Source organism: Lissotriton helveticus, chromosome 2_1 (genome assembly GCF_964261635.1).
Source record: "Lissotriton helveticus chromosome 2_1, aLisHel1.1, whole genome shotgun sequence".
NCBI lineage: Eukaryota > Metazoa > Chordata > Amphibia > Caudata > Salamandridae > Lissotriton > Lissotriton helveticus.
In genome coordinates, this window is record NC_136059.1 from 1844278691 (window position 1) to 1844422869 (window position 144179).

Here is a 144179-nt window from a genome sequence, read left to right on the forward strand (position 1 = left end):
GACTCAGTGATGAGTTTCATAGAACAGTATTCTACGTGTGCTGTTCCAAACGCAAAGGAGAAAAAAAGCCTAAGAGAAAAAGTTCTACGTTTCCAAAGCCATCGATGTGGAAAGTACTGTCGTCGTAAATTCCGGAACAAAGACAAGTTCTACACCAAATGTCGTTTCGGCTTTCCACGATCGGTGATTTCTAAAGGAAGAGTGAACAGTTTGATGTCTTCGCTGCGACATAATGTGATGAAGAAATCACCTAAAAACACATACAATTTGAAGAGGAACGAAGAGTCTAAGTACATCAACGACTACAACCCGGTGATTTTGTCCATGTGGAATGCTAACATGGATATACAGTTTGTGGCTGATAACTGTATGGCTGTGGCTAGGTATGTGACATCTTACATCACCAAAAAAGAGAAGACAGAATTGAAGGATATGTGGGAGGACATTTCCCATGAAAAGAGCCTCAGCAAGAAGTTGTACAGTTTCAGTCTGAAGATGTTGTCGCATCGAGAAATCGGAGCTTACGAATGTTCTGACCGGTTGTCTTCAGCAAGTCTCTATGCCAAGTCCAGGAGTATCGTTTGGGCGAGTGTTGGTCTTGCTGCAACGCGTAATCGAGTTCTGAAACCTGTGCGGGAAATTGAGTATTTGGCGGAAAAGGAGCCAAACAGTACCGACATTTTGAAGAGCAACATGTTGGATACATATTATCCAAATCGAAGCAGTCACCTCGAGAATGTTTGTCTGTATGAGGTTCTGCAAAATTACATATTCAAGAGGAACATCAAAGAAGATACTGAGAAAGGAGTGTATGCTGTAATAGGAAGTGAGGGATGTCTGGTCAAGCAAAGAAAATGCCACTTGATAAACCATCGAAAATTGAGTGGCGAATCTCCTGAAAAAAAGGAGTTTTTCTATTTAGCACTTTTGCAACTTTTTAAGCCTTGGCGTGCAGAAGAGGAACTGCTTGGAGATTTCCTCTGTTACGAAGACTCTTTCAATGCTGCCAAGGAGACCATAGAATGTCCTGCTTTTCTCAAATATGTAGAAATGTTGAATGTGGAAATTGAGCAGGAAGCAACGATTGCAGCCGAGATTGCCAGAGACAGTTCTCAGGACAGTCAGAGTTCTGCTTCATTGAGTCAGGATCCACTAGGAGGACCTCTTATCGAAAATGAAGCTGCCACTGCTATGAATGAAGTGGAAAGAGCCATGGCACATGCTCAGGAGGATGCGGTTAACTTAGAAGAGTTGGAAAGACAACTCAACGTTGAGCAGAGGAAAATATATGACGAACTTACCATGCAAATTGATCATGGATTAAGTCATGATAAGAAAGAGTGCTCATGTACGTCGTTGAAGCCTGTCCGACTGTACGTGAGTGGAGAAGCGGGAACTGGAAAAAGTTTCCTTATTAAAGCAATTTCATGTTATTTGCAGGAAAGGACAGAGTCATCGCTGTCTTGTGTTGTCACCGCTCCAACTGGACTGGCAGCACATAACATTAAAGGGATTACTTTACATCGTTTACTGATGCTGCCAGTGGAGCATGACAACAAATTAGAATATCACAAGCTATCTGGAGATGCTTGTTTTGAAGTTTCAAGAGTCTTGAGGAAAATGAAACTTCTTATCATTGACGAAGTAAGCATGGTTTCCAATGTTATGCTTGCCTTTGTGCATTTGAGAATGCAAGAAGTTCTCAAAACAGAGTATGATGTGTTATTTGGTGGCAAACACATCATTGTTTTTGGAGATCTTCTGCAGCTGACACCAGTGAAAGGGCAACCTGTGTTCAAAATGCTCACGCATGAAGATACCAGGAAGTGCTTAGGGAGTATTGGCAACGTCAATATATGGTTAAACTTCAATTATGCTGAACTGCGTGAAAATATGCGTCAGGCAAAGGATGAAGTTTACAAGACTATTCTACAAGATGTTAGAATTGGAAAAGTGACCGAGCATGGGAAAGAAGCTTTACATGCACGATTACTGACAAATTTATATCCAGACGAAGATGTTGTGCCTGAGAATATTTTTCAGAAAGTTACTGAGAAAAAATCTGGAATATGTTTGATGCCAACTCTTGCAGAATGTGCCAAATTCAACAACAAAATGTTGCATTTAGAAAAGCAAGAGATTGTGAAATTGGAAGCTATTGACAGAGTAGAGCATATGGGATCAACAATTATTTTGTCTGAGAATCTGAAAACAAAATTGGATTCATTAGAGAAGAGTATATCTAAAACTGCGGGTTTTGAAAAGACTCTGAATGTGTGCTTGAACTGCCGTATAATTTTAAGAAGGAATTTACATGTTGAAAGAGGTCTGGTAAATGGATCAATGGGTAATGTTGTTGATTTTGTGAAATACAGAAATAGAGATGGAATTGAATTTTTAAAAATTAAATTTGATGGCATTGAGGAAGTACAGCTAATTGCTCGTTGTTCTGCTAGATTTTTGCTTGTAAAAGACTTATATGTTCGTCGTAAGCAGTTTCCTGTTTGCTTGGCATATGCGGTGACAATCCATAAATCGCAAGGTTTAAGTGTAGACTGTGCATTGGTGAATATTGGCAGTTCTGTGTTCAAGGAGGGTATGGCATATGTGGCATTGTCACGAGTTAGGACTTTATCGGGATTGTACTTGATTGAGTGTGATGTCACAAACATTTGTGCGGATCTAGATTGTGTTAAGGAATACAATAGGTTGAGAAGAGAGTATGCGCCACATTTGCCTCAGTATCCTTTGTTTGAGAAACGTGTGGTAGGCCGGAAACGAAGAAATGTGACCAATACTGGGGAGGTTGTAGCAAAAAGACGAAAAGTTGATGAACCTGAAATTATAAGCAGAAACAAAAAGGATTCTGTTGAAGATGTTGTTGGTTTTCAATTTGAAAACAGTTCTGGTGTCAACTGCTATGCTAATGTAGTGGTTAATGTTGTCTTTTCTCTAGAAACTTTAAAAGAACAGATTGTGGTCAATTCGGATCAAAGATTTTGCAGTTTGTTAAATTCTGTGTTAGAGAAATGTAGCACTGATAGAACAAACATAGAAAGTGTGTCTGAAATTCGAAATCTGTTAGACAGATGTTCAGGCCAAACACAATTCTCTCAAAATAGTCAGCAAGATTGTCAGGAGTTTTTAATGTATATGCTTGATGTATTGCATGATGAAGGTGTAGATGTAGATCACCTGTTTGGGCTTTCTTATCAATGGCAGCATGACTGCGAGAACTGTAGGGTATCAGCTACTACTAGTGTAGACTCAGAAAGATTTATATATTTAACTTTGCCAGACAGTAAATCAGTCTCTTTTAATAAGCTAGTAAAAGCAGCTGATCACAACATGGAGTGTAGCCAATGTAAATCTGAAATGATGTCCACTTTATTTATACGAACATATGGCCAGTATGTCATTTTAATGTTCCAACGATGTAGGCCTGATGGAACAAAATTGACAACTTTAATTAAAAATTTTGTGGCTTCACAGTTGTCAATATCAGGAAGGACTTTTGTAACTGTAGCAATTATATATCATGATGGTCCTTCAATAACATCAGGACATTATACAGCTTATTTAAAGTGTAGAAATGGCTGGTCATTCTGCAATGATTCTGTTTTAATTTTCAAAAAAAAATTGTCATATGACCTTAAAAACTGTTACCTGGTGTTTTTAAAACCAAAATTTTAGGGAAAGAATCTCGGGATGTGCTCTGAGGAATTTCAAGAAGTTCTTATGGCTCCTACACTATTTGGCCTTGAGGATAAGTGTAGTACAGAGACATAACTTCTAACCATAAGACTGGACGTCATGGAAAAATAACTGCACTTTGAATGAGTTCAGAAAAACTATTTCTTTTTATAAGCTAATTGAAGCAGCGAATCAAAACATGGAGTAGAGGGAATGTAAGTCTGCAATGCTGTCTACTGTTTTACATTGCTTTGTGATTAAAAGTGATGTAGAGAATTAAATAATTGTACTAGTCATAAAGGTAGTGTAAGTCTGCTTCATAGTAAGCAGTATCAGTGTGATAGGAAATGTAGAACATGATTGAGCAAGAAGGGGAAGATATTACTAGTCCAGGATTGTGTAAATGATCTTCAACATTTTAATTCTGAAAGTTGCGGAAATGCGAAAAGACGGGATTGGCTTACAAGAAATCCAAGAGTTATACATGGCTCTGACACGATTTGGCCTTGTGGAATCGTGTGGTAGAGAGCGAGAAGTCATTTATTGTATGTAACATGTTTTTGAAAACGATGGAAGTTTTCTTTCAGAAAGTGGCGGGTTGAAAGTAATAACAGCACAACAGAGTGTAAGCTGTTCATAGGACATCCTTGGCCGTCATGGAAAGTAAGTTAACTTTAAGGAGTTCTGAATTCTGATTTGTAATGTATGGGTTTTTTAAACACAATCATTTTGATTGTGTTTTTTTTTCCCCGCTGTTATATGATGAATACCTTCAAGTCACTGTTTTAGTGAAATTTGATACATTCTGAGAACAGCAAAAATAAACCATTTAACATGTATAATTAATTCTGTTCTGTTTGCATTTATGATGTACATGTAGAACTGTGTAGGAGGCATGGAGAAGGTGAGGCTTCTGTCAGTGTCAAAGTTGTTGCATACAGTGCTCATATTCTACGTAGTCTTTTATATTTCATTACTTTCACTGTTTCTGACAGATCTAAAAAAAATTTTTTTAAAAGAACAGTAAGTATAAGGGAAGGAAACAGACAGTTATGTTAAAAGAAACACAGCTATAGGGAATAAACTAGGGATACTGTTACCCGCAATCCTCTGCTGATGATGTCACTGAGCATGTCATGAATGATGTAATATGTGACATCATCAGCAGTGGATTACGGGTAATAGTATCTCTAGTTTACTCCCCTATAGCTGTCTTTCTTTTAACATAACTGTCTGTTTCCTTCCCTTATACTTACTGTTCTTTTTTATAAAAAAATTTTTTTGGTTCGCTTCCGGTTCGCGTACCGGGGAGCGAACTGGGAAGCGAACTAAGAGAAATAGAGGTTGGCACAGTTGCAAATATTGTACCAATTTTTTTATAACGGGGAGGTAGTTCTGAAAAGAACTTTTTTTTAAATTGTTTTTGTTGTTTTATATTTTTTTTATTATTTTTCTGAACATTTTTTTTACTTTTTTTGAATTTTTCTGAACAGTTTTATATTTTTTTTGTTCTTTTTCGGAGGGGGCAACGAAAACGATTCATTGTAAAGGGCTCAACAGGAGGAAGAAAACAAAAAAAAGAATTTATTGTTTGGGGAGTTTCGGACAAACATGAGCATGATTGTTAATAGCTCTGTTGATCAGAGTGATGCTACTTTCTGCGTAGCAAATGATTCCACTGCAATGTACGCAGACTTGTTTTACTTCACGAAATCTCGTTTGTATATTTGGCACCATCTCCCTGCCCTCTGGTCCCGTTACTTCCGGTACAACAGATCTTCTGGCCATAATAGGGAGATTATCTAGGTCGTCCTGTTCCTCTTCTTCCTCTTCTTGCTGAATTATAACTTTAGCAGGTGGTCCACTCTTCCTTGGATGTGGTGGAGGTGGTGGGGAAGCACCAGCTGAAGCTAGTAAAGAAGCCATTGCTCACTGGTAACAAAGGGTCTTTCTCTCACAATGATGAAAGTCAGAGTGAGGAAAGAAGGAGGGATTTTCACCATTTGGGAAAAAAAATAGTTCTCAACCAATGAAAAGTGTTCATTTTAGATCATATGACCTAGTCTTACATCATTAGGAAACCGAAAGTGAAATGAACCAATGAAAAGTGTTATTACCAAGTCACATGACCTGCTGTGTTTACGTTACGCGCTTTGCAGGGCCTCCCGGTTTGCTTCCAGAAACCTGTGCTTTGCGACTCGGTAAGCGTACGAGTTCGCTAACGTAGCACGTCATATGACGTATCACGCGACAACGCGAAACGTCATGCGGACGGGAGGCGTCACGATGTTGTTTTCTAACGCGGCAGTTGCGGTAAAGAAACGTTTACCGGCTCGCGGTCTATTTCGCGGCATCAAGGTCAGCTAACGGGAAGCTTCCCGATTCGCGAAGCGGGAACGAAGAAAAAAAAATATTTAAAAAAAAAAATTATTCATAAACATATAAAATATATTTTTGGATTTAAAGAAGAATACATTTTACAGCTACAGATATTAGCTGTTAAAAAACCAATGAAATTCACAGAAAAAACCATAGGTTATAGACCATATATAGTTAGGAATTAGCATTTACAAAACCTTGAAAATTCACTGAAAAAACCATAGGTTATAGACCATATATAGTTAGGAATTAGCATTTAAAAAACCTTATTTTACTCACACAAAACCATTGAAATTCCATATATAGTTAGTTGCACTAACTATATATCGCGCACCCGTAATCCACTGCTGATGATGTCACATATTACATCATTCATGACATGGTCAGTGACATCACTGATGACATCACTGATGACATCTCAAATGACATCACTGATGATATCTCATTTGACATCAATGGTCACATCAATGATGATATCATTAATGTGACAATACAATGCATCTCCTCACACTTTAATATAACCTCTGTTACACCCAGTGTTAAATACAGAGTATAATTTTTGAAACCATTGACACACCAATACTAGTTACTACATACCCACTCACTGATTCCTACGTCTACACACACATTCACTCATTCACCCATACAATCATTCATACATACAATCACTCATCTTTACAACACTATCATATGCACTCATACACCTATACAGACACTCACACTCTGCCACTCATCCATGGAGTTACTCACACACCTAGTCAGTCCTGTAAAGAATCAATCACAGTTCCATTTTCTAATCTACACAGTTAAACATAGAGTACCTTACATTTTAAAACATATACTAACACATACTTACTCTCTTATAGAATCACTGATACAAGTACACATTGATCTGCACAGAGTCACACACCTCCCAGCCAGTCATACACACACTCAGTCTCCCATACAAATACTTGTGCAACCAATCAATAACCCATATAGCTACTTATATAGCTACTGATCAACACATGCAGCAGCTTGCACAACAACAGACATGCTGATGCACACTTTCAGACAGTTTAGTCACTAACCCGTGCATTTAGTAAGACGCATTTAATCACTCACTCATACAGTCAATCACGCACCTACTAAAACCTTCATTGAGACACTTATACATCCACTCATTCTTCAATATGTAAAACATATTTAAACTTTACAGAAACACATAATCACTGGATGTTGTCATCAGTGATGTCATTTGAGATGTCATCAGTGATGTCATCAGTGATGTCATCAGTGATGTCACTGACCATGTCATGAATGATGTAATATGTGACATCATCAGCAGTGGATTACGGGTGCGCGATATATAGTTAGTGCAACTAACTATATATGGAATTTCAATGGTTTTGTGTGAGTAAAATAAGGTTTTTTAAATGCTAATTCCTAACTATATATGGTCTATAACCTATGGTTTTTTCAGTGAATTTTCAAGGTTTTGTAAATGCTAATTCCTAACTATATATGGTCTATAACCTATGGTTTTTTCTGTGAATATATATATATATTCACTGAAAAAACCATAGGTTAGAGACCATATATAGTTAGGAATTAGCATTTACAAAACCTTGAAAATTCACTGAAAAAACCATAGGTTATAGACCATATATAGTTAGGGATTAGCATTTAAAAAACCTTATTTTACTCACACAAAACCATTGAAATTCCATATATAGTTAGTTGCACTAACTATATATCGCGCACCCGCAATCCACTGCTGATGATGTCACATATTACATCATTCATGACATGGTCAGTGACATCACTGATGACATCACTGATGACATCTCAAATGACATCACTGATGACATCATCCAGTGACTGTGTGTTTCTGTAAAGTTTAAATATGTTTTACATATTGAAGAATGAGTAGATGTAGAAGTGTCTGGATGAAGGATTTAGTAGGTGCGTGACTGACTGTATGAGTGAGTGATTAAATGTGTCTCACTGAGTGCATGGGTTAGTGACTAAACTGTCTTAATTTGTGCATCATTATGTCTGTTGTTCTGTAAACTGCTGCATGTGTTGATCAGTAGCTATATGAGTAACTATATGGGTTATTGATTGATTGCTCAAGTATTTGTATGGGAGACTGAGTGTGTGTGTGGCTGGCTGGGAGGTGTGTGACTCTGTGCAGATCAATGTGTACTTGTATCAATGATTGTATAAGAGAGTAAGTATGTGTTAGTATATGTTTCAAAATGTAAGGTGCTCTATGTTTAACTGTATAGATTAGAAAATGGAAGTGTGATTGATTCTTTACAGGACTGACTAGGTGTGTGAGTAACTCCATGGATGAGTGACAGAGTGTGAGAGTCTGTATAGGTGTATGAGTGCATATGATAGTGTTGTAAAGATGAGTGATTGTATGTATGAATGATTGTATGGGTAAATGAGTGAATGTGTGTGTAAACATAGGAATCACTGAGTGCGTATGTAGTAACTAGTATTGGTGTGTCAATGGTTTCAAAAATTATACTCTGTATTTAACACTGGGTGTAACAGAGGTTATATTAAAGTGTGAGGAGATGCATTGTATTGTCACATGAATGATATCATCAGTGATGTGGTCATTGATGTCAAATGAGATGTCATCAGTGATGTCATTTGAGATGTCATCAGTGATGTCATTTGAGATGTTATCAGTGATGTCATTTGAGATGTCATCAGTGATGTCATCAGTGATGTCATTTGAGATGTCATCAGTGATGTCATCAGTGATGTCACTGACCATGTCATGAATGATGTAATATGTGACATCATCAGCAGTGGATTGCGGGTGCGCGATATATAGTTAGTGCAACTAACTATATATGGAATTTCAATGGTTTTGTGTGAGTAAAATAAGGTTTTTTAAATGCTAATCCCTAACTATATATGGTCTATAACCTATGGTTTTTTCAGTGAATTTTCAAGGTTTTGTAAATGCTAATTCCTAACTATATATGGTCTCTAACCTATGGTTTTTTCAGTGAATTTCAATGGTTTTTTAATAGCAAATATCATAAGCTGTCGAATGTCAAGTACGTGGTAAGTAAAAACATTTTCGTGTTTATGCACACTGATCTGCTTTGAATGCTGCCTCCCCCTCCCCCTCATTTCTATTAGGAGTACTCTCTCTTTGCAGATAGTGAAGGGTAGTTAACGCAGGCCTTTGCCCCCGTTGTAATCCGTCGTGCCTGCTTCTCTCTCCATTTGATTGATTGTTATCCAAGCATTTACTGTTTTAGAATTGTTTCTCTTTGGTTCATTCTCTATTTACAAACAAGCACAGAGTCGCAATACTCTGTTTAGTCTTTGCAGATAGTGAAAAATCGTGTTAAAAAACAAAAGGAATTGAGCAAAATCAGTAGGCCACTAATGGGATCTCTTTTTGACCTCGCTAAAATAGAAACATTAGGAACAACCCCTCATGAGAAATACGAAACTAGTGAGATGAACTGAGCTCCACACCATGATGGCTGCAAGACAGCTCGGCTCCGCCACCCACCCCGCCCAAAATAACGATAAACTCTATGCAAATATTACAAATATATACAACACACCAGCAAAGTAACAGGGTAAAACATTTTATTAAATAACTATTTACATAACTATTTTATACTTTTTGTTGCCCGATCCGGCTAGCTCAATCGATCGAGCATGAAACTCATGCACTCTGATAATTCAAAGTTTTGAGGAGTGCTTGTAACACTGTCTGAAGCCTATTTGCACTTGCTACAGCTTCACTATTCTCAATGTAAGTGGGGGCTGTTTGAGGACGTGACTGCATTTGAAAACAATGTGATGCGGTGCCACCCTGAACCGCTTGACGGAGGCCCCCGAGGGACGGTGTCATGGCGCGGACTCGGAGGGGGCGCTTGGCTCCGGCCCCCTCCGCAAGTCGTGTTGCCCTGGTGTGGCCTGAGATCGCCCCCGACATAGGTGGCCGGCTCCCGGGGTCAAGCGGAACTTTTTGCCTTTTGGTGACTCTTCCATTCTTGACCTTGTCCCACAATCCGTTTCACCTAAAGACACGCTGTAGTGGGGCGCCCCTTTACCGTTTCAGTTGCCATTCCGCCCGCTTTTGCTACACTGTGCCTCTTCCGCTATTCAGCTGTTTACCGCCTGCTCTTTTGACTACAGCGTCTCGCTCACCATGTAATTGAGTTGTTCCCGCTCTTGCGGTGCAGCGATAGGCGGCTGCCACAGGACTCTCAAAATGGCGGCCGGCTCTTCAGATTTGGGCGTGGTCCACTAAAATGGGCCTGCAACACCTTGGAACTCGGACGCTTGTCTGCTAGAGCTTGGGCTCCATTCTCGAAAGCGTCCCCTCAGCCTTGAAGATTCTACAAACGTCTTGGGGGCCCCCGACTCCCGCAGGCTTCTGGTGGGGAGCGGCTAGCATGATTGCTCGTGGAATGGCCACGACGGAGCTACGAAATGGTGGTGCTCTCATGCTAACGCCAGCTTCAGTCTGAAACATCTAGAAACACTGTAGACTACCAATTCAATCAGTTCCGGTAGCGCCCCAACGTGACCCGGTAGAGAAGAACTTGCCCTCCCCTCTTTGACTGATGGTTCTTGTTGCCCGTTCCTTCTGTTGTCATTTAACAGAACTAATTAGCCTGCTGAAAGGGGTTGTGTTCCGACCGCTGGTTGGTGGAGACATTTTGACTATATTCTGGACCTGCGTTGTCGCGTAATGCGTCATATGACGCGCCGCGTTAGCGCATCCGGAAGTGCTCCGGTGCGCGAAGCGCAGCTTCCCGGAAGCGATCTGGGGCGCGGCGCGCAGCGCGTAACGTAAGCATAACAGGTCATGTGACTTGTTAATAAAACTTTTCATTGGTTCATTTTACTTTTCTTATTCTAATGAGGAAAGGCTTGGTCATATGACCTAAAAATTACGCTTTTTATTACTTTCGAACATTATTTTTTCTTAAACATATGTTATAATGTTCCAGGCTAATGTACTTTCCCGGAAAATTTACAACTGTCCTGCAAGTAAAATATATTCCTTTTTCGAGAAAAAGGGCGTTTCTTCGTCCCATGACGGAGCCGTTGAGCAAAAGAGGCTCGGCCTGCTGTCTTAGTCGCCGATACGCCTGAATATCAGATTCTTATCGATCACTTTATGTTGCAGAAGTAGAAACACAACAGCCCTTGACCATTTATCTTTACTGCATTCCTGCGTATTATACCTTTTACCCTTCATGTAATTGGACTGCTTTATTTCACTTGCCTTTTACTGATTCTAAAACAGTGACTATTATTAAAAACTTTACCAATGTAAATACTACTACCATGTTTTCTTTTAAAAACCTTTATTGTGAAAATGTCAGTATACAAATACGGGCCTATAACCACGTGGGCCGGCCACGGAGCAAACTGTAATCATATATGATGAGTAGACATTTACACTGTAGAGGAACATAACGGGCGGGCCATTAGGTTGCAAGAACTAAGGTGTCTAACAGTTGCGGAATCGGGGGACGTACATTTTATAATTAAAATACGACAGAGCCAGTTACAATAAAATTATCTAGATATACATTTGCGGGCAAGTACCATGGGTGACGTTAATTCGAACTTTCAATAGTACAGTAATCAATAACACATCAGAACTTAATATCAATAGGGATGTCGAAATATTCAATCAATTCTCGTCCCCGCCCGCCATGTGCTTCAAAACTGCATACGTATCTCGTGATTTCAAGGTTCAGCAACCAGTACACAACAAGGAGTTACGAGTCCCATTTATTCCGGCGCCATTTTGGGCGAGGACGGGCAGGTCCAGGATATAGTCAAAATGTCTCTACCAACCATCGACTATGATGATGTTCATATGCTGTATTTATTAGAGTAACACTCATCTGTCCACATGAAATTAATTTGCCACAATCTAAACATGTCATTTTAATCTTTCCAAAGTTCTTCTAAATATTTGGGACCGTTTCCCTTGCCTCTGATGCTGTCAGTGCCACTTCTTTGGTGAATGTACTGGCAGGTCGGGGTTCTCCTCCAAATCTCTCTTTTGTGCAGCACTATAATTAATCGGTGCCACCTCTCCATATGACGATGCATGGTATAGTTACCATAACTATATTTTTTTTCGGTTCCTCTGGAGAGTACATCGTGGCAGATGAGGCAGGTAACGTACCGGGCATTTACCTTTTTTGCATGTAGAGGAAAGGAAAAAAAATTCAAGCGTCTGAGTTCTAAGGTGTCCCAGGGCCATTTTAGTGGACCAGGCCCAAATCCAAAGAACAGGCCGCCATTTTGAGAGTCCTGTTGCAGCCGCCTGTCGCTGTAGCATCAAGAGCGGCCGAAACTCAGCTGCATGGCAACTGAAACAATAAAGGGGCGCCCCACTACAGCAGACGAGCCTCCACCTGGGAAGGCCCATTCACGCCGCCTCCCCCCCCCCCCTTCGGGCACCCCACGCCGTTATTCGGAGCAGGATTGTAGGATGGCCACACCAGTGCGGCAACTTGCTAGACACCACCTCGGTGCCAACGGAATCTCAGCGCCTTGTGGTGTCTTCTATTCAGAAAATATTGTTGTGCTGCCTTCGGCCTATTCGCCGCAAGTGCGCACGCAACTCAGCTGCATAGCGAGTGAAACACCAAGGGGCGCCCCACTGCAGCCGAGGAACCTTCATCTTGGGGGCGACGCACAGCATCACATTGCTTTCCAATGCAGTCAGATCCTCAAACAACCCCCACTGACTGACGCGAACTCACAGGCCAACGGAGCGCCCCACGCTGACTTTCGGCGCAGCATTGTAGGATGGCCACACCAGTGCGGCAACATGCTAGACACCACCTCGTTGCCATCCGGATCTTGGCACTTTGCGCTGCCTTTGGCCCTATTCGCACATCGGTCCGCTACTGACGCCATCTCACAGGCCAACGGGGCGCCCCACGCCGACTTTCAGCATTGTAGGATGGCCACACCAGTGCGGCAACTTGCTAGACACCACCTCGGTGCCATCCGGATCTTGGCGCGTTGTGCTGCCTTCGGCCTATTCGCACATCGGTCCGCTACTGACGCCATCTCACAGGCCAACGGGGCGCCCCACGCCGACTTTCAGCATTGTAGGATGGCCACACCAGTGCGGCAACTTGCTAGACACCACCTCGGTGCCATCCGGATCTTGGCGCGTTGTGCTGCCTTCGGCCTATTCGCACATCGGTCCGCTACTGACGCAAACTCACAGGCCAACGGGGCGCCCCACGCCGACTTTCAGCATTGTAGGATGGCCACACCAGTGCGGCAACTTGCTAGACACCACCTCGTTGCCATCCGGATCTTGGCGCGTTGTGCTTCCTTCGGCCTATTCGCACATCGGTCCGCTACTGACGCCATCTCACAGGCCAACGAGGCGCCCCACGCCGACTTTCAGCATTGTAGGATGGCCACACCAGTGCGGCAACTTGCTAGACACCACCTCGGTGCCATCCGGATCTTGGCGCGTTGTGCTGCCTTCGGCCTATTCGCACATAGGTCCGCTACTGACGCGCACTCACAGGCCAACGGGGCGCCCCACGCCGACTTTCAGCATTGTAGGTTGGCCACACCAGTGCGGCAACTTGCTAGACACCACCTCGGTGCCATCCGGATCTTGGCGCGTTGTGCTGCCTTCGGCCTATTCGCACATCGGTCCGCTACTGACGCCCCCTCACGTGCCAACGGATTTTCTACGCTTTTTATACCCTATGCCGCATAACAGGTCATGTGACTTGTTTATAAAACTTTTCATTGGTTCATTTTACTTTTGGTTTCCTAATGATGGAAGGCTTGATCATATTACCTAAAAATAACACTTTTCATTGGATGAAAACTTTTTTTTTTTCCCAAACGATGAAAGCCCCACCTTGTTTCTGGATGTTTCAGACTGAAGCTGGCGTCAGCATGAGAGCACCACCATCTCGTGGCTCCGTCGTGGTCATTCCGCGAGCAATCATGGCAGCCGCTCCCCACCGGAAGCCTGCAGGAGTCGGGGGCCCCCAAGACTTTTGTAGAATCCTCAAGGCTGAGGGGACGCTTTCGAGAATGGGGTCCAAGACCTAGCAGACAAGCGTCCGATTTCCAAGGTGTCCCAGGGCCATTTCAGTGGACCAGGCCCAAAAAGGAAAGAGCCTGCCGCCATTTTGAGAGTCCTGTGGCAGCCGCCTATCACTGCACCGCAAGAGTGGGCGCAACTCAGCTGAATGGCGGATTTTGACACAGTGTACCAAAAGCGGGCGGAATGGCAACTGAAACGGTAAAGGGGCAGACGAGCCTCCACCTGGGGAGGCCCGTTCACGCCGCCTCACCCCCCCCCCCCCCGGGGCGCCCCACGCCGTTATTCGGAGCAGCATTGTGGGATACCAAAACCAGTGCGGCAACTTACTTGACATCACCTGGGTGCCATCCACATCTCAGCGCGTTCTGCTGCCTTGGGACTATTCGCACAACAGACCGCTACTGACGAGCCACCCCCCGGGACGCCCCACGCCGTTATTCGGAGCAGCATTGTAGGATACCCAAAACCAGTGCGGCACCCAGGCAACATCACCTGGGTGCCGTCCAGAACTCAGGACGTTGTGCTGCCTTGGGACTATTCGCACAACCGACCGCTACTGACCATTGTTCCTTCTTTTTTCCTAAAAATGTTTAAATGTTTTTACTGTTTTTGTTGCGTTGTTTATATTTATAAGTTATTAAAGTTTTATAATCCTACTACTTTGTTGGAGTGCTATATATTTTTAATGTGACACATAATTGTAAAAACTTTGATGTACAAAGAGGCATCCCTGGAATCTTCCGCTTCAGGCTCGGTCCCCTCCCCAATCACAATACAGGATGGTTTTCAGATAGTAGGAACGCGTGTGGTGTGACGGATCTCATCGGGTGGGTGCCTTGATCTACTGTAACTCCTTTGAAGAGGGGTGATTCTTTACAGCTGGGGCCATAAAGTACATCTGCAGGGCTACCTGATAGCCTGGGACCGGCCTGGACAATCGGACACAGAGGAAGAGGAGTGTCAGAGGGTGCGGTAGTGAATAGGGCGAAAGGGAGGTGTCGGGCGGGCACAGAGTGTGATTCTCAGGGAAGAGCAGCGCAGATGGGGGGAGGTTTATTGCCCATGCATAAGACAGAGAGCGGGGGTGACCAGTGCCTGGGGGAGATGCTTGCGAGGGTGGGGAGCCATGCTAAGGATCGACAGCGTGCAGAGAGTGGGTCTGGTCAAGGCATCTAAAATGGCTGCCGTGCACGACAAAAGTGTGGCATTTGAAAAAAGGCAAGATGGCGCAGACAATGTTTTTCAACACTTCCTGATTTCCTTCGAATCGAACGTTAACAGACGTTATCTCTCCCACACTACCGGTCCCCCTGGGCTTAAACGCCAAGATGGTAGGGACTGCATCCCGTGGAGATAGGCCGAGACGTCACTCAGCAGAAAAAAAAGTTTAAAAAAGTCTATAAACATACAATAAGTTAAAAGTCAATCATTCTTGTTTCCTTGTAGTACGCTCCCCGGTCCGCTTCCCGTTACGCTAACCGGGCGCACCCCACCAAAAAAAACAATATATATATTATTTTTTTTGCCCCGCGGAGCCCTTTTAAAGCCTCCACATCAAACCTATGGGGTCAGGGAGGATCTACTATGCCCCCTTATGGTCATTTGCCCCTTCGCTTTGGCCTCCTCTTGTCTCTCGATCCTACCGAGAGACAAGATGGCGGCCGCTCCGTACTGTTTGGAATGTTTACAGACACCGGAGAGCCAATCAGCTTCGCTTCGCAAAGCTCCGTAACGCGAAAAGTACGCGAAACGGAGCGCTACCCGGGACGCTGTCACAGATATATATCTTTTTTTGAACGTTAATTTCTCAAAATCCACTGCAGCACATATATTAAGACCCAGCAAAGGCACATCGGGCTACCGGTCCCTACAATTTTGCCAAGTTTCATGCAAATCCATTCACCCGTTCGATTATTTTTTTATTTTTTATTTTTTGCCCCGCGGGGCCCTTTTAAAACCTCCATATCAAACCTAGGGGGTCAGGGAGGATCTACTATGCCCCCTTATGGTCATTTGCCCCTTCGCTTTGGCCTCCTCTTGTCTCTCGATCCTACCGAGAGACAAGATGGCGGCCGCTACGGACTGTTTGGAATGTTTACAGACACCGGAGAACCAATCAGCTTCGCTTCGCAAAGCTCCGTAACGCGAAAAGTACGCGAAGCGGAGCGCTGCCCGGAGCGCTGTCACAGATATATATCTTTTTTTGAACGTTAATTTCTCAAAATCCACTGGAGCACATATATTGAGACCTAGCAAAGGCACATCGGGCTACCAGTCCCTACAATTTTGCCAAGTTTCGTGCAAATCCATTCAGCCGTTCGAGCTAAAAGTGAGTCCAACCGCCCTATGGAAATTAACATGGGAAAAACGCGTTTTGGGACCCCCCTTTTTTCTCGGCCCCCCCTTGACGAACCCCCCCCAAATTTTCAGGGGCTGCTCAGATACAAAATGTTCCATTTTCCTGAAAATTACAGCCAATTCCGTCCACAAACGCCAAAGTTTTTAGACATAGAATTTTCAAAAATCCCATAGAGAAAAAATCCTAACTATATATACCTACTGGCGACCGCCAGTAGGTAATATATATATGTATGTATATATATATATATATATCTATATATATATATATAAACGTTTCATAGTGAGTCTTGTTGTGCATGGAAAGTTTTAGGGTGATCTGTCAAGTGGGGGCTGAGAAAAAGTGGAGTTAAAAAATATAATTTCCCATGTTAATTCTCATTAGAGCTTAGAACACAACCACAGCCCGAACCTCAGGATGGAATTACACCAAATTTGGCAAAAAGGTAGATTTTGGTTTGCAAATTACACTTTCATTCATTCTGTGTAATCTATTCAGTAGCTGCTGAGACATTTAAGGGAAAGCAAATTAGGATATCTGGGCAGAGTCTAAGCACAGATCTCATGGTGAGATCTGCTTGGCAGCCAACACTTCAACCAGAAAAAGTTGGCAAACATCTTGGGACTTGTCTTCAACCACGTCCTACCACTAAATTATTTTTTAAAGAAAAGGAGGCAGGGTAGGAATACCCTGTTCCCCTAAGTGAGGTGGTGGGGTGCCCCGTGACCCATACAGGGCCAAAAATTAAGTTTTAAAAGTCAATATACCAGGAAAATGCAGGATCCCATGTTTCTTTTACATTTAGCCTCTGGGTGGCGAGGTGCTGGGGGCATTATTTTTAAAAAGGAGGGGTGTGCACTGGCCCCCTCCCAAGGCTCTATGAGCCACGGGACCATCACTTTCCGGGGCTTTATTGATCAAAAAGGAGGGTGCACTTCCCTGGGGCTAAATAAAGATTAATGGTTGGGCGTGCGGACCCCCTGAGATCCAAGGACCACCTCCTCTTCAGGGCTAAATAATGGATCCACGGGCTCCCAGGAACCACCACCTCACTGGGGCCAAATATTTTGTTTAAAATAGGAGAGGGTCAACACAGCCCATCTTCCGGGCCATATACGGTCCCGGGGACCACCACTGGGCTGACCCGTGCAGATCAAAGGAGGGGGGCCATACCTCCTGGAGTCAATAAGGGGCCTGGGGAATTTCAAGTGAGAGCAAACATGAACTTCACTCTCACCAAGCGAGATCTATGAACCAGCTCCCTCTGGTTGAGAGCAGAGTTTTCATCTGTTTCCTTGCCCCCTGTCAAGCAGGCAGGGAAACCAATGAAAGGATTGTTCTGACAGACAGGAAGCTGCATGTTTAGCAGATCCCTCTGTGTGAGAGCAATGTTGGCTCTCCAGGAGGTAGGGTGTTGGCTGGGACAGCAGGGGCTTTGAGACTCCCCCCATGTCCCAGGGAAAAGATGATAAAGAGGCAAAATACAGGAGAGAAACAAGCAGAAAAAGGCAAAAAAAGTCAGAAAGAGGCAGAATAAAGGTACGCAATGAGCAGTAAGAGGCAAAATAAAGATGAGAAGAGAGCAGAAAGATGCAGAGAAAAGGTCAACAATAAGCAGAAAGAGGCAAAATAAAGGTTTGAAACGAGCATAAAGAGGCAAAATAAAGGAGAGAAAGGAGCAGAAAGATGCAGAATAAAGGTCAGAAACAAGCAGAAAGAAGCAAAATAAAGGTGAGAAACCAACAGAAAGAGGCAGAATAAAGATCAACAATGAGCAGAAAGAGGCAAAATAAGGTAAAACAACGAGCAGAAAGAACCAAAATAAAGGTGTGAAACGAGCATAAAGACACAGAATAAAGGTGAGAAACAAGCAGATAGACACAAATTAATATCAGATATGATCAGAAAGAGGTCAAATAAAGGTTAGCAACAAGCAGAAAGAGTCAAAATAGAGGTGTGAAATGAGCAAAAAGAAGCAGAATAGAGGTTAGAAATTAACAGAAAGAGGCAAAATAAAGGTGAGGAATGAGCAGAAAGAGGTTAAATAAAGGTGAGGAATGAGCAGAAAGAGGCAAAACAGTGGTCAAAAACTTGCAGAAAGAGGCAGAATAGACGTCAGAAACAAACAACAAGAGTTAGAATAAAGGTCAGAATTGAGCAGAGGAGGCAAAATAGAGGTCAGAAACGAGCAGTAATAGGTAAAATAAAGGAAAGAAATTAGGAGACAGTGGCAAAATAAAGGTCAGAAACTAGTAGAAAGAGGCAAGATAAATATCAACAATGAGCAGAAAGAGGCAAAAGAACGGTCAGAAGCAAGCAGAAACATGCGGAAAACTAGGGGTGGCTGGTAAACTCCACTCTGTCGGCCGAGATTTGCCACTCCACGCTCCGCTAAGGGAGCGGAGTTCTGCAAAAACTCTGCCAGCCACATGCAGAGCGGAGATTACAGGTGCGCTCACCCCTAGACATCATTCCCTATCATGTAGTGCATCAGGAGGCAAGTTTGAAGAGTGGTTGAGAAAGGGGGTGGGACTCCAACAAGGCCTCAGTAAACCCACTGTGGGGGACCTACTTGCGGCAACTATAGGGGTTCTTGGCCTCCAATGACTCATCAGCCAAGGGTACTTCATCAACTAACCAGTAGTGTGCCAGGAGGCCCCTATTCGGAGTGGTTGAGAAAGGGGCCAGGCCTTTGACGAGGTCTCAGCAATCACACTGTGTGGGACTAACTGGTAGCAACAATGGGTGTTCTTTGCCCTTAAAAACTCTCAGCAGCCAGGGAGGACCATCCCCCAACCTGTAGTACTCCGGGAGGCGCATTTGCAGAGTGGTTGAGAAAGGGGGCAGGTCCTCTGATGAGGTCTCAGCAATCCCGCTCTGGGGAACTTACTTATGACAACAACAGGGTTCTTCACTACCCACAACCCTCAGCAGCCAAAAGGGAATTCATACCCCAACCAGTAGTGCACCAGGAGGCATGCTTGCAGAGTGATTGAGAAAGGTAGCGGGCCACTGATGAGGTCTCAGCAATCTTGCTAGGAGGGACTTACTTGTGGTAACAATGGGGGTTCTTGGCCCCCAACTACCCTCAGCAGCAAAGGGAACTTCATTAGGGGTGACGAGAAATACTCTGCCCACTCATAGAGGTCCATGGAATTTGGTGGAGGTTTTTGATAACTCTGCACAGAATTCTGTGAACTAAAACTCTGTCACCTCTGCCCATGCCTACAGAAAATAGGCAGAACCCACTCAAGCAGTCATGCACCCACTCACAGAACAACATAGACTCTCTCACAGCCACTCACAGGCCCATTCACTCATGCACCCACTCAGACACTCCTATCCCTAATTATAGCCTCACTCATACTCACTCACACCCTCTTATAAACCTACTCAGACACTCATAAACCCACTGAAACACTCATGCACACACTCTCACATTCAGTGTCAAAGGTTAGTTAAAGTTAGGAAATAAATTAATAAAACTGGCAAATTCACTTTAAAAAAGAACAAAGGATACAGGGACGTTATAGTTAGGAAATAGATTTTTTAAAAACATAGAATTTTACTGAAAAAATTAAGGTTGCAGGGACGTTATAGTTAGGAGGAAGATTGTTTTTTAAAACCATAGAAATTCACTAAAAAAACAAAGTTACAGGGACCTTATAGCTAGGGTCATACAAAAACAGTGAAATTCAGCAGATATAGGTACTTGAGCTAACTATAACTGATGCCCCCACAATGCACTGCTTATGACCTCACATATTGCATCACTCATGACATGGTCAGTAATATCACTTATGACATCACTGGTGACATCTCAAATGACATCACTGATGGTATCATCTACAGAACCACTCACACCCAATGTAACTTCTCAGATGCCCACTTATGCACCCACACAACCCATACAAGTACTTACACAACCACTATCTTATTGATATAGCCACTCACACAGCAACTCACTCATAGAACCTGATCATACAATGAGTCACTCACCCATACAGCTACTCACACAGCCACACACCTACCCATAAAGCTACTGTCATACTCAATTATTCACCTATATAGCTACTCATACAGCCACTCACTCAACCATACAGCCTCTCAACAGAGCCCTTCACTTACCCATACAACCACTTATACACCGAAACAACCATTCTCATTCTCATTCACACATCCATACAACTCACACAGCAACCCACTCACCCATACAGCCAATCCCACAGACAATTGCTCTTACATACAGCCACACACACACCAATTCAATTAACCAAAGACTCACTCAAACAGCTACTCACTCACCCATGTAGCCACTAACACACCCAGTCACTCACTCATACTGTCATTCAGATACCTATTCACTCACTCACCCATACAGCCACTCCACAGCCACTTACTCACCCACATAGATACTCAGCCACCCAACTTATGCTCCCATACAGTCACTCACACACCTGTACAGTCACACAGATACCCACTCACACACAGATAAGATAAACACAGTGAGATGGTGACTCACTTAAACTATGTTAAAAAAGGAATAACCCATTAGTAGTATATAAAGTATACTAATTTAACCCTTTGTGGTACCTTAGCATATACGTTTAATACACAAAAACATTTAGAAAACACACACAATTACTGGATGATGTCATCAGTGATGTAATTTGAGATGCAAAAAACAAGAGTGGAGTAGCACAGTTACTTTATGTAAATACAATCTGATAAAGAACTGTTCTCTTATGAAGCATAAAGCACATTTGAGAAAGAACTCAAGCAGATACTTCTTGAACAGAAAAAGCCAACGCAGCTATTTTTTTCTTATGGTGTCTGTATCCTCTTTCTTTTCTTTATTCATAAATCTTCATTACGATGCACATGTACAAGTTACTTCTTCAGGGTTGATAAAAAATATACACATAAAACATGACTTTAGTAAAAAGACTACAGATAATGTATCGATAATTCATAAGATACAGCTAATCGTTACATTAAAAATCTGAGACAAAAAGTATGGTACACAATTTATATTTAGAGCATAATTACCTCGTAAGCATGGCAAAATCAGATGTAACATCTAAGTAGTTCATCCAATAAAGTCACAAACATAATTACTCAGATTTTTCATAGATAGTGCCCCATATTTCTTTGTATGGTATTGCTCCCTACATACAAAACATCTTCTCTACACGCAACATTAGTTGAGTAAAAAGTACTATGGTAAGTACATTTTATTGCCTATGCTTGTAAGACCTTGCATCCTAACTTGAAGAAAGTTTTTATGCCATAAATTCACGCCATAGTTGCAAAAAAGAGATCTGCTGTCTCTAATGTCTTGAAAAAATGTAACCACAATGTTGCAATGTTGTCTCTAATTTAATAAAAACTAGTAATAACAAATAAGTAAAAGCTCCAGAAGTATTTTCATTAAGATAAATTATAATTAAGTACCATGTATTGCTGCCTGCCATACGAGCACCCCACTCAAATAACCTTCTTGGTGTATAAAAACGGAGAACTCACAAAAATGTTACTGTTGGTTATTCCAATTCTTTGAAAAGAAAGACATCAATCCCTCAAATCTATGTGATGAATGGCGAAAAGACCATCATAAAAAAATAAAAAAATACATTTTGTCTTGGTATTACCAAAGTAATCTTTGGGTATGAAGAAACAATGTGTTATTCGACCACTAAAAGGCTCCTACTGTGGTAAATAAATAATTAATTACCGGTTCTATTTTTGACTGGATACAATATAAACAGATAGCTCAATAAATAAGAGTCAAGATACGAGGTAGCTGGAGTATACAGGCTTTAATTAAGCATAAAAGGACAGGAACAGGACAGCCTGTACGGGAATACATCCTATTCCCGTACAGGCTGTCCTGTTCCTGTCCTTTTATGCTTAATTAAAGCCTGTATACTCCAGCTACCTCGTAGCTGCCGGGGCAGGATCTGGGAATGGCTAGCAAACTTTAATAACAGTGCACAATATTTATAGTTAAACAAAATACATTGTATTCAATACAGTAGGCGTAGCAGTAGGCGGAGTTTGTAGCAGTCGCGAAAGATAAGGCATAAAGTGGGTGTAACAAGAGGTGTGTACAGGGCGTATACATAGACATGTGATGCAAACGTAAAAGAATATGTCATAAACGGGGCGGAAACATGGAGGGGGCTACCTGAGCAGCTGGGACCTCCAACCTAGTGATGCGCGCAAACTGGCAATGACGTGTTACTAGGGAGAACTGGGGGGCTCTGACTTCTGTGCTAGAAGAGGAGACGAAAGTCTGGAGTGTCAGAGCGACATGTACCTAAAGCCTATCTAGTATCTCGTGTTTAGAGAACATGTTGATAGAATCCAAGAGTTATCAGGGCAAAGGCTAACAGACACTAAGACTGGTGCATGCATAATTCTACATGTAGTGTGTGTGCGAGGAATATTCTATGAATATTAATACAGTATTTCTCTTACATGGAGACATAAAGGCTAGACCATGACGGAAACTATTGATGCGATTCAGTAGCTTAGGAATGCAGAGAAGGAGGGCTGGACTGATAACTAGAATCATAACATACTCTTGGCAGACTCGGAGGCAGAGCCAGGCCGAGCCGGGCACTGCGTAGCATGAAAGTAAGCTAAGGGTCAGGGATACAGGTGGGGGCTGTATCACTCCTCGGAGAGGGTTCAGGAAACAGGAGCTGAATCTGAGTCCGGGCCCTTTTGAGGCCTAGAAACGGGGACAATTCAATGAATTAACGTGCACACTGAAAAACGTGGCAACGTAGCTTTACATAGGCCTGATATTCGTTGTATTCACGATAACTGGAAACTGACATACTAGAGATGGACACAACTGTAATTGCATCTTTAATCGATCAGAGGGGAATACATGCATATCGATCATGCACATATAACATTACATGGGGAACACGTAGGCACATATAACATGGCAAAATTTACTTTTCCACATTCCCTCCTTGTGCCCTACGTTTCCATCAGGAAACATCAATATTCATGATACCATCTATCACTTCATATAGCATCATTTGCTCGTCTCGAATTGTCTTGGGACGGGATTTAGGACTAGGAATACAAGAGGTAGCGCACATGCCGCAAATCGCAGGGCCACATTGTATACAGAGGCAGCAACTGAAAATGATCATTACTGCAATACCTAGGAATGACAATACTTTCCATCCCCAGGCAGATATGATACTCCAGAGCCAACCGGACCATGTCCAGGTGCCTGGATTCTGGTGTAACTGATGGGCAATTTTATGAAGTCTGGTTATAGCTGAATAAACAGACGGCGCGTTATTAGGAATGAAAATGCAACAACTAGATCCGATGACTCTACATGCTCCTCCTCTATCGGCCAGTATGACGTCAAGAACGAGACGATTTTGGAGCACGACAAATCTCATAGCAGATTGCTCTTCGGTTAAGTTACCTAGAGCAGAAGTAGTCTCATTCACTACTGCTTCGAGGGTTCTGGTTAACCTACGTATTAACTTACTATTCTGGACAGGTCCTATAAAGAAGAAAAAACCTTTATTGAAGTCTTGATACTGTTCTAGAGTAGTTTCAGTTTGATCGACAATTGGGGACTCGATCTCCCTTTTATGTCTGACGTGTACTAGATGCGTGTTTCTATGATAATCAGATGGGGCTAGAAAAACTGGTGGCAGTAGGAAGGCAATGTAACATGTTCCATCCCAATCGAGGGGCAGACGAACATATGCGGTCTGACCACAAACAAAATAAGAATGACGTGAGGCTTTGAAAATAGATTTCCCACTGTCACTATACTCGACAGTAGTAGTACAATCACTATGTCCTACATGTGCAGAACCATTCTTTCTGACACATAATTCGCCTTTGACTGGTAGTACTGAAATAGCAGGCAAGTCTGGAGTAGTATCAGACTGAACATTCAGGACCATAAAATCGAAGAATAATTACCTAAATTATAAACTTCATTTTCTAGATCTAACCCTGTTCTATGGGAGAGACCTTGCTTGTCTGGAAAACATGTTCTATTCAGAAGGGTCATATCATTTGAAGATGACGTTAACGTGGACCATGCTCCACACGAACCATTATGTGAAAATGGATAAGGAAAGAGTGGCAGAACTCCCTTCGGTGTCTGGAAAGGGGGGAGTCGACCACACACCCAACAATTAGTAGCATTGCTGGTCTGGTGTGAATAGTGTAACATTCGGATGAATGTATTATTTCTCATAGCAAGACGATAGGATAACTCGTGAGGAGGCAGATCACTAAATGTGTGCTCTACTGTGGCATTAGAAAACTTATTTACATGAGAAATTGGAAAACATAAATGCAATGCATAACTTGTGCAGGTAACCATCAAACTTAAGAATAATAGAAAACTTAGAAAAACGATACATCTAATAGAGTTTTGACTAACTCTCTCACTATGGGGGTCTATCTCATACATGTCAGATACCTGTCTAACCGTTTCACCCGAGAGGGACTTAGACAATTAAACTGGCTGACTTATTTTACTAGACCGGAGTTTTAACTTATACTCCTGCTGCGGAGTTTTCTCTAACAGAGGAACTTTCAGTTCGGGATTGAGATTAATGTCTGGTTTAGAGTCTGGTTTCAGGCAGTCTTTAAAAATGGAACAGTCTTTGGATTTGTCATTAAAAGTCTTTTTCCGGACTCCATGAAATTTCTTGATATGCGACAGATGGACCCAACCCTTGCGGCCTTCCAACTTCACGGCCGTGCGGGTGGTCAGAAGGACTAGTCTCGGCTCCTTCCAGCGAGGCTCCAGCGGACTTGAACGATCAAAATTCCGGACCAACACGAGGTCGCCTGGAATGACCTCATGTGGTTTCACTTCAGTATTGTCTGGAAATGCGGCGGCAACCTGTGAACGACAAGAGTGTAGGGCAGACATCAAGGAAGCTAGGTAATCTGTCAACATATTACTGGAAACATCTGTAATACTGCGGGGTCTAGGTGTACCCCACATATTTGGGGGGCGGCCGAATACGACCTCATAAGGGGACAGACCTGATCTGGAATGTGCGACCATGCGCATGAAGAATAAAGCAACTGGCAGGGCAACTAGCCAGTCTACACCTTTCTCTTTACATGTCTTAGCAATACGGATTTTCAGGGTTTGATTATGTCTCTCTACGAGACCGGCTGCTTCAGGATGGCGCACACAATGGAACTTCCACTGGTACCCTAACAAAAGGGAAACATGCTTCATTAACTCAGATGAGAATGACTGGCCGTTATCAGAATACACGACCCTAGGGAGTCCATAACGGGGGAAGAATTCACGAACCAGCTGCTTAGCAGTGGTCGCGGCTGTGTAATCTGGAACTGGATATGCTTCTGTCCACCTGGACAAAGCGCATACAACTACAAGAACATACTTGAAACCTCGACATCGCTCCATCTGAATATAATCCATCTGGAGGACTTCAAAAGGGTGGTCAGGGGGCTGGAATCCACCTTGTTCCACCGGGACACTTTTACCTGGATTGAACTGGCAACATATCATACAAGTACGGACTTTCTGCTTGGCTGCAGCTCGTAAGTGCTTGTTGAACCAAAGGTTCTGTATACTGTCTAACATAGCTTTTTCTCCTAGATGTGCTGGACTATGTGCGGTATTAATAATGACTTGAACCATAGAGTCGGGGAGAAACCATGTGGCTTTTCCCTTCGTCACCCATCCCTGATCTGTCTGGACCCCTCCTTGTTCGGACCATTTCTTGATTTCTTCAGGAGTAGCATGTAACTGTATGTCTATGACATCTTGTGTAGGGTCCTTAACTGTCATACAAGTAGTCTGTTCTGGAGTGGATGTCTGTGTCTTGTTAACTGGAATGTCTGGTGTCTGAGCTGTAAGATTGGCTGTTCGATCTGCTAGATCATTACCTTGGGAAATGATGTCAGTAACTTTCGTATGTGCCTTGCACTTCATAATAGCGATAGATGTCGGTAAATGTATTGCATCTAACAGAGCTTGAATGAGGAGACCATGCTGAATCTTGGTTCCATGAGAAGTCATGAAACCTCTTTCCTGCCAGAGCACTGCGAAGTCGTGTACATCTCCGAATGCGTAACGTGAATCTGTATATATGTTTACTTTCAGGTTCTTGGCACGTATGCAGGCTTGGGTCAGAGCAACTAGCTCTGCTGCTTGAGCAGACAGGGTGTCAATACGGTGTGTTTCTATAACTTCAGTGTCAGTAGTCACTGCATACGCGGCTACTAGTTCTCCTGTACTAGTTCTCATACATGAACCATCCACATAAAGTGTCAGGTCGGGATTAGGTAATGGAATGTCTGTCAGGTCTTGTCTTGGCTTAGTCATAGTGTTAACTACTTCCACGCAGTCATGTGTGGCAGGATTTGAAGTAACTGACGGTAACAGAGTAGCAGGATTTAGAACGTTGCAGCGTCTGATTTCTATGTGTGGCTGGAACAGTGTCAGTTCATAACCTGTTAAACGTGCAATTGTCAAGTGCTGAGTCTGTGTTCGGTTTAAAAGAACTTCCACGGAATGTGGAACTTGTACTCTCAGGGAGTGTCCTAATACTATGGAATCACTTTGTCTGATTGCTAGAGCTGTGGCTGCAACTGACTTGAGGCACGCAGGCAGAGCCTGGGCTACTGGATCTAGTGTGCTCGAAAAATAAGCACAGGGCTTGTACTGTCCTGCTTGATCTTGTGTGAGAACAGATAATGCAGTACCATTACGTTCTGTGACAAAAAGTGTAAAAGGCTTACTGTAGTTCGGTGTAGCTAGAACAGGTGCTTGGCATAAGGCTTTCTTTAATTCATTAAAACTAAGTGTATGTTCAGATGTCCAAGGGAGGACAGTCGATACGGCTGCCTCCTGTGTCGTTAACTGTATCAGTGGCTTGGCTAGAAATGCATACTGAGGAATCCATTGTCTGCAGTAAGAAGTGAGGCCGATAAAAGCACGTACCTCCTTTTGTGTCTTGGGCTGTGGAAGACTCGCTATTAACTGGATACGGTCTGGTGTCAACTGCCTACCCCACTTGGCCAGTAAGTGGCCTAAGTAGATCACTTGCTGGACACAGAACTGGAGCTTCAAAGGGGACACCTTGTGCCCCATCTCGGCTAGGAAATACAGAACTGTAAGTGACGCTCGCTCGCAGTCACGTTCAGAACGGGCTGTGATCAGTAGATCATCGACATACTGGAGCAGGGCAGTGTCAGCTGGCATGTGAATATTGTCTAGTTGTCTTTTAAGTGCTTGACTGTAAATACTAGGACTTTCTGTGAAACCTTGAGGAGCTCGTGTGAATTTATAGCTCCTTCCATTTAAACAAAAACCGAAAAGGTACTGGCTGTCTGGATGAATGGGAACACTGAAGAATGCATTCTTGAGGTCTATTACAGTAAAAAATTTAGCTTCGGGATCAATAGCTGTCAATAAGGATGAAATATCTGGGACTACTGGATACTGGGGTATGATACATTTATTAAGTTCTCGAAGGTCAATCACTAATCGATATACTGGAGGTGCATTTGGATCAGTACGTTTCATGACTGGAATGATAGGAGAATTACATACATTGGAGTCAGTTTCTACAACCACTCCTTGAGCAATAAGCTCGTCAATAATTTTGGATAAGGCTGTTACAGCCTCAGGTGGCAATCTGTACTGTCTGATTCTTGGCAAGACTATACCTTGCTTGAGAGTCACACGATGGGGTGGACCTTGCGCCCATAGATGCTGTGGAACATTCAGTAATCTTGGATCAAAATCACGTAATACATAGTGACCTTTAAAGTCTCTCAAAAACAATCGGACTCCTTCTGGAGAACAGCAAATTACTGCACCTAATTCTTTCAATGTTTTAATGCCTAACAAATTTTCTGGACATGATTTCGTAAGTAATAAATCAGTAGTTCGGGACAATGGACCAACTTCTAGAGTAACTGGTTGTGATATCTCGTTTACAATAGGCTTTCCTGAAAATCCAAGGGAAACATTTCTAGAGCCTGAGAGCGGAGCCCCTGGAACCTCGTCATGACTGATAGTAGTCCTACTTGCCCCTGTATCAATCAAAAACTTTCTGTCTTTCCCTAATACTTGACTGTGTACATAGGGACCCTCTTGATCTACAGGTATCTCGATGAGAGGCAAGCCTACCTCCCTCTCTAGGCTGTTTCATGAATACTGTTGATACTCTGGATACTCTGACTGAGCATACTGGTACATCTGCTGTGTAACATGCTGTGTTGCAGCGATAGGCTGCGGTGCTGGAGCTGTCTGTTGTGCATTCTGTGGTGACTGAGAAGTCTGCGAAACTTGTTCTTGTCTAGGCGGACGTGGCCTTTCTTTAGTCTTACCAGTGGCTATGTTGTGTTTCAGAACTGCACACTCGTTTATAAAATGACCTGGCTGTTTACAATAATTGCATGTCCCTTTAACGGGAGCTGCAGGATGACTGGCTTGATTCGGACCCCTCTTCTGACTGTCTTGTGGAACAGATTGTGCAACTAATACTTTCATTTTCGTATCTTTCATACGTCTCTTTTCGTGTTCTTGCTCTTCCCTGATTCTATTCTGGTGATACTGGAGCATCTGAAGCATTTGTGACGGGGTACTAGCTTGCCAGGTACTTTCGACTTTCAAAACTCGATTTTTAACTTGTGGACTTGAATTCTCGACTAGTTTAGTAACAAAAAGATGAGGGTATGACTCGCTACCTGTCTTCAGACCACTGTTAATTATAAAACATTTTTCAAATCTAGAATAGAAATCACTAGTATCCTCATCCTGTTTCTGTTTGCATGCTGAGATTGCATCCCAATCTTCCTTTTTCGTGGCTAATAATCTTGGCAAAACCTGAATCAATAACTCTGGCAATTCTTTACATTTGTCCCCAAGACCGGTACCGGGTACTCGTATTTTATCTTCAGCTTCTAGAGCTGTCCAATCTATCTTTTTCTCTCCCACCTCCCATTCTTTTTCCTTGAGTTTTTCATATACCCCTGCGGGCAACAGGACCTTTAACATTTTAATGATATCTGGATACGTGTATTCTCCCATACGGAGCATGTCTTTTAATTCTCGATGGAACCCTGCTGGATCTTTGTCGTGACAGGGAATTAATTTCTTCATCTCTAAGAGTTCCATCTTTGTGATAGGGGTGTAAACGAATACTCGTTGCATTTCACCACCCGGTGTCCTAACTGGGTGTACTTCTCGTAACGGATTCTGTCTATCCATGTAGAATGGTTTACTTTCTGGAGGTGAGACATGAACAAAATGCGGATTCAGAAACGTTCTATATTTATGGCGCTGTTCTAGAATGACGCTAATTAAATCGGTACCTAAACCTTTCCATTTATACTGGAGTAACTCGTTCAGAACATCATGTAACGGACCTGGATCAGAATGCTGACCCTCATACAGTGTGAAGAGGTGCTGGATCATATACATACCCACCAGTCGCTGCTCGGCTGGGGGCAGTTTCAGGAACATTTGTGCCACTATTTCGTCTGGAAAAGTGGTAGAATCAGTAGTCCATCGGACTGCTGATCGGGCTAGTTCTTGTTCATGCATGGTACTAAGTTCACTATAACCGATTCGTGATTTCAGAATGTGATCGGTAGCTTGAAATACTTGTTCCAGAGAACCTTGTTCTGGTGCTGGAAGATGAAAGACTTTCTTGTGTTCTAGGCGTGAATGTCGGTCTGGAAGTCTAGATCTACCTACATACGCTATTCTGGCGGTATTCTCGTCTTCTACTTCTTCAGTATCAGTGTTGTCTTCTTTCTCGCTTACTTGTGCTGCTTTACGATTGTCGTGTAACCTTATTATTTCCTTACGAATTTTCTTGTACATACTCTCTATACTACTGAGTGTCTTGTGTCTACCCTCGGCTATATTATCACTCCACCTTGTCAGAACTTTCATTTCGGTCGGATCTTTAGTCGGACAATCTTGTTCCCTTATTAAACAATTGATTACAAATTTTAATAGCATGAGCTGGGTCTCAGCTTTCCTTAGAGACATGATTTCGCCAATACTTTCTGAATCGTCTCCTGTACGGATGAAACGATATATTCTGTCTAGATCTTCTTTCATATTCGGTAGGGTGTCCAAATACTCGGTCACCCGTCTTACGCGCAATGAATATATAACCATATTATCATCGCCTGGGACTGGATCATAACGGCATTCGGTAAGAGCTCGTCTGATATCTGCAACGGACTGATATTTGGGCGTACGCTGTAACGCACGTTCATGTAACTCTACTAACGTTACACGTTTGTGTGGCGGCGGGGTACCAGGAGGACCTCCTCCCGTGGCCCCTAAACTGGAATTGTCGACTGATACTCTTCGTGCTGGCAGAGTGACCGATGTAGCGGGCACTTGTATTATGGGCTGGACCGGGGGTACCGTAACAGGTGCTGTAACAGGTGCCCCGGTGGCTGGAGGAACAGGAATTACATTATTTACAGGAGCTGGGGGAGCAGGATTTGCATATTCTGGAACTGTGTCGTCCAAATAGGACGAGAGAAAAATATCAGCTGCGGTCGGTTTGTGACGTAGCTTAATCGGAACTAATGGCGGCGGAAAATTACATGGTGCTTCCGGGGTTGCTTTCGGCAAGCCCTCAGCAAGAAGAGGATACATACCCTTAATGAGGGCATTTCTCTGTCTGTCTGACTGTTCGGCTTTAACTCGTTCACCTACTTCGATTAATTCCCTTTCTTGGGCTCTTTCTGAGGATTCTCTACTTAATTCTGTCTTTCTGATTTCTTTCTCTGTTCTTTTGTGAGATTCTTTGCGCCATAACTCGATGGCATCTTTCTGGGACTGTCTGGATTTCTTTTTCCATAATGCTTCTTCTACTCGCATGATGCACTCGGCATCCCACGTACCTGATACAGGCCATCTATATTTCTCTTCTAGATCTTTAGTATACTCGACCCATAAATCTAGATATAATATGGCACTTATGCCATGTTTATGATACATAAAATGACCTGGACTGTCCCAAGGCGGGACAGGAACTGCTTCCTCGAGCAGACCTTTTCTAGTTTTTAACTGACGTAACTTAGAGAACAGAGGCATGACTAGACTGGAGTCTAGAAACAATACAATACACAATAAACACAATAATAACTTTAAGAAAACAAATCACTCATACCACGACATTGAAAACACATGAAATAACATTTAAAAATAACGGTTCGGACAGAATACTACCTGAAATACTGAGAACAGAACACATGGATTTCTCGAGAACAGAACTGACTAGAATTACTAGATGCACTGCTGAAACAGTACGAAACTTACCGGTCCCATAAAGAGACACGTCAGGACCCGCATCCACCTAGGTGGACACTTCGTGTTGGATCTGTGTACCCAAACCCACGGACCAGAGACAAATTAATTGACCCTGTCTAGATACTACCCCAGCAACGGTACTCACCAGGCAGCAAGAACGGAAGGCCTCGGACTGGACTGGACTGCTACGACGACGGATGGACGAACTTCGGACTTCAGTTACAGGTGGGCCTCCGGATACCTCGGACCTTGGACTCTCGGCTTGGGCTCTGGTCGGGACTCGCCGCGTTCCTCCACCGCCTCGTCTGGATGCTGGACCGCAACCTCCGTCTCCTCCGTGGGCCTGAGGGATACTTGAAGCAGAAATATCTGCACGTGCACGGTATGGTTCCGTCACGGCTGCAGAGGATCAGGGGGCCTGCGTGGCTTCTCCGGCGCGTGGGGAAAGGGCAAGTACCTATTCGGGCGCCATTATGTGGTAAATAAATAATTAATTACCGGTTCTATTTTTGACTGGATACAATATAAACAGATAGCTCAATAAATAAGAGTCAAGATACGAGGTAGCTGGAGTATACAGGCTTTAATTAAGCATAAAAGGACAGGAACAGGACAGCCTGTACGGGAATAGGATGGCAGGGCCCGGCAGCTGCCGGGGCAGGATCTGGGAATGGCTAGCAAACTTTAATAACAGTGCACAATATTTATAGTTAAACAAAATACATTGTATTCAATACAGTAGGCGTAGCAGTAGGCGGAGTTTGTAGCAGTCGCGAAAGATAAGGCATAAAGTGGGTGTAACAAGAGGTGTGTACAGGGCGTATACATAGACATGTGATGCAAACGTAACAGAATATGTCATAAACGGGGCGGAAACATGGAGGGGGCAACCTGAGCAGCTGGGACCTCCAACCTAGTGATGCGCGCAAACTGGCAATGACGTGTTACTAGGGAGAACTGGGGGGCTCTGACTTCTGTGCTAGAAGAGGAGACGAAAGTCTGGAGTGTCAGAGCGACATGTACCTAAAGCCTATCTAGTATCTCGTGTTTAGAGAACATGTTGATAGAATCCAAGAGTTATCAGGGCAAAGGCTAACAGACACTAAGACTGGTGCATGCATAATTCTACATGTAGTGTGTGTGCGAGGAATATTCTATGAATATTAATACAGTATTTCTCTTACATGGAGACATAAAGGCTAGACCATGACGGAAACTATTGATGCGATTCAGTAGCTTAGGAATGCAGAGAAGGAGGGCTGGACTGATAACTAGAATCATAACATACTCTTGGCAGACTCGGAGGCAGAGCCAGGCCGAGCCGGGCACTGCGTAGCATGAAAGTAAGCTAAGGGTCAGGGATACAGGTGGGGGCTGTATCACTCCTCGGAGAGGGTTCAGGAAACAGGAGCTGAATCTGAGTCCGGGCCCTTTTGAGGCCTAGAAACGGGGACAATTCAATGAATTAACGTGCACACTGAAAAACGTGGCAACGTAGCTTTACATAGGCCTGATATTCGTTGTATTCACGATAACTGGAAACTGACATACTAGAGATGGACACAACTGTAATTGCGTCTTTAATCGATCAGAGGGGAATACATGCATATCGATCATGCACATATAACATAACATGGGGAACACGTAGGCACATATAACATGGCAAAATTTACTTTTCCACACTACCCATAATTATTTAGCTCATACTGGAAGCTGCATCCAAAGAAAGTGTATACTCCATAATACTTCAATCGTGACAACTTTAAAGTTCAACAGAACCTAAGCACTTATTTGTGTCAATAGGTCAAACCAACCATCCCTTCCAATCAGGAGCTGAAGAATTGTATGTACATTCTGTATATACCCAGTGCCTCCTCACTAATCAGTGTGTCATTTGATATACCTACAATAGGTATGGATAAGGGGGTGCGTGGTATTTTCAGGCCTTTTATTTTTGTAAACCCGTAGCAGGTAGTCTGTTAGACTGTTCTGTTCAGGAATATTATCTGTAACGGTATGAGGCACACTCTAAATAAAGCCCCTGTTCCCTGAATCTGCCAATATTTCGTTCCTCATCTGGACTTTGTGTCTATTGTGTCCCTCCAATAGTTGAAACCTTGCATAGACTGTAGGGGGATAAAAGTTACCTAATATATGAGCTTGGTATTTGTCAGCATAATTTTCTTCGGAGTTGCATTTGTCTGTATTAACTTATAGTAGAATGATATTTGAAGGAAGTAACCCAATTAGGGTCACCTGGGTCATTCGCGACCACCTCTCAGCCTTTCATACCAAATGAAGAGTCAGTCAGACAGTAGAGAATGCAAACCAATAATAGTTTATTCAAAGTACACTCAGAGCGGAGCCCTGTCTGCCCAGTCGCTTGGAGTGCTTCAGAGGGACTGGCAACAGCAAGCATAGCAATAAATTATGTACATTTCTAAACCAATATTAGCACGCCCACCATGGAGTTTTCCAGAGAGATGCAGATGGACAATAAATTACAAAGGAGTAAGTATCGATTCTGGGGATGGGCACACACTATCTACCAATCATGGTCATTCTGCCCGTGCCCGCCACTATACAAGTGGGAGAAGGCATCTATCTAAAGGGATAGGTTTGCACTAATAAAAACAGTACATTCATTAGTGAAGCAAAACTCAGCTTTGAAGAAACATAACTCAGGGAAGGCTGTTTCTCGGAATAGACAAAAGATTGGTTTAGATCATGATACAAAATGGTGCCTGTACACAAAATGGCGCTGCAATGCTAACTATGCGAAAGCATGATTTATTGAACCCTGAAAAGTATGCGCATTTCTGTGCGAAGGTGGCAGAAATACTTTTTGATGGTGTTGGACAATGTTCCCATTGATGGTAAGTGTTTACAGTGCATGGAACAATAGCTCTGTGCAAAAAAGTGATGACCATAGTGCTGGTAACAATATATACTGTCGCAGTCAGGTGTATCTTCTTCATACAATTTCCTGTAAGATAATGCAGCAGGTTGTACAAAATCTGAGAGCATATTATTTACAGTCTCAATGTCCCAATCATCAGCGAGTGTACTTGGGGTAATGGAATCATTCATTGAAATTTTAAACACATGTGGAATTTTCAAATGTTCTGTAGGACCTAATACATCATATGAAACTCTATCCCAACCTATACCATCTGGTATTGGAACTGCTGAAATGTTCACTAGGGACAAGTCTCTTTGTTCAGGGTTTGATGACAAATGAGGTTTCAAGACCAAGTTCACAGGTTGTACTGCAGAGCATTGTGGGAGGTAATGTCTATTCAGTAATAGGAAAACGACAGTTACTATGCCAATTCAAATTAACAGAAACAGGATTCCTATTGCGGGCCAAAGGTGTAGCCAAGGGGACACCAAGTAAGTCTTTTTCGGTCAGTGATATAATTGCCAAACTTGTTCTTTTTTAGAGATGTATAGCATTTGCTCAGGTTCACTTGGATCTGAAGAAAAATCATCGAAGTTGATGAAGTAGCCAGACGCAGTTCGATCTATCTTTGGGAGCTCAGCAGTGTTTATAGAACTGGATGGTGCTTCTTGTGAAGGCATGTTGATATATAGTTCATTATTGGTCCAAATTGCAATTTGAGTTTCATTTTCATTTTCATTTGATGTTGTTCTATTTCAACAGGTGTAATACGTACTCCATTATTGGCTACTCCACCATCTTGTGCAGAGGAGTTTTGGAACGGTATTAGTCTTTCCATCTGAACTTCCTGTATAGTAGCGAGAGGAGATCAGCGGCTACCCAGGACTCCACGCATCCTGCTGTTGAGAATCAGCCACATAGTGTGGTTTGATCGGATCAATGAGACAATTTTTTTTTTACTTTTTGCCGGCAGGAGGCGGAAGAAGTACAGTTCTTGTTCCTTGAACTGCCAGGAAAGGTGCAGGTGTTCTGTAGGATGGCCCAAACTCCTTCTTGTCCACAATCTTTTCTCTGACTAGGTCCCCAACCTTGTGACCAAGACAGGTCTTGCTGGAGCTGGTTTCACTTCCCCAGTGACGGTGCGTTTGACTTGGATGTTGTTTTGTAATGCCCAGAATTCATTAAGTTCCTGTAAAACAGCACAACAATCATTCAATTCAAATTGTTTTACATACGCTACTGTGCTGGCACAATCGAGTTCAAGTACCCACATTCTTTCCCAAACAAGATCTTATCGGCAGTATGTTCTCCCAAGGAATTTCTTGGCGTATTATTCAGTGCCCTCTGGACCCCTCATAGGTGATTGACCCAAGTACCATCTGTACCTAATACCCTTGCTGTTAAGGATTGCTTTAGGGCCCGGTTTCTCCTCTCTACCACTGAAGTTCCCTCGGGATGCTAGGGGAGGAGTACTGGAAGACCACATCCATACTTTCCATGGCATCCTTGTAAGCCGGAGAGCTAAATGCAGGGCAACATCGGAATGTAATGCACAGATTGCGTATGTCCCGATAAAGACTTGCAAATCCTTTATAACAGTTTGAGTGTCAGCCGAGCACTGAGGCCAAACCCATAGAAATCTAGAGCTTGAACCCACTTCCACCAAGATGTACTTAAGCCCCGTCTGAATTTAAGGGGCCACAGTGATCCAAATAGACACATGCAAGAGGTCTTTCTGAAATGGGTAAGGGGGTTTATGGTGGCCATTCTACGGTGGAACATTTCCACTGCTGGCACATGTCTCACCGTAAGACATAAGCCATTGTTTGTTTCTACAAACTTGGCCACCAGAATCGCCGCTTCAGTAATGAAACTGTAGCAGTGACTCCTGCATGTGCAGACTCCATACCGTCTTGTGCAGCTAGTATCAACCCTAATCTGCAATCCATGTTTGTTATTACTCTATCCCCCACTCCTGGAATTTGAGCATACAGTGTGCTTTTTGCATCTAATTTATAGGAATATTTGAGTGGACAGCCCTTCAGAATGGCAGAGCCGTTCTTTTAGGCGTTGACAGCTATCAGTATATCTCTATCTATCCTCGCCCTAGAACTAGTGATTGCACTAACGGAAGCAGTTCGCACTGTCGCCTAGGCGGCTTCATCAGCCAGTGAATTCCCTTTAATGTGTATGTCAACACATTGATGACTCCATCTGTGCATAACTTGAGCCTGTGGCAGGCATGCTTTCATCTTTGCCACTTGTTCCCATAACAATTTATATTTATTTGTGCAACCCTTGGTATCTCTAAACCCATTCTGGCCCCCAGTAATGAAGATATTCATTGTAAGACTGCACACTATTAAACAAATCGCACACTGTCAGTGTGGGGAATTCCTGATCCGTATACTGTACTGCCAGTATCAGGGCTTTTAGCTCTGCCAATTGTGATGTACTATCTCCTAGAAAATAATAATCCACATTTGTAAAGCGCACAATCACCCGTTAGGGTCTCTAGACGCTGGGGGCCGTCGGGAAGATTAAGCAAGCTATTGCCCAGAGTCACATGGTGCTGGACTAATCTGCCGCCGGTGCCAGGGATCGAACCGTGATCCCCAGCTTCCGGAGTCAGTCGCCCTGGCCGCGGCGCCACACCTCTTCCATTATGCATAGTCATATTTCTGGGATGGAACTTACCGTCATGCATATGTCACTTCACTATCACACATGCTGTATTGCTGTTTACTTCCTATGGCAGGCTAAGCGGATCTATCAGTGTAAATGATGTAATCATATTTTTCTAGAGGCAAGATTTCATTCCGGAGAGGGTATTCTTGTTCGCACTGCAGGAATTCCTTTGTTTTTAATGCAGAATCATATCTGTGATCTACATCTGTTGCAGTGAGAGAATTAGACCATTGTATTCATTTAGTGCTTTGCATTTGGAATACTTTCTTTGGTGACAGTTTCTAAAGTTAGGTATGCTAATATTCTTTCTCTCACTACAGCAGTCTGTACTGCAGTCAATATTTTTCTTTAGCTGCAAATTGCATTTGTGTATAAATGGGATTTGTATGCAATTGGAACTGTCTCACCTTCATTGGAAGTGAGGTAAGTATATCCTGATAATCCCAGGACGACCGGGATCACCAAGTTAGTAGGATTTACACATGTGTGCAAATGTTTAGATGTTATCATGTCAGCTTGAACTGCACAGAAAGTATATGTGTGTTGCTGTGTCCACTAATGTGGTGTGAAATCAGGTCTGATTAAGTTGTAGAACGTTTTTACTCTTTCTGCATAATGTAGAATGTATGTTCTACCAAAATTTAGAAATCCTAAAATGGATTGCAAACTTTTGAGAGTCTTCGGACGTTGGAGCAGCGCTCACTTTTCTAAAAGGTTGGCTGCCAGGCTCTTGCCTTTACTTGATAGCTCATATCCCAAAAATAGGACATTGAGATGGGCAATTTTAGATTTCTTAAAATTTAATTTGTAGCCCAAATTGGGGAATTCCACAATTATGTTGTTCACCCTGCTCAAGTGTTCAAGTAACTCATCATCCATCAGATAGATGTCATCTACATAAGACACTGCCTCCTCATTGCATGATTGTAATATTTCTGACACTCTTGCCGAGAATAGCCCAGGGCTGTTCCCATACCCTTGGGGCAAACAACAGAAATTTTGATGAGTGCCGAGAGCAGAAACCTATATTTTAGGTGAAGAATCCATTCTAGATATCTAATGTTGTTTTGTATTTCTTCTTCACATGTTATTCATTAATGTGGCACTATATGCATTTTGAACTGCAAATGTGTCTGTGCATGTGTTTAAATGACGGTAATCTAAAACTAGACAATATGTATTGTCAGGTTTCATTACTGGAAACAGAGGATTATTCATTGGGGATGTGCAAGTCTCAATTACACCTTGGTATTCAAGTTGGTGGAAGATTTCTTTGACCTGTCTTTTTACATCATTTTTAATAGGATACTTTCTCTGTAGATTTGGAGTAGATTTCAATCAGATTTCCCTGTGAGTATACTCCACGTCCCACCCTACATTGTTGTGGTATAATGCCGGAGCTAGCGTTACCGCCCACTCCTGCGCTTATGAATGTTTTAAAGATTCTGGAACGAGGTTGGAGAAAGCAGGCAAAATTATGCTTTTCCCTTTTGGACAATCCATCACACATTCAGGCAGCCAATCTTTTTCTGCTTGCAGTATGTCATATCAAAGTGTAAAATGTTCTCAAAAGAGACCCTTGATTTTTCTTGAGATGTCCCTCTCTATTTGGAGTGTGAGTTAATATAATCTATGCGGGACACTCACTCTGGTATCAGGTGTTTCCACCGTGAAGTGTTCATTCAATACTGCTGTCACCTTCAGGTTCTGGCAAGCTATTGTTACTTCTGTCGCACTGTCTAGCATCATCAAAGCCCATTCTCTGTTCAGAAGCTGAGTCCTCAGTAACCTGGACAAGTCTAATTTTCGAGCCAGCTACTTTCTTCTTTTTGAATTGAGATTTTGCTTTAGTGCGATGTGTTTCCCTTTATGTAGATGGTCGATCTTCTTGCTTTTGTTCTGATTACCCGTCCTTCTCCGAGCTTTTTGATGAACCCTGAAAGGAACGTGTATCAGTGTCCTGATACCTGTCAGGTTTCCTAATGTTTTCACGATTCCTAAGCATATACCTGTTTTCAGAGGACTCCATTTAGGGAGACACACCCCTTGATTGTGAATTCTTTTCTGAATTATTATTTTTAGAATTTTTGTTTTCCCATTTCTTTTTAGAAGGAGGCGGTGCTTGCTTTGAGTTGTCTTTGTCGGGACTACCCGCTATTTGTTGTTTTCCGGATTTGGTTCTCAAATTATCTCTACCTAATACAGCATAGGTTTCTTCGATAATTTTGGGTAATTGTAGCTCCCTATTGATAGGAGCTGTTTCCATTAGGCGGCTGTGTTTCGCCACCGCTGTTGCTTCCCATTTATGTCACTCAGAATTATTGCAGAGATTTGAGCAAAATTACCCATCAGTTTAATTCCCAAATCCAGGGCAGGTCTTGTCCCGTACTCGTTCTGTATGTGTTTCAATACATCTGGAACGACTGCTAAGGAAGGGGAACAGTGTACTCTGACGTAAAAGGCAGCAAAGATTGTTCCCCAAGTGGTACACCATCCCCATTGGCAAGCAAATGGTTAGTATTCTATGTTTTTCCTGTGGACCCCTATGGGGAAATAATGCTTCCAGCTGTGTGATTTTTTGTGCAATCCAGAACAGAATTTTCTCTCATGTGGAAGGAATTGTCCCTATTACTGATTTCAGTGTCTGTGGGTTAATTGTAGGTGTGATATGATGTGGAACTGCTGGAGCATTTCACGCAGGTTGGACTGTGAATGTTCACATGACTAGCTGGACGATGTGTCTATACAGCCTGACTATGTCTTTGTATATTGCACAGACTTTATTCACTGGTAGTCACTGGTAGTATACCTATCTCAGGATGTGGAGTGATTGTCGCTAACACTGGCCAGGTCGCTCCTTCTATGCTGAGCGGACCGAGTCTCACAACTATTGTTGTGTGTGGGAGGACATCTGTAAACGAGTTTCTGTGCTGCTGGTATATTAACAGGACTTCAATGTCTTCATATGGAATGCATTAATCTGGTGTTTCAACTACAATGTATGTGTGGAACAAATTAGTCACTGGGTCTGCAGGTGGGAAGTGAACCCAAGAATAGAATACCTCTGATCTGAACACCTTATGTGCCTCAATCACAAAGGTAACTGTAGTGAAGATGAAACGTGAGTCTTGTTCCAGATGTATTTATTTAGATTAAGTAATACACTCGTAATGCCGTCAGCTTGTCAACCTGGACGCCGGCTCGCTCTGTCAACATTCCAGAGCGAGCTCCTGGCAGTCCAGGGGAATATACCAACTTGCGATAAGAAGGAGGGGGGAGGGAAATAGAGAGAACAGGGAGTAGATAAGGGTTAACAGTGGTTACAACACATCATCCTCCTTAAGGGAACTAACAGTGAGGAACAGGGGAACTAAGGATGGGTACTCCTGTGCTCCTATGACTTAATGTGTGTGTCTATCTCATTATGTACTGTTTGTGCCACTGAGGAGAGGTCCTCCACCTGTCACTCCTTCTGTCTAGCCTGATGTTTTCCCTGATTTCTTTACCTCCTGCTCTTCTCATTTCTGTCCTTGGTTCTCCCACCTCCGCTGGAACCACTCGATCATGACTCCATAGTCTACCATCATCCACAACCACAGAGTTTCTGTTTCGCTGCTGGATGGTCTTGGGGGCATAAAACTTGCTGCCACCACTCCACAGTCTCTCTGGTTTCTTTACATAAACACCTTGTCCTTCCTGAACTTCTCTCTCCTTCACTCCCCACTTCTTATCATACCACTCCTTGTATTTCTGCTGACTGTCTTCAATTCTCCTCTTGATCTCCTTGTGATCGGTCTCCTTAGTTTGTTTTCTCCCCATCCAACTGGGTGTGAGTTTTGTGCCAGCTTTTCTTCCCCTCAGCAACTCAAAGGGTGTGCATCCAGTAGTGGATTTCGGCGTGGTGTGATATGCCCACAACATGTCCCTTATAGCTTCCTCAATGTTCTCCCCCACTTGGTTGGCCAATTGTATGCACTCCTTCAACATACGGTTCACTCTTTCCACCTTTCCGTTTGCTTTGGGGCAATACAGCGGCGTGCGAACATGGGTCACCGAACAGTCTTTGAGGAAACCCTTCATCTCTTCTGAGGTTAGCTGTACACCATTGTCTGTCACCAATGTTGAGGGTATGCCTTCTTGGGTGAACACCTCTTTCAAGAAATCAACTATGGCTTTGGTGCTCACATTGTGAACTGTCTTGCAGGTTATCCAGCTTGAGAAGTAGTCTACTAGGACCAATAAGTACTTGTCCTGGGGACCTTTGCCATGGATTGGACCCGCTATGTCGAAGCCTAACTTGCTCCACGGCACCTCCGGAACTTCAACTGGTGACAACGGTGCTCTCCTCGTGATCTTGGATTTGTCACTCAGGGCGCATGCGTAGCAGTCACGCACCTTGTCCTCCATTTCTCTGTCCATGGTAGGAAACCAGTAGTCCGCACGAAGTCTGGCTTTGCACAAACTTCTGCCTAGATGTCCCTCGTGAGCCAACTCCACTACTTTACTTCTTAATGCTTCTGGTGGGACCACTTTCCCTGATTTCAGTATTAGGTCCCCTTCCACCGAAAGATCCTCCCTCACGTTCCAATATGGCTGGATCTCTGTCTCCATGTCTTTGCATTTCTTGGGCCATCCAGATAGTATATAACTCTTAACCTTTTTCATAACATCATCCTGTTCCATCTGGGTTTCCCATGACGCCTTTTCCACTGCCGCTAAACGCACTTCCAGGATTGAGTCGCTCTTCATTTCCTCCACCTCTTCTCCGTCTGCAGGTGCTCTTGATAGGAAGTCAGCAACTCTATTTTGTTGCCCAGGTATATAGGATACTCTGAAGTTGTAAGCTTGTAGACCCACTGCCCATTTAGCTATCCTAGGCGTCATGCTTTCCATGTCCTTCTTGGTGAACAGTGAGACCAGGGGCTTATGGTCGGTCTGTACTTCAAAAGAAATACCCCAAATGAAAAACTTGTAGTGACAGATGGCCCAATAGACAGCTAGAGCCTCCTTCTCTATGGTGGAGTAATTCTTCTCAGATGCTGTGAGAGTTCTTGAAGCGAAGGCTATCACGTTTGTCTGGTTGCCTTCTCTCTGTGCCAGTGTTGCCCCTATGCCTCTGTTGCTGGCATCCGTAGAGATGATGGTTGCACCATTGGGATCAAACTTCCCTACATACGGGGCTTCAATGATAGCCTTCTTTATGCATTTCATCGACGCATCCTGTTCTTTTCCCCATTCAAAAACACTGTCCTTCTTTATCAAGTCTCTTAATGGTTGCGACACCATTGCAAAATTCCTAATGAATTTGGCCATGTATTCCGCAAGACCTAGGAAAGACAGGATGTCCTCTTTACTCTTGGGAATGGGAGCATCCTCCACTGCTTTCACTAAATCATGTTTGGGTTTGATGCCATCTTCAGACAGGGTATGTCCCAGGTAATCCACCGAACTAACTCCTAGTTTGCATTTTGAAGGCTTCGTGGTGAAGCCCACTTCTTTCAACTTTCCCAACACTCTTCTAGCCATTTCATTGTGTTCTTCTTCTCCACTTCCAAAAATCAGGATGTCATCTTGGAAACAGATAGTGTTCCTACAGTCTTTTAACACATGTTGCATGACTCTTTGAAAGGCAGCAGCCGCCGATGCCAATCCAAATAGCATTCTCTGGAACTTAAAATTTCCAAATGGGGTGGTGAACGCTGTCAGTATTTGGGAATCCGGGTGAAGTTTGATTTGGTAATAGGCAGAGGATAGGTCCAGCACGCTAAAATACTTGGCACCCCTGATCGTGCTTAGCATTTCCCCTATCCTAGGAAGAGGGAACCTGTCCACAAGGATATTCGCGTTAAGGTCCCTCAGGTCCACACAAAGTCTTATACTGTTCCCTTTATCTTTGGCCATGATGACAATCGGGGCCAACCAGGCTGAACTCTCAATTTCTGTGATGACTCCCTCCTTGACTAGCCTCTGAAGTTCCTGCTGGAGGGGCTCTCTCATGCGTAAAGGTATAGACCTGGTCTTGTGCACCACCGGCACCGCCCCTTCCTTCAGCACAATCTTGTGCATGTAGTTCTTAAATACCCCCAATCCATCACTGAACACTTCCTTGAACTCATGGGTGAGATTCTCTGATATGCCTTCCTGGTCAATTAACAACACCTGCTCTTTGTTGTTTGGATCAAGTATGATTCCTAACTGCTTCTGATGTTTCCAGCTTAATAGGGTTGAGCCTCTCGTGGATACATACACCTTCCCTACAGTGTGTCTATCCTTAAATGAGATTCTCATGGTCACCATTCCTTCAAGGGATATCTTCCCTTTGTTGTAACCCTTGGGACTAATGTCTGGTGGTGACAATTTCACAGGATGGTTGGCAAACTTATCTTCAAACACTTTCTTATCTACTAAAGTATAAGGGGAACACGAATCAGCATACATACTAAACATCACTCCGTCAAGTAAAACATCACATTTAGGGTAAACCTCATCACTGTTGTCCTCCTCATCCCCCACTTGAAAAATGTATGATTTTTCCCTTTCCTCTTCCTGGGATGACTCCTCAATGACATGCACAGCCCTGCCAGTGGCTTTACATACTTTGGAATAATGCCCCCACCTGTTGCATTTCCTGCACTGTACATTCCTTGCAGGACACTTCCAGTTTTTTGCCAAATGATTTGGACTACCACATTTGTAACACACTGTGGAACTGGGCTTGCTGCGATTAATCTCTTTACTCTTGTCCCCTACTTTACAAACTGTTTCACTCTCAGAACTAACTTTGCTTTCAGATCTCTCTCTGTTTATGCCCTCAGTGGCTTTCATTTCCTTCATGCATCGTGCTGTGTGCTCTAAACCCTTAGCTATATTTATTGCCTCCTCAAGATTGGGGTTCTTAGTCAGTAACTCCTCTTGTATCTTGGTTTCATTGGTGCACCTCACCAACTGGTCTCTTATTAAAGAGTCCGTGAGTTGACCAAACTCACATGTGGCAGATAAGCCTCTCAACACAGCTATATAATTGCTCACTTTCTCCTCCCTCTTCTGTACTCTTTTAAAGAACTTGTGTCTTTCCATCACCACATTTATTTTCTCCTTAAATTTCCTAGTTACTGCATGTCTACAGTTCTTTGTGATGTTGAGAGCATTAGCTAAACCTTCAGTCAATACACAGAGTATATCTGCTCAGCTGAGGCAGATTCCACTTCCCACTTCTGACTTCTCCGAAAGGTGTGAGTCAGGCTTTCTGAGAAAGCACGCCTGAACTATTCAGATTTTTACTATTAATATAAGAACCAAACCAATGTTGGCAGCTCCATGTCATTTGGTTCTTAGGAGACCCCAGTACCTGCACGTTTGGGATGACCTAAACTGAGGGCTTGGTATCCTAACTGCTTCCGGACATGCCCACAGGATATGTCCCCTGTTAGACCAGCTAGCTCTACAGTGCCACTACCACCCCCCCCGTATTCTAGAGTGGTGTAGATAGTTTCTGGCAACCAATGAACATGATAATCCTGATTTCTCAGGGATCGTGGAAAACAGTACAATACTTTTCACTCAGACACTCTTTCTTGCTTTTTCTCAGAAAATACACAGGATGGTGATTATGACATTTCAATAAGAATTTATTGGTCCAGTGACAGTCTTGTGTAAAACATATGTGCTGCGACAATCAGTAGACAGAAGCATACGAAGGAGATTGCAAGTACCGATATAGTAACTAGTAGATACATTTCTACCATTATGCTAATAAGATGAACATAAGCAGTTCAGATAAAAACTCTAGCACTTGCAAATTCCTAAAGTGCACACCCTAAGTAACTTACCTAAATATACCTTGCCTCGGTCTGTATGGGGAGCATGTATATGCGTATATGTGCATGTAGTTGTAGCTAAAATACCCCTAGAGATGAACCAGCCCCTTCACCTGATGGTTTAGAACTAAGGACCCCGTCTTTGCCATGAGGATTACAACACGCAAGGGATCTCAGACCTCTGGTTGTCAAAGATTTCGCTTGGAATGAATTCTCCACTAATTTGTGGGGGGAGTGAGGGTCTTTTATATTTAAATGGTCACTTCAGTTTTTTTTTCTAGAATCAATATGTGTTCAAAACAATCATGGATGTTTTGAAAACAATCATAAATATTTTGAAAACAATCATCAATGCTTTTCTAAACAAGTGTGGTCATACACAGCTGGCTGTTGACCTAGGATGAAAAAAGTGGTGACCCATATACACAATAATTATGCCATGCCGGAGGACATGTTCATGTACGTCAGGTACAGGGATTATGATAGAGTACAGAGAGCCTGGTGTCGAAGAGACAGGAGTAAGCTACTAGGTAAAAGATCACCTGTTTACAATCGTTATTGTCGTGTGGATGGGACAATGTATGTAAAATGGGGTATACATGACAGGACCATCCTAAAGCACAAGACACCATGGGGCCGGAAGTAGGTGACCTGATTTTACCGATTCTAAAATACCGTATTTTACCGAATCTGTACTTTAGAATCGGTAAATGGTATGTAGATAAAAAATCGGTACAAAATACCGATTCGGTAAAATTCGGTATCGGACAATCGGAAAATACCGAATCGGTATTTACCGATTCTGTATTTACCGAATCGGTATTCCCCATGCATTCCTATGGGCCTTTTGGCACATAGGAATGCATGGGGAATACCGAATCGGTAAATACCGATTCGGTAAATACCGAATCGGAAAGCAAACAAAACTGAAACTTAAATAGGCAGCCAATCAGGTGCTACCACCCTCCCCCTCCCTCCCAGGAAGTGGCTACACAGGCAGCTGCAACTAATTAGAAGCTTCTGGAAAGGCAGTTGGAGCTGAGCTGAGTCACTGAGCAGCAGAAAGGGTTTGGTGCACTTTTAAAAGTGTAAAATGGCAAGCAGCAAGGAAAAAGAGCAGCCTGAGAGGAGGAGGAAACTCAAATTCAGCAGCATGGAGTTGCAGGTCCTTGTTGAGGAGGTGGTGAAGGTGCACCACAAACTTTTAGGCAGTCCCTCACTGTTGCAGAATCTGCCAAAAGAAAAATCTGGCTGGACATTTTGGACAAAGTAAATGCCGTTGGGGTGACCACCAGAGACACAGAGGACCTGAAAAAACGATGTTATGACCTCAGGAGCCAAACCAAAAAGAAATTGGCTGAACATCACAAGCAGGCATCAAAAACAGGCGGAGGAAAGAGCCCAGCACCCCCCCTTACTGACCTGGAGGAGATGGTGGCCTCAACCATTGAACCAGACAGCGTCTGCGGACTGGGAGAAGTAGACAACTCAGCCAGAGCTGCTAGCAAAAAAGGCAAGACAAATGCACAGCATTCCCCCCCATACCATCATCCTTACCTGTACCCTTTGTGGGCTAGTGAACCCCAGTCCAGTAATGCTAGCACTATACAGGGCCAATGCATGATGTGATATGTAGTCAGGAGATGTAATAACATGTCATACAGCACAACAACCAACTAGTGAAGGAAATGACTGCATAGAGAATATAGCCAATGTGATACATATTTAATTGTAGTGACTGTGAGACAGTACGCTCATATGTCCACAGGTGAAACGTCTTGCAGGCGTTCGCAGGAGACTGAAGGCACACCACCTGAGAGGGAGGAGAGTCAGGAAGCAGGTCCAACTACCCACACCGTACCACAGGACACTGGTGCATCAAGTAGCCATCCTCCCACAAGACTCAGAAATGCCTCAAGATTTCCTGGCATCCCCTGGCAGATCTCAATCCCCTCTGCTGCTGTTATCCCCAGAAATGCCAGCATCACAGCATGATCCTGCACTTGCATCACAATCCAGCAGGAGGCATGTTGTGGCCCCACTCCTAGAAATGGAGTCAGCAGCAGCTGACATTGAGGGGGACGAAACACACAACTTGCCTGCAGATGTCAGCCCTGGTACAACGCACACCAGTGCAGGGGTGGCCCATAGTGGTGCAAGAAACCGCAGAGTCCAAGAGAGGCCAGCAGATGCACCAGTTGAGGGTCCAAGTGTGTTCCGTGGTCTGGAGGGGAGCATGGTGAGAATACAGAGGATGCAGGGAAGAGCCATCCAGTCATGCCAACGACAAATGAGGTCCCTGAACAGCAACATAGGAGAAATAGGAAAGGGCATCAGTGAGCTGGTACAAGTCAACAAAGAGATGGCAGCAGGGATGCGCGGAATCAGCCACTCGGTGCAGCTGCTATGCACCAAACTAGACACTCATTTCGAGGCAAGGCGCAAGGAAAGGCAGCGTGCTCATGGCCAAAGTAAAGCCATCAACTGTCTTGCCACTGCCACATCCCTGTTATGCAGGAGAAGCAGTAACTTGCAGGAGGCTATGACCCAAAACACCCATGAGGTCACTAGGGGCATGGTCAGAATGACCAGTGCTCTTGAGGCGCTGTTAAATGCCCAAACTGCACATACAGCTGCTCTGGATGTGCCTGTAAGTGAGGAGAGCACTAGCAGGAGCAGCATAGGAAGCACCCTTGTCCCTGAAACAAGAAGGATCAGGCGCCACGCTGAGGCCACAGGCCAGCAAGACAGTGAGCAGGGTGAGCAACCTACAGGTGTTACAGGGAAGCGAGGAAGGAAAGGACTTTTACAGTTCATAGTGAGGTGAACCAGGACTGACATCATTGCAGTTAAATACTTTTTGTTGCACAGTAGTGCTTTAATAACCTACCTCATTACCAAATTAAACTACATTTGGTGCATACTCCACCTGTCTGTGTCTCTTTACTTACTTAAAAGTAGTTGCGTGTGATCTCATCCCGTCTGTGTCTTCCATCAGTTGGTGTTGCAACTCCAGATGCGTGTGGTTCAGGCACTGCTTCCTCATCATCATGGTCCTCATAATCTGAGATATCCACTGCTGTGCCCTTCTTGAACGCAAGGTTGTGCAGCATTGCACAGGCTGCAATCATCTTGCAGCAGGTGATTGGTGTGTACTGGCGGGCACCTCCACTCTTATGGAGGCAGCGAAACCTGCTCTTCCACATGCCAAATGTATGCTCCACAATGTTTCCGGTTGTTTTGTGTGCCCTGTTGTATCTCCTCTGACTTGGTGTTGTAGGGTTGAGGTAGGGAGTGAGGATGAAGGACCGGAGGGCATATGCACTATCCCCTAATAGCAAGAGAAAAAACATTACTCACATGCACACACACACATCCACCTGTAATACGTATCAAGGGAGTTTCACACAGTGTGTTACCTAGCAAGTATCCTTCGCCAAATTCCCCCGCTGTCAGGCGTGCGTAGATCCCACTGTTTGGGAAGGTGTAGGAGTCGTGGGTACTCCCGGGAAATTTGGCTACTAGGTCAGTGATCATGTACTTGGAATCACAGATCACCTGTACATTTATGGTGTGGGTGGACTTCCAGTTCTGATAAATGTACGCTGTGGTAGCAGGTGTGCATATGGGTATGTGGGTACCATCAATACAGCCAATTATGTTTGGGAAATGCACCATCTGATAAAAGTCTGTCTTTGTCCTTAGCAGTTCTGCATGCGTTGCAGGGAAGCTGATGTAGAAATGCATTCTCTGCAACATGGCATCAAGGAATTTTGTAAAGAAACGTGACAGACAGCTCTGGGACATCCCACCTACCGCAGCAACCACACTCTGGTAACTCCCAGATGCAAGCAGGTGTAGGCTGCACAGCACCTGCACATGGGGTGGGATGGCGTGTGCCCTTGTGGTTGGATGTTCCAATAGTGGGTGAAAGGTCCCTGATTAGGTCCAGGATAGTCTGGGGAGCCAGCCTGTACCTTTGTAGGAATAGAGTGATCCTCTGCCTGTACACCTGCTCCTCCCTCCTCCAGACCCTCTCTCCTTCTGCCTGTAGCCGTAGCTGCCTCGCAATGACATAGAATGCCACCATTCTGGTGAAAATGTTGCATTTAGGGGCCTTTTATATACCCTGCACCTGTTTACCACCTGATTTGAATCCATGGTAAATACAGACTCTTAAATACCGAATTTCATGCAAATTCGGTATTTAAGAGGTTTCCTACATCTCAAATACTAATTTTTACCATTTCTTATTTTCCAATTCGGTAAATTTACCAATTCGGTAATGTTTCCGAATCGGTAAATTTACCGAATCGGTATATTTTCTGATTCTGTAAATTTACCGATTCGGAAACTTTACCTATTCAGTATATTTTCCGATTCGGCATTTTTTCCGATTCGGTAAGGTTTCCGATTCGGTAACTTTACTGATTCGGTAAATTTACAGATTCGGATATTTTTGGGTCCCCTACATCCCAAATGCCCAATACCGGTTGGTAATGGCCGAAAATCGGTAAATTCGGCCGTTACCGACCGGTATTGGCCTACCTACATCTGGCCCCATATTTTCCCAAATTGTTTATGGGCACCTACCCTTTCAGCAAAAAGCTCTTCATAATGTTTCACCCACTTCATCTTCACCCGCCATTGATCAAAAGTAGGTAAATTAGAAGATCTCCACTTCTGCCATATTAAAGATTTGGCTACCAACGTAGCAATAAAAAGACAGTATTGGTGCCGTACTGTAGATTGGGGTACATACCAAATATTTTATTTTTATCATGATTTATACCACTAAATCTTCACCAATTAACCCTTTCATTGTCCGACCTACTGTGAATGGCGTAGACTGGTTAGACACTGAATTTCACCTAAAATACTATTGTTGAAATTTAAAAAAAATACCCAGGGCCTCATTTATGAGGCTGTGCGTCACTTTTACGCCGCCGGTGCGTCACTTTTTGTGACGCACCAGCAGCGTAAGAAATGTGCCTTGTTGCACCATCTTTACAAAGTGACGCATCTAGGTAGATGCGCCACTTTGTAAACCCCTGCGCTACATTATACCCACGCCAGGTATAATGTATGCAGGGGGGCATTCTGACGCAAGACAGGGTCATAGAAGTGAAGCAGTGAAATCTATAAGATTTCACTGCGCCACTTCTAGGACACGAATGTGTCAATTTCTTACGCCTGCCTCATAGCAGGCGTAAGACTGATGCAGGCCCTTTCACATGGGGCTTGCCCCATGTTAAAGGACACATTGCTGGAGGTGCGTCACTTTTGTGACACACTCCAGCAATGCATCACTTTTGCGCCATACAGATACGTCAGAAATACTGCCGTATCTGTAACTCCTTGCGCCTTGATGCATCATCCTGTAAATATGATGCATCATTGGTCTCGCAAGGAGGGGGCAGTGAAAAGTGACGCATCACTGTTTTCACGCAGCGATGCGTCACTTTTCATAAATGAGGCCCCTAGATCCAAGTGACTAATGAAATGCCTTTATGAAAGCCTGTTCAAAATTTCTTTCGGTACTATGAGCTTTTGTCTATAATTGCATGCATCTAATTCATTACGATGCTCATATAATGTAATATTGTTTCACATCACAAATGTGTGGATTAACTGAAACTATGTAGCGCATTCTAATTTATTCTAAAAAAGGTGCACCAAAACATGTCTAGCCTCGGGCACAAACAAACTTTGAGATGTCTCTGGGTAGAGTCCTGCATGAAAGGGAAACAATACTTATGATCAATAATTAATGCATCCACGCATTTGCAGCAATTCAAACTTCTACTTCAAAGAAACTAAACACTTCTCTATGAGGAACAGTTCTGTATGGCAATAATAATTAAAACAAAATTGTGCCAGAATGGATCATCAGTTCTTTATTACAAAAATCTCAGCAACATCTTATTTTGGTTGAGTAACTGGTCTTTAAATACACTCACTTGTCGAAATTTTGTTTCTAACTCAGCAAAGTAAAAATAATGGTTATGACAAAAACGGATTTTATCTTAACGTTCCCTTTCACATGTCAGTAGATCTGTCCGTCTTGAATCAATGTTGTTTCCACCTCCTGTGGGCATGCTTTACCACTGAATGCAGAACTGGTTTGGACTGGGTTCCGAGACCCTTACTTCAAAGACATCAAAGACATTTTGGGGTATAAGTACATGCCCTAAATCCCCAGTAAAGTGGACTACTTCATAAATCAAGAGGACCCTTTGCCAAGGAGAAGAGCTGGGGGGACTGAAGGCCAAGCGCTGCCCCTTTGCTGTGTGCTGTCTGGGGTTGTCCTGCAGTAGCTGATTCTGCCAAGGAAAGGAAAGGGACTTTGCTGTGTGCTGTGTCCACCCCCTTGCTTGAGAAGAGTCTCCAAGGGCCTGTGTGTGCCAGCCTCCTATTGTTGGAAGACTCAGGGACATCAAAGTCTTCCTTCTGATGTTTCCACTTTAATTGGAAATTCCTGGTGCTTCACGTGTGGAAAGGTCCCTCGTGCTTCTTTTACTTTTACAGAGCTTTGTGTGCTGTGCTCTGCTAGTGCTTTGTGTGCTTTGTTTCTGCACAAGCAATGTGGGTTCTGCCCCACCTCTTTTTGTTTAGTATTGAAAGTACAAGTGGCACGTACATGCCCTCACTCCAGCATGTGGTGAGCGCTGTATGGTTCACTCCTCTTTTTGTCTTCGTATGTCCTCGCATGGTGAGTGCTTTGGATACCTCTTGAGTGCGCCCTACTCAGCATGGATTAGCCCCGTGTTGCAGGGTCAATGCCAAGGAGATGTGGTCCTGTGGAAGCCCCACCCCTCCCCTGGAGCAGGAGGGCTCTGATCCAGAAATTACTGCTGCTGTCCTGGCAGAGACAGCACCTGTTCTGTTTTGCAGGCCATCCCGAGGCCCCAACGTTCGAGGAAGCTGCAGAAAGGAACGAGTGCCTTGCTGGTGGGCAGGGCTCAGTGATTGGAGCTGTGCGACCTGTCCCCCGTCTACCTCAGCTAAGGCCATAAGGCTGATTTCAGGGGCTTTGTTTGAAATGCAGACTTTGCTCCGTGCTCCACCCGAACCCTCCGGAGACCAGAAGAGGTCTCCTATGCAGGGACTGCTTGTCCCTTTCCTGTGTGGGGCGATCGTGTTGCTACGGGAGCCGCGCGGAGCCTGATCACGGCCCCAGCACGTTACCCCCGCAACCACAGAGAGAAAGCCGCGGTCGATGCGTTCCCGCCCAGAAGGACGCCATGGAGAGCCGTGAAGTAGCGGAGACGCGCTATAGTGGGAGGAATAGTCCCACTTCTCCTCACCATGCTGGCAGGTACTGTCCTTCTGCCTCCTGTTCTTCTCTGGTAACTTCTCTGGTCAAAGTCCCTCACATATCACCAACACCATTTGGCCCACATTGCTTGCTCACAACGGAGGGCCCTGCCAGTAATAATCACAGTGTGGAGTGCTTTCTGTTTATTATGGCATTATTACCCTAACTGTGAAATCAGGTTAAATGCCCAGTTGGCAAGGTGAATATGGCCAAACGAATGCAGCATACTTTATGTGTTTGAGGGTATTATGCATTTTGGGGACCACTGCCTCGTGACACAAGTGAGTTGGGTGAGCGTAGCCTGAGGTGTTTTGACCGGCTTCCAAATGATTATGACCTCATGTGTATCTTCGTGACCAGCGGTGCAAGGCTGTATGTGGTCTACAATCTATTTTGTGTGAGGTTATGACCGGCACCTAGCAGCGCAGTGATTCATCCTATGTGTGTCACAGGTCCTGAATGACAACTGCTTAGTGGCACACTGATTTATGTTATGCCTATGGTCTTGTAGAAGGTGGGCAGGAGGAATGTGTGACGTGCTCACTAATAAGGACTGTTACATGCCGTTCTGTTGGTATTGATGCAGTCCTAATGGGTTGATTGCTTCATGTGCGCCCAACTATAAGTGGATACTAAGTGGATACTTTAGTATACTGCTGATGAGGGATTATGCCTAATGTGTGCAGTCTGCCAGTGTAATGTACAGCAATAAGGTTTATGCCTAAGAGGGGCATGATGTGTTTGGGAGCAACGCATTGCCGACGATGATGTTTGCCTAATGTGTTTATGCAGAACGAACAATTGCAAGTAAGTACTGGTTGCTTTGCTAACTGTGCATTCTAATGGTTATGACAGTGGCCCGATTGGCCCTGCATTGTATATAACCCCCTGTAAAGTCATACCTAGTGCCAAGTGTCACAGTGTATATATGTGATTGCATTCTAATGTGTTTCATGAGTATTACAAGGGCTATGTTTTATATAACCTTGAAAGGATTTTCCTTTGTGGTGTGCCTAGTGTGTCGCTGCTGTGTGTGTGTTGCACAAATGCTTTACACATTGCCTCTGGGATAAGCCTGACTGCTCGTGCTGAGCTACCAAGGGGGTGAGCAGGGCTTATCTTCGGTATGTAACTCCCTTGTCCTGACTAGAGTGGAGGTTTCTGCCTGGCTTAGGCGCTTGCCCTAGCCAACCAGAAATCCCATCTCTAACAGTTGGTAAGTGTCTATGCATAGCTAGGGCTACCAGTTGATACCCTACAACAGCTGGGATGCCCATTCCTAGATCTGCCAAAAGCCACAACTATTTTGAAGGGGGATTTCAACATAACACTACATCCACATATAGATTGGTCCCACACATCACAGACACACAGCTCGATGCCAGGGACACTATAGAGCTTTGTACAAGCTTTGTGGTAGAGTGACATCTAGAGAAACCTGCATGAGTCCCGAAGGGGGTATTCATATGGTTCGGGAGCCCACAAAACCTTCACCAGAATAGATTACCCTTTTACACCACAGATTCCCTGATGCCGAATACAGAGGGAGTGGTATCTTAGGCGACTCTTCCTTAAGCATTTCTTTAGCTACAAACCGAAAATAGGGTGAATGTAAAATGGAGAATGGCAGCATGGCGACTTACAGATTGAGCCATGGTGGAATGCCTCAAGATGGCCACAGAACATTATTTTAAAGAGAAAACTCTCACAGACATGGATGCTGTGGTACTATAGGAAGCTATAGGGCCACATTAAGGGGAGTGAATATATCAGAAGAAACAGGGGAAAAAAGACAAAGAGTCCAGAGATGCCTTGTGCTGGAAAAAGTGTCAGCCAACCTTAGCCCGACAACTCTCAAATGATATGTGGAACTGCGACCTCCTTAAAATAGAAGAATATTGCATGGTGGCCACAGATGAAGGTAGTCGGCAAACCTGGTCAAACAAAAGCAACTATTTGAAGCAGGAGACAAGGCTGGGAATCTCCTGGCATGGCTACATACTAAAGAAGTGGGAAGGAGTCACATTCAAGGTTTGATGGCACCAAATAGCTCCAGAGTAATGAATAGTGAAAAGATATCCACTGCCCTGGCCGACCATATTCAGGGTTTCTATGCTACACATCTGACATCCGCCAGGCAAGTCCTACAGGCCTTTGCAAGGGATTGCCTAGGCAGATGATTAGACAGTGACCAGACCCAGAAGTTGGAGGAGGACGTGACAAAGTAGGAAACAACCCTAGGCTTTACACAGATTCACTCAGGGAAAACTGTAGGTCCAGATGAATTGCTGGTAGAATTTTTTTCAAACAAATGGCAGGCAGGGTAGGAGCCCCACTGCACAAGATGTATTTGGAGGACTACGAAGGGGAACTTCCAAGGGACTTACACAGTGTAATTCTTTTTTTTATCCCAAAGGGTAAACCCCAAAGACAGATGGGACTCATACAGCCCAATTACATTTCAAATTTAGATACCAAAATACTGGGCAAAGCATTAGCAAACAGACTTTGTGGTGTGATCCCGGATCTAGTCCATCCCGACCAGAACAGATTCATACCACAACGATCAACCAAGCTAAATCACCAGCGTCTCTATAACAATGTAACAGTGGCAGAGGGGGTCAAGAGGACACTGGCAGTGGTGTCTCTGGATAAACATAAGGCATTTGACTTCTTAGACTGGCCTTTCATGTTTTCTATTATGGGGAAAATGAGTATTGGTCTCACATTCAGAAGTGGTTCAGGATTCTTTATACAAATCCCAGCACTAGAATTAAAGTAAATTGTATCATTTCCAGAGAATTTCCTACCTGCAGGGCTACAAGGCAAGGTTTTCTCTTGTCACCGATGCTATTCGCCTTAACAATAGAGGCCCTGCCTGAATTGATTTGGATAGACCGGCAAGTGTGGGGCTGGTGGTGGGAAGACTCCTGGGAGGAAAGGCTATCATTATATGCTGATGACATACTGTTATATTTAGTGGAACTAAATATCTCCCAGGCATGACTCAATGAGATTTGTACAATATATTGCTAATACTCCTGCCTTGGCATAACCTGGGAAAAATCACTGATCTTCCCAATGGGCACTTGGAAACCGAAGAAGACCCTATCTTTACTAATTAGGATGGAAACACAACATTTAAAATATCTGGGATTTTAGATCTCCAGAGATGACCACACACGTTACAATGATAAACTGGCCCCATTACTGGTTTGTGAGCCTAAGGACATACAACGTTGGGGCACCCTACTGCCGTCCAATATGGGGAGGGCAGTGATACATAAAATATTGCAGTGCCTCGCTTTACTTATATACTGCTGAACAGCCAATATGCCTTCCCTGATCTCTTCAAAAAGAGAGTAATGAATGGGCATATGCCCCTGTGAATGACCCAGCCTATAGGATGGACCGGGAAAAACTAGAAAATTGGGAATACTAGCATAGTTTGTAAAGAGAGAGATTAGCAAACGGTGCCCCACTGGTGTCCGTAATGGTTGTAAGCACCTGGAAAAAGCTGTGAACACACAATTTGTCTGGGACAAAAGATTGACACTAAAAACTCCTCTCTGGGTGAGTACAAAACATAACCCAGTGACGGAATTAACATGCTTTGTGCAAAGCGATGACATCAGACTATCAACATTAAAGGATATCAGGGATGCAAAAGGCATGGAATCATTCATGCACCTCTAGATAGAATAAAACAAGGCTATGATGCAAGGGTTTAACTATATACAAATGTGTCACAGACTTCAGGCAACGATCCCTATTGGGGAGGGAACCATGGACGATTCCCCCACTGTGAAGGAGACTGTTAGATGGACACATGACTATAAAAGCTATCTTTCTCACAAACACCACACTAATGAGGAACATGCAGGGTGACCTGGCAAAATTGAGGGCCCCATGGTAGAGAGATAGGGAACTAGAGGATGAGGACTGGACAGAGGCACTACAATTCCCTAGTTTGATTTCATTAGATTTTATTGTGACATTTATATAGCGCTCGAATGCCCAAGGGCGGCTAGGCGCTGCAACGGCGGAGTCTGACAGAATTATGAAGGAGGAGGTAATAACTAGTTTGAAAATAGCCGCGTTTTCAGTGAATTTCTAAAAGAGAGTAGTGTTGGGCAATTTTTTATGACCAAAGGAAGCATGTTCCACAGTTTTACAGTGTTCAGGAGAAAGCTGCTTCCTACCCAGCAAACTTTCTTAAATTTCGGTGTCCGGAGGAGTTTGCTCTGAGCTGAGCATAGCATTCTACATGGATGATAACATGAAAAGCGCTGTTTCAGGAACGCAGGTACTGTTCCATGCATAGCTTTGTATGCTAGACATAGGGATTTAAATTCTGTCCTCTTTTTTACTGGGAGCCAGTGGAGTCTTTTTAAGCCCTGGGAGACGGACTGGAACTTGAGAATGTTCAGCAAAATCCTGGCGGCAGCGTTTTGCACCCACTGAAGTTTAAGCTTGTTCTGTTTCTGAATGCCCAAATAAAGGGCATGTCCATAGTCCAGTCTGGTCATTGCTAAACTTGTCACCAGTGTTTTTACTGCATCTGGGGGGATAAAGGCTCTCACCTTCCAGATTGACTTCAGTGTTAGATAAACCTGAGAGGCGACCCTGTTGATCTGGTGTCGGAAAGTAAGTATGTCATCAAAGATGATGCCCAGATTCTTAACCGTGTGCACTGGGGTTGGAAGAGTTCCCATATCCAGAGGCCACCAGTTCTGTGACCAAAAGGAGGTGTCGTATCCCAACAGAAGAACCTCTTTTTTGCTTCCATTTAGCTTTAGGCAGTTTGCACCCATCCATTGGTCTACGTGGGACATACATTGATTAAAACGAGCAGCTGTTTCCTCCTGATTACTTGAGGTGGACACCACAATCTGGGTGTCGTCCGCGTGAGAAACCAATGAAAAGCAAAACTGCCTGATGATGTCAGCTAAAGGGGTCACATATAGATTGAACAAGGTAGGACTCAGTGAGGAGCCCTGCGGCACCCCACATGGAAGTGTGAACTGTTCTGAACAGGAATCACCAATCTGAACATATTGCAGTCTATTGTTTAAATAGGATTTGATCAGATTCAGAGGAGAGTTCTTAACTCCCACCTTTTGGAACCTTCTGATAAGAATGTCATGGTTTGCGGTGTCAAAAGCTGATGTTAGAGCCAATAGGATCAGGGTTGCCCTTGCACCCATGTGCAGAGTGGAATGTAGCTCCTCTGCTGCCATAACCAGGGCGGTCTCCGTACTGTGCCCTTGTCGGAAACCATATTGTGAGGAATCCAGCAGTTCTTCCAAGGACACAAAGGCGGTGAGTTGGGAGTTCAGAATTTTCTCCAGGACCTTAGCCGGAAAAGGAATCCTCACGATAGGTCTACAGGTGTTGTGGTCACTTGGATCCAAATTGGGTTTTTTTTTAGTAAAGGAAGGATTGAGACCTTTTTCCACACATCTGGGAAAATGCCAGAACTGATATTTTTTTTGAAAAGTAAACTGAGTTGCTCACTAATACTATCAGATGCCAATTTAAATATTTTGGGGGGCATGAATCTGATGGTGCTCCAGATTTTATTGATCTAATAAGTTGTGGCGATAAAGGCGAGCTTCCCTCTAACCTAATTAAAACCCCTACACAGAATATACTGCCCCAGACTACGTGAGAAGAGGAAAAGATGACAGGTTTCTGCAACAGTGTGGCCAGAAGGGTGCTTTCAGCCCTCAGTGATCATCTGGGCTGACTTGGAGTCAGAGATGAGTCTGATTTTTGTGTTCCAGGAGCAGGCAAACAGGAGGCCAATGACTTGGCCCTTGAAATGTACTTCCAGTCTCTCTGTGCTAGTCTTTGAATCTTTTTCTAGGAATTAAGAGTCTTATTCTTTCTTCCAGCTGAGCCTCTTCTTCAGGTGTAATATTGTAAGGTGCAGCAATATTACGAAGGGGTGATGATGAGGTGTAATGTTTTTCCTGTGCAATAGCTTGTGAAAGCAAAACCTTTCTTACCTTCTCCTGTCTAGTTTCTCACCCATGGCCACCTCCAAATATATTACCCCTTTGCTATTCTTTAAAAAGTCCCATAATACCTAAATTCAAGATGGGTGAATCTTTCATCCCTCTGGAGAAGCTCCAGGCAGGCACTCAGCCATGCTCTGATTTAGATAAGATTCCCTTCCCTCACTGATGATCAGAACTAGTTCTCTCCCCTACTGGGGTTGGAGCTAGCAATGTCATGCTGAATATTTCTGACCTCCAATATTGTCTACATACAACAGTAGAAATGTCACTACAGAAATTCAAATCGACATTCTATCTAAATACATGATATTGTGGGCTAGTCAATAATAAATATTAATAATAACCTTGAATTTGTAAGGCGCACAGCTACCTCTGAAGTGGTTTCCTGGTGCTTGGGGTCCTTGGGAAGATTAAGCGACCTATTGCCCAGAGTCACATGGTGCTGGGCTGACCTGCCGCCAGAAATCGAACCGTGAACCCTGTGGTCCTGAGTCAGGCACTCTGGACGCTGCGCCACTCCTCTTCCACTGCAGTCATGCAAGTAGATCCTAATCAACCACATCTAATATACTAGTATCAATGTTTACTTTCCCATTGCTTCTTATAGTTTTTACAATCAATCACCCGTGAGTCTCAGATCAAATATCCTTCTGTTTTTATTCATGAACATCTTTTTTTGACTCAAATTGCTTTCTTATTGTTGTTTCAGTTTTGTTGCATGTGTAACAGATACATTTTTATAAAGCAGCCGTAATACCTGGGCCAATAATCCAAATGGGGGCCAGGTACTCATCACAGACACAAATTTAACTATTTGGAGTCAGATTATTTGAGTTTAATGCAAGTCAAGTCAATTCCCACAGCAGGAGTGTGGCCACTCCAATTGTTATAATAATCTGCAGGATGAAATACTGCAACTGGCAAAAAAGTCAGCAGATTTCGAATACTTGTTTGTCTATGCGACCATGAAGTACACAAAACCTCTTGTGTAAAGCTGTTGCTGCAGCTACTATTTACTAACTCGTTTGGCAAATACTATAAACTAATGAGGCATTTTCCTATCCTGTACCATAAACACATAGTAAAATTCTACAATTGTAAGACATGCATGTCACAATGGTATTTCATATGCTAAACAATATGACAAGTGTTAAATAGACAAACAGTTGTTGTAATCCTCATTTTTAAATTAATATTATTTTTAACTTTTGTTGAAAAGCAACACGAGCTGTTTGTGCCAGTCTTGTTTGCACAAATGGTTCATAGTTGTTTTTTCCTTTCCCTCATGTGGGAGATATAGAGGTAAACAGTGTCCTTTATTTAGTGTTGACCCTCTATATAAGCACCTGTGCAGGCACTGCCGGAGACATCTGGCTGAGTCACAAGGCCCCACAAGCGATATCTCTCTCAGTGGCCAATTTACCAAGGCGTTTCTGAAGACGTAAAATAGTACTACAGGAGTACTACTTTACATAGTCAAAAATGCCAGATGAATTTCCCCGCAGCTTGGAATATAGATGAGTATAAAATGTTATTCATGTGTGCCAAAATAATCAGTATTTAAAATAAAAGCACACACAATGAAACATTAGTTTGGGATTAGTTTTAAAGATTATGTGGTCAATTCTGAAAGGTATTTGTGAGAATGTGACATTGTCCTGCAGGGAAACTAGTTCAGACTAGGGGCTGGAATAAAATAGACATTACCCACTTGCCAGGTATTTTAAAGTTCCCTTTCCTTTCCTCACTCCTCCCCCACAGACCATCTTGTCTCTGATGGTCAACAACAAGTGCTCCTGTGTAGTGCAATTGGTCACAGCACGCCCCTTTCCGCAGCGGAACGGAAAGGACCCTATGATGAAGCATGCCACCAATGGGTAACCCTGGTGAATGAGGGTTTCACAGAAAACTTTATGTTTTCTCCAGAGCATGTACTAAACTTTAGGCTGGATGCCTTTTTTCTGTGTTATGAACCATTTTTGGTGGGGGGACCCAGTTCTTATCCTCTAACTCCATCTGCATTTTTGTTTTCATGATTCGGCAGCACACAGCTGTGGGAGGAATAACAACAAAATATACACCCCACAGACAAAGCAACACCTAGACACACCACAACATACTTTTCCTACCTATCTTTTTTATCAAACTAATATGTGCGAAACAACCAGCCTTTATAACACTAGGAATGGCGGAAATCACAGGTTTCACTTTCTCTGATGTGGAAGTGGGCAGAATTTTAGCGACCATATCACCTTTTGAAGGAGCACAGGCCCCTGCAACAGGTACTGACTGTACAAACTGGAAGTTACCCGAACTGAAACGAACCCATATAAAAACAATGCTACACAGCCTGATGATGATAGAATATCTCAGGGTAAACTCAGCCCCACGTTGACTTATAGTCTGCAATAAACCTTTTATCCTTCAAAACCACAAGACCTTCAAAAATGACTGGTCCTTAATCTCGTGGCACTGCACTAGGGACTGGTTGGTATTAATGATATACACAGCGGCACGACTGTCATAGGAATTAAAAACAGAAATTCCACAATTGAAGTCTGTCTGAAAGCATACCAATCTGCAGCGAGCCTTGAGAAAAGACTAGGCGAGTTAAATCAAACAATTCATGATTTCAAAGCAACACTCAAATTAAACAAATTTGTGAACTTCAAGAAGGATTCAAGCAATATCTATCATGAACGAGTATACCCGTACATCAGGGATGACTATGTGATGTCAGGCAAAAACCCCGGGTATAACACAGACACTGATGGTTCAGATACTGGATCTAAAAGCTCTGACTCAAGTCCAGGGACACATGATTGCAGTAGGGCAAAAGGAATTTTAAGAAGAACCGAGGACAGGACTTCGTACAGGGTTGGAGACAACACAATGGCCCACCTACATACCCCGTGCCTTAATACTATGGTCCACCTCCTCTGTATGTACATCAGCAACCATTCGAGTTTTGGGGTCCCCCCTAGGCCAATATCACAACTAAACATAGAACCAACAAAGACCTTTTTTAGGACGAGGCCAAGGATGCCCACGAGGATTAATGAAGAAAGGTGCACAGATCTATTGGACACAGTCAGCGGAACAAGTGAGAATGACCACACACAGCATGAGTACAGAGGAGTTAAACCAGGCTGCAACGCGAAACTGCCCATTCTAGTTGTGAACCTTATGGAAAGGGATCTAACAAACATCCAATTGGCAGTACTAGGAAAAGGACTGTTTTTTTCCCTACAGCTGGCCTAGATAAATTCTGACTTTGCAGTGAAGTCAATGTATCCATCAGGAAAATCAAACTTAAGGCATTTTTTAGCATAAGGGTGGTGACACAGAACTTCTAGTGAAATCATCCTTCACCCCGCCCTCCAACTCTATTTCAGTTAAGATTCTAGCCTTTGAGAAGGCAGTTTTGAAAGACATCGAGGATATTGACCCTAGAACCATTCAGGTTTTTCATAACACCACGAGAGAAGAGGAGAATGCTATACAGGATTTGTCCAGAGACAACAGCATAGAGATCAAGCCGGCAGACAAAGGGGGTGCTACAGTCATACAAACAACAGAAGCATACAAGAGAGAATGCCTGAGACTACTTGGGGACAGGAGAAATTAAACACCCCTTACCGTTGAGCCAACAGAATTCCTGTGACTCCCTATTTTTACACTGTCCCAAAGATCCATATAACACTGGGAAATCCCACAGGATGCCCTATTGTGTCAGGGATCGGCTCTATTTCGGTACCACTATCAAAATTTGCAGACGTGTTCCTCAGACCCGTTGTGCGGATGACCGGGGTGTATTTGAAAGACTCTAAGGCAGTGCTGAACCTACTTAAGGATCTACAGTGCGACCCTGACATATACTTTTTGATGGGTCTGGACGTCAAGAGTTTTTATACCAGTCTTCCGCATACAGAAACCCTCAATATAATAGAGGAAATACTCTTTGAAGAGCATTGGACCTACCAAACACCAAGGAACTTGGTAATGGAGTGTTATAAGTGGGCATCCATTCAGAACTTTTTTCAATTCAAGGACACTGTATACCTTCAACAACACTGGACCATTATGGGCAGCACTTTTGCCCCCAGTATAGCTGGCCTTTATGTGCCCCACCTGGAAACACACAATATACTTGGAGCACCCAACCCCTTTTGGAATCCTTATTAAGTTATGGAAGAGATATATTGGTCTATATAGGTTTTGGTGGTTTGGGAGGGTAATGAATATATGGCTACAGACTTCCTGTTCTGGCACAACACACAGTATGAGTTCCTGAAATTCACCAGCACCTTGAGTAAGAAAGAACTGGTTTTCTTGGATCTCAACATCATTGTGGATCAGCAAGAGGCTTGAATACCACCACGCATGAGAAACCCATGGCGAAGAACTGCCTCCTACTCTACGATAGATTTCGCCCCCACCACCTTAAGGAGAACCTGCCATTTGGACAGTTCTTAAGGCTCAGAAGGAACTGCTCTGAACTAAGAGACTACAAAGCCAAGCAAACCATTTGGCTAACAAGCTAATAGCAAGGAAGTATCCAAGGAAAATGCTGTCCCAAGCAAAGAAGAGGGCACAGAATAATAACAAGGAATCTATCCTGGAGCCACCCTTTTTGAAAGAAAAGAAAGACAGACCCAACTGCATAACAACCTACAACATAGAAGCTAATGCAGTATCCAAAATCATCTACAAGCATTTGCACATTCTAAACACTGGCTCCCTGTCAATACCACGCCCAATGTTCTCTCACAGGAAAGGCAAAAGCTAGTATACACACGTCCTCACAAGAATCTAAACACAAGGTTGACCACACAAGGTACTCTGGCACCGGTCATGGGTCACTATCCCTGTGGCAACCCAGTGTCTGCCATTTGACAAAACCAACCAAGACACTGACATTTAGCAAAAGAATGTTCTGGCAGCTGAGAAAATTTACAAATTGCAACACTGAAAGAACAGTGTACATGATTACATGTTCCTGTGGTCTCAATTATATTGGGATGACAACAAGAAAGATAAAAACCATGACTTGCGAGCATAGCAGCAATCTACGCTGTGAACGTGCTGTTACAAAAATGAAAGTACACTATTCTGAAAAAAGTACACAGTCCAGGTTTTAAAATGGGTCATTCTGGAATCCATGGAGCGTCAGGATGCAGTTGAGACCAAATTGTTTGAGAAAGAGCGACGGTGGGTGTTTAAACTCAAAACACATATTGAACGTTTAAACAATAGTATCCCATGGGGCAATTTTGTACGATGACCCACAGGTCACCCCTATCCCAAATGACTCATCAGTTCAACCTGGAGACATGAACAGGTTCTCCTTAGCAACCCTTTTAAGGCATATAAACAGGGGTTGTATTTGTATATATATATATATATATATATATTTTTTTTTCCTCTTTTTTACAGAGTAGTGGATCTCATAGAAACACCACACATATTACTAATTACTCTGATAAGGAATAGTTGAATATGGCATTTGGCAAGTCTATACCTACAGTAGTTACAAAGGTGCCTAAGTAAGGGTTTTGGACCTATATGAAAGAATATTGAGAAATATCGGGGTGCCCCATATTGCTATCAACAGGTACACAAATAAGGAATATCAGACAGATATTCCTTCTCTATAAACCCCCATAATGGTGCAAATCAAAAAAAAAACATGCTGATCTGGATATCAAGACATGATCAAAGATGTGCCCTGAGGTGTCACTTTAGGAACAGCAAAACATCCTCTATAAACTTCCCATAATGGTGTAAAAAGGACCATGGATATCAACACATGGTCAAAGTAGTGCCCTGTGATGGTGTCACTTTAGGAACAGCAAAAAGTGTTCCTTCTCTATAAACCCCCCATAAATGGTGTAAATAGGACCAATAGAAGGGTATGCATATCACAACACGGCCGATACCTCATTTTTTTTTATTTTTCCGCAATTCTCATTATTATGGACTTTTAAATAGTCATACCCTGTTTTGAAAACATAGACTATGCCCTCAAATAATGCTGTCAGGACATTTTGTCAAGTACTCTTATGGAAACTGAACGGCTCCATTTCGTGACCACCCTGTATTTCTGCAATATAGTCTTTTCTCAGCGAGGAGGCAACGTGCGCACTTCCTCACTCTCATTTAATCTGCAGGAGCCTCGGATCTGGCAAGATGTGGTTCCCAAGTGGCTCCCAAGTAGGTGTGAAAAGTAAAGTGAAGTCTTGACGAGGTAAGAGCCCACTGGCGGCCCATTTAACTAGCAACCATTAAAGAAGGGTGTTTGAAGTACCCCACGCTTCGGTACAGTATTAACCCTGTACTCATCTTTATCCAACACTTTGCTACACTGTAGATTAATCTGAGCATTCTTTCTTCAACAGTGTGTGACTACAGACTCCAGTTTCCGCAGGATGAACCATGAAGCAATGGCTCAAAATGATACATGTACGTGGTGTGTGTTTGTGTCTGTCTGTGTATACAAGTGTTAGGAATATTATGTGTGTAACAAAACTTAAATAAATGTTTTTATCACTCACTTTTCTCGTTTGGGAGCTTACTAGATGTGCAACTGATAGCCACTAGTTTGTAAATAACTAAGTCACAATAAGTTATGGTTTCACCCTGAAGGTGCACACGGAATGCACAGGGTGGAAAAGACGAAATTTTAATTCTCTTTTTCCCCTTTGTATTTTACCGAAACGCTAAAGTACAACCAAAAAACAGGTGGTATTACCTATGTTGCACCTGCCTAATGAGAATTAAACTTTGAATGTTGCAGTTAGTATACAACAGCAGGAGTGGAACCGAGCATTACACAACCAAATACGCTAGGTCCTGGAGAATAGCCGAGAGGGGTAGGCTAGAAACATGTCGACCATTAGGAGATAGAAACATTATTTCCCTATATCCTAATATTTTCCCTTTTTTTTTAACCATACCGACTAGGGGTCAGAATAAAATTGTCATTACCTACTAGGCAGGTATTTTTAAAGTTCCCTTTCCTTTCACCACTCCTTTCTCACAGGATATATAGTTTCCTATAGTCAACAACAAGTGTTCCCGCATAGTTCGTTTGGTTGCAGCACAACCTGTTCCGCAGCCGAACGGGAAGGACCCTTTGATGAAGCATACCACCAGGGGGTAACCCTTTGTCAGGATTTCACAGAAAACTTTGTTTTCTCCAGAACACAAACTAAACTTTCACAATAAATTAGGTTGGGTGAGTGCCTTTTCTCTGTGTAATGAACCATTTTTGGAGGGCGGCTCAAGTTCTTATCCTCTAACTCCCTCTGTATTTTTGTTTTCACTAGTTCACCTATTCATAAATACCGTTCTGATTTAGCCCCTATTTTTTTCTCACCAAATTTCCAAGATGTAATATGGAATGTGAGGCCATATTATGGATAGGTGTTCTGATAACGAGCAGCCGTGTGGGCCTTTATTTGCGACAATTAGGCCCAGATTCTCTTTGCTGTCAGGCAATGCAACACAGTACCCGAAGAGGCTGTGCTGCATTGTCTGTCAGCGAGAGAGCAGCAGAGTGTTATATTCACAGATGTAGGGCACTCTCCTCCCTTCTCCCTAGCAGCAGTGCTGAATTCAGCTGCCGTGCACCAGGCATACAACTTAGCGACATAGTGCTACGGTGTGTGCTTGAGTCTACCATAGGTTTTCTACTGGAAGGGTAACTTTCCAGTGCAAAATACCGTGCGTAGGCATGCTTCAAAGCTTTTCCTACTTTGTATGTGTGCTGCACTGTGCACACTGCAAAGACAGAAAAGCAAGGAGAAATGGCAAAATGTCTCCTTTTAACGCCTGTTTTTTTGCGGCGTTCATTTTTGGTGCTAAAACCTGTCTGCTAATGTTAGTAGATAGGGTTTATTGTCAAAAAGCATTAGTGGTTGCATGGGAACGCCCTTGTACCACTCATGTACCCCCCATGATGCAAAGTAATACAAAGCAGTATTTTGCGCTGCTTTGTATTTGTGTTTGACGTCGCAGCGTCTTCTTGCCCCGGGGATCCAAACCATTAATCAACTGGTGGAGAAGGACACGGTGGGCTCTGTTGCTTCTCCCGGCCCTGGGGGCGTGTGCTCTCTCCTGTGTCTGTTGCAACCCTGCCTAGACCCTGAGGGGCCCGCGATGTACGGAGAAGCTTCCTGAGTAGCTAAGCTGCCCACACTGAAGGTGTGACGCTCTGCCTTTGCGGCCCTGGTGAGTCTGCTGAGGCTGCTTGCTGCCCCTACCTACCGCCCGCACCCTTCTGCTACTCTCTGCTGGATTCCCCATGCGAGGCTGCTCGCACTAGGCCGCTTCCGGCCTGCATGCTCCACTGCTATTCCTGCCTGACATCTGCCAACTGGGGAGGCTGCCTGGAGCATCCCAACTAACCTTCTGCCCGTCTCCCATGGTGCAACACGCTGATCAAGTATATTACTTAGTGTGGACCCTTACAGCTGCTGCCTGTGGCCACTGCTGGTTTCCTGCGGGTCAATGGAGGCATTATTCATACACAACATCACATGCTACCTGGCTAACGCCCATCTTACTAGAAAGTTCCCCGCCTGCCAGCCGCTCCACTAATACCATTGAGTGCCCCCTCTCCACCATTCTGCCCAACCGTGCCTGTCTGAAGATAAGAGTAAGGAGTGGGACGGCCTGACTCCCCCAAAACTCGAAGGCTGCGGACCCGCTCGATCTCCACGTGACTGGGCCATTGAGTGACGTTCGGGCTGGGGTGGGGACATGACGCAAGTCAACCAACACCCCTCTTTCTTGAAAAATTCACGACTCTAACCTGATCAGACGCCTCTTGCCCCTTTGTGGAGCTAACACCTCGCTATGGGCCACACTGATGCTAAACACCTCAAGCTGAACTTTGAAGCCCGGAAGACTACGCGGTCTCAGACAGAAATGGAGGCTGAACAATCCGCTGCCTCTGAGCAACCCACATCCACAGACGATCTGAAGGCCCTCCTTCTTGCCATTCAATCTAGCCTAACCTCCATAGAAACAAAAATGGACACTACGAACGTGCGTACTGACCACCTTTCGCACAAAAGTGACCAACCTGAAGATAGGCTTAAGGAAACTGAACAACGTATTTCTGCCTTAGATGATGCCTCCGCCACCACCATCACTAAAACGCTGGACATGGAGAAAGCTTTGAAGCTCATAGCCGCAACAAATTAGAACTTAGAATCGCGCTCCAGGCGCAACAAGTTGCGAATCTTAGGTGTACCGGAAACCACCACGGGCAGAATGGAGGATTATGTCGAACGTATGATTGTGGTCAACTTTGGCAGGAAAGCGTTCTTCCCGGTGTTCATCGTAGAGAGGGCGCACCACTCGTTGGCCCCCCGCCCAGTACCTGGAGCCCCTCCACGTCCTAATATTGCGTGGATTCTCAACTATCGTGACCGCGACGCTGCCCTCCTCCTCACCAGAGAACACAAGAAGGTACTCTCTGATGGCACAGAAGTTTCAATATACCCAGACTTCACAATGGCTGTGCAGGAAGGGCACAGCAAATTCTTCCCTATGAAGAAAAATCTTCAGCAAATGAACATCGATTATGCCATGCTCTTCTCAAGATCACTCATCTGGGAAAACAGCATTTCTTCACGAATCCTCAACAAGTCTATGACTTCCTGAAAACTCTACCAAAGATGGCAGCAGGCAGTTCATCCCCCTCGAGACGCTCCCTAGAAGAAGGCAATACGTCCAACATAGAGTGACAACTGTACCCTAACCCCTGACATTTCTATTCGTCTTCACAAGACACACTTCCAGACAGCGAGCTTTTCCCCTGTTCTCCTTCATACTAACTTATGGCCCGCACACCCCATGTTAAACTGAGACACATTATCTGCTGCTGGCGGCCCCATCCACAATGGACTGGAGATGAGCACCATCTATACCACCCGAGCAGCCTTTTCAATGCAAGGGGTTAATGGCTGCCCTTTTTCTGCTACCCACTCAGTTGAACCCTACACAGACTTCTTTTGAAATGGTTAATATGTTGATCCCACTATCCCCTGTTGGGAATGTGGTGCATGGGGACTTCGGGTTGAAGGGCATATCAAGGCGGGTTTGGGCTGCTGCTGTGGGAGAGGGAGGACACTGGGAATGTTTTACACCACTTTTTATCGCGCTAATCTGCACATGTATGCCTTTGCTGAATATTCTGAATACACAAGTAGCATTCTCCACAATTATCACTCAACACAACTGCTATGGAGTCCCGACCTAGACCCCCCAAATATAATATACTGACATGGAATGTGTGCGGTCTGGGAGAACCCCGCAAAAGTCAAAATATTCTGTCCTATCTGGACCGCCACAACATACACTGCGCTATGCTCCAGGAAACGCATTTTACCTCCACCATGCCCACCACATTTGCATCCCGATGGGCAGTCTGCAGATGCTTCTCCTCTTACTACTCATATGGCCGTGGTATGTTTATTCTAGTGAAAAGTACGCTCCCTACACCCCCATTGGATCCTATGGAGGCCCACAAGGACGGTACAGTATTCTGTGGGGGCGACTTTCCTCCCAATCTATAACCCTTGTCTCTTGCTATGGGCCTAACACTGATGACCCAGACTTCTTCCGGATCCTCTGGGGCAAACTACTCAACATTGAATCCATGCACCTAATATGGGGGGGAGATTTTAATGTCACCTTAAATCCAAGAATGGACAGATCACATCCACAGCCTCATCATTACTCTAAAGCACACTACACCCTCAACAGCAGCTCGGGAGGGCTCCTGCTTCTCCACCGCCCACTCCTCCTGGTCGCGCATAGATGGATGGCTGGATGTCACACTCATCTCACCTCTCGTGCAGATACTCCGATCACTCACCTGTCCTCCTCACCCTCGTGCTGCCTCATGAAGACTCACCTCACATCTCCTGGCGCCTCGCCCCGCAGAAGATGCTAGATACAGTTTTTAAAGAGGAACTAGAGCAAGAAATATCAGCTTTTTTCCCTCGAAATGAAAACTCAGTCCTACACTGTACCACAGTATGGGAGGCCTTTAAGGTCACTATACGCGGGGTTTGCATTGCCAAAACTGGGGGTGTCTTGAAGGACATTCGTGCCATACTTCGAAAATTACAACTTGAGCTTAAGCAAACAGAACTGCTCATAAAAACTACTCCCACACTTGAGCTGAAGATACACTTGCGTGACCTACATACGAAATAACAAGAGACGGCCGAACAGGAGTGTACATTTAGGGGAAAATACCACCAAGCGCGCCGCTATGGTGAGGGAGAGAGGCCGGGCAAAGCGTTAGCCTCCGTGACTCGACCCCCTAGCTCTTTCAACACCGTTTTAGAAATTGAGGAAAACACTTAGAAACACCCCAGATATAGTGAATGTCTTCAAACAATTCTATAAAAACCTGTACAACACACAGAATGCAGCCTGTAGATTTTACCCCTTTCTTCGAGGATACTGCCATTGCCTGGCTAGGTGACGGACAGAGAGAATTCCTTCTTGTGCACCATGAAGATGAGGAGATTATATCCGCTATAATGCAACTACAATTTGGCAAGGCCCCGGGGCCTGATGGCCTCCTGGACGAATTTTACAAACATTCCATCACCTACTCATCCCTGTGCTGCGTCATGTCTTTCAAGAAGCCCGTGAATCATGTATCCTGCCCCAAACAATGCGTGAAGCACTTATTATCTCCCTACCAAAACCGGGCAAACCAACTACGCAGTATGACTCGTACAGGCCCATATCCCTTATCAATGTTGACGCCAATATCCTAGCCAAGCTGATTCTGAATCCCATCAGTCCCCTTATGCCCGATTGGTCCTCCGCGACCAAGCAGGCTTTGTGCTGAGCAGAGGGGCTTCTCACAACCTGCGTACCCTATTTGCAATCCTCCATGATATCGACCCTGAAATGAACGCTGCTGCCATCTTCCTCGACACCACCAAGGCGTTCTATGCCCTGGAATGGGGCTATCTTGCCTTTGTCCTACACCATATGGGATTCCCTCCCCCTTTCTTGGCCTGGATACATTTATTGTACACTGGCCTGTAACCACGGTGATGGTCAATGGTGCACAATCCTCTCCCTTCACAATAGCCAGAGGCACTCGACAGGGGTGCCCCCTCTCACTCCTCCTATTTGCCCTGGCTGTTGAACATCAAGCCGCTACGGCCTGACAACACTTTCGAGATCATGCCCTCATCTACCCAGAAAGACAAATACTAATCTCCTTACATGCGGACGATCTCACCCTTTATTTACGGAACCCGGGCAAAAGTCTTAACCCAATCCTCAAATTACTTATTCTATTTGGTTGTCTCTCTGGTGTCAACATCAATTGGGGAAAGTCTCAGATATATCCCCTCATCGACGCCACCCCGTGATTTGCGCCTGACTATCCCCTTATGTGATGCGACAAAACACTTACCTACCTTGGTATAGTCATCTCTCGCAATCGTAAGTAGCTGATGAGGGCTAACTATGGTCTCGCACTGGACCTAATAACTGAGAAAAGTACCAGATTGTTCACATTGCCCCTCTCCCTTGATGAAAGAGCGGCCCTTTTAAAAATGGTGGTCCTTCACAAGCTGCTCTACCTTTTCACTAATATCCCTTATGCCCCCAGCTGACACTTTTTCTTTGCTGCTAAAACTCAGCTCATATGCCTCCCCTGGGGGGGAAATAAGTCAGGCTGTGATGGGACACTCTCATGTGACCCTTTGACTCTGGCGGATTTGAAATACTGGATCTGGAGTTATATTTCATATGTGCTCAAGCTCATTTTGCCTCATATTGGATATACCTCCCCGTACATGCCTGATCTTGCGATAGAGGATGGATACATGACCCCGACTCCGTGTACTGCCTACTTGAGTACCCCTTCAGTCCCGTGGCGCTTCGCCTCCACCACTGTACAATGCACTACCAGCGCCTGGCACAAAGTACCTAAACTGCTATGATGCGCCCTGCTATGCTCCCCTCTCCTTTCTATTCTTAGAAGACATGATCTCCCAGTTACACAAGAAGGAGGCTGTCGCCGGCTCTTTCGTAAATTGTTCGTCCAGACCTGGGGACACCTCTACATTGGAGGCAAATTCTGCACCAGCGAAGAGTTATTTGGCTCCATAACTCCTACCCCATTAGAGCAGTTTTACTTTGTTAGACTGCGTCAGGATGTGAGGCCCTCACTCCCTGCTTTCCACAGGAGCCCCTCATCATGTCCCCCCTACACACCCTCCTGCAGCAAACTGCTCTCATACATGTTGTATCTTTACTATATCGCACAGTACAGAGGGACAGGACATATGACCCCCCCGCCCTTTGCCGAGGGTAGATGGGAGGAAAAACTGTGTTTCCCTATCACTGTCGTCCAGTGGTCCTTCTGCAGCAGACATATTGTTTTTGGTGGTAGGGAGTCTAAACAGATTGATTCACATACCCTTGTTGAAAACTCACTATTTGTATGCCATCATACCCAGACGATATGGCATCTCGCCATCTGTGACTTCGAATATAGTGATTTGCTGTATGTGAAGAGCAAGACCCAGTAAGATAAACAACAGCTAATTTTGGGTGGGTTAAAAATAATTTAAACAGCAGAAGAGATCAATGCTTAATTTGACAAAAAAAAATGCCATGGCTCTCGTCAGGAGACCACTGCAGCTTGCACCACACATTGCCCCTCCATACTGCCAATGACAGAATCAGCACAAGTACTAACCATCACACTCTTTCAAGTGTGACTGTTCTGGCTATTTCAGGCCCGCAAAGCTAAAAGAATGGGTTGTGCAGCATTTAAAAGTAGTTTTTTAAAGTTTTTTGAATTTATAATTAACTTTTGTTGTGGTAGTGTCTAAATTTGCCAGACAGCGCCACCTGTGGTAGAATGTCAAGCTCCAGTGTTGACAATTAAGTGCCTGTGCGGAGCACCGAAAACCACCAGCACAAATTAAGCACTGGAAGAGATGCTACCAAAGCAGATAGGCCGCACGTGAGAGGATAAGACACTCAATAGGTTACCTAACTATGGCGAGATTCTTAATTACTAGGCAGACCCCCACTTTAGAACTGTTTTTAATAGTTAATGTAAATCAACCGTGTTTGCTACAGGTATATTCTTTGTTTTGAAGACATCACAGCAGGTTTTGTTATTTCTTCATTGTTGTTTTCTTGGGTTTTTTTTTATTCATCGTTTGCAAATTCCTGTTTTCAGTATCTCACAACATGGATCATCAGGATGCTTTATGAGTTGCACTAAAATGTTCATGGTCTTCGTGTGTCTACAACTCTTTCAGCCATCTGCTGTTTTATATTCCCTGATTTAAATTCTACTTGTTCTTTAAACTACAGCTATCAGGAAAATGTTAAGTATATGCTTTATGGCTGCGTTCAGGAAACTATTAAAAAAGTAAGGTCAAGAGGTGCCATTTTATGATACTATGGGGACATATTGAAAAAAATTAAGTAGTTAGCAAGCTGAAACATGAAGTAATAAATGATGAAAATAATGGGGACAAATGAAACATGCTATCCTGGTTTAATTTTCCTGTCTTTAATGTGTTATGCTTAAAAAGTAATGCATCACGTTTTACGAAACATTATTAACTCACTGCAATATTTCAAATGCTTTAATCTGCAAGTTGTGAATGCCAAAAAATGTAATGAATATATAATACCCTGTGCAGTTATATGATTTTAGAATAATTAGAAATTCATCATTTTATAAGACACATTTGTTCACTGATGCTGTATCTAGTAAGTGACTTAAAAAGACTGAGGGATGACCGGTAAAATTGTTAATTAAAGTGCCCAGTGCTATCGATTTTTGCTTGCAAACTCCATCAGTTATGGCCGTACAGATTTTTTTCCATTTAGGGACCCATGTTACTAACTACTTAAATGAGTACCAGTGGCAGCCTGTAATTCAAACAGGAGAGATGCAGGCAGGCCACAAATGCACACAGACACAATCACACATCTACATGCACACTCACTCACACTCTCATGCTTTCACAGGCATTCACAAGTGCACACCCACCCATTTACAGTACCCTCTCACAAAAACACATACATTCATATATACACACATATATGTATGCACCAAATATAAAAACCACAACACTTACCTTCTGTAATATCTTGGAGAGAAGACTCGGTGGTTCCAGAAGGGCTGGGACTTCAGTCAGTAAGACTTCTGACCCCACCCCTTTCTGTGAAGGAGTGTCAGTGATAGACATTCAGTCCCGGACACTTCAGGGCTTAAAGCCGAAGAGCCCAGGTCAGAGGCTATCAGTAACACTCCCCCTCGTCACAAGGGGGAGGCCGTTGGAGCAGGTTGGCGCACTGAAGAGGCTATGTTCACAGGGTGTGTTAGGAAATAGTTGTGTGGCTTGCACCAGTCTACATTTGCCCACCACTGGAAACCAAACACACCTTTGTAGTGCTTGACTATCTTAGGACACTATTGCAGAGCAGTCCAAGTCCCGCTCACGGGAGGTGGTGTGAGCTAGTTATCACCATTCACCAATACCCAGTAATTTCACTCAATAAATGATTTTCCAGTCTGTGCTTTTTCTTTTGAAAAAGGAAAAGTACATTTATCACAAACACCCTACTCAATACTATGCAGAAATGTAGAAATCTAAACACACTAAGGGAAATACTTCTTGTTGACATTGCATAAACATTTTTACTCCCCCCTATGGAGGGGATAGTACCATAACTCACATGTCTAAACATTTTCTTGTCCCTAAATGCAAAAGGGTGAACATAATTTGGAGTAAGAGCACTTTATACTGTCACCAAAGCGAGTGGCTGTCCACTTCATTATTTCAACAAGCATTTTACCATTGGAATAAATGCATTACCGACATATAACCATGACTGAGGACGCTTAATACTGGCAGTAAAGCATGCAAACGTGGAAAATGAGTGGATGCCTGTCTCATTATTGAAATAAACTATTAACAAGAGTAAGGATCTGATTATGTTTGATGGTCCATAGGACCACCATGCTTGCTGGGGCAGTACGGTGTTAGTTCGGACTATGGGGTCGGACTGCCATAGAACTGCTCAGCTGCCAAGGATTAGCGTTCCCTGCTGGAGGCGTGGCAGTGTGAAGCGGCAATATGCTTGGTGGTACCGCAGCATTTTATGAGCTTCCTCATTGCCTACTGTCTCATGGTGGTGAACCCGCCATGAAACTGCGGGCGGTGAGGAAAGCTAGGCCTCACTACACGTGGCATAAGCAGGGGGGATTACAGTTTTGTGTGCCCCATCCCTGTCTGTATGCACCCCCAGTTCCAGCATAGCATGGACTTTACAATCCATGCCATGCTGGAATGCACTGTTGCTAACCCACGGCGCTGCCTTACTAAAGCTCTCCTATGAGCCTTTGGAAGGCAGTGCCGTGGGCCAGCTGCTGCAGGACTGCCCACCTGGATCACAACTTGTAATCCAGTGGGCGATCGGCAGTGGAGAGTGGGGCGGTGGTGTACTGCCCCTCTCTCGCATCGCCAAAGTCGTAATCAGCCCCTTTGATGTCTAAACATGACTGGGAGTGCGGTGTGCTCATTATAACTGTAAACATGAATAACACAATCAATCTCATTTAAAATTACTATGCTGTGCAATTATAATCATTCACCTAAAAGGTGCTTGCAGCATACTCTTTGAAAAACATCCAACATACAATACTGCATTTTTAACACAGTCCCTAAAGGACATCATTGGTATAAATACACATAGGGCAGTTACCATTTTTCACTCCGAGAGGGTGCTTGGCAATATGAACACTCATAGTGCATCATGTCCAGCCACAAGGTCTGCAGCCATAAACCTAAAGCATATCACTCACCACTTTAAAACTAAAGTTCCAGTATGGAAAGCACTTGAAACCCCATCAAAACCCTTTGAGGTGTTATCATTATCAGCAGCTCAGGGAGCCCACCCTTGGTTGCTGTCACAGGCTTCCTGCACACCGAACACACTTGTGTACTTCTACAGGAGCCGGTACTTCATTCTGGTCTGCCTGCAGCTGTGACTGTGCAGCTGTCTTGCTGGTCATGCGGGGGGAGTTTGGCAGCACTCCCATCTCTTGGCTCTAGGCAACGTGGCCCAGGGATGGGGTCCTGGGTCCCCTTTCACTTCCACGAGGGAGTGCAACAGTGCTCCCTGATTCTTAACTCTTCTCACGGCCCAGGGATGTAGTCCTGATCTCCCTATACTTCTCCACAGGGGAGCATGGCAGTGGTCCCCCTTCTAGGATGTCTTCTGGGGCCCAGGGATGTGGTCCTGGGCCCCTACTGCTTATCACGAAAGAACTTGATTGTGCCCTCTCAACGCCGTCATTTTTCTGGGACCCACGGATGGGGTCCGGGGCTCCCTCTCTTGTCAGGGAAAGTGTGGCGGTGCTTCCCCTTTGTTCTCTTGTTTCTGAGGAGCAGCCCCAGGCCCCTGGCCCACCTAAGGGGCCATCCTGGCCCCAGCAATGAAGCCTTGCATGCTTCATCACTGCACCAGTGGTCAAAGATCATCAAACTTTGAATGGGGATATTTTGGGCCTCGTTGGAATGATTTTGATGATATTTTGCTCCTCTTGCTAGTGGTGGCTAGCTCTTTTTTTAGGCCTCCTGGCTTCAAAGGGTGACAAACGTTGCAGGGATCTTGTTTCACTGGCTCCCTGAGCCAGCCGTTCACTTTGCTGTTCCTCTTGACTTCTCTTCTTCATGGCACAGATGCCCAATCTTTCCCCCAACTGGTCCTCAATGGTTGTTAGGGGATCAGTGTCGCTTGTCATTGGGGAGTGCTCCCCTGGTCAATGAGAAGGAGAGTACTTAGTTCAGGAGACAGTCAGGGGGTTCCTCCATCCAACTGTCCATCAGCATCCAGTCTCAGTGCTCCTCAGAAAAATCACATTTAAGAGAAAGCTCTCCCCTTGTGCAAGACCTTTTAAGGGGGTTGAGGTGGCAGCATAGATGCACCTCTGGCCTGTCTTGAGGTGCCACATCACCTCTTCACCCCTGTTTTAACCCTCCTGCACATCCTCCTGGGACACTTCAAGATGGGTTCACCAAGGAGTCACTTGCCACATGTGCTCTTGGGGTCTCAGCATCACCCCTCGCTGACACCACTGCCAGGGCCTTCCCCCTGCAAATCTTCAAAGGTGTCCCCTCTCTGGTTTGGCTCCAGAAGTCTGGACTCCCTCCTTTCATGACTTACCTGGGGCACATCCTCTGTCAGGCACAGGATGACAGCTGGCTGATTGATGCAGAGCAGTTCACTCAATCCTTTCCACCTATGGAGCTGACTTAAGCACTGTTCATTGTTTCCCTTGATGGGTTAGGTCTTTGCTCTTGCAGTTGGAGAGAAAAGTAATTTACCCAGCCCAGCAGAGTCACAAAAGGCCTGGGCTCTGACCTGGAGCGGAGTCAGAGAAATTTGGCATTCCTGAATGACCGATAAGCTGTACCAGTATGCTTTAGGACTTCACAGAATGTTTTATTTTCACACAGATCAAAGTGTACATTTGTGCGTCCCTGAAGTCTGTGGATCCCAGAGAACTGGAGCTGTGCCCTATAGCAGCTTTTCCCATAGGAGTATAATGGAGTGTATGAATGAATTTTATTTTTATTGCGCTGTTACTTAAAACCATTTGCAATATGACTTACATACAATTAGGAAAAGAAAATTAGAATCACAATTGTTTAAAAACATACGTACAAAATGAGTTTACGAGCATCATTATCAAAACCGAATAAAAAGATATGTTATATACATTAATAAAACGGCGAAAGATTGCCAGTTCAACCTTATTGCAAATTTGATACAGGTACTATGGCTGGTATTTAAAACGGCATCATCATGAACTGATTACTGGAGACTGATTGTTTAACAAAACCAGATTGCCTTTTGTATTGCCTGGCCCCTTCTTTTCCATAAGCCTAAGGCACAGCTTGGCCATGTATATCCCAAATCTGGCCAAGTCTGAGAGTAGGGTGCAGGAAAAGAGAACCAAGGCTGCTTTTTTCACTGTCCGGACCCCGTTACACAGCCATATTTGTTTTAAAAGGTTGTAGCATACCGGGACAACAACAAATCACGTGTAGCAGAGATTCAGATTTAAAGTTACAGATTCTACATCTGATTTTGTGTTCAAGGGACTTCCACCTTAGGTTTAATTCTTTAACTGGGAGGGGCACTAATCTGGCCCATACAATGTTTTTTTGTTCTTTCCTTCCCATTGCTTGGCTAAGATAGGGCTGGATTTTATATCCTGCATATGATGTTATCAGCCATGGTGGACCTCTTCCTGTTACATAGTCTGCTAGGTCATTTTTATGTGACAGTTGGTAGCATTGTTTATTAATTGAGTTTTTAATGGCTAGATAGTTTATCGGTCTTTGGTCCTAGTTTTCAATTGCTAACCCATCTTTTCCACTGCTTTATCCATATAAATTGCCACCGGTTAATTGACCATCCCAGTAGATCGGTTTCAGCATGCTCTACAGTGCTAGAGGGTTTTCCCGCTGTGTGCTGAATGCTCATAAATCCCACTTTACATGACAAAGCCAGCTCGTCATGAGCGCAGAGCAGGTAACGTCAATGACGAGCTGGCTTTGTCATTAGCGTGGAAGGGGTTAAGCTTCCGGCTGGGGCTGTAAGTACTTGATAGCAGTATTTCTCATGCATTCCCAAACATTCTTTATTTTGTTGCTTCAGTCCAAATTCCAAACAAATTAGGCTGTTGCAAGTGTATTTAGGCAATTTGAAAATGCGTTTATAGGCCTGGCATTGTGCTTTGTCTAACATTGATTCTATTTTACCCAGGAATGCCTGCTGTGCGTACCCTGCAGTTGCCCTGATTTTGGATTGTATTACTCTTCTGATTGGAGCTGTTGTTGGACTTTACATTAGCTCATGTAGTCAAGACAGTAAGCACACTGACTTTCCCATCCTGTCTACCCCCCATTATAAGACCAGGTCACAACCCCACTTCTGCATAGTCCATTCTGCACAGGCTACCTGTGTGCAGTTTTTGGACTGCACACCACAGGTGTCCCCACATACAGCCCTCACATGTGTGCACATGCATGTGCACACTGGTCCACATTTCACCAGCTCAGTGCCCTTTACCCTGTCAGTGTTGTAGCAGCCTTATCTTAAAATGCAGACGCTGGTGGTAAACATGTGCAGTCCATTTTACCATGTGTTTTCTTCCGATGAGTCCCAGGTTATGTGGCTCTCCCACTGCAAAAGGTAAAAAAAAGCAGGTGATCAAAAAATGCAGGCGGATTAGGTGGTCCTTCTCACAGGCTATGACATCTTCAGCCCGGCAAAGTTCGGTTCAGGCAGCCAGACACCTGTGTATTTAGCGGCGCATGTGCAGCTCCTGGTTGCCTGACCTGTACATAAAGAGTGTCCCTCAGGCTGACCTTTGCTCAGCCTAACTGACACTCTTTATGTCCGTGAAAAGGTGTGGGGATGTGGCCCATACAACCTTACGGACAGTCAACTGCTGATAGAGAACATATGTTAATTTCCTAAAGTATCAAGTATGCACTGAGTTAATACCAAAACATGCCATTGCCATTTACTGAAATTAATCAGTTCCACTTCCATTTAAAACTTTCTGGTATGGGAGATAATTGGATTATTTTTCACTTTACCATCTAAGGTATGTTTATAAACTGAATACATTTGTAATATAATAATTTGAATTGCCTGCTTTTTCACAGTAGCAATTTCGTTTTTGGAACAGAGGCTAATAGTGAGCAGGAGAATAGAAAATAGATGATTGTAAGACAAGTGGAAGTAGAGGAAACCATTTCACTTACACCTGTAGCTAAAACAGAGTTAACATAATATCAAAACGCAAATGATATTGAAAGCAGATACTATAAACAGTCACACCCTAACCAAAAATAGAATATGTACTGGGGACACCTAGACACCAGAGGTCAAATTCAAGGAGAGGACCCCGGTGTGCATAATATCAGTGGAGAGAATCCAGTGTTTTACCACCTGATGTATGTCTCTATGGTAAATGAAGAGTAACAAAGTTGCCAAATTGTTCTGCACCAGCTTTGTATGTGTTATTGTAAGATGTCCTACTTTGACCAAGGGCAATTACTATTGGTTGAAAACCTGGACCTAAAACTGGAGATAACAAAAATTCTTATTGTGACTCCTCCAAGCTTCTAGTAATGTAAAGGGCATGCATTGCAATTATGCCTCTTTAAACTGTACCTCTATTCTGCATTATGTTCAGAGAAAGGAACCAACATGCAAATTCTCAGGAGACGTATGCAATACCAGTACCAGGGGCCGTATCACATAAAGTGACCACAAGAAGTGGTAAGGTGTAACACAGTTTCTGCTACAGTTTTGAACTGACTGATGTTTAAAGTAGCTGAAGACCTGGAGCTGTGTATTGTGCAACCTCAGACATTGGTAAATAGTTACTTGTCACAGGACCTTTCAATGGATGTGCTGCCTTTGGCCGGAAATTGAGCAGCATTTGTTGACATATCTAACAACAGAATATAAAACAAGCACTGGCATTTCCTGGTTGTCTGCCAATAAGTGCCACTTAGGTTCACCATATATGTACTCTGTCACTTAACCTTGCACACATGCATCCATTCATCTAACGACTGACTCATTGTTACATTCATCCATTTACCTATGTCTGCAGTCCTTTATCTTTTCATCCACTCACTGACTGGCTTATTCATTCAAACTCAAGAAGCACATGCAGAATAAATTCAAAGAATTAAAGTGGAAAAAAAGGAAAATGTGGCACATAAACACGGTGGGCATATGCTTCCAAATAAGAACAGGTAAAAAATGAAACACAGCATTAAGCGGCCACCTTGGAATGGTATTTTGTATGCTGATTCTTTTCTGTACCAATCCATGAGGGCCGACGTGTTGCTTTTAAATATAACAGGCATCTTGGAATGGTAAAACAATGATACACTATAGCAAAAGTCTTCCTGAAGGTTTAGAAGCAGTGACCATGAAGAGTGCAATGTACTGTAAATAAAATGAACAGTTCAGCAGTAAACGAGCAACCTAGTAGCATAGTCTAGAGGAATGGGGGGGGAGGGGTTAATAATTAGAAAACGTAAAAAGAGAATAAACATAAAAGGGGGGCCTCTAAAGGAGATAATGGTATACTAAAGTGACTGGCACTTAAGCCCTGGCATTGAAGCTCACTGAAGCATACTCAATTTCAGGCAGATGTAAACATGTGATCAGGCACAATGCAGTTACTCATAACAGCTGAAGTGGTCTGACCCATTACCCCATGGTATAAGTTGTCATGGGTGGAAACAGAATATGAATGACACTCAAACAAAACATTAGTTGAAGAGGGCTATTCCTAAATCCCCCTAGGTATGTATAAGTATGCATGTATTTTTAGGATTCTTTTGGTTAGATGAGCCAGTAGACAGCTAAAACTAGTATACGTTAAACCACGTACCTCTCAATGCTATTCATAATATTAAAACATACACAACATTATGGATGGGCGGGTGCCGCTCGAGGCTGCAGTGCCAAGGATTGTGAGCCCTTAACTGGAGGAGGGCTGCGGAGGGGTTTCTAAAGGGCAGAGACTCATCGACAGCGGACCAGCGGACCAGCGGGACTGCGAGTCCCAGGTTTACAAGCGGCTGCCTGAGACGCCGCACCTGGAGACTCTTCCCGGCTGGCCACGCCCCCTTGCCCTGGGCGGCCAAAACCGCGACTCGCGCCCCCGCTCCGCGGGAGCCGCTCGAGGCTGCAGTGCCAAGGATTGTGAGCCCTTAACTGGAGGAAGGCTGCGGAGGGGTTTCTAAAGGGCAGAGACTCATCGACAGCGGACCAGCGGACCAGCGGGACTGCGAGTCCCAGGTTTACAAGAGGCTGCCTGAGACGCCGCACCTGGAGACTCTTCCCGGCTGGCCACGCCCACTTACCCTGAGCATCTATATCATTACGCCCACAGACGCGCATCGCCGGACGCGCATGGGCGGGCGCCGGGCTAAGCCCGGGCAAAGGGCGGGCCGTTTTAGGCCGTTAGAGGCCGGACCGGGCTATCCCTCTGACGCCCTGCCTTTCCCACCACTCTTCTCCTCTTGGTTGCGGTTTTCGTTCTCTGGTCGCCTCACATAATATGGCCACCAGAGTATCCAGAAGCAAGGCTGCCCAACAGTTTACTGGCACTATGGAAACATTTCTCACTAAGGCCAACGCTGTGGCCAACAAAGTCTTAACTGTGCTGGGAAGTCAATCTGAGGAGGGCATAGATAACCTGTTGCTGGCTTCTCCGGCCTCCCCAATTAATGCTAGTACACCATTATTGCTCGATGTCACCCATCTGTCGCTCCTGGACAGCACTGATCAGACTATTGAGTCAGTCCTACAACAACTGAGGACACCTTCAACGTCACAGAGGGATAAAGACTCATCACGCTTCTCTGGGGTTGTAGAACCCTCCCCGAATGCTGACTGTGTAGAAATAGAGACGCAGGAGGAGGGACTGGATGTAGTTCTAACAGAACACGTAAGCAGCAGAGGGGATCATCCGTTTAAAAGGAAGAGGTCAAGGAAGCCAAAAGGCGCCAAAAGGGCTAAAATTGATTTAATAATGCCAACTCAAGATGATAACATAGACATTGTGGCCATGCCTGGGGCCATATCCCCAAGGAATATGACGGAACTTCCCAGCCCCCCACTAGCCTCATCCCTACCGGAGTGTACTGGACCATTTATTTTTGGCGGGGTCCCTCCTAACACCACAGATCTGCTCATCAGTTCACTTACGGACATTTTTAGAAACCTTCTGAATCCTTTGTCTGTTAAATTGGACTCCATAGAGGCCAGACTGATGACCATAGAAAAGACCTATACGAATAATGGTGTTGACCCTGGGTTGAGCGTAAACGCACATAGGACCCTTAGGGATAGTGCCAGGATCAGTTTGCCGGCCCTGTAACAACTACCCAGGTCCCAAAGGCTCCATTAGATCAGCCGGGGGAAGTCTCTAGTAACAACATTACATCTGCCCCCCAACCGGTACCATCAACATCCCAAACGATGAGGCCCCCGGTACCTGCTCCCAGAAGGTCAAAACAATCTGCCCCATCTCAACAATTGAGACAGGAGAGACCAGTCAATGGGCAAACTGGCCATCCTACTAGCCCTAACACCAGGCGTAGGACAGTTAATTTGCCTCCTGAGGCAGTACCTTATACTGCGATCATGGTGGGAGTACCAGAGCTTACCGGTGGTGCAATGGAACTGCAGGATTCCTTGCGCAACAAGGTAATCAGCTGGCTAAACATTCATAGGCCACTCCCACCCAATTTAAAAGGAGACGTTTTGATGGTTAAAAGGGTCCCATGGATTGGGTTTACCTCTAAGAATAGAGTGGGGGATAGTATAATTGTCAGTTTTAAAAGTCCGCAGGTTGCCCCATATGTCTGTAACTGGCTTGGCAGTGCTGGTAAAACCTCTATTGAACTGGTGCCCCTTTCATATTTCTACCCAAATGCATGTAACTCAGCTATGAGAAGGGAAGAGGGCTGGACTAGAGTCGGCTTTGCCGTGGATGGCTCACGATACAGGCCCAAGTATAATGCATTCCCCATTCACCCGAATAGATTTTCCTGTCTTGACCAGGTAGACTGACCACAAAAGGGGGTTACCCAACAGGTCCCGGAAAAAACTGTCAACGGGGATGTCGGTAGGGGGGTGAGGAGAGTTGCCTGCAAAATTAACACCCGGGTGCAGGATTCCTCTAAGGGGAGTAGGGTATTACCTAAAAGTAGTAGGGGCCAAGCACAGAATTCACCTAGAATTTTGACAGGCAATAATTTGACATCGGTAGCTGTGTGTGTCTCGCCCCCCACACCAATTGCCCTTGTTGTCCCGGAAAATCTTGACCCTTCCATAGTTACTGCATCAACTACATTTGTCGGGGTAGGACCACCATGTAGTCTAGGTATGAGGGTCCTTTCTTGGAATGTGGCGGGGATCACAAATAAGGTGGATACAGCGAATTGGGATCTCCTGATAGATGGCAGTGATGTCTGCCTTTTTCAGGAGACATGGGCGAGGGATCCGCTGAGTAGAACGGGGTATGATATCTTTGAAATTCCCGCAAAGTGGAATGGTAAGGGGAGGCCCTCGGGTGGCTTGGCGATCTGGGTAGCAAGTCATATTGGGTGTCGGGCGGAAAATATGGTTACGTTTTCGCAGGACATCCAGTGTGTGCTGCTCAGATGGCCTGGCATTACAACATGGGCAATTATTAACGTTTACTCGCGCCCAGTTGCTGTGGCCAAGGAATCACCCACTCTAGCTGACCTATCATCCTTTTTGGGACAACTGCCAGGTGACTACAAGATAGCGATGGGTGGGGTTTTTAATTGCCATTTCGAACCCCTAGAAGGATTAAAGGAGGGTGCTCTCACCACTGAGGACGACTACTGGGGAGTTCCACCATCTTCATCCCCCCACCCCAAAACCTGGTCCCCGTTGGCAGTACAAATTATGTCCCTTACCTTGAATTTCGCATTAAGGGCCTGCAATGGGCGTACCTCGTCCGATACCCCCTCACTGTGTACTTTTAACAGAAAAGACCATGAGTCAAGGCTAGACTACATTATTATAGATATCAGCATGTGGCCCAAAGTCCAGGATTTCAGGGTGGTACCCAGAATAGATAGCGACCACAATGCCCTCCTACTGGAGATGCAACATCCTGCATCTGCAGGTGGGTCTTCTACTTCTTCTATTGGCGACGACCCTGTGAACTTGGTTCTCACCACAAATAGGCGTCGTGTAAAATGGGGAAAGTTGCTAAATACAGAAGATGGTTTAAACAAGCTATATGAAATAGCACTCCCCAGGTTCAAAGAAGTGGATGATCTCATAGATCAACCGAGACCCATTGACTACAGTAAAAAATTAGCTCAAATTCATGCGGAACTTGTGATTGGTCTTGCTGAGGTTTTCTATCCAGAGGTACCTTTACGTAGGAAAAAGACACGAACCCCGACCTGGTATAACTCTGCCTGCAGGAAGATCAAGTCCGAGTTAATTGCTACCATAAAAGATGGCTCTAATAAGGGCAAGGTTGCAGAACTCAGGAGGGATTACAAAGCGGCAATGAAAAATGCAAGGGTTGAGTGGGATTGGGACCGCTGGCATGATTTATCTGACGCCTTGGATGCCAAAGATTCTAGGAAATTCTGGGCCCTGGTGAATACTGGGACAGGGGAACTTAAATCAGCAGTGGAGCCTAACATTGCTGCCTCTGTCTGGGAGGCCCACTTTGGGACACTCTATCAAGATACTACCTTATTGCCCGACGATGTGGCGCTTGAGGTCTCTGCCTCCCCGGAAACGGGCCTGGAATTGATCCTAGGTGAGGTGGTGATCGCAATGGAGCGTTTAGCGGTGGGAAAGGCCCCTGGTTTAGACAGATTACCGGGGGATCTCTTCAGACACCATCCTGAAATCTGGGGCCCGTATCTCCTTATTCTTTTTAATGCCATCCTAGGAGGTATGGCGATCCCCTGTTCTTGGCTGGGGGCAGAGATTGTACCCATATACAAGAAGGGTTCTCCTCTGCTCCCGGTCAACTACAGGCCGATCAGCCCTATAGATGCCCCCCAAAAGCTATTTGCGCGCCTTATCCTGAACCACCTGTTAGACTGGGTGGAGGACAATGACATCCTGAGTCCCCTCCAGGCTGGCTTCAGGAAAAATACGTCCACCATGGATCAGATTTTCTGCCTCGTCCTGCTTTACTGGAAGACGGTAAGGATAGAGGGGGGAAGGCTGTACATGGTGTTCGTGGACCTGAGGTCAGCCTTTGACCTAGTCTCACGTAAGAAACTGTGGGAGGTCTTGAAAAAGTTAGGGGTACCAGCTCAGATACTTAGCATCATCATTAGGTTACACGACAACAACTATGCGCAGGTTAGGAGTGGGAGGGATGGCACGCTGTCATCAAGGTTCCCTGTTCGTAGAGGGGTGAGGCAGGGCTGCGTATTGGCGCCGACCCTGTTTTGTCTCTTTATTAACAACGTTATATCCCATCTAGAAAACGTTATGGACAATGATGCCCCACGCCTGGCAGGCAGGCGGGTCCCGGCAATCATGTTTGCCGACGACACCCTCCTGCTCTCCAAATCCCCGATGGGGATCCAGAGGATTCTGGATGGATTTGGTCTTTTCTGTAGACAACATGGTCTAGAGATAAACACAGAAAAGACCAAATTTATGATATTTAATCCACCAAAAAAAGCCAGACCTAATCCCACTTTGGGTACTGCCAGTCTTGAGAGGGTAACCACCTTTATGTATCTGGGTGTAACATTGCAGGAAAATCTATCATGGGACCCCCAGATAGTAAGATCACGGCTCAAATTGTCTCAGTTGTCGGGCGCAATCTTGAAGGTGGTAAATACCTCAACCTATAAGCCCATCAGTCCGGCTCTTGAAATGTACCAATCCCAAGCTAAGGCAGCCGCTACATATGGGAGTGAACTATGGGGGCACAAAGCGGGCCAAGAACTAGCAAGAGTCGAAAACAACTTTCTCAGACGCCTCCTGGCTCTCCCACGAGGCATACCACTCCTGCCACTGAGATTAGATATGGGCCTCCCCTCCATTGCTGAGGAGTTAGAGTCAAAGCCGGTGAGGTTCTGGCACAGGCTATGGTCTACGAATGAACTGCATCATTATAGGCAGGACCTTATCCACGTCATGAGCCTGAACCAAAGCAACAAAATCCCTTGGCTCACTTTTGTTAAAAAAGAACTGTACTCCATGAACTTATCCGAGCTATGGGAGGATCCCGAACAGGGCTGCCGAAGGGTTTCACGCAAAAGCCTGGTCCGAATGTACAAAGACAATAGATTATCACTATGGCTGAATGCACAAAACAGCGGCACTCTTACAGATCGGTTCCTGCAATCCAAAAATTCCTATGTATTTGAAAGTTTTATGGATTTTATTTTCCCCATCCTCGCGAGGAAACTGTTTGTACAATGGAGGTTAGGTACACTGTCTACTAAAACATTTACTCATAAATGGACCAAGGATGGTGACAAGATGTGCCCATGCTGCAACACTCATGAGGAAGACGAACTCCATATTATGTTTGTCTGCCCGGCCTACCATAGATCTAGAAAATACTGGATAGCGCCTCTCTCAGAAATTTGGGGTTTTGCAACTACTCACAGGCATATAGAGTAATGAAAACTAGCACTGTTGGCCATATTGTGTATGCAATAGCCAAATTTCTAATGGCAGTTTGGCTGATTAGGAAGAAAAAAAAACCCTAACGTATGGACATTTATGATCTGTCTTTAACCTCCTTCGCCGATTAGGTGGGGAACTATTCTAAGAACTGTATGGATTATGTTTTTAAAATGTATTTTACTGTGTTTTGTATTGTATCTTTTATGGTCTATACGACCGAAATAAAGACATTTTGGATTGGCTTGGATTGGATGGTTAAACGATATGTATACACTTCTAGTGAAGTAGTGTGGCTCACTGGTTAGAGGCGGCAGACCAGAGAGCAGAGGACGGCCCGGGACCAGGGTTCGATTCCCGGCGCGGCAGGTTTCTGGACCAGGGTCAGCGGACTCGATAATTCTCTCGCCTCGGTGCCCACTCTGATCAGCGTTCACACTCAGCAACTCTGGGCATTAGCTTGCCTCATCTTCACTAACGGCCCCACCAGACCGCCAGGGATGCCTGGTCTCACCCTGGAGATACCCATTAAGGGACCATCTCTCAGGGAAGCCAGGAAGGGTTTCGCAGCGGTCGAAGCGCCTTGGGACCCTACGGGTAAGTAGTGCGCTATATAAATGCCTATACATACATTAAGTGGCTTACTAAGGATTCTCAACTGCAAAAACGCACCTCCTGATCTTGTCAGAGGTGGCTAACAACCCAAAGCCTTACCTACTTAGTTATCGATCAGATTCCATGTTATAAAATTCCTTTGAACACAGTTTAAAAGAGAACCATCCTTTTTTATTAGAAGTTGTTATTGCATAAATTGCAACAACACAGTGACTTTAAATAAACATCACCTGTAAATAAAATTTCCCACACATTGTATTCATATATGCAAATGTAGTACAAAATAAGGATGACAGTGTTATAGCAAACCATCCCTAAAGCCCTATTGCTTTTAACATGTTTTCATTATCAGTTTGTCAGACCTACTGCCTTTGGTATAGCTTTGAAAAAAGGCATCAGGCTTAACGTTTCTGATATGAAATCAAGTACTTCTGTAGCCTATATCATTGGTTTGTCATCATAACCAACCTACTGTATTGACCATAAGCTTTCATACAAGACTACCACTGACATACCTGCATAACATTTACCAATAGGTGCAAAAATCACAGTTGACAGAATGATACATAACTCCCCTTAAGTGGACATAAAACTGATTCTAAAAGTGGAAATCTTCTATACAATGACTTTTCCAGGCAGTGCAGATCCTTGCCTACTAGGGCAATCTGCGACATTCCATGTAAAAAAATACCTATAGCTTTGAGTTAAAAGGTCCAATTCTCCCTGATTAGCAGTGTCCCTTCTTTTAATGTTTGTTTGTAGATGGAACGTAATTCGAGTTTGGATCTTCCATGCCTCTGTTTTAAACAATTGGGAAAAGGGTGAGTGTGTCCTCCTGTTTGTTTAAGATCTTTTCTTATTCCGTTATCCAGGTGTTCTACACTGTAATAAATATAAGTACCGCTTCTGTGTGCTGTCTTTGAATTTATTCACCATCAAAGATTACCATCATTTCAACATTCATAGCAAATTTCACAAGTTGTCAATTCTTGAGGCAGCCAACTCATATTTTGCCCCCTATAGCCGCTTTAGCCTGGGCCTTTCTCAAGGCTCTATTATTAAACTGAACATGAGTAGTGCAACAGTCTCTGTAATCAATGTCACACAAGAGACATTCATAACAATGTAGTTGAACCAGAATTTCATAATGTGGAATTGATTGTCTATCCATACTACATCCAGGGTTAAATCCCTTTGTAAAGTTTTTCCCATAGCATAATATCATCACCCTGACAGGTTTACAGACTATAGCATATGTTTATCACAATAAGTAAGTTAAGACTATTATGTTTGCCATAACACTTCATAGTGACATATAAAATCTATGGCATCTGACAGAGGGCATCATGGGCTTGTTACCATGAGTAATTTAAGTTGACACCATTAACTTTGTCTAAACAAATGCTATAGTTAAATCAATCAACATGTAGGAGTAGCCAAAGTCTTCCCCTACTAATGCCTATCAAGTTATTTTTCTGTTGAACTCATATGGTATGGTGGCAACAGTGCTTTAAAGCCAGACCTTAAAATAACATGCACAAAGGAAAACAACAACGCAATTAAAACATAACATGGCATATCACAGCTACACCGTCAAAAGAGAAAGTAACACAAGAAATACAGTACAACATAACAAAATCACTTTGCAATAATATGGCATAAAAGCACAGCAGGCACAAACACCAACAGAGCTCTTCTCCACCCAAACAGATTCCAGACAGCAAATGTGGACATGATTATGTTACAAATGACCATCCCCAGAATCCTGTTTTCATAATACTGTGGTAAAAAGGTTTGTTCAGAAAGCACTGCCTTAACTTAGCACTAAGGACGAATGTATGACGTTACAACACATACATATACAACGCATGCACTTACAACGCAGTTTTTACATCGCAACATCCACTACAACGCATTCCATTACATCGCATGACACTACATTGCATATTAAAAAAATACCTTTACAAGGCATACCATTACAACGCATACCATTACATTGCATTTAAGGTAAGTATTGGATAGTATAGGGGTAAAAATTACTATTCTAACTCCAGGGGGTGCAACAGAAGGGTAAGTGTTGGATTGTGTTGGGGTTAAAATTACTATTCTAATTCCAGGGGGTGCAACAATAGAGTAAATGTTGGATAGTGTAGGGGTACTATGCTTTGTAATGGTATGCGTTGTAATGGTATGCGTTGTAATGCCTGCATTGTAGTGACATGCGATGTAGTGTCATGCGTTGTAATGGAATGCGTGGTAATGCCTGCGTTGTAGTGAAATGCGTTGTAAGGGATGTTGCGATGTAATGACTATGTTGAAAGTGTAGTGCGAGGTGATGAATGTGTTGTAAAGGTTGTTTCTCCTAAGGACATGAAACAGTGTCAGTCAAAAATGTTTTGTGATCTGGTTCAAATTGTTTTGACTTCTGTCTAGTAAAAAAGGATATTTTAGCAAGTGCTACTATACACAAAGCAGGTACAGATTGAGCAGAAGTAGAAGCTTTCTGTTTTTGCACAAAAAGCAAGTAGTTGACAGATGACAACAGAAGCCGGTGAAGTGCACATAGAAGTGCTGTACACTTTCTTGCAATATAGAACATGTGCAGCTCTTTTCTTAGTTGTACAAGTGTCTCTTACAGAGAAAAACACTGCACAGACAGCCATAAGTGGTACAGTCTTCACTTCTATACAAATAAAAACTTGATCAGGAGCAATAGAAGAGGTAAAAGTAACACCTGACCACAAAAAAAGTCATGGGAAACTGAAAGATGGTATGGGTGTAGTACGGAAACAACGTTTCAGGGGACAAAAACTGCACAACAGCAAAAAATAGAAACTAACCCAGAAAGGTTCTGCCAAGAACGGTTTACACTAGGCTGATTTTATCAGACTCGTGAATGATATTCATGGAAATAAATTCATGGACCCAGAAAACCTGATAGAATTTTCACAGCAATCCCATGCAATAGGTTCCATACAGGGCCGCACAGGAGTACTGGAGAGTGCATAGCTGAATTAAAAATAAAAATATATTCTGAAAAAATGAAGGAGCCAATAAGTGCAGTATCATGTGAAAGCGCAAGTTGACCGGTTGGTGTGGAAAGTGCATGGATGGATGAGTGGGTGATTAAGTGCAAGGATGGATTGATGGATAAAGACGAGCATGCATGTTTTATGTGAGCAAGAGCATGTATGAATGAACTTGCCGGTTTAAGAAAAGTGGATGATTGGAGGAATCATGCTTCTTAAAAATTACAACATAGCTTTGTGACATGTCTTGATTTCACAGAGTGAAATGCAAGTTACCTCTGTTCCTCATTCCATCAAAAATTGGTTACAACCCACCATCCACAGCTTTCTGAGATGCAGTTGGTATAGCATCTGAATAGATGGTCATAGTATGTCAGGTGTAACCACTGTTATACCAATGTCGACACTGAATTCTGAATTTGGAACAAGAGTGTTTTATATGGCACAGGCGCAAATGTGAGTCCTCTTCAGCTCATACTCATGTATCCTAAATCCGGGTCGCACAATCACTAAATTTAATCTATTGGAAGTGGGCTTGCATAGGAAAAAAATGTTTGTACCTTAATTATTTTTGTAGACTCATCATACAGTTGTTGATGCCCAACTAGCAACAGGAAGCGAGTGACATTTCATATTTGCTAGGACATTGCTTGGATTCATATTTTGTGATGAAGGTAGCCTGGGCATGTTTTTCCTCATACATCATTTTTAACTTGGCCTCTATCTTAAGTGGGATCCCCTAGTTACTGCATCCTGAACAGCAGAATAGTGTTCTCTTATGTCAGCGCGAGCAGTTCTGACCTATTCGAGCCTCCGTGATCCCATCTGACAGACTGACATTCAGAGCATTACCCTTGTTTACCTCAGCAGTTTTTTTCGACTTTTACCTGCTTGCTAGACTGTGATGTGTATTATAATCTGGCGTGCATGTTAGAACTGGAGCAATTACGTAGCAATGGTGCCACGGGCCCTAATGCAAGCAAGGAAAAAAAGGCCCTCTTACTCCTCTGGAGGTAGTAAAATACAGCATAATAAGGATTCCCACATAGTATCCAGATATTTTATTTTTTTGTATCTAGCACTCCGATTTCCTCTCAAAAAGGTGCATGTTTCGGTTTTGAGGGAGGTAGCACAAACTTTTATTAGTTTCCCTTCTCTACAGCTTACAGCTTTTTAGCCAATGCAGATGATAATATGTAATTTATGCAAATTCAGTTCCATTTATTCCAAGTTTGTATTTCAAGGTAAAACCCGCCAAATCCACTTGACAGGGAAAGGTTCACTTGCTAAGCTCATCATATGGAGCAGTTTTGGCCTGACATAATCATTTTTTCACAGGCGAATTTGGATTCCCAGTGCAGCACTGAGAAACAGCTGTTATTAGTACACAAATTATAAGGACTCTGGAGCATATTTACAGGGGGATTGCGCCACCAGAACATCACTTTTTACGACATGCCGGTGGTGCAATGCCCTGCACCATGTTTACAAATTGGTGTTAACCCACTTTTCGTGACTTAACGCCGCTTTTGAAATATTGTGCCCTTTCACGCAGTTTTCTGCGTGAAACAGACATGCAATGGGTGTTAGTGTGGGTGTTCCACCACAGCACCTATTGCAAAAGCAGGCATTAGAGTGGTGCAACAAAGAGAAATACTTTTATACATTCTGCAGCACACATAGAAACAGCAAAATACTCATTATGAGTGTTAACTGAAAGTGTCCTTACCTGCACATAAACAATCATTAAATAATGGCTATTTGCTTCTTCTGTGTGTCCTGCAGAATGCAGCACACAAAGAAGTAGCAAATCACCGTTATAGATTGTTTATGTGCAGAAAGGAACACTTTACTACGCATAAACAACAATTCCCTGTATATTAAGGCACCCTTGCACTATGGCATAAGGGTGTCTGTGTTGGTTCTTGGCAGCGGTTTTTGGCACCAGCGAAAGGGAAAACACAGGGGTGCACTGTATTGTTATTGTAAATGCGGCACATCCCTGCATGTTTTTTAAATGACGCAGTGCTCTAAACTTTTCCACAGCTCTGCACTGCATCATTTCCTTGTAGATATGCCCCTCTATGTCTCAACTTTAGGATGATCAAAGATGTTGTGCCCAGTTCACAAATGGTATTTATGAGTGCAGGAAATAGGACTATTGTAGCACTAATTCATCTACTCATCCATGAAATTCACAAAAGCATGGTTGGAGGTTTCCACTGTATGTCTGTAGGTTTTATTATGAGTAGTGAGAACTACTCATATATAGGTCTTCTTTTTTACTTATCATTTTCTTTGGAATCCACACTCAAGCTAGGTTCATAAAACACATTCTTTGAAGTCAGCCACTGATGGCGAACACCAGCATTATGCTAAAAACTCCTACATGCTTTTGTAACTATTAAAAGACGTGCTAAAAACAAAAATAACTCTTATTTGTGTATTTGTGTGTGTATGTATATAAATATATATATATATATGTATATTTTTTACCTACTGGCAGTCGCCAGTAGGTAGTTATAGTTAGGACCTAGTTTTCATAGGAAATCTGCAACATTCTATTTGGAATAACTTTGGCGCCGGTTGATGAATTTTCGCAAAATTCTCCAAGAAGATGGTTTGCTCCGCTTCGCTCCTTCCCTGTAATCAAGTGGGGGCCGAGAAAAAAGGGGGGTCCCAAAACGTGTTTTCCCCATGCAATCTTCCATTGGGACCTTTAAGATGGGCTACAGCCCGAACTGCTGAACAGAATTACACCAAATTTGGCAAAAGGGTAGAGTTTGGTTTGCAGATATCGCTTTTTGTTAAATGGTGTAAATCCGTCCAGTAGTTCCTAGGAGAATCAAAAGTAAAATCATAGATATATCTATAGACGAAGTACCGTCCGAGGATTATACACATACCTTTACGAGCACGAGCTGCTTGCTAATTGGCTGTGTACTGTCTGTCTACACTCCAAACCAGGAAGTGTTGGCAGACATCTTGTGTCTCGGTAGAATCAAGGTACAAGAAAACTGAAAAACAAATGCCTAAAAGACACAAAGTGGGCAGGGTAGAAACACTCTGACACCCTGGCGTGTTCAGGGGGTCCCACAAGGACCCCTAAGGCCCTCAAATTATTATTTTTTTAATCGCCCGTGAGGGGAGCCATTATGCCCCCAGGGTCCAGCCGGCTTCCCGCGTTCTTAGGGAGCCGGCATTGCTTTTACATGGGGAGATGCTAACTTGCATGTGGAAATGCAATCTTGTTTGGATTTTGAAAGTTAGAACAGATTTCACTGCTCTGTCTTTCAAAATGCAAACTAAGTTTGCTATGGGAGGGCGGGAGCTGCAAGACTTCCACCTTCTCATAGCAAACAGCAGTGTCCCGGGGGAAGGCACCCCAGGACACTGCAGGAGCCGGTTGTGGGCGTGGCAGTCTCCAGGGTTCTCGAGGACACCAGTTGGAGGGTCAAGCAGCCTGCCTCCCACAATACATAAATCTCCTGGGGGTGGTTGTTCCCGGTGTTTGTGGGGCATTATTGAGTTCCACACACTTTTAATTTTGTAGGGGGGTCTTGGACGCAAAAGTGGCACAAGGGGGTTGCAAATCTGGTACACAGTGTTTTGCTTTAGCTTGCTTTCCTTTCTGTCTTGTAGAGCTGTGGTTCCCAAACTGTGCGCCGCGGCGCCCTGGTGCGCCGTTATCAAGAGCCAGGGGCGCCGCGCACAATCTGGGAAAGGCAGTGTGAAAGTCACACTAAGAATGTGTCACTTTCGCCTCCGTGATGAATAGGTTGCTCTGCCCCTAGCCTTTCTTAAGCAGAGCATCACAGCGGCCGGCGGGTTGGGGGCAGCAGTCAAATCTTTCAGCTGCTGATGAGCTGTGAAAGAGATGCTGGTCAGTGGCAGAAAGGAAGGTGTTGCAGCACAGGAGGGGGGTCATGCTCCTTGTGGAGTCATGAGCACCTTCGTTATTTAGATGCAAATAGCATTGAAAGAGTAAATTAAACTAATTTTTTCATTTTTTCCCCCTCAATTGTTATATAGAGCAAACCCAACCCAAACATTTTGGAGTGCTTTACATGAACACCAATGACATTTCATAAGGACATGTTCCTTTTTTAGATACGGAGAGATTAAGTGATTTGCCAAGGATCACAGGATGTTGAGCCAAAACCAGAATCAAACCTAATTCCTCAGTTCCAAAGTGAGTAGCTCTGACCTCAAGCTCCATCTTCTCCCCTCCTCTACCCATGTTCAGGACCTGTCCAGGGAGTACACTCTTAATATATATGTCATACATCTGTGGTTCCCAAAGTGTGCGCCGCGGTACCCTGGTGCACCATGAAGGGAAGCCAGGGGCGCAGCGCTGCTGTGCAGGATGTGGGTCTGAAAAAATATATAATTATCCTCAAAATGTAGTGAAACTGCGAGCTGCCAATTTTGGAGCTAGGGATCCGGGTTCGACCCTCGACGTCAGCTCAGAATCCTGTGTCATTCTGGGCAAATTAATTAATCTCCCAGCGCCTACAAAAACAGAATACATGTATGTATCCTTGTGTAATGTGACTGGTGCTCTTCGGGTCGGGTGCAGGGTCAGGGGTCTGGTGGAGAGCGTTGGGTGGGTGGGTGCGGGGTCAGGGGCCTGGTGGAGAACGTTGGGTGGGTGGGTGCAGGGTCAGGGTCCTGGTGGAGAGCGTTGGCTGGGTGGGTGCAGGGTTAGGAGCCTGGTGGAGAGCGTAGGGTGGGTGCAGGGTCAGGGGTCTGGTGGAGAGAGCGTTGGGTGGGTGGGTGCGGGGTCAGGGGCCTGGTGGAGAACGTTGGGTGGGTGGGTGCAGGGTAGGGGGCCAGGTGGAGAGCGTTGAGTGGGTGCAGGTTCAGGGGCCTGGTGGAGAGCATTGGGTGCGTGCAGGGTGAGAGGCCTGTTGGAGAGCGTTAGGTGGGCGCCTTATGCCCTGATGCAGCTGCACTCTGCCAGCTTCTGTCTTTGCCTCACTCCTCGTTGAGGGGTCGTCACTCGTGACTGCTGCATGTTGGAGAGTGTGAGGGGAGAAGGGTGCAAGGCAGAGGGGAGAAAGGGTGCTAGGCAGAGGGGAGAGGGTGCAAGGCAGAGGGGAGAAGGGTGGAAGGCAGAGGGGAGAAGGGTGCAAGGCAGAGGGGAGAAGGGTGCAAGGCAGAGGGGAGAATGGTGCAAGGCAGAGGGGAGAAGGGTGCAAGGGGGATGGTGATGAAGTTAAAAATGTGCCCCCCCCGAAAACATTTCTGCGAATACCCATGATCAGAGCCCACCTCACGTAAACTTCTTGTAACGCCACAGAGCTCCTTAAGCCTTTCTCTAGCCTGGTTACTTTTAGTGCGAGTGCTTTATACTACTCTATGTATGCATTGAGATGTACTTTATAAGATCTTTGTCATTTCAAATAAAGTTTTATGACAGTGATGGATACTCTCTGAATCCTTCATCACGTCTAGGCTTGATTCTTCATGTAGACCAGTGGTTCCCAAAGGGTGCGCCGCGGCACCCCGGTGTGCGGGTAAAACAATTGTGGGAGCCACGGCCAACTGCCAATTAGGTCAAGGGAGCCACGGGTCAAAAAAGTTTGGGAACCACTCTTGTAGAGGATCCATGGTAAATATAACGTTTTTTGTACAGCCAGTACCTATCAACTCTACCTTCAAACGGTTTTCTGCCTGTTACCACAGTACTTCAAATTGTAAATATTATTTTTATTGGGGACCGCTACCCTCCCAAAATAGAAAGAAACAATAAATAACTGGAAACGTAACTTAAAGATAACAATACAATAAAGAATTGGAAACATAACTTTAATAAAACAATACAATAAACAAAATGTGCTGTGGACTCCAATAGACGTATGGTAGGTAATCTGCAAAACAGAAAAGAAAATTAGTGTCTAAAATTAGATCGATGTGACTAAATGAGGTCAAACATTACAAGTCAAGGTAAGACTAGGATTTTACAAGTGCAGTAAGTCTGGTACATTTTATTTGTGTTATAGGCCCACGTTGAAGCGGTGTCCGTATGAAAGTGCCTACTGCTTTAGTGACGCAAAAGTGGCGCAACATGATTGAAAATAAGTTCTTTTATTTCTAATGCATTTAATTGGAGGCATTGTATATCTAGGCCGCTCTGCTTACCTTGTGTAAACACTGTGACCAGCAGAATTTACCACTTGAATTCAGCATTGGTTCTACACGGCAGAGTAGACAGCAGCGTCCATTATTTTTAAAGACAAAGAGAAACGATGTGAGAGAGAGTGAGAAAGAGAAAGAGAGAAAAAACAACATTAAAATGTGGGAGAGAGAAAGTTATAGATGGAGCAGTTAATACTGAAGAAAATACTCATAGCTCACCCTTTGCCTCTGTTGTGTGTCTAAGCATGTGCTGCTTCAGAGTTCATCCTACAGTTTAGTTTTCTGAAAGATAGTATAAAGAGTTAGTAATAGCATAGACCATACAACTGCATGTTTTTTTTTCTTTATTTTTTTGTACACTCAGGATACTATATTACAACAAGTTCCACTGTGAGGAGGTGTCTGTGCGCTGTTTTTCTTCCAAAGTAGTATATCCCATGCACTTCCACTGCATAGCGGCAAGTTCTTAATATTGCGTACCTCGATTGTTGCACCCCATTGACTCGCAGAGTCTGGAGGTGAGTGTTTTTCTTGAGAAGTCAGAGGCAGATTTACAAGCTTCTTGGCCACTTTTCCCATGTGAAAAGTGACACAAAAGTGGCGCATGAAGCTTGTAGATCTGTTCCTCAGACTGTTGTAACCTATTTATTCTTACTACCCGGAGGTAATTGTAATTGGCTGCAATTAGATGCTCGCCAGTCCGGGAAGCTGTGTGCGCCCGTGCTGACACACACGATGGGAGGAGGGGCTGAAGCCCTGTGAGCCCAATGGGTGTTGCGCCTCTGGTGCACACTACCCACTCTCTCCTTTCACAGATAACTTGTCGTTGTTTCGGAAATATGCTTGTTTGCTCACCTTGTGCTATTGGCTTGATTCAAAGAGGGTGCACTGTGTGTCGAAGCAGTCTTTTCAGACGTTGTTACAATGGCAATGCATCATCGCAGAATACACGAACGTAGAGCTTTGTAGTTTTTTTTGGGGGGGTGAGGCCAATTTGTGAAACACAACCTGTAAGATAAAAAGGAAGTTAACATTGTGTGTAATTTTTTAATCAAAGGGGAGAGGAAGTGAGAGATTGACTGAAAAGAATACTCGCAGCTCTACTTTTTGTCACCAATGTGTTTTACACTACGTGTCAGGACATAATGCACCCTGAAGCTCTATATCTAAAAGATAGTAAAAGAAAGATGTTATGATTGGTAATTGTTCCTATCCTAATGTGGAGTTGAATAACATCGCCTTTTCGCACACATTCCTTTTCACATTTAGAAAACCCATTTGTATAGTTTATATTCCGGACGTTTGAGCGATTATAAAAATGTTCCTGCTATTGAAAGAAATATATATACATGTAATTTGACACTATATAGGACTACGTTCGTCTAAATCGCTGCAACGGTTTTTTGTATTCAGTCTGGTACAGCCCTTCGACTCCCACCGATGCGCACTCATGCCTCACTGCTCACCTTTTCATCAACAGGACACCTTCTACATCATGTAGTCCCGATCTGCCACCAATAAATCTGACATATGGTGCTGAGTCTTGATATCAGTATGGCTAATGACATACTTGTGCTCCTATTATCATCATCGCAGGTTCTTCACCCATTCAGTGCTTCGGGTACTACTAACTCAGTGACCAAAGAGGCCAGGCATGTGGTAGTGGGCCACCTTGTTCGGTAGTTTGGGCCTACATGAGGCGTCCAAAGTACTAAGACGGAGCATCACAGCGGTGCGAATGGTAGCAACTCTAAAATGGCGTAGAGCATGTGCGCCTGTCTTTTTTATAAGTAGGGTCACATGTGTTGTGACGCATGTGCTGGATGGGTGTGGTGTGGGTATATACCAGCCATGAGGGAGTGTGTGTGCCGTTCTGACAACTAGACCTGGAAGTAAGAAATCACTACAATGGAAATCTGGGCCACGTAGTGTTGTTGTGTTTTCCTGGCAGCGTAAGCGGAGTGGGCTGGCCTGACGTACACTAGTGCTGCGCAAGGCCTTGAAGCATGATTCTGAAGCCATGGGCGTGGTCATGTTGTGAGCTATATGAAAAATCATGTGATTCGGGTGACATGACGTATTTCTGCGATTATGAATGTTGTTTGTACATTCAGTTGAGTGTTGTAGTTGTAGTAATATAGGGCTGTGAAAGGTTTACGTTGTAGTTTTTGGCACATGAAGGTCAGCTAATTTATGTACGTATGTTCAGGTACACTGTACAACTTGATTGTGGAAATGAATGTTCGAGTGTCGGAGTTGCATGCACATCCTGTTATTGTAGAGTAATCACATAATGTATGCAAACCCCGTGAAAAAGAAGAAAAAAAACACGCCTGCTTTATTGTTAATTAGCCTCCGGGGGAGCCAAATCCCGGGGGCAATGTAGTTATTTATAACGGGGGGCTCAAAGGGGCCCCACTTCCCCGGGGACCGCCATCCCCCGGGCTTTGACATTATGTATGTGCGGGGGGTCACGGCCCCCGCAGACCCGGGACCACTACCCCCGGGGGACAAAATTTTTAAATTGGGTAGTCCGTGACCGATCCCACAGACCCGGGGGCCACCACCCCTCAGGACTTTTAAATGTTGGGAGGGAGGCCGCGCGACCCCCCTCCTGGAGGCTTGTGGTGGCCCTGGGAACCTCTGGTGTGCACACGTTGGGTACGCGTACCGTAAGCAGTATGCTGCCTGGTCTCCAAGGCGTCCCGTATGCGTATGCAAGCAACACAGAGAAAAATATATTCAGATATCTATCAAGTTTATGTGTTTAGATGTTGGCTGGCTCTAAAAAGAGCACTTGTGTTTATTGAGAGATGTTAGTTTCTACAAGTAAGTACCGATGCAGAGTCTAAAGTTCAAGAGGAAGACTCTGTACCATTCATCTGTAAAATGTACACCAGCTCTCCTATGGATGCCATGCATATTGAAACACAGATTGTTGTTGTAAATGGACCCCAATCTATAGTCTCATAGAAAAGCAGAAACAGATTTATTCGCATGTTTTCTAGCTTTCTCAATCTGTGGACAATATTGGTTAGACCAGTTCAATTTCTGTCTTTGGCATATATTAGAATAGACAAAGGCAGTTTGGGGTAAAAGTGCCATCAATTCTCCAAAGGTGTCTTTCGTAAGCATTTCCTGACCTACCCCAGTCAAAGTGCCTAGGTCATTGCTACCACAGTGCACAATTATGAGGTCAGGGTGTTTAATCAATGGCATTAATTGCTGCCATTTTAATCCTCTCTGTCCAATCCATTTAATGTCTACATTTGGTAAGCCTAGGTCTTTGTGAATTCCTTTCTGTTCTGTGTACCTTTGGCTCCAGAAAATATAGCTGTGTCCTACAATTCACACTCTAAGCATGTTAAAGAGAGGTCTGGATGCATTCAAATGGCCTCTGAAAATTAAATGGCAGTTTGAAAACTAAGATTTTTCTAAAATGGTGGATAAGATGCAGTTTTGAAAAAAGATAAGAAATGATTGGTTGTTTGAGAACATTCTACACTGAAAATTAGGGTGCATGTTTCTGTTTTCTAAAAGCATGTTTCTTATTGGTTAGCAAAAACTGATTGAAAGGTACATTACATAAGATAAGCTGGTATGTTGAAAAGTCTAGCATATTTGCTGTTTTGATTAGTAACATTGTGTGATGAACTTTTGACCTGTGTGCTTAGTTAAGTGTTTCTATGGTAACAGGCAGAAGGCAGAATGGGGGTAGGGTTGAAAGTTATGTCAGTTGGTTAGGGTTCAAAAATTCAACCAATAGAAATGTGTGTTTGCTTTTGAATTAATGTGTGAAGAAATGTCATTTGTTATTTGCATGTATTTGTGAGTAGTATGAGAGGGAAATCTTGCCATTTTTTGGTTTTCTTAAGAATTGTGAAGTATAGAGATTTTGTATAAGAATGTCTGCTGTGTGATTGACATTCTTCTAAATCTACAAATCAATTTGAAAGGTTTGTTGTTAACTTGTGAGGGAATGTATGTGCTGCATTTTCTTTTTAATAAGAGTAATGTGTTTATTGTTCTAAATTGCAAGGAGTAGTTTAGTTGTGTTGAATGACATTCTGTGTTTGTCTGCATTTCGATAACCATTGTAATAAAAGCATTTTGTAAGTTAATGTGTTTGATAAGTCACATTTGTACAGTACGGTGCAGTAGTAAAAAATATAGAATGTGTGCAGGTACTTTTCTAGTTGAAGGGTCATTCAGCATCCTGCATTTTCTGGCTGTGTGTGCACCCATGTGCTTTGTTGGGCATAGTGTTTCTAACTTACATGTGTCGTTCAGCACCCTGCATCTTCTGGCTGAATCTCGTTTAAATGGTCTGGTTTGTTTTCTTTGGCGTAAGGTTTTTGTTAGTGTATAGGGTTACATTTCCTAAGTATTTTGGGCTATGCACCCATGTGCTTTGCTGGGTATAGTGTTTAATTGATGTTGTTACAGATCCGTGGTGCAGTGGCCCGATTGGCGGCAGTTGAAGCATAGCCTAGCTGCTTCTTTCACTCTTCTCAGCAGTGTCTAAATATCTTTCTTTGGAGCCACATTACAACTTGTGACAGCAAGTGCTTGAGAATGATAGATGATGCTGGATACGGAAGTTTACAGATGACAGATGCAGCCTGGATGAATGATGGATGGATGGATGTGTGAAAAGGTGGATGAATGATGGATGGATGGATGGTTGGATGGAAGGGTGGATGGGTGAAGGATAGATGTATGGATGTATGGATGGAAGGATGAAAGGCTGGATGGATGAAGAATGTATGTAAGGATGGGAGGATGAAAGGGTGGATGAATGAAGGATGGATGGATGGAAGGTTGCAAGGGTGCATGGGTGTAGGATGATGGATGTGTGAAAGGGTGGGTGGATGAATGATGGATGAAAGGGTGGATAGATGAGGGATGTATGTATGTATGCAAGGATGAAAGGGCGTATGGATGGATGGATGTACGGATGAAAGGGTGGATGGATGAAGGACGGATGGATGTGTGAAAGGGTGGGTGGATGAATGATAGATGGATGGATGGCTGACAGGGTGGATGGATGAAGGATGTATAGATGGAAGGATGAAAGGGAGGATGGATGAAGGATATATGGATGGAAGGATGAAAGGATGGATGGATGAAGAATGCATGGATGTGTGAAAGAGTGGGTGGATGAATGATAGATAGATGGATGAAAGGTTGGATGGATGAAGAATGTATGTATGGATTGAAGGATGAAAGGGTGGATGGATGAAGGATGGATGGAAGGATGCAAGGGTGGATGGATGAAGGATGGATGTATAGATGAGGCATTGGATGGATGTAGGGATGACGCATTGTCTATCATAATGCACATTCAAATATTTTCACTGTGTGGGATAAGTCCCTCTTTATCAGTTAATAAGAAAAATTAAGTATTCATACAATCATATACACTGCGATCTTTTAGCTTTTCTGTGCCTATAGTGAAGACGCTGTTTCTGAGTTTTGAGTACAGGTTTAGGGGGACGGTGTGCTCGTGCTGGGTGTAGTTTGTGTTATGTTGGGGGAAAAAATGCGATGTTAAAGTATGTGGGATCAATCAATCAATCAAAGCATTTATATAGCGCACTACTCACCCGGAGGGTCTCAAAGCGCTAGGGGAGGGGGGGTTCGCTACTGCTCGAACAGCCAGGTCTTGAGCTGCGTCCTGAAGGCAAGGTGGTCCTGGGTCAGGCGGAGGTGGGTCGGGAGGGAGTTCCAAGTCTTGGTGGCCAGGTAGGAGAAGGATCTTCCTCCTGTGGTGGCTCTTCGGATGCGGGGGACGGAGGCGAGGGCGTGGCCGGTCGATCGAAGCTGGCGTGTGGGGGCGTAGAAGTTGAGGCGGCTGTTGAGGTATCCTGGGCCTTGGTTGTGTAGGGCTTTGTGTGCGTGGGTGAGGAGACGGAAGGTGATTCTCTTGTTGACCGGGAGCCAGTGCAGATCTCTCAGGTGTCCGGAGATGTGGCTGCGTCGAGGGATGTCCAGGATGAGTCGTGCAGAGGCGTTCTGAATCCGCTGGAGTCTCTTCTGGAGTTTGGCGGTGGTACCGGCATAGAGGGAGTTGCCGCAGTCCAGACGGCTGGTGACGAGGGCCTGGGTGACCGTCTTCCTGGTCTCGGTGGGATCCACCGGAAGATCTTACGTTGCATGCGCAGGATGTTGAAGCACGACGAGGAGACGGCGTTGACTTGTCTGGTCATGGAGAGGGAGGAGTCCAGGATGAAGCCCAGGTTGCGTGCGTGGTCTGTTGGTTTGGGTGCGCTGCCCAGGGCGGGGGGCCACCAGGAGTCGTCCCAGGCGGAGGGTGAAGATCCCAGGATGAGGATTTCCGTCTTGTCCGAGTTCAGTTTCAGGCGGCTGTTCATCATCCACTTGGCTACGTCTGTCATCCCTTCGTGTAGGTTGGCTCTGGCGGTGGCGGGGTCGTTGGTGAGGGAGAGGATCAGCTGGGTGTCGTCGGCGTAGGAGATGATGTTGAGGTTGTGTTGGCGTGCAATGGCTGCGAGGGGGCTCATGTAGATGTTGAAGAGGGTTGGGCTGAGCGAGGAGCCTTGGGGAACGCCGCAGATGACTTCGGTGGCTTCTGATCTGAACGGGGGGAGGCGGACTCTCTGAGTCCTTCCGGCGAGGAACGAGATGATCCATTCCAGTGCCTTCTCCTGGATTCCGACGTTGCTGAGGCGCCGCACTAGGGTATGGTGGCAGACAGTGTCGAAGGCCGCAGAGAGGTCTAGGAGGATGAGGGTCGCTGTTTCTCTGTTGTCGAGCTGGGCTCGGATGTCATCGGTGGCTGCGATCAGGGCGGTCTCGGTGCTGTGGTTGGCCCGGAAACCGGACTGCGAGAGGTCGAGGGATCCGTTTGTCTCGAGGAAGGCGGCCAGCTGCTTGTTGCCGGTCTTCTCGATGGATGTTTGTGCGCGTACTGGTTGTGTTTTGTATGCATTTTAATGGTGGAGCAAAGTAATGGGTTGCATTGTGTCAGCGTGATTTGTGAATGTGTGTGCGATGTGAAGAGGGCGATGTGAATGTTTGCGATGAAAACGTGTGTGTTGTAGTATTATAAATCCACAGTTTCTAGAGTAGTAAATGTGTTTTGGTAAAATGCAATGTCTAATATTTTTTGTCTAGAATAACACTGTGCGTCTGTGTGGATTTACAAATTATTCTGAGAGAAGCATTATTGTATGTTTGTGTTTGCAGCCACGTAACTGCTAAAAAATCTATCCTTTTTTCTAGTTTTCATAGAATTAGAAACCAGTTATTGCTTTTGTATTTGTAAAATGACTCATGGTTGTAAGTAAAATGCAGTATTTATATTTCTGGAATGTGTGCAGTCATATTAGCCCTTCAAGAGTAATTAATAGTGTTGCTTGTCTAGAATGAGACTTGTGTTTCAAATCTACAATTCCCCAGTCAGTATTAAGCATGAGCGCAAAATCCGCTCCGATCGCGGATTTTGCGGATTTTCGGTAAATCCGCGATCCGCGAACTCTCGCGGATTTACCGAGAATCCGCAATCCGCGATCGGAGCGGATTTTGCGGTCAAAAGTTCAAGCCTGCATAATTTACGATGGCGCCGGCAAGCTGCCAGCGCCATCCTCAAATGGTTACTTAATTAGCTTCGACAGGAAGCTCTAATAGATAAGATACAGCAGGGGCTCGAGCGCCTGCTTTATTTTAACAGTTGGAGCTTCCTGTTGAAGCTAATTAAGTAACTATTGCAGGATGGCGCTGGCAGCTTGCCGGCGCCATCGTAAATTATTTCAAGGTGGTGTCTTCTTGAGTAAATATGAAGGGCAGGGTTCATTCGGGCACGACGGTCCTGGCACAAAAAAATAAACCTCAACAGGAAACACTTGCAGATATCAATAAAGCATGTGCCCTAGTTGAAGCTTTAATTCAGTGACTCATTGATCAGCCCAAAAATTAATCTGCTGATCGGTCTCTGCCCTTTTATACACACAAGAGGCATGCTCGCATGGCCCGTCCGTTTGGCCCCGCCCACACACTCGAGGTGTGCACCGTCTTCCCGCCATTTACCCACTATGATGGACATTTCACTAAAGGGACCCCTGCGCACTTCGGCGCGATTGCATAGTAACACACACTTGGTCGCTGGAACTAGTTGAAGCGCAAATGTAGCGACTCATTCATCAGCCCAAAAAAAATCGTGAGCGTTGGGAGGCTGGGCAGATGTGCCTTCTTCCCAAATATCCCATCGATGCTGCTCTGATCGGTCTCTGACCTTTTAGACACTCAAGAGGCATGTGCGCTCGCGTGGAAGCCCCGTCCGTTTGGCCCCGCCCACACACTCGAGGAAGCCCCGCCCCCAATCCGCAAATCCGCTGAATCCGCTAAATAGGCGGATTTTGCGGATCCACGATCCGTGGATCCGCTAAATCCGCGAATCGTGGATCCGCAAAATCCGCCCATGCTTAGTCAGTATACATACACTGCTGCAGACAGTCTGGGGCAGATTTACAAGCCCCTTGCGCCTCTTTGTGGTTGTATTGTGTCACTTTTTTGATATAATGTTGGTGCAAATAGTGCAGCAAATGGCTTATGTATTTGCAAAATGAGTTAGTTTTGTACAGTAAAATGCAGTAGTTAGATATATAGTAGGCCTTAGGGCATGGACTGTTTCAAAACCCTATACACTATGCATGCAGTCTACTATGCACCTGCAAACTTGTCTTTTATACCTTCAATTCCCCAGTCTGTATCTTTACACTTCCACTAAACACTGTTTCAGTATTTTAGTGAGCCATTCAGCAGTATGTGCTTAACGATTCACTGTCCTAAAACTGAAGCACTTATAAATTCAGTCAGGCACTCTCCTTGCAGAACTGTCATCGTTCAGTCAGTACCCAAGTACTCATGCAGCAAAGTAGGCCTTAGGATTTGAACTGCTTCAAACCCCTATGCAGTATGCTTGCAGTCTTGTATCTACCTGCTCACTTGTCTTTCACATCTTCAATTCCGCAGTCTGTATCCTTACACTTTCATCAAGCACTCTGTCACTGCTATTGCACTGTTGTAGTGACCCATTCAGTGGTATGTACTAATCCATTCACTGCATTAAAACACTAACACTTACAAATGCACCCAGGCAGTTTCACCAGCAATGCAGAGAGAAGGATAGACTTGTAACATATTTATGTACATATGTTACATTCATGTGCTTCGGAAGTGCTACAGTATACTGTAAGTAAACACCTGATAAAGTTATGCTATAGCACTTCCATATAGTTCTGCACTTTACATTCACCATATACTACTAATGTATTATTTCATTCATTTATACACTACACATTCATTCAAAAAAACTTTTACACACTATCATATTAATGTAGCTCATTTTTTGAGTAGTGTAGTTAGTTCTTAAAAGAACTTTTTTTGTCTTTTTTGTAGTTTTGTATTCTTTTTCTGGATTTTTTTAACAGTTTTTTTTTTCAAAGGAAAAAAAAGGAACTGCGCAAACAAAACAGTCTGCAACGGAAACAAATAAATAAAAAAAAAATTTACGGTTGGAATAATGGTGCTGCAGTTTACGCCTGCAAATCAAATCAATAGACTGTTCTCCATAACATAATATGGCTTTGCAAAATTTGCATGAAATAATGAGGTCTGCAAAATCGGGACGGAAGTCCGGATGCAGACCAGATGGTGCTGTAGAAGTGCTGGCTACAGCTGGTGGAGGGTCTTCCCGCAGCCTGTCGCATGCAGCTCTCGCATAATTTTGGGGATGAAAAGTCTTTACATGTCGTACCATGCTAGCGGTTCCAAATGAATATTTTTTATTCGGATCACCTCTAGAAAGCATGGTCCCACACACCTTGCAGGTGACCTTGGCTGCATTCACTTTCTTTTCTCCGTCTGGAATTGTAAACATTTTCCAGATCAGAGCTCCCTTCCTTTTTGGCTGTGCATCCTCAGCAACAAGTTCTCCTTCTGAAGAGTGTTCAGATGTATCTTCATCCTGGGGTGCAGCCATATTAAAGATGACTTCAAAAACACAGAAGCTTCAGAAAAGAGATGGTTCTTCAGTGAAAGTCAAAGAAGGATGATTAAAATGGGTGGGGTCCTTCAACAGTTTGAATAGGAAGTATTATGAACCAATCAAATCTCTTGTTTTGAAGTCACTTAGGGTGTTCTTACGATGCGAGTATGTACGGCGTACCCTGCAATTTGAGTAATTGCTTTTAAAAGTAATATACGCTTATTAAAAGTAAATAAATACTATTTTCATAATTATCTCACATAATGTCTTCCCTTAATATTTACATTAAATACATAGATATATCTTTTTAAACATTAAGAAACTTTCGTGCAGTAAGAGTACGGTGCGTCGTACAAACGTACATGACGTGACGCGAAAGCGCTGATGCAACACGAAATGTCAAAACGTATTTGTATAGTATGAGCGTGTACGCGTACAGTACGATTATAGATACAAAGGATAGTGAGAGGACGGTACGCGTATGGTACGTTTACCACAAAATATGCAAACAAAATATCTAAAAATTATTTTTAATATATTGAAAAAAAATACAAAAAAATAAATTTCGTTTTTTTATTATTTTACATAAACGAATACTGGAACATATTCAAGCTATTAAAAATAAGGATACATCATACGCCATAGCCAAACACATGCTGAATCACAAAACCAAAACATGGCAAAATATTCAGGCATAGCGATGGTGACTGAACATGAAAGAGGAGGCAATCGACTCCAAAAGCTGAGACGCTTGGAATCAAAACTAATCATCCGGTAAAAAACTAAAATCCCCAATTGATTGAACGGGGACGAAGAAATGTATGTACATTTATGATTGGTCAATAATTTGAAAAAACTTGATTGAAAAACCAGCTATTGAAATTCAATCCAAATGGAGTCATGTGGGTAAAGAACATGATGCTGAAAATTCAGACTCTTCAATGGATAAATGACAAAACTCTACTTGTTGTATATAAAATTGAAGTATACATAGTCCACGTACACTTTCAGACTATAAATTCTCCTCGCAGAAATGTATAACAACTGGTGCAGAATTTATCAAATGTTAAATGGACTTTGTGTTTAATCAGTACGCTTTATAGCAATGCTTTCTGTCAACCTAATAATTTCTATCAATGCATCAGGGATGCTAGAACAACACAGCTTTCAAGTTTAAGTTTAAAATTGAAAATAGCAGTATGAATTTTCTCAATGTGTAAAATAATGTAAATAGCGTGTAATACATATCAGTATCTGTGCCTATTGCAGTGCAGTGAGTCGAAAATCATATCGGTTGGACTAAGCACTTAGCTTTAAATAGCATTTGCATATACGGTTATTAGAAGTTGTGGTCCTGATGGTTACAGACATAGGCAACAAGAGTAAATAGGCACTTAGCCTAAATATATGCTGTGCCGCATAACCGTAAAAACCCCAATAACTTACCTGCCAACAATGGTAGCCAGGTATAACATGAACCACTTAGGTTTCAATCTACGGTCTTACGGAACTGATTAAAGCTTACTGACATCAACGGGCACAGATAGGTTAAATTTAGCCATGCATAAACTAATAAGCCCACAATGCATCATAATGGCTAGTGTGGTGACTTAGTATATATAACGAAAACTAAAGAAGGACTTATTACTACCGTGATCAGGAATATATATATTCACTGAAAAAACATAGGTTTCACACATGTTATAGTTAGCTGGACATTTCACTCATACAAAACCTTTGAAATTCCCCCGTTATAATTAGTTCAGCTAACTATAACTCACGCGCCCGCAATCCACTGCTGATGACGTCACATATTACATCACTCATGACGTGGTCAGTGACGTCACTCATGACATCACTCATGACATCTCAAATGACATCACTGATGAAGTTCAATGGTTTTGTATGAGTGAAATGTCCAGCTAATTATAACATGTGTGAAACCTATATTTTTTCATTGAATTTCTAAGGTTTTTTAAATGCTATTTCCTAACTATAAAGTGGCTAAAACCTATGGTTTTTTCAGTGAATTTGCAAGGTTTTTAAATGCTAATTCCTAACTATAACGTGCCTAAAACCTATAGTTTTTTCAGTGAATATATATTTGTATATATATATATATATATATATATATATATATATATATATATATATATATATATATTAAACACACATTCACCCCACGGAGAGAGGCCACTGCACGATGGTTAGTTTGAACTCCTTTAATTGCAGCTTGCCAGCAGGGATTTCAAACCAGCACACAGCAGACAATAAAATTATGCCAAACGCGTTTCAGAACCCATGTTCTTTCTTCAGTGGCAAATGTAAATGTTACTGCAGTGGTGAAAGTCGGCAATATCACTTTTCTTAGTCCTGCCTCAATAGGCGTGGCCAAACACATGGCCTGCTGGACCTAGTAGTCATTATCATTATTTCTCCAGTGAGTTCGTTTTCTCATTATTTCACCAAAGCCTAAATCAAAATCCAAGTGGCACAGTGATATGCACTGGAAAACTAAACACCCACTTCCCTTATGAAGAAATGGAAAGTGTGCATCTCTGCAGCATCTCTTATTTTTTACCGTATTCATCTTCCGCTCAATCAACACAATATCCACAAATACACACACCTACTTGCTGTCTTTCTTGGCTGAGCTTATCAATTATTCTTCTTTAATTCAAATTCAAAGTGCAGACCCTTTATTCAGCCTTCTTGGTAACTACTACCCGTGAATAGCGGTGGGTAATTTGCACACTTCCGTCCTTTCTTGCGTCCTTTCTACTGCACGCTGTGTGTACTTTATGCACTAGCTTGCTTCCTTAGATGTGGTTTTCGTTTCTCTTGCTCCCACTGCGGAATCCAACACCCTATCTTTTTATTTTTCACCTTTTTCATCTTCCACTCAATCAACACATCATCCACACATACACACAACTACTTGCTGAATTCCTTAGCCGTGATTATCAACTATTCTTCTATTTCATATTCCCATTCAGTGCAGGCCTTTATTGAGCCTTTTTATTGTAACAACTAACCTGGCTGAAGGCACTGTAAGTTTGCACACTTGCTCCCTTTCTTGGCTGGGGTTATCAATTATTCTTCAATTTCATATTCTGATTCAAACTAATGGCCCTTTATCGAGCCTTTTTGTTGTAACTACTGTTGCAGGAATTCTGCTCCTTCACAGAACTGTGCATAAAGACTTAGGACCTCAGTGACTTACATTGTACCAAAACCCACCTTAGTACCCAAACCCCCTACCAGACTAGGTATCAGTGACTCATTGGTTCTTTGTCCTATAGCAAAAACACCAATGACTAGTCAACCTAGAACATGCGACTTAGATTACCTCAAGTAAGGTGGATAAAAAGAGCACTCTTTAGTTGTAGTCTTTCACCAGTCCAAAACAAGGAGTAAATAAAGACACGTGCAAGTTTGAAATGTTTATTTCTAACGCCGTAATCTCATGCGCAGTACCTTAGATAATACAACCAAACATATTATCAGAAACAAGGTTGGCAGCATTGTTACTATTCCATAAAATACAAAGGGAGAAAGCATCCTATAATGTTAAAGGGAAACAGATTTAAAATGTACCTACATTTCACCCTCCCTACCAACCAGGTTAGTTTATAACTACAGAAGGTCTCATAGGATTACATGGGCGGACCCATACCTCTGTAGCAGTAGTGTATCACATTGAGTTCTGCACAAACTGTCAGGATACAAATGTTCTCCAACTGTGTGTAATTATGCCTCCACAATACATTATTAAACACGCCAGTATCATAGGTGGCCACAGCTGCATATATGTAATGGGTCGAACGTGTGAGGATCATTCCGAATAACAGACACATTATCCAGGATAACCTTGATGTTCCATGCTTTCACTACACACACTACACTACCGATACCGTCTAGAAATGTAGCATAACAAATTATTCTCATGTGAAGCAAAATACTCAGCCTTCTCTAAACAATATCACAAGTGCGTGTCGTGTGCAAAGCAGAGCAGGAAAGCAAAAATGGCGTTTAAGCTTCTAATAAACCCATACTAACCTAACACAGTGTGAGTGCAAGGCTCAGCCCACGACACCCTCTCTCGAACGAAGCAAGTGATATAAACGTGGGCGAATTAGGACTGCAGAGTCCAAGCCTGAAAAGCAGAGTCAAGTTCAAATTTGCAAAACAAAATATTCGCTGTTTGATAGAAAACAGTAACTAAATAATAAAGAATAGGTAGAAAAATCAAAGAGTCTTAATCCAACAGCGTATAAGCACAGTATGTAGCAACAGCCTCCAAGAGGAAGTCATTGTTCTCATCTGAAAACATTTCAGCCATCCAATTCAATAGTGAGAATGAACATACATGTTCCTCAACGACCGGAGCCTCTATCACCATCGGAGGAAAACTCGGGTCATCTTCAATGTAACTGCGCACCAAGAAGTCATGCGCCGCTGCAAAAACATTCCAACGTCCCAATATTCCATGTATCGCTGCTAAGGCCGTAATCCCGCCGCTGGAACAGAGCAAGTCATGAACCACTAAGGGGCTCAACAGCTGGTCATAATCCGCGTTCGGAGACACCGTACAGCAGAGACACAAATCCAGGGCCCAGTCGAAATCGCAGCTCAGGCAATGGAAGACAGGTTGAACGCATGTGAAAAAGGAGTATCGAAACGATAATCCAAAAGCTGCTCTCAATGTAGCCAGAGGCAGCGCTTCGTAATACCTAAGCATTCGGTTGCGGACCAGCAACAGCAGGAACATGTTCCAGTGTGCTGCAGGATGTGCATCCATATTTAAGTAAACAAATCAATAGAAGCACACGGGCAACTAATGCGAGTATTAAGTGGAATCCACCAAAGATGCTGGAAAACATTGGATGAAATAATGCCGAGAAGACACCAAATATAGTTTGAAAAGAAGTCACAAGGCAACTGCTTCTAACTTAAAAAAAGTAAGGTAACCCCGTAGTCAAGGATGCATTAAAGATACTTTGAATTAACTCCCCAAAATGCAGGGGCACGTCTGTATTTAATAAATTGTGCACTTCCTTGTGGGTGTTTGCTACATGAAGGACAAATGTTTCTCTAGCAGATGTAAGAGTGACCTCTTTTTGAGACAATAGCGCTCTTATACAGCTCATTTGGTTGAGTCTTCTTTCAAGGTCGGAATCGAGAGCCAGATGGAAACATCCAGCTTCCCATGTAGAGGAGTAAACACAACTTTTATATAGCAAACCACACACTCAGTAACAGTAATCATGTAAGCGATGCCTGCTAACATTGCACAACAATCTGCATTATTTCAAATGAAATAACTCACGTTTCCAGTAAACTGAACGTTGGTATGATAGCAGATGTCGGAGTGCCTTTTAAAACTCAGGCCAAATTAGGCGCATCTTGGTTACAAGAGCCATGCAATTGTATGCATCTACAAATTAAGGAGTGATCTGGTGCTATTGTGCAAACCTCGCTATTCAGATAGACTTATTTTCCCTCCCTCAGGCACCTATCTGTAAATGATATAACCAGGCTTCATGGAGATAAGCGCTGCCTAAAGATCTATATCTGCCTATAGCATAGTATTTCATGCAAACCTCAAACTTAAACAGGCTAAAACGTAACGTTATGATGCCCTGGATAAGCCACACAGCTGAATCGGATCTCCATTGAGTGACCACTTCTAACCATTCTCATAGCGCGCCCTGTGCTCTGATTTGACAGTGAGAGAGTGATCGCACCATTGTTTGTACTGCTAATCATTCTCAGCATACGCTACGAATACGCTTTCACGTTACACGTCGCATCAAAGCTTCCGTGTGACGTCATGTACGGCGCCCCGTACGCAAAGACGCAAATGTTTTATTTGTTTAAAAACATATATGTATGTATTTAATAAACATACTAACAGAAGACATTATCTAGGATAATTATGAAAAAAAATTTAAGTTCCAATAATCCTCTATTACATTTAAAAGCAATTACACAAATCGCGGTGGAACGTCATGCGTACTCGCATCATAAGAGTACCGTAATCACAGCGTAAGCGTACACAAAGCCATGTGACTTTAAAAGAAGAGATTTGATTGGTTCATAACACTTCCTATTACAACTGTTGAAACTTCTGTCCCATTTTAATAATTCTACTTTGACTTTCTAAGAAGAAGCATCTCTTCTGAGAATCTTGACAAATAGAACGAAGTTTACCATAATAACAGCAATGGACTCATCTTCCAGCCATTCTTCAGAGGTATATTTCATTCCTGAAAAACCTCCAAAGAAGAGGAAAGAAGCTCTAATTTGGCAGTTTTTGACTTTTCCAAAAGGGCAAAAAAAGGTTAATGCTCCAAAAATAACCTGTAAAATTTTCCAAACTCTTTCAAGGGGTGATCCATCTAAAAAATACTCCTTTGGCACAGCAAATATGGAGCGACACGTGAAGAACTTACACCCCAACAACTTTGCTTGAGCTGCAACACAGAGGTTGAAGGACAAGCCACCTGCTGCTGCACCAAGCACATCAACTGCTGCACCAGCATTTTCAGCAAGCAGTCCACACCCACAAATTGATCCTGATTTTGCTAAAGTTAAAATTCTATGCAATTATTGCAATACACTTTTGTGTTATGGGAAACAGTCTATTGACCTGATAAAACGCAGGAAGCAGGAGCATCGCTGTCCTCGACATTAGTTTTTTTTAAATTCTTTGTTTCCTGTTGGACACTTCCAAGTAATTCTATGCATATATATATATATATATATTCACAAAGTTAGGTTCAAATTTTACACACACAAAACCATAGAAATTCTGAAGTTATAGTTATACGCATTTTAATAAATTATAAGTCATGCCCTAAGGCAGTGGTCTTCAAGCGTTTTAATGCTGCCCATTACAAAGTGGCTTATTGCTGATCATTTGTTTTTAGTTGACAACAAATCACTGCTATCAGGATGATGTTTTTTTTAACCTGTGCCTGGCGCCCACTGTGGGGTTAGTTAAGCCCTCCCAGGGAAACCCACCCCAAGTTTGAAGACCCCTGCACTAAAATAACTATAACTTGTGCTTCCGCAGCCTACTCCCCTGGCCGATTTCAAGAGTATTTATTGGGGCCCTTCCAACACTTGAAGGAGGAAGGGGCCTAAAGGTTCAGAGGAGGAAGGGGGCCTGTAGCACCCTTCCCTGGGCTGATCTTGTCCCGGTGCCCCATCCCCCAGGGCCCAGCCAACTAAGGATGATTGCCCTGGTGCTCACCCAGTGCACCTACCATGTTCTGATTGAGGGCGGCGGGGAGAGCCCCAAGGCCCCCACTGCCTCAGTCAGCTCCCCGCCTCCAGCAGGAGCCGATATTGCTCCTGCCTTGAGGGAACAGCTAAAAATGTTGCTCCTTGTGGGTGGGAGCAATATTCAGAACTGTTTCCCTGCCTGCATTTACTGCAGGTAGGGAAACAGGTCTGAAGACTGCTCCCAGCTCGCGGGAGCATTTTTAAAGCTCCTGCCAGGTGGGAGAGGACTTTATGTTTGCTCTCACTTGGCAGAAGCTTTAAAAGTGCTCCCTCCAAGCGAGAGCACACACAGGTTCGCCTGCCTGCACTGGAAACTGGTATGTTTGGGGAGGGGCACCCTACAACTTCGCTGGAGCCCCGCCAAGGGAGATAGGGTCCCCAGGGCCAAAAAAGTGGCATAGGGAGGAGAGCTTATGCCCCCCAAACCCTCTGAACCTTTGGCCAGACCCTGGGGGATAGGACCACTGCGCCATAATTTGCCTGGGAGGGGAGCTCCATGCCCCATACCATTGCATTTTTAAGGCCAGGCCCTAGTGGATGGGGTCATTAGGGCCAAAATTGGCCAGGGGATGGGAATCATGCATGCCCCTCTCCCCCAAAAACATTTTTGGCCCCAGACAGGGTCCCAGTGGAACCCCGACACCAGGCCAACGGGGTCAGGGAATTCCTACTCTGTCTCCTTAAGTGTTTCTTTCTATTTTTGGGGACTTGGCCCAAGATGGCTGCAAACACTTCCTGGTTGAAGTGTCGGCAGCCAATCAGATCTTATCATGAGAGGTGTCGGAACCACTGAGGATTCTTGTCCCTAGACATACATATATTTTTTTTATTAATTCCATATCTATTGAATGTATTTGCAGCAAATTACAAAAATGGCTCTTTCTGGACCAAGAGATAGTTTCAGCTAAATCTGGTATAATGCTGTTCAGCGGTTCGGGATGGAGTTGGGTCTTAAATCCCATTGGGAAATTGCCTGGTAAAAACATGTATTTGGATCCCCATTTTCTCGGCCCCCACTTAACTAATCACCCCAAACTTTCCAAACAGCAGCTGAATTGAGTGGCTAACTATTTTTGACGTCGCCAAAGTTATTAGCAAAACAAAACAAAAAATGCTTTTCCAATGGAAAGTAGATCCTAAATATGTAAATATATGAACAGAATTGAATGAGTTTTTACAGAAAGCTATATTCTGGTCCAAAAAAGGGCTTTTCGTAATTTGGTGTAAACCTGTTAATCAATGCTCAAACACTTTGTATATCTAGGGACGTGGAGTCTCATCAGATCCGACAGATCTCAAACTGAGTTCTGATTGGCTGCCACCACCTCTACCAGGAAGTGGTGGCAGCAAACTTAGTATTCAGGACTCAGTCCCGAATCCTAAATAAAACATAAAAAAATGACATAAGAGTGTCAATTTGTTTTTAAAAAGAAGAGCATGCTCCTGTGCCTCTTTTTTAACCAGGCCCAGGGGCATGATATTTTTTGGGGGAGGGGGTGCAGGCCCTCTCCTCAGGCCATTGTCAGCCCTGGGGATCCCATCCCATCGGGTCTGTAGTGTTTTGTTAGAGGAGGGGGTGCAATCACTTCCCAAGATCATTTTTGGCACATGCACCCCATCCTTGGGCCTGAAGTTACTTTTAAGGGGAAGGGGGCACTTGGCAAACCTACAAAGCCACTTTCAGCCTCAGGGAATCATCTCTGGCCTAAACTGAATAAACATGCTGAGGGGACCACAGGTCCCCCTCCTGAGCCATTTAAAAGGCCCTGGAGACCCATCACTACTTATATGAGAAAAAAGGGATGGGGCTGTGCGACCCTACTCTCGGAGCCATTAAAGGCCTCTGGGACCCTATCCCCAGGGGCTTGCTCACATGCTTTGTCCCAGGGAGCCCACCTCCCGGACACAACAGTTTCCATGCCCAAACTGGAGCAGGCAGGAAAACTTGTGTTTACTCATGCATTGTGGGAACATTTACCAAACTACTGCCAAATGGCTGCAGTCAGACTCAAGATCTGTTTACCTTCTCACACTGATGCGGGTTGGGAAACGGATCAACATATTTCTTAGAAAGCTGCTCCTTGTGGGTGGGAGTCATGCCAGCTACAGCAGCATGCGGGATTCTGGTTGAGGCTGAGGGGTCTCTGGAACTCCCACCATGGCCCAGGCACATTGTGCATGGTGAGGACCCTGGGCGGGCACCGGAGCACCCACCTTTTATAATTGGAAACCCAGGGGATGGGATCCCTGGTGCCAAAAATAGCTTGGGGAGGGCTCCCGTTCGACATTTTTAGTGGCCATGAGGGATGGGTTCCTCAAGTTCTTTTAAAGGCTTGGGAGGAGGTGGTGTGGCCCCCTCCCCTTAAATGTAAGTTGTAGCCCTGAGCCCTTTGAAAGGCTCTGGTTCTGGGGCTCATGCGGTCCTTCTCACCTTAAAGTATACTTTGTGCTCCGGAGTTGACGTCCATGGGGCTGACACAGCTCCAGAGGGGCCTTAAAAATAAAAAGCTGCACTGGGGGATGGGAACCCCAGGGCCAACTAAGGTTTCGAGAGAGGGGTCATGTAGCCCCCTCCCCTTTAAAGTCCATATGGCCCTGGAGGATGGGGTCTCCAGTGCCTAATGAGACTCGGGGAGGGGGCCACACTGCCCCCTCCCCTTAAAAAAAGGCCTCTTGAGCTCGCCATGTACTGCTTAAGACTCCACAAACTACATTAAACATGACATCTTTTATGACATTATTGATGATGTCACTGCAACGTTCACAATGAGATTATTGATGAGAAAACTGTGCATGGCAGGGGCACAAGTTATAGTTATCTGAGGGCATGAGTTATAGTTAAAAAACGCATTAACCTGTGTGTCACTATCAAGACGTGTAAAACTTAAAAGTACTTGTACTACCTTTTAGTTATTCATGTGTAGTAAAAGGGAAGTTTAAGGCTTGGCAATTGGCATTAAATGCCAAGTCAAAGTGGCCGTATACTGCACACAGGGAGGTGAAGCATTGGTTCCTTACTGTGAGAAGAGGTGATGTGTCGATCTCTGGCACAGGGTCTTGGTTACTTACTGTCGGGCGACATCAAAGAAGAACTTGGCACACAGGGATGATGCATCAAAATCAAGACGCGCTGGACTGATGCAACATCAAAAGAGGTGCTGTATTGTTTTCCCAGGCATGAAGCAAATGGTGCGTCGATTTCTTCAGCCGCACAGCAGAGCCTGTGTCAGAGTCAGAGCATCGGTGACACAGTGCTTGGGACTAGGGCTGTGGTGATCTTTCATCCGCACCATGACGATGTATTCGTTTTTCAACTGCACGGCAGTGCTATGTCAGAAAAACCAGTGAGAGTCAAGTTAAAGGTTTTTTGGGTTATCAGCACCAACAAAGGCCCAGAACTGGAATTGGCACCTCTTGGCAGATCAGAACTGCTAGCAGAGGATTTCAGAGGCTGCAGATGAAGTCTGTAAGGGCCCAGAGACTTCTTAAAAGGAGGCAAGCACACATAAGCCCATGGAGTACCTTGGAATCAGGATGTGGAAGGAGGAACCCAGTCCTTTCGCTCCATGGACAGAAGCAGCGAGCAGCAGGCCACCACAGCAAAGCAAGCGAGTGGCAGTTCCCCTCCTACAACATCCAGCTTCTTCCTGGCAGAATATCCTCTTAGTCCAGAAGTGTTTTGAAGTTATGGTGTCACAGCTCCGGCACTTATACCAGTTTTCTGCTTTTGAAGTAGTCAATCTTCAAAGCAAAGTCTTTGTAGTGGACAGGACCATACCTTTCCCTGACCTGGCTCCAAACACACTACATGGAGGTGGAGAAAGCTTTAGGTGAGGGCAGACAGAGCCCTTTTCAGGTGTCAGTGACAACTCCTCCCACCACTCCATCTCAGGAAGACTCATCAGCCTGGTGATGGGCCATCAGGATATGCATGGCAAACCTCAGCTCTCTTTGTGTGACTGGCTAGAGTGAATATACAAACAGCCCAACTGTCACCCTCCCTCGGACGTGGATTCCACATGCAGGCAAAGGTACAGAATGATAAAGTAAGAAAATAACCACTTTCTAAAAGTTTCCTTTTCCAACATGCAATTTAAAAACCAACTTCACTAAAAGATGTTTTTTTCATTGTGAGTTCAGGAACCCCAAACTCCACATCAATATTTCTTCCTAATTGGTAGTTACACTTGTAAGAGGTTACAAGGCAGCTCCAATGATAACCTATGGGAGAGACAGTCCTTGCAGCAGGGAAAAACAAATATTATCAGTAGTTCACTATCAGGACATGTAAAACATAGCAGTACATGTCTTACCTTGTAAATAGACTTCACCCTGCTCTTGGGGCTACCTTGGGCCTACATTATGGGAGCTTTACATGTAGTAAAAGGGAAGGTTTGGGCATGGCAAGTGGGTACACTTGGTATACACTGGGGGGTAGCTGTTCCTAAGGTCTCAAGAGAGTGGCAACCAAACTCTGGTTGGTAGAGAGGAATAATGAAAAGTGGTCTATCTCAAAGAGGTTCGGTTTATAAATAGGGATGGAGGAATCCCTCTTTTTGTATAAAGTGCCCTCACTCACCCTTGCAAGTGTCATGCTTCATCATCGGGCGTTACTTAAAAATAGATGTGGATCCTGGAGCCCCTCTCAGGAATAAAAATAGAGGGCGGATGAGGGATTGGCCGCTGCTTTAAGAATCCGTGCACAAGTGAATAAACAAAAAAATAGGTCAACATGTTTCGGCTCCTTATTGGTCCTTAAGGGATCCATTGGCGAGTCGTCAGGACCGAGAGGGTACGTAAAAATAGGAGAAAAAGGAACAGGTCTCAGGAAAAAAAAGCCCTATATATCTGTGGTACCTAGGTTTTGAGGTGTATATATACGTCCTCATGCAGATAGGAACCCTCAGTGTGGGTTCCTACCCCCAACCCCTTATTAAGGAAATCAGGTTTTGTCGGCTCACACTCGGCGAGAGGCTGAGTTTATTAGCTCGCCTCTTCTTGGTCATTCACCTACCCCCCCATAGTAGTGCGCCAGGATCAAAAGGTGCACTTGCCAGGTCAACATGGCAGTTTAAAACTGGACTCACATACACTTCAGCAGCATGTCTGAGGCATCGTTGCAGGGCACATTCAGTGCTGCAGGTCCACTCGCATACTAGTAGCATTTGATTTACAGGCCCTGGGCACACCTTGTGCACTTTACTCGGGACTTACAAGTAAATCATATGTGCCAATCATGGATAACCAAAGACAGACACAATTTACACACGGGGAGCACTTTAGCACTGGCCAGTAGTGGTAAAGTACCCAGAGTTACAAAACCATCAAAAACAAAAAGCAGCACACACTCAAAAACATGAGGTCAAAGGCAAAAAGACAACAGGGGAAAAACATGCCAAAGATGCAAGATCTAACACAGATGAAGATGCTAAGCAGTTTTACATACGTTTGGACTGCTGCTGCCACATCTGTCATGTCAATAAGGCTTACAAGAAGATAGGGGTCTTGTATGAATAAGAAAGGCTACTGGAACCTGGAAGGCAGTCAGGCAGGATCAATAAGGACACATCAAGGGCCAAAACATAACAGGTGTACCTCAGGCCATTCCAGGACCATCGTAGTCGTCAGACTATCAGGTGGCGGCCTCACAGGCCATACAACCAACCCCTGAAACAGGGTCCTTATTTGAGACCCAGTCCCTTAAAGACCTCCAGGAACCTAAAATCTGGTTGACAGGCATTTAGGGTGAGCTAACAAGCATCTGTGACATAATGCTGTTGCTACAGAAGGTAATGGAGTACATCTGTGTGCAAATCCGACTCTCCCTAGAACATTTCCTGTTCCCCACTATTTTACATGTTGCTTAATAGTTATAGTGATTTAGGCATAGTGCAGCTTAGTATTTAGGATAGTATAGTGTAGGTTAGTGTTAGGTTTATGAATATTTTATTAGGTGGTAGTTTTAGTGTGTTTTTAGATGGGTAGCTTTTTCAGTGGATGGGAGTTGATGTTTAGTGTGTGTTTCAGAAAAAAAGTGAAATAATATATATATATATATATATATTTGTCTAGAATGAAGTGTATCATAAGTTTGGGATGTAGTTGTTTTCTGTATTGTGCTGATGTATGTTTATTGAGGGGGTTGGGGTGGATGTGTAACCTGTCATTGTGTATAGTAGTTAATATAGTTTAGGATAAGTTAAGATAATGTAGGCTAGAGTTAAGGTTAGATAGGATTGGCTAGGTAGGTATAGGTAGCTTTAGTTAAGTTAACATTGAGTAAGGTAGTTGTAAGTTTAGTTAGTTTAGGATAGCTAGGTGTAGTTTGATTAGATTTGTGTGATATATATATATATATATATATATATATATATATATATATATATATATATATACATATATAAATAAAATCTACTTTCACTACTTCGCCATCATTTCTTAATTATGATTTGTTAGCATGGAGTAAGCTGAGTACATGAGGCTAATGACCTGCTGTCTTTGTAGGTAAGTGTTGTTTTGACAATGGCTTATGGGGAATTGATAATATACATTACAATTTAGTCAGGTGTGGTGTTTTTTAGAACATTAGCAACTGTAAGTGGGCTTCATTTCTCAGAGCACAGCCAAACAGCATACTACAGTTACACTCTTTGTCAAAGTGATAGAGAATGTATAGTTAGTATATCTTTAGCAATACAGATTTCAGATTCTAGGGAGCAATGGGAACAGTGGTGCTTGCCAGTTTTGCACGCATCCTTTCATCATTGTGCAAGGGGCCCATTGTTGTTGCCATTGACCACTTGGCAAGTGTTGCACTACCTGCAGCTCACTTTGGGTAACTAATTTAGCTAATTCATGGCCTTAAAGGTCCCATGTACCTGCTTAGGTTTCTCTCTCTCCTATGCAGCAATATGTTTGTGCAATGTACCATAGATGTAATGTGTGGTTACACTTGCATTAAAAATATATGAGGGCTCTCAGGAGCACAACTAAAACACATTTACCCTCCTTACCCCAATGTAGCATTAATCAGCATTTAATCCCTCTGACACTGGGCCCCCACAGTAAGTGCATGCATTTCTTGCATACTGACATACAAGGTATTGGATTGGCTTTGTGTGGCACAAGCTAACTAAAAATGATTATGAGCATGACCATCTGGCTATCTTTAGTGAATGCATGTTATTTCCTGCACTTTAGGATATTTTCAGTGTGGACAAGGAGGCTATCATTTGTGTTCGATCAAGTTGTCATGTTCACTGAGCCAGATATATGTTGATGACTTCAAACATGTTTTTGGCTCACATGTTTGTGTTTAGCTGAAGTTTGTCAATGTGTGTCAGTCAAGTACTGTAAGCTTATTGTCTCACCCTGAGGTTCCATTGGGAAGAAACACATTCCTCCTTATGCCATTGCAGGTTATGTACTTGTTGTTGCTGCATATCCAAAGAAAGTGTTAATATTGATAAATATGATGTATGCCATTAGATATATGTATGTACAACAATGAACTTGCATAGCTGTTGTTGAATACACCCGATATGACCTCCCCATCAACCCTGACTCTGAAATACCTGATCAAGCAGGCCCTGCAACCTAGGCCTGAAGTAACTGATTGACAGATCACAGGTGGGGTGTCACGTAACCCTTAAACAAACGTGCAAACAGGAAAACCCAAATCGATCCCACAGATTGGCATGGATACCACATCAGTCTTAGGAGATTGGCCTCAACAAAACATTTTTAGCTGGATGGGCACGCATTCCCAAAACACCATAAAGTCACATGCCACGCAAAGTTAGGAACACTCAGCCAATCAGAACACAATGGGCGCACTATATGCAATGATCACATGCTCTCCATGCCGGACATCTGGACACATACAACTGGCCCCACATTGTGAACAAGCAAGGTCGAGACCCAACTGTGCTCCTTATCAAATTACCATATGCATGGCCCTTAGGCAAGAACAAGATTTCTATCTCCACGGAAAGTAAAAATTGCTTCATGATGCTTCATGTAATAACCACATCAACCATCCGCTGCTGGACTCCTATCACTTGCCATTGGAAGATAACTTGGGGGTCCTTGGAGTCCACAGCTGGATCAGGACTGGCAAATGGTGCATGTCCTGTGGGTGGAGGTTCCTCTAGGAACAAAGGCATCCGAACCTTGCAGCAAAGAGCTCACAGGCACGCTCGCTCTGCAATTTGCGGCGCTCAGCGCGTATTTTTTAAAGTTTGTATTTTAATATCTTAAATTTATTTTTTGTTTCCTACACATAGCGCTCACCGCACATAAAAAGCAACAGGCACCGCTGTTGGGGGCGGAACCACTTAGACCTTGGAACACTCTCCTCGACTTCACCGCCATCTTGGGTCAGGCAGGGAGTCTTGCGGAGCCATTTCGGCCAGCGCCCTAGCCTCGCACTCAGGACTTGACGCCCCTATTTAAGGCGAGCAGTCCTGTACAATCGGCCTTGAACAAAGGCATCCGAACCTTGCAGCAAAGAGCTCACAGGCACGCTCGCTCTGCAATTTGCGGCGCTCAGCGCGTATTTTTTAAAGTTTGTATTTTAATATCTTAAATTTATTTTTTGTTTCCTACACATAGCGCTCACCGCACATAAAAAGCAACAGGCACCGCTGTTGGGAGCGGAACCACTTAGACCTTGGAACACTCTCCTCGACTTCACCGCCATCTTGGGTCAGGCAGGGAGTCTTGCGGAGCCATTTCGGCCAGCGCCCTAGCCTCGCACTCAGGACTTGACGCCCCTATTTAAAGCTCGCCATGTCGACGCGCAGCGGAGACGCGCAGTGGAGTCGCCGGACTCACGCCGGAGTCCAGCCGCCAGAGTCCTGCCCGTCTGGGCTCGTCCGGGCTCAGACGGGCCTGGGGCCTGGCAGTATGTCCAACATACTACCACTGCGTCTTACCTACTCTCGAGAGGAGCTATTGGCACATCGCATCATGCCTATTGAAAGTCACCCTGTCGTCGACGCCGGCGCCCCGGCATTATCGCCACAAGGACTGGACGTTTTAAATCCCCTCCACTCAGGTAAAAGCACCCTACTCTGGGGTCTGCTCAATTGCAGGTCACTCCCGCGTCATGCAGTGGAACTTTACTCCCTCATTCAGGAGCAGGAATTGGACATCCTGTTTCTGTCAGAAACTTGGATTACTCCCAGCTCTGACGCTGACATTGTATTAGCCCTCCCTCCAGGCTTTCTTATATTTCATTTGGACAGACCTGAGGGACGAGGAGGTGGTCTTGCTGTTATTTACCGAGACAGCTTTAAATGTAGGGCCCGGGACGGACTCGTGGCTAATTGTGAAAGCTGCCATTTTTCACTGCAGATATCCCCCACGGTGACACTGGCAGGCCTGTTGATCTACCGGCCCCGGGCAGTGTGGGCAACTTCGTAAGCTCTGTGATGGAAACAGTAACACTGCTTGCGACATCCACTTCCTCTTTTATTGTTTTAGGGGATTTGAATCTGCATTTTAATGACACCGCAGATATAATCGCCTCTGATCTTAAAGGCGATCTGACTGCCTGTGATCTCCAGTTAATTAATACTGGAGCCACACATGAGAAGGGCCACTTACTGGACCCAGTTTTTTCTAACATCCCCCGGCTTAAGGCCAGACCAGCCCTCCCTCTCCCATGGTCAGACCATTCTTTAGTTGCGGTGGAATGGCAAGTCAAACTGCCCTTAACACCGACACATCAAGCGGTTGTGGTGGACCGCGTATGGTCCAGATTATCGATCAACGACTGGACCCACAACCTGGCAAATTCACGACCTCCACCCGAGTCAGACCCGATTAAAGGCGATGCTGACCTTAACAGGTGGTTGAAAGCCTCGCTTGATACCCTCATTCCCATGAAAACGATACAGAGGAGGGAAAAAAGAATTGGTTCTGCCCCTTGGTTCACGGCTGAGCTCCGCCTGCTTAAAAAAGGGTGTAAGAAACTCGAAAGGGCCTGGAGGAAGAAATTTGATGCCGCTAAGCGCAAGGACTACTGGATAGCGATGAGGGGCTACAAAGCAGCCCTCCGCCTGGCAAAAGCACAATTTTTTGAGGAACGGATACAACTTGCCTCAAACTCCTCCAGGGAAACTTTTAAGGTGGTACAAGAACTCCTTAAAGTCCCTGAACCAGCAGTTACCCACGATCCTCAGAAGTGCAAGGAGTTGGCCGAGTTTTTTCACATTAAAATTGTGAAAATACTCAACTCCCTCCCCCAGGTTACGACACCGCATAGGACCCAAAAAGAGCTCCCCCCAGCTCGGGGGAAAGAGCAACGCACTTCCCTGGACATGTTTGGCCCAGTTTCAGAAGCTGAAACGCTAAAAGCCATAGCCTCCATAAAAAGTGGCTCCCCTATGGACCCAGTCCCTTTTAGAATTTTAAAGCAAGCAGCAACCGCTGTGGTAGGGCCCATTATGGACCTAATAAATGCCTCTTTCACTCAAGGGTTGGTACCACCCAGCTGGAAAAAAGCCGTGGTCAAAGCTTTGTTAAAAAAATCTAACCTTGACACGGCGGAGCTGGCCAATTATAGGCCCATCTCTCTGCTGCCAGGCCTCAGCAAAATTGCTGAGAAGCTTGCAAACCTTCGACTCTCCAATTTTTTAGAGTCGAACGGTCTGCTCCGAGACTCGCAGACCGGCTTTCGTCCCGGTCAAGGTACTGACACGGCCCTCCTGGCAGTCGTTGAGGAATCCAGACGCATCTTAGATTCGGGAGGATCAGTGGCAGTGATCCTCCTGGATCTGAGTGCCGCGTTCGACACCGTGAACCACCGGGTGTTGACTCGGCGACTGTCAGAGGTGGGTGTGGCAGGGGCCGCTTTGAAGTGGCTTGGTTCATTTCTTGAAGGCCGGTCTTACCAGGTCTGGGAAGGTAGCAGCAAGTCTTCATCCATCTCTCTCCAGTGGGGGGTGCCGCAGGGCTCGGCTTTGAGCCCGACATTATTTAATGTCTATATGGCCCCCCTGGAGGATGTGGTGGCCCCTTTTAACATCAAGATCATCAGCTATGCTGATGATACTCAGCTGGTGGTCGCCCTTCCTCAACTGGTGGAGAATCCTGACTTGCTGCACTTATGCCTGGTGGATGTCTACGCCTGGATGAGCAGTTCATCTTTGAAGTTGAACGGCTCTAAAACAGAGATTATGTTACTTGGAAACAAAGCTCCTCCATTGCCATTAACATGCTGGCCAAGCTGTATGGGTGACTTACCAACCATGAAAGATGAGATCAAGAGCCTGGGAGTCTGGCTGGAGCAAGATCTCTCCTTTAGAACGCATGCCAAAAGAACTGCGGGAGTATGTTTTGCCCTGCTGCGGGCTGCTAGGAAAATCTTCCCGCTCCTCCCCCTTTCATCGAGGAAATTGTTGATTCAGGGGCTGATAACATCTCGCCTTGACTATAGCAATGGTCTTTTTCTAGGCGCCCCTGAATCCACTTTTAACAAACTTCAGCAGGTGCAAAATGCGGCGGCCAGACTACTTATGGGCATCCCCAGAACAGAATCTGCCAGACCTGCCCTTAAGGCTCTGCACTGGTTACCGGTGCGGGAGAGAGTGAAGTTTAAGGCACTCTGTACCGCACACAAAATTCTTCAGGGTAACGGACCATCTATCCTGAGGAACCTGGCAGTGCCGTATAAAGCGAACAGAGCGCTAAGGTCCGATCAGAAATGCTTGCTCCATGTCCCGAGAGTAAAAAGATCGCGAACGGGCGGGAGACGTTTTTCTGTGCACACAGCAACCCTTTGGAACTCTCTGCCACTAAAACTTCGTGCTGAGACCTGCATCCTGCGCTTTCGTAGGGGCCTGAAAACACATTTGTTTCCTGTGTAAGCTGGCCCAACCACCTCATGGCTCTTGGTTGATGCACTGTTCATAGCGCCGGGATGCCCCAGGGTAGCTGTGCGCTATATAAGTTTTTTTAATAATAATAGAGACCCTACATTACTGTCATTCCTTGCCATGACCAGAGCAGCAGATGCTATTGAGTCCAGGGGTTTCTAAATGGTTTCATCATCCATTAGGAGTAGGATGCTATCACCAACAGATCGGTCATTCAGGACAGGCTGCTGGACAGGAGGTGTTATTGGTCCTCGGCAATGAAATTAAACTATGTTAATGATGTCAGAGACATACAAACCTTATTTTCATTCACTTCATGTTTCACATAGATGTGTTGAGCATGTGTTACTACAAGTAAAAGAGGCCAAGTTACACTGGTGTTGCCTTTCACATGGCAATTTCTTTACATTGTTCACACAATCACTGCGTGACAAGGGGCCCTTGTTGTGTCATACCACTCATTGCAGTTATGCCGCTTGCAGGCTTGTCCTACCTGAAAGTGTGAGTACAGGTAAGGGCACCATTTACCATGTTGTTTAGCTGATTGTATATTTTAAAGACTAGTTTCATGTGAGGTTCACTTATTGACATAACTGCTGTGAACATTGGACCATGTCACCAAGGTGTCTGCATTGCCTCTACTAATCAATTAACACACAGCCCCATACAAAGCCATGTTTTTTTGCCATCTATTAGCTTTGGTCAGGGGCTCTGGCTTTCACACAGTCTACCATGCCACTCTGCCATATCTGTCCAAAACAATAGTCATTGTGAACAAGTCTCCGAAGGAGATAGACACTGTCACACTTAGAAATATGCAACCACTGAAGCTCACTCCATTTCCTCATTACCTAATCTGCAGAGATGGACAAATATCTTCACTGAGCCCCATTCACTCATACCAGTACAAGACTCCTCTGTCAATCTTCATTTAGACCAAGGGACCAAACTTCGTCTCACATAATGATGACACTCAGATCATACACTTCCTCTCAGGACACACCTACACAACCAACATTTGTTGTATTGTGCAACTGATAAACATGCCTACCTGTATGTGGGAGTAATGAGTCATACTAAACCACAAAAAATAGTAGTGAGGATATCCTGTAAAATGTACCTACCCTCGTTGCCCACATGACTAGGCCTAAATATCTCACCCTCCAACCCCTACCAAAACCTGTCCATTATCCTGGACAGCTAGCTCACCTTACACTTCATGTTTCTCTGTTGCATATCCTCCAGCTCTGACAGATGTAGCATCATTAGACGTTTCTGCTCATGGCTCCCTCTTGACATCAGCCACACCATCACACAAGCCCACATCACAGGTAGAATGTAGTTCACAAATGCCCTCCCTTATTGCAGCCCTTCACAGCTGCTACACAAGTGGGAAACTATCACACACAGTTTTGTGTGACTATCCCTCAAACTACCTTGCGGCATAAAGATCACCTCTCCCCTCCTTAACATTCAATGGCCCCCCATTAAGACACACTGCCAGTTCAATGTACTCTGCCAGAACACCGAAATGGCAGTACACCACAGGGAACCCACCATGCTCACAGACCATCTAGGCTGCCAAAAAACACTCATGTACCTCTGGTGTGCATCACTTGCATTCAACCCCACAAAATTATTTTGTACAAGACAAAAGTTAGTATGGTGATTGATATGTCAGACAACATCTGTGTAATCTCACCCATCTCATCAGGACAGGTGAGTGTAATATAGTTTAATGCTAGTGACTGTACAGATGAGTCTTCACATGATCCTTCTTGGTGATCCTTCACAAACTCAGCGCCTTTATGCCCTCTAGGGTGAGAGGTCAATCCTCTGGTAACCTCAGTCCAGTCCAGACCATGACTGTGCACTCCACTTTTGGCTGCATAGGCCTAAGACATGCACACTTGTCTCATGGTGAAATGGGACCTGTATTATTACACTCAGGTTGGGCAGATTTCCAAGGTCCATACGAGAAGTGTTGCTCCAGTGCAGGTTTAGTGCTGTGTATTGTGGGACATGTAGTGCTGCTCAGTGATGTCATACACTACAAGTCACAGTTTTCAAAGGACAACCTGTACTGAGGCAGACATCATGCATTAAGCTGACAAACTTTGGAAGGGATAGGCTGGGCTGTAAATTTGTCAGTGGCCAAAATAAAATACATTTTTGTGATGTATGAACCAATATGTGAGACATTCCTGCCCTTTACCTTGCACACGGGAAACACCAGTTTAGCAAAGTAGGTCAAACTCCTCCTAGTTCTCTGGTCCTCCTTCAGCCCTCTGTGCTGCCTGCAGCTCCTTGGCCAGTTTCTCTTTGTTCCTTAGCTTATAATCATCCCAGCGCGTCTTGCACTCTGGCACTGTCTTTTTTGTTTGATCTATTTTAATTTTATCCATTATGGATTTCGAAATGGCTTCCTTCTTCCCTAATGGCAACTTGGAGCTGACAAAGAGACAGTGTTCATCTTTTGCACCTCAGACATTAAAATATGGTTTTCTTCCTCACTGACAATGCTCTTCTTTTTCCCCTTAACCTGGGATGCTGTCTGGACATATTGGCTGGTATTGGGGTTGTTACCCTCACAGCTTGTGGTTGCTGTTGCATCCATTTCCTGACTTTGGTGAATTGCAAATGTTTTTCTGTTTTCTTTGGTTTTCCGAAGCACTCTGCATGGCACGTAAAGATTGCTTCACCATCGGCAAATCAGCTTAGCATCAGCTTTGGTAAAAGAACAATTGATGGACAGAATGTTGAACAATATCACACATTCACCCCAGTACAGAGATCTGGGCCTAAATCCATAGTTGTTTTGCTCCCCACGCCATTGCAGCTTAAACCTAGCCATATGCAAATTAGTCTTGATCCTGTTCCCCATGAGAACAGTCCAGCCAGATCTTCCAGGCCAGGTCCTCCTGCAGCAGGTGCTTTACATTACCTTGCACCATCCGTCCCACAGATAGGTCAACATTTTTTACGCACCTTTGGACCTTAGGACATGGTGCACCATACCGTAAATACTAAATACGACGCTTCATTGTCATGTGAAAGTGTTGTTCCACAGCACAACTTTTTCTGACACATCGCTACCCTACAGCAGTGACACGTCAGTATTCATGAATATGCCCCTTCATTTCTACACTGCCCTGCCATCAGAATCAGGACATCTCGAATTACTCCATGGATACCGACGCATTTCACCAGTGACTATTTTCTAGAGTGTGTGTTTCAGGTGTCATTTTTATTCCAATCCATGCATTAGGAAAACGAAAACAACTTTAGTCTCTTATTGCCATTCAGGGCTAAGGTTTTTATTTGTCTCTATCAATTATTTATATAATGTCAAGACTGTTTCTTCCAATGACTCTTTCACAAATAGGACATGTTTTCTAAAATATGAATATTCTGAGCATATGTAGCAAATCTCAAAATAAAATAATACCATTGCCATCTACCGACAAGAGTAGAAAAGAGCCAAACCAAACCTTTATCATATTTGGAAAAAATAACGCGTTCTTTATTAATTTTCTTGTGAACAGGGGGAACATTGCATTCCCCAAATGCAACTTTACAGCTTACAGTCCAGTATGAACAAAGGATTACAGACACGGTAAACCATACCTTTTACAAATTCTCTAAATTCATCAAAAGGGCATCAATGAGACTGCAGAAAGAGTAAGCCTTTGTCAGTTTTTGATTTGATAATTAATTAAGATTAAAGTTTTGTTTCCAAAAATTGCCTGCTTTATTTGTTCAACTGAATTAACTGATAAATGCTAGGAAAATTCTCCTGATTAAGAATAGTTACCCGATAGAAAATACTGCAGTGTTAAGCTTTTTACTGAAAGTTAAGCTCCATTTTTCACTAGGGGTCTAACTCCAGGGTAAATCCTAGGGCCCATATTAAGTATAAGGCACAATACCCTGGTCTGCTGTTCTACCACACCACAGGGTCCGGATTTCCATAGGGGTCGGGCCGATTTGAGGACATGGCTGACATCCTTGACTGATTTAAATGGGGTGTCACTGGATTTTGAGGACAAATGGATGGTTTGGCAAGTGCAAATGTACTCTGATGCAGCCAGGCAGCAGGTCTTAGGATCATCTGTGATGGCAGATAGTGTGCTGAAGACTGGCCAGGTCATTGGGTGAAACAGGGGAGGAGCATTGCGTTTCTAGAATCGTTTCCCTTGTTGGTAACACCGGAGGTGTGTGGGCTTGAGTGTCAGAACAGGTCAGTGCTGTTCCATGTGGACAACATGACTGTGGTTGAGTTGGTCAACTGACAGAGGGCAAGGGATCTGAGAGTGCTGCATTTGTTGTGGAGTTTCATGCTGAAATGTCTGAGACTGAATGTGTTTTTAGAGCCAAGCATGTCCCTGGAGCAAATAATGACATTGCGAATGCTTTGTCTCGTTTGCAGTGGCAGCGGTTCCGGCGTTTGGCACCAGGAGCAGATCTGTTCAAGACCAAGCTCCCGGACGGCATCTGGACCTTCAGGGAGTGTAGGTGATAGGCCTGGTTGAAAACTCTATCGCTGATACTACAAGGCGAACCTATAGTCTGGCGTGGGCTGAGTTTGGATCCTTTATGGGATGGTGCGGGGATTCTCCTTTTGGAGATCGATCAACGGTGTAACAAGGAGTGTTGCATTTTGTATTGCATTGAGATCAGAAAGGGCTGATGGCTGCGACTATTTCGGGAAAATTGGCAGGAGTGTTGTTCCATTGTACTTTGTTTTTTGGTTTTGATCCTACAAAAGATGTGATTATAAGTAGGGTACTCAGAGGTTGGAGCGGGGAAAGAAGGGGGAGGGGTGTTGGGAGGCGATTACGTTTCAGCTGTTGGTCAGGTTGGTTGACATGTTGCCGCTTTGCTGTTATGATGTTATTGAGGTACGGGGTTTCCGTTTGTGCATGGTATGGATGTTTTTTGGGGCTTTTAGGGTCTCAGAGTTGCTTGGTATGGGGACGGTGTGTGGCAGACGGCATGAGGAGATCATGTTGGATGCAAGGCGTCTGGGGATTTGGTTGGGTCAGTCTAAAACTGATCAGTTGGGGAGAGGAAAGTGGGTCTTGTTGTGTGAGAATGGTTGTGGGGGCATGTGCCCATGGCTGAATGGAGGATTTTTCTGCTGTCCTCTCGAACAGCGGGTGGTGAGATCTTTTGACACAGGTCTAGGGCGAAGGTGACGGCGGGGCAGTTATTGGCAGTGCTGCGCATGGCATTGCGGCGCCTGGGTCTAGATCCAGTGGGTTTAGGGACGCACTCTTTCCGCATTGGGGCGGTGACAGCGGCGGCTCAGCTAGGTTGGCCCTGGGATAGGATTCGGCAGATTGGTAGGTGGAAGTCTCGGTGCTGTGAGAGGTATGTTCATAAATGAGGGTACTTGGCGGGGCGCGGTGCTAGACATGGGGGGATTGATGAGGAACGTTTCAGGCTGTGTTACTAATGTCTTTTTCTCCGGTAGGGTGTGTGGGCGTATCGGGGCCAAGACGGTCACTTGGATTGTGGGGCATTCGTTCGTGCATTGGGCTTCCAAGTATATAGAGCAACAGGCGTACGGCCGTAACATGGGACTCAAAGGACAACAGCATGAGGTACACTGGTGGGGAAAAGGGGGGATGCGAAGGGGGCACTATTGCCCTGGCTCGTGAAGATGGTCCCCCAGAAAGGATGCCCTGATCTGTTGATAATCCATTTGGGTGAGACCGATTTGGTTTGGCTGTCTGGTTTGGCGCTCTTACTGCTGATGCAAAGGGACTTGGTGGTTTTGAAACAAACGTTGGCAGGGACAAGCATTGCCTGGACTGAATTTGTTCCTTGTAGAGTATGGAGGGGTGCAATCAAACATGGGCTGTGGAAAAAGAACAAAGGAAGCTCAACTGAGCGATGTGGGTTTTCTGCGGGGACAAGGACATTTAAGCCATTGCTGATCCTGGACTGCGACAGGAGGAACCATTACTGTTTGGGGACAACAGAGTGCATCTTTCGAGATTGGGGAATGCTTACTACATGATGGAGTTGGGAGACGTGGTTAGCAAGTTGTGGAACGAGGCGGTTTGGTGTCACAGGAATGCTTGAATAGGTGGGAGCAAAAGATGCACAGTGTGGTTCCGGGGTGGGGGGGCAAGTAACCGCCCTAAAGGGGGTTCCCTGGTTGACGATACTTTGGAGGGGTGGGGGAGTCAATAGCGAGCGCACTAATCCCTCTGAGGGCATGAGTGGAATGCCAGGTTATACCGGGGAGGATGCTAGGAGATCTGTGGAAATGGATGAAGAATGGAACGGGTCAAGGAGTGGTAGGAGAAGTGAGTTCGGAGTGGGTGAAGAGAATGAAGAGATGAAGAGTGGTTGTTGGGGTGTTTGTTTATTGTTGTTGCTGTTAATTGATATTGATTATGGTGTGCAGCCTGGTCCTAATAAATGGCCTTTTACGCTTTAAACACCAGGGTGGTATGTTTATTGTGTGATGTGGCCACATTAAAGAGCCCTGCGTGACACAAGAATGTGAAGCCTTCCCTCAGAGTGAGACGAAAAAGTCCCAGCGCTAGCATTTGGTGCATTAATTCAAATCAGAGGAATCGAGCCACTCGCTCTCTAATTTACAAGCACAGCTTATCGGCAACAGCTTCCCCGAGAATTGCATTGCCTGTTAACTGTGATGAACGACAAGCAAAAGAGAAAGCCCATCATTTGAGGCGCAGCTGCTATTATTTGAGTGGCGGCCTGCGATACTGCCGAAAGGGTCATCTGCTAGCCCACGAGTGGAGCATGCGTGCACGCTGTAAGATAGGTAAGGAATGCAGCTGTCACCCTGCCATTGCTGCTCACTTCCGCAAACAAAATGCTGTGGGAGTGAACCTTTAGTAAAGAGGTGGGACATGTGGCCACCTTTAGCCAGTTGCAGGCTACCAAAAATAAATGACACAGGCAACAACCAACCTAATGCGTGGGGGAAGTCCTAGCCACACGGAGAAGTTTGGAGTGCTCACAATAAGCCTCCCATAGAGCAGCGCATGCCAGCTGCACTAGGCTTGCCCTAAAAAGGGCTCCCATGGTCTTTCCAGACAAACCCCTACAGGCCAGGTACAGTCACTCACTGCACTTGCCTACGGGGGGCTGTCTATGCTCCTTTATAATGCAGACCAGGATGCCTCTTGCAAACAGACTGTCCACCTTTCATTAAAGAGCTATTCCAATGGTAAGTGTGAATATGCAGTTGGGCAGGGGGCAGCAAATTAAATGTAATAGGGCACATTGGTTTGGTTAGCTCCCAGCATGCCGAGCCGTCTGCAGAACGTCCGTCCAGCCCTCACCACCCTGCACGCGAAGTTCAGGAAACCCCATTGGCAAAACCTTGTCCACGTAGATAGCCCCCACAAACTGCATCTGCAGTAGAGAGTAATCCGCTGGGTGTATCGGCAGCAGGCGGAAGGCCGATTTCACATCACACTTTGCCAGTTCCGCCCCCGACCCACACACCCTCACTTGGTGGATCGCATCATCCACCGATGCATAGAGCATCCTTGAGTCTGCTTCTGCGATGAAATCATTCACAGACTGCCCTTCCGGCCACGACAGGTGATGGATCATGAAAAACTCACCTTCTTCCTTCTTAGGCACCACACCCAGTGGGGAGATGATCAAGTCGTCAGCTGGCCAGTCGCGAAACGGACCCGCTATCCTGCCTTCGTCTATCTCCTTCTGCAAAATGGCCGCCAACACTCCCGGTAATTCCTTGGCTGATTTCAGATTGTCCGTCCATCTCCGCACCCTAGGTCCCTGATAGCCCACTCAAAAATCCTCTGTGAAACCCCACTGACTCCTCAATGACACCTCCCTGTCCGGGTAACACAAGAGCCATGGGGCCATCGCCTCCACCTTAACTGGTGTAGGCACCCTTCTGTCCAGACTGACCCCTTCCCTTTGCGTTGTGCCACTGCTCAGAGGGCGTGACCAAGGTAAAACATTGGTTAAGGGTGTGCCGCCCCCCACACTTGGAGCATTCATGCTTAAATATGCACGGGTACCGAGAGCAGTAGCCCCTGTTGCAGCTCCAACATGCCCCGGTATTGCCGCCACCTGACTGAGCGGGCTGCCCTGTGGTTCCTGTCCTGGCAGCAACCCCCCCGCACCACTGTGGGTGGAACACGTCAGAAAGGACCGGTAAGTGACCGGCAAGCCACTGGCCATGTGAGTAGACGCCGATGAATGCGTGGATGCCATCCACTGCATCCATAGCTCCTGGTCCACCTCCCCCCAGTGCTTCTCCGGATTCACACTAACTCTGGCTCTGAACTCCTCATCGTAGCTCAGCCAAGCAAAGCCCCAAACTTTCATCTGGGCCTTTCTAATGATCTCCTGAATCCTCAATGCCACCTCCCTGTCCGGGTAACACAAGAGCCATGGGCCCATCGCCTCCACCTTAACTGGTGTAGGCGCCCTTCTGTCCAGACTGACCCCTTCCCTTTGCGTTGTGCCACTGCTCAGAGGGTGTGACCAAGGTAAAACATTGGGTAAGGGTGTGCCACCCCCCACACTTGGAGCATTCATGCTTGAATATGCACGGGTACCGGGAGCAGTAGCCCCTGTTGTAGCTCCAACATGCCCCGGTATTGCCGCCACCTGGCTTAGCGGGCTGACCTGTGGTTCCTGTCCTGGCAGCAACCCCCCCCCCCCACCACTGTGGGTGGAATACATCAGAAAGGACCGGTAAGTGACCGGCAAGCCACTGGCCATGTGAGTAGATGCTGATGAATGCGTGGATGCCATCCACTGCATCCATAGCTCCTGGTCTACCTCCCCCCAGTGCTTGTCCAGATTCACACTAACTCTGGCTCTGAACTCCTCATCGTAGCTCAGCCAAGCAAAGCCCCAAAAATTAATCTGGGCCTTTCTAATGATGTCCATGTACTTCAGCAGTGTTATGGCCCTATCCAGGTGCCACTCGCAATAAATACTAGCATAAATGAGAAAAGCCGACATCCAGTTTTCCATATTCACCGGAACCCTAGGCCTTCGAGTAAGCTCCCAGTCTTCCTCCTTAGAACCCTCTTTCATCTGCACCTCCCTGTGTAACAGTTTAAACACGTCCACATACTCGTGTTTCCAGATTCTATTCTTTATCTTTTGGGACAGATGGGATCCCAGGGGCATGGCCAGCCCCATATAGGGCATCTTTTTCTGGTGCTTGTCTTCCATCTTCTCCCCCTTGTAATCCTTCCCTTCCACCTTGTCCGTCTGTACCCCCGGCATAGCTACCATCTTAACACCTTCCGTACTGTCAGCCACCTTAGGTTTGTCTTTCACCAACCCCACACCCTCCCTCACAGACCCTTCCCCCACACCCACTGACCGGCAAGCCTTCGTCCTACCCCCTTTTGGCCTGCCATCCCAAGCTGCCCACCATGCCCCCTCACCTGACAATGACGTGGGCACCTCTCCGGACTGCCCTTGGGTGCTGGTGGCCTTTTGTGTCTCTGTCTTCGCCTTGGCCTTTGTTGGCTTAGGGTCTTGCAAAACACCAATTCCACTGCTGCTCCTCACACCCCCATCCTGTCATTGTCATCCCTCACCTCCCTGTCCTCCTGTTCCTCACTCTCCTCATCATAGTCCAACTCCACCTCAGGCTCCACATCCACAGGCGCCTGCAACACCTCTCTCACCGCTCTCTTCACACCCTTGTTCTTCTTAACACTCAACACCCCCCGCTCACCACACACAACACAGTTGCCCATTCCCGCGCCAGAGGGATTGCCGGCGCAGAGTCCCTGCTGCATCAAGCCGGCATCCTGAGGCCGTCTTGCGCCCTGCCGGGCCACCCCGCACTCTACCGACCTCCGCCGGTATGCATCCCCCTGACCCCAGGTCGCTCCAACCTGGGTGAGCCCCAGCACCATCAGGCCTCAAAGCCATCCTGGCTGTCGCTACCTTGGACTGCACCACCCTGCTGCCCCCCTCCACCTTCCCCTATCTGCCCTGTCCCTCTCCTCCTGTACTGCCCACCTTTCCTCCTCAGAAGTGGGAGTAGGGGGCCCTTCCACCTCATCTTGCCAGAGTGCCCCTACTCTAGCCATGTCCTGCTCTGCCCACTGCGCCTCAGTTAGCTAGACCAAGAGGCACCGCTCCATGATCCTGTCCTCCTGGGCTATCGACTCCCAATGGGGGAGGTGGTGGGGCAATAGCCCGGTAGCCCCTACCACACTGCAACATCCACTGCACCGATGCCTGAAACTGGTATGGGGCCCCACTCCCACTCTCAACCTCGCCCACCACCCCATGGGTCTCCTGCATGCCCCCCTCTGGCATGGGGGCACTCACCCTGGACACCCAGGAGAGGTCAATGGGAGAGTCCTCCCATTGCCCCACATCAGCCTCCAAATCCTTTTTATCCCCCTCGCCAACTGGTGCCTCCAAATAGTACCCCTGGGACACCCCGGTCCCTCACCCACATTGCCTAGCTCCTGCTCAACCAAAGGAACAACAGGGCCAAGCTGAGGCCCCACTCCCCTCCATCCAATTCCCTTTGTGTGCACTCGGAATTCGAGCTGCAGGAATTCAAGCCGCAGAGGCAGGCTCTTACACCCAGTCTCCTTCTTTTCCTGCCAGCCTATGGGGTTGGCAGCAGGATGAACATGAGCAGCGTGGGCAACATCTATGCTACCGCCGCTGACCTGATCGGCCACAAATCCCTGAACGCGCTAAGGTGGCAGGTGAGCAAGGCTTGGGCAGCCAAAAACAAAAAAATTCCCCTCCATTGCCTTACAATAATGCCGTACAAACCGTCCTCTAACTGTTATTGGGTGTCCGCTCCTTACAATTTTGTTCAAAATATTGGCTTAGGCCTGTGTTCCCCTATCTCGTCCATTTACTTGTATCCCACCCTGCCCTGTTGTTTCAGCAGCCCGCTGTTTGCTCTCCCCCATATGTTTTGACTCGCACCCCCTCCACTTACAGCCAATCTGCTGGGTCGATTTTCTTTTCTTCCTGCGCTGCCTCTGCTCAGCCCCTGTTATTGCCTTTAGTTCACTCAGGAGCACACCCCTCAACGATTTTCTTTAATATGTTCTTTTCGGTGCCTGTCCAGCACGCAGCTTCTTTCTTGTCTTACTGCCTTCCATGAGCTGTGTTTATTATTAGGGGTTCCCTTTCGTTTTGCGTACCTATGCCTTTTTATCTCCAAATTCAGATAATACAGTAATTGCAATTGTATTTATATAACGCTTACTACCCCTGACGATGTTATTCAACTAAAGAAGTAAAACAAAGGGATGTATTTTAAAAGCATGACCTCGCTTGTGCACCTGTATTATTATGTTTCATTTCTTTAGATTGTGAACAGGGCTTGTTTCATCAGTTATTTTACTACCTGGGGGAAGCTGTAGCTGGAGCAGCCAACGTTCGAAATGGAGAACCATGGTGAGATCCCGGCTTTGGGTCAAGATCCTATGATTCTGGGCACTTCCCATGGTTAAACCTGTGGAACTTGCTTGGTTTCCTGATAAAGCGACCTAATGGCTTCGGTCTAATACCCTTGGTTAGTTTGCACTAAATTGCAACTTCGCAGCACTTGCATTCTGTAATTCCAATTCCATCACGTGTCCACACCCTGCCAGGTCGCACGTATAAATAAATCCTTCTCTTCCGATTCTCACTGCGCTGATTTTCTTTTATAGGGCTGTTGACTTGCAACGAGGCATTTGTCTTTCTGTCTGTGCGTTAAAAAAAATACTTCAAATGTGTCCTTAAATGTTTCCTAGTTTAGGACATGTCCCTAAATGTCCCCCAGCCATTCAGAAGGCACCAGCCTGAAATAATAAGAATGTGTCTGCCCCAACCCATCTGTCTTTAAAAGCCACCAGCCTGACATGCAAGTGACTTTACAGAAGCCCTTCAGGCTGAGTTGAGATGGACTTAGCCCCAGCCTCACAGCTCTTTCAGAGGCCCATGTCTGATACAGGACTGTAAATTCTGTTTGCTTTACCTGGCAGTCCTGAGCTGATTATTTTGGCGCTAAGATAGCACGGCATGTTAATGCTCCTGATACAATCCTCTATCTAAAGGGTACCCTACTGATTCAGCTGACTCCAACCTACCCATATGCAAGTTTAATAAAATTAGTACTATATCAAATTGTATATTGAAAGTGGTTTAAGAAGTTGTATGTTAACACTGAGCATGTAATCGTGCCTTCCTCACCCCAATCCCCTCCCCCACCGCCTGCCTATCAAGTGTGCGTTGGAGAAGCCAATGCATTTAAAATCACTTTGACACATTTGAATTTCCTGGAGTGTTCTTCATTTCTTGCGTTTCCCTAACTTCCTATGCAGGTACTATTTCCCAACCTCCACCCTCCTGTTGTTTATGTCCACCCCCCGTAACAAACAAAAGCTATAACAAACAAGTATTCAAACCGGAAGAAGTTGCCAGCAATGCAAGAAAAAAAACAGAGAAGGCACTTTTTATGTTAATTTCTTTTAATAGGGTCGTTCATAATGTCTTCTTTGTTACACAAAAGGTAAGAAAAATACTTATAACACTTTTTTATTATAACTTTTCAACAGGCGCGGTTCGTCCATTGGGGCGTGGGGGCATAGCCCCCCCTGCCCGACGCCGCCCGCAGCTCCCTCATGACAATCATGTCAATGAATCAACATGACGTCAGACCACCGGGCGGGCGTCATGTTGATTCATTGACATGATTGTACGGACGGCAACACAAGTACGCATGCGTGGGGACGGAGGGTGAATTTTTACCCGTGCCCACGCATGCGCACTTGTGTTTTGGCGGCGTTGCGCATGCCCATCAGGAGCCCTAATGGGCGTGCTGCGGGCGAGAGGGTGCCTGTGCCCCTGGCTCCAGAATTGGCCTGGGGCGCTGTGAGCCTGTGACGTGTGCGGGACCGGCAGCAAGGTAAGAGTGTGTGTTTTTCGGTGTTCCAGTAAACTAGCTTGCACAAATGACTTGAGATAGTTCAGTGAGTTAATGATGTATGGATGCAGGATGGGTGGGTGGATGGATGGGTGGATGCATGAATGATGTATGGATGGATGCATGCATGATGGGTAGATGCATGATGGATGGATGGGTGGATGCATGAATGAATGATGCATGGATGGATGCAAGGTGGTTCGGGCTTGCTCGCTGCGCTCGATCGCTGCAGTGCAATATGCAAATTAGTTTACGCCCCTCCACTTTCATATGTCACCAGCTGCCCCTGCTTTTCAACATGCTGCACAGCAGCTACGCTGCTGTACGACATAGGAATCTTGTCCACCTCTCTGGGACTGGGAACCGCGTTGATTTTCCTGGTTGTATCCCCGGCCGGACGAGCGTCCCTGTCGTCCGGCCCTTCCAAAAACTGGGCGAAAGACCCGACGTAAATTTGATTGTGCCTTGTCAAGGCCACTGAATGTGGCCACAAACTTCGTAAGTTCTTTTAAGAAAGGATGTCCAAAGAGCAAACCATGGGCCAGTGAACCAGATTAAGAAGGAGCCAAATCCGTGAGTTTTGGGTCCAGCTTAAGCAGAATAGATCGACAGCGTTTGCATGAAATAGCGCAATTTGCGTTGCCCAGCATACAGATAGCTCTCTGTGACCAACCCACTAGCTCATCAGGATTGATGAGCGCACCAGACTCTTTGGCTCTGAAGTCCAAATCTAGAATCTTCGTCAGGGGACCAAGAAGGTCCAACAGTTTGTCCTGACAGGACAGCCACGATCTGTCCAAACCCTTTTTGGGATCTTTGGAATATTTTTTCATATAAGTGACCATGGTCAGATCTACTTCTGGCGTATCTGCCAATTTATCAGAGAGGTCCGGACTTGGGCATTCAGAACGCAAGCGGGCGCGAACATCCTTCTCAAAAGGACAGCGAATATGGGTCTGGACATATTCGACAACTTCTGGAGAGGGAAGACAGGATGTAGGATTGAGATGGACAATGTCCGAGGGATCAAATGTGAGCAACTGAGGATTGGAAGGGGCGCCCACAAAATGCTCCTTACGAGCCTTTTTTTTTAGGAGGAGGAACCAGTGGGCCAGAGGACGACGAATCAGAGGATGAACCATCATCAGAAGGTGAGTCTGGGGACGAACGTGCAGACTTAGCAGATTTTTTAGAAGGAGGCACTGAGGACAGAGTCTTTGCCAATTTAGCAAAATCCGAGTGATGCGGATTTTTAGGAGACTTCTTTGCATGCCCAAACAATGGAGGCAACCAACCCTGTTGCGTGGCATACTCAGAGAAATGATGTTTTAGTGGGGCAATGGCGTGGAACAAAGCTTGACCCATCAAATCGCTGTCCACAGAGCCCAAGGGCTCATCGTCGTCATAATAATATTCTTCCTCATCATAATAGTCTCCCTTTATGTCAACTTTAAGTTGGTAATATGCCTACGTGAGGAAAGAAGTAATATAAATAGCCAAGGCCAATTCAGGGGGAGTGGAACCCCAAAGATAGCCAAATGTAAACGCAGGTTGAAAAAACCTGACAGCATAAACAATTAAGAGTGGAGGGAGGGCTTGCTTGGAATGCCACTCTAGGCAAAGCCTATGAGTTATTTTACAACCCCAATACTCAGCTGTAAAAGGGCGTAGGTGGAGGAAAGTATTTGACAGGCAAAGGTGGTCACACGCTTATTAAGCAGTGAAGAAACGCTCTCTGACGAAGCGCGGCATCAACAGGAAAACTCTCCGCCTCAGAAGAGCTAATGTAAACAAAACACGCTGTCGCGTATGTGCGCTGACAGCTGCCTGTCAATGGAGAGACGCGCGAGCCTCGAGCGCGTCTCTCCGCCTCCCTTCTCCCGCTCCACAGGACGAAACAGGCGCGGACACCGCGCGCCTACAACCGGAAGGTGCCACACGCTCCCAAGGCAATAGAAACACCGGAATAAGTAACAGTATGAAACGGGACGAAGCCCCAACACCGCGACAGGGCAATACTGCAGAAGGCACCAATACACGCAATGAAAGGTAACAGTTGAGCCGACAGGGCGGCGAACAGCTAATAAAAGCACAGCAAATGTAATACAGTATACACACTACATGAAATGCAAAGTATCAGAATAGTGCACTCAACTGGCTGCGAAGCAGCAAAGAAAGAGGAAGTGTTGTCCTCTATGGTACCTTTTATAGTATGTAGCCTCTATGGTTACCAGTGGTACTCATGGGAAATGTAGTGTTTTGTTTCTTTACTGTGTTCTTATTGGCTGCTGTGTTTTCCTCAGTAAAGAAGTGAGAAAGCATAATCGGAGCCTCCGTCCTGCCATTGAATTTTAACCATTCCGGTATTGACACTGGTGCTCACACAGTCTCACTACACCTTCTGAAAGTACGCTGAATAGTCCCTCCTTTGGTTTGACTAAAGCTCCTCCAAGCAAATGCTGCTCTAGTCCCTTCACTATTTCTACAATTCGGTGTCCTCTTCCTGATTGCGACGTGCCTCTCCCACGGCTGGGAAACTCACCGGGTACATAACAACGGTGCGGTGAGTGCAGTGCTTCCTGGACTGAGCTCGCTGGTATCCGCTGTGATGTACCGCTGTACTCTTGACTGGTGTGTTAAGCCTACTGTTTTGACCTGATGTGGTAAATTCGCTCAGCCGCTCCAACCCTGTGACATCCACACACTGCTCTAGAGGAACATTTTGCAGCGCACGTTGTGTTCACTGCTTTACAGCCACTGCCACAAATGTTTACTCTGCCATTATTGCATGCAGGGACTACAGCACACTGGTAAAAAAGTACTCATGTTGCTTGTTGTTGCAAAAAATTCACTCCACAGCAAGGTCGTAGATGGCATGCGAGCAATGAGCAGGCAACATCTTCAGTATCTTGAAACGCTTGATGGAGGCACCTTCACGCTGGATTCAACCTCACACTGTCACTGCAGGAAATTGAACAGGCGATCGTTGCCAAAATGTAGCAATAAACATAGTCACGTAGTTCCTTCATCCAAGCTTTATTTCCTCCTGCAGACAGATACGCGAGTCCCCCCCCCCTCTTCCCCCCCCCCCACCCGTCTGCTCAGGTCCAACCGACTTTCATTGTCCCCCATAACATGACATCTCCCTCTTCAAGCCATTACAACAATGATCCGATGCCCCTTAAGAAAGTAAGGAGTAGAACTTTATTTAGCCATAGATATTACCTTATGTTTCAAGAAATCCTAGAGCACGGTAACGGTAGTCTCAGGGATTCTGGGGCCTCTCCTTATATATCCAAGGTACCACACCAACAAGTAGTGAGCATTATTTTCCGATTTGGGACAGGAATTGACCCCGGATGGAGAATATCCAGTCTCAGAGGTGGAGGCTCTGAAAATAATGGGTATTTTGAGTGTCAAAAATAAAATATTCATTAATGCAACTTCTTTTCAATTTCTCTCTGTTTTTGAGCAAAGGGAAAATGATTCTTCGCCCTTTAGGAAGTATGGTATTAGAAAACTAAATAAAGCTCGAGTCACTTTATGCTCAGTGAAGAATTTAGGTATTGTACTTGTAAAGTATATTATTTCGATATAGAAGAAATCTTTTAATTGATTTACAAAACATTTTACGAGAAGCTTTTTAGTTCACATTTCTCTGTTTTTGGGTGTTGTTGTAACACGTTTTTTGTCTGAATGTTGGTTGGCTTAATTTAATATGGATAATTACCCAATGTGCATAGTTCAAAGTATCCACTTTTAAAATATTAAGAACTTGTATGTATCTTAAATCATGTATCTGAGTTGCATGGGTATTCTGAAAATATGGATATTGTGGAAATGTAACATGTTAATGTTTAACTTTACTAAATGAATATTTCTGCTTATATGCGTCATTTATTTACGGTAATTTTTTGTGTCATGTATTTCTATAACAATTTGTTCTTGGAAATAAAGTATTTTCTACTACTGTACAGAAAATTACAGACACACTTCACGCACACAAAGTACAATGGAACACTGCCCTTTCACGTCCAACATCAGAAAACCATGTAATCAAACCACATGGTGCATAAGCAATGGAATTGAAATGTTTTGGCAATGCATTTTAAAATTACTAAGTTTAGCATGGAATGGGAGAAGCGGTAAGTAGCTATAGCAAACATAGCACACAGTGCTGTGAACTCTTTTCCTTCAAGCACAAGCTACATAGTCCTAGATAGGCTGCCAAGCATTAGTGTCTATGCAGATAAAACACAATGCACAATGCACAAAGCTCTGTTCTCTCACGGAGATGAGTATGGGTATTATTTGCTGAAGCGTTACATTGTTGTATAAAATATAAAGGTGCATGTAGTAAAACAAAAAAAGAAAGGTCTTGAGATGAATAAATGGCTTTCATTTGGGCAGGGGCTGCTCGAGTCTAAATCACACAAAAGGAACCATGGATAATGTGCCACTTTTCCAGACCAGGTCTTCTTTTATATGGGTGCAAAAGCAATATCCTCTCATGTGAGAGTGGGTCACAAATCGAACCATTAGACATTTCTGTTTCTTCAGTCCAGCTCAAAGTGTGGTGGTGCCATAGAAAGTATGCAACAATGAAAATGTTCTCTGTTGGCTACATTTTCAGGCAAAATGCAAAGTCCCTCGTCAGAGTCAGTGTTCACACACAGTGTGTACCTTTATGATAGAGAATCCAATTGATGTAAGTACTTGGAAAGCTGATGAAATCACATACTGTGTGCCTCAGATCTTCAAGCTCCACTTGATTCTAAGCAAGGTTGTTGAACTCTTTTCGTATTTCTGTTTTCTGAGGACACTGCCATAAAATTGCAAAGCCCTGCTCCGACCATCTCCTAATACCAATAAAAGGTTCTTTCCCATTATGTCCACCTTCGCTATTCTGTTACAGGACACAGAGGTAACTCTGTGATCTAGGACCACAGAATGGGTGTCGCAGAGAATCCCATAATTTCTGCTGGAAAATCTTCTCACAACTAGGAAGTAGATGTTTTGATATATCACATAGTGTCCATGAATACATTCTCTGGGTTACTGCAAGCCTCCCTGCAGACGTTTAAATCCTGTTGTTCCAATGTGTCTGCAAAGATGGTTGTATAGTTTATGGTGATTTTATGAGAGGGGTGACCTAAGGCCCTTGATTTGCTATTCATGTCCTGATGCATGTCTTAGGGTGAATCTTTCTGGCAAGAAAGAGAGCTCAATTGCTATGAAGAAAAAAATGTTTACAGTGATCTTTTTCCACTTTGTAGCCAGCAAACTGATTCTGGTTACTAGGCACCAAAGTAACCATTCAGGCTTTGACATAATGTAACACTAACTTAGTGTGGGAGACATTTGGGAGACTGCTCACA